We start from the raw sequence: 144,179 nt of genomic DNA, 5'->3' as shown, positions 1-144,179 counted from the left end.
CTTGCTAGGGAGGAAACAGGGGTGGGAGAACATGTTTCCAGCTCAGGAACAGCTGATGTCCATGAGCTTCGTGGAGTATTTTCCCACCATATGAATGCCAGGAATGGAGTTGCAAATCGGGGAAAATGCTCTCTGGGCAGAAGCAGGGTTTCCAACGTTGCACAGCAGCTTACTGCTGGAAGACTTCACTTCAACAGTCCTGTTTTATGGGAAGATTCGTATGAAAGTCCTGTGTTGTATTGAGTACAGGGATTTTATACCCTGTTCGGACTCTTCCCTTCTCGACAGCTCCCTCTCCCCTCCTTGGCAAACTAACCAGCGCCCATCACAAGCTGCTGCATTGGCAGCAGGTGAGTTCAAACAAGTATCTTGTATTTCAAATATATACACATAGCTGTGCATAATTCAGGTAAATCTTACATCATGCCTCAGTACATTCATTTTGCTAAGCTCACTAGATCCAGTATAACTTACGCATTTTTTCCTTTTTTTTGTTTGATCTGGACTTGGGAAAATTAGCACAAAAAAGGTGTATTTCATGCCTTTTAATTAAGCCGGGCAGCTTTGATTGTCAAAAGATACACAAGTATGTTGACTTCTCAAGTGGTCAAGTGTTGGTATATGAATTAGATGGATCTGTGAAAAATCTCTTCTATGAGGCATCTCGAGGAATGAACATTAAGTTTCATTGTACCGCAACTAACTTGTATTATCAAATTTAATGCTCAGAACATCACCTGCAAAAGAAGATTTGGTGGCAGAGATCGGAACCCCTGTTCTGGAAACAAGCCAAAGATTCATATTGAAAAATTGCATATAAAATTTTTCATCTTAAGTGTTGATACAATTTGTTCAGAGAGTATAATAAAACTGTGTAACACTTTCTCTCCAAATAGCTGCTTTTTTAAAACAAACAAACAAACAAACCGAACCAAAATCCTAAGAGTTCTTGCAGTGAATTTGGAAAAAAATATAGGTGTGAATTTATACAGCTGTACATGGTACTAGAGATACTGACCTGTCAAATATAAAGGAGGCTGGAGGTGCATTGATCTTTTATTCTTAAACACTCAAGTTTGCTGCAGGCATGGAATACAGTCATGATCTATTGCTTGTGGTGCTGGATGTATAGATTGATGCCAGCAAGAATACTTACAATAAAGAGAATGCCTTCAGTTTTGAGTACAAGCCTGTTCACCATACCTTGAGGAGTAGTCACTCTCCTAAAAATAATCTGCTGTCAAATACAGGGAAAAAGTGAGAGCTATTAACTCACAGCCTAGTTTACCTAGTGGAAGATATGTGACCTTTATTTTAAAGTAGTATGTTGGGTTTTTTTTTATTGTTGACAGTGGAAAGTGAGTGGGATTTTGTTTGGTGGAGTTTTTTCACACCCTATATGTTGTCTGAAGCTCATCTTGCTGTGGTTGAATGTGGAATTGGGCAATGAGCTGTGTCTGCTGGGAGGAGCTGCAAGTTCACCTTTAATTGCTGTTGCAGCAAGAGAGGACTTTGGTACTGGGGAAAACGGGGCAGGGTTTTGAGAGGGAAGAGCACGTGTGCGGTTGGGAATTTCCCTTATGGTGCCACAGGCAGAAGTTGCTTATTCTGTTTTTGCTATATATAATCACTGGAGATCTTGGTCTTTGTAGTGACTTAGTCAAGATCACGTGCAATCTTCGAGTTTCTCACACAAGCACTAACTGTAGTTTGGAGAAGACCACTATTTTTAAGCAGTTCTGTTGATTATCAGGTACACGCACCCCTGGGTATAACCCTTGATTTGCAATTATAAAGGTGTTTAAAAGATCTTGGTCTGTCAATCTGATAGAAATTTAAAAATTGAGATAATTTTTGAGATAAATTTTGAGAATATAATTGCTATGTAATAATTACTAGTAATCTAGTCATTACTTTGCAGCTGCATCAGTTTGAAGAACACTCGTCTTGAGCTTTTGGTTAATTTGTCTTCTGTGCTGTTAGAAATAAGCACAAAAAACTTGTGATAAGAATCTGACCCTGAACTGTAAGTTTGTTAGATGGAACTAGTGGGGTTGAGTACAGACAGAGCAGTTCCGCTGCATGAACCAACAGTGGTGATGGGATCCAAAATTGGCAATTTTTCAGCACACAGCTTTGTAAGAAATTCCAGAGGAAGAAACTTTTATCAGGTTGCCTCTGGGGTTTTATACATTATTTTTTTAAGACAGAAATATAGTTAAGGGGGCACTGTTACCATGAGAGCTTAGTTTTTTACTGACAGTGTCACATTCATACTAAATCAAGGTCTTTAATCAAAAAGCAATTTAGATGTGAAAATATACCTGTAGCTTGTGTATGTGATGCTATGTAGAGCAGGTATCAGATAATAATGTTAAAGTTTTTCTCTTTCACTAATCTTTTTGATACTTTTTCCCCTGATGCAATAAAGAACATGCTATAAATATTGTACTCTTCTTGTCAATTCCATAGTTTTAAATATTAGTAGCAGTTTTGAGAAAGGTAGTTGCTAGAAGCTTTTATCATGGTCCTCCAAAACCACGCTAGTATCTCACAGGATACTGGGCCTTAAATGCATGGTTCTGATACGTATGACTTTATTTTTTTGAGGCTGTGATGTAGCTTTCTGTTTGTGGGCGTATTTTTTTTTTTTAGTAGCTGGTGTTCTTCTTGTAGATAAATTGTTTTTGTTTTTAAATTCAAAACTTTGCATAATTTCAGTGGATTCTGTGCTTTCAGCAGGCATAAGGCAGTGGATTCTAACTAAAGCACTTGAGCTCTGAAAACATCAGATTATAATGCCTTGTCAGGAGGAAAGCTGATGATGAACTTAATATGAATGTTGAGCTTGTCTTTGTTATGAGTTGCTGAAACAGAAAGCAAAAGTTTAGATGTTATTTTGGAACTGAGATTTGCTACTTTCCTGTTATGCAGTGGTCTTATCTGAGATTGCCTGAAGCCAATTCTGTAATGCAGCAGCTCTTAGGTTTTTCCTTGTGTGGATGCAGCAGGTCTGGAGCTGTTGATCAGTCCATGACAGCATTACATTTTACATTCAGTGAACATCGTGGTAGAACAGGAAGAAGAAACTTAATTTCTGCAGGGGGCAGAAAACCTACAATGGAAACATATTATTTTGTTTCTGTGGATTACATCAGAGGATGTCCAGAAACTGTTAAATGACGGGAGCATAGCTAGAGTTAAAATGAAAGAATAAATAGAATTAAAAACAAGGTTGGAGCTGAAATTAAAGGCAAGGTAAGGAATCTGCTCACAGAATTCTGCATGATCAGATCCCCAAGATTCATCCAATTAGAACCAATTAGACGGTTCAATAATTGTTAGCACAAAGCAAAACAGAAATGCAGAAGTTCCCCCTACTTTGCTTAATGGCTTTTTCCCCTTGCAGATTTAAAGTGCTGACTGAAGTTTGATCTGCTCTGTGTGTGTACATATGTGTGTCTACACATAAGTAAAATTCAGACTGCAAATAATACTTTGTGGTGTCAGAACTGAAGAACTGGAAATCTCCCTTGGTGATGCCTTTTTCCCCACCACCACCTCTTGCTGTGCTCCGTTCCTCTGCTCCCCTGGCTCGGCTGCTCCATTTTCTTATTTCCTCCAGGTGCAGGCAGGTGCTTAAAACAACTTGCTGGCAGCAACCGACGGCTTTTTCCACTTTGTTGGTGGGATTTGGTGAGATCACATGGGCACTTGCTTTGGGAGCTGGGAAATTGCGTTGCAGTCTGTTCCAGGTAGGTTTGTGTGAGTAATTGCAAGCTTCCCATATCAGTATTGTCTTAAGGTTTTCTATTGTTAATTGATTCAGTTGCATGAAGCTGTGACAGCTACGATAAGCCTTACCATTTTTACTTCCAGTTAAATATTTATAAAATGTGAATTTCACTGTACGTGGCTTGAGAGTCAGATGGTGAGTCTCTGAATGTATTTGCTTAACCATCTGTAGCCAAGTACAATTAGCATGTACTGTAAGGGCAGTGCTAATTATCCTGTCTAGTAAGCATGCAGAATTCTTCCTTACTGGAAGATCATTTTAATATTCCCTTAGTGTAGCTTGGGGCAGCAGGGAGGTGGATCCCCATGCTAAAAATAATAAAGATGCGCATTTGTGTGTTGCATCAGCTTTCAGCAAGCTTAAAATAAGGTATTGTGCAAGAACATGTCTCCTTCAGCTGATTCTCTAAAGACTATTGACAAATTTAACTTCTTTGAACACCCCCCCCCCCCATGTAATATACAGAAATAGTTCATATGGAGAAAGCTGTGTTCACCATTCAGGTTATGAGATAACTCATCTGTTTTTATGTATTGTTCTAAACTCGGGAGGATCTGCATCTCAGGTGCAGGTTAAATTGCACTAAGGAAAGGAAAGAATCTGTAAATATTATCAAATGGTGCAAATAAGAGGCAACTTTAAATGTCTCAGGGCAAAACAAGTTTCTCGCTGAATGAAAAGGCTAGTTGTTTCTTTACGTGGAAAAGAAGAGGCAGTGTTAGCTTTAACTAAAAAGTTTTTGGGAATGAGTGTGTGTCGGGAGTTTAGTGGGTTTTTTGTTTGTTTTTTTTTTTTTTACAGGTGAAATCATATATGGGTATTTTGGCAGTGTTGGAGTGCTGGGAAGTCAAGGCTTATTGTATTGCTTGCTTTGGAAATAATGCAGTCTTACTGCCTGTTTACAGGTCAGGAAAAAAAGTTAAGGATGGGGGATCATTGACATTAAAGTACTTCTAACCCTCAGCTTGCTGTTTAGGCTGTTTAGGGAAGAGAGAACTGGTAAAAAAAGGTGTGATTGTCACTTTTCCAGGTTGAACAGATTATTGCACTTCTTGATGTTTGAGTCAATACTGAAATACAGCTTCTAATGTCTCTTTTTATATTGACAGTAGAGCAAAATGAAGCCATTTCATGGGAAGTTTCACTGTGAGCTTTTTTATTTTAACTTGCTTTGACAGGACTGATCTGAAATCATATGTCTCTCTAGTTTTGTGTGCTGTGCTAGAGACAGAATCTCTTGAACGCAGCTCTTGGAGATTCAGCAAAAGATGCATCCTTCCTGAAATACTGATAAAAAATAACTACACTGTTTTCTGTTACTGACTTTTCTGTCACTAACTTTTCTGTTTTGCTTTAGTTTAGAATAATAGTTTTGTTCTCTGCTTTGGTGGGTTTTGTGTTGTGCTTCAGTAGAGTTGATATTTAAAAAAAAGGGCAGAAATGGTTGTTCCAGTAGGCTAAGTAGCTATTGACCTAAATGTTTAAAGCTTAGCTTAGAGATAGGAGATTAAAGTGTAACATCCATAAATGAACTATTGGCTCCAACGTTTGAGACTTTTATTTATTTTCTGCTCTATTTCTCACTGATTTTTTTTTAGTTGTAAAATGAAAATAATGGCATCGTTAAGAAGCAGCAGCAGCAATTAAAATGTAATTAATATCTGTTAAGATAGTCACTTAGACATGCAAATTCACATGGACTGTTTCTAAGCAGGTATTTTCTTTCTGAGGCATCCATCCCCTCAGTCGGACCTTGCTTAGTGTGGTACATCACTGGTCTCATTTCTTCGAAAACAGATGGCAGATGGCTGTAAACCTTATCTGTAAATTCCCCAGGTCCTTTTCTGTACAATGCTGATTGCACTGATCTTCATCTGGAATTTCTTGGGACACAGCAGTGGAAATAACAATGCGTACCAATATCTAAACTTGTCTGACTTAAGTGACTGGTCTGTTGGAAATACATTGCAAATGCATGTTGCAGTATAGGATTAGGTTTAAAAAGCATCAGTGGATAGTAGTGATAGCCTGTACTGTACGTTACTTTGTTGGGGAGGTACTGAACTGTATAATATGTGTGCTTGATAAAGCAGGATTTCCTTTAACTTGGGAGAGAAAAATGAAGAAGCTAAATAACATGTTCTAGAGTATGATTATAATACTACAGAGGAGGCACAGTGCAGAGAATTGTGCTTTTACCCAGGTGGTTTATTCATGGTCTCAGAACCAGGGAATAGGTAGGCATGAAACAGAAGGTCTTTACCCTCTAAAATGTTAAAAAGAAATCTATCCTGAATAAAGTGGGTTTTTTTCTGTTTGTTTGGGTTTTTTGTTTTAAGGAAGATGTGTATGCTTTCAAAACTTGCATGAAGAGCTGACATTCTGTTTGTGCTTTTGTAAAATCTGGTACGTCTAACAAAGTGAAATAAATCGAGGCTATTTTATGATAAATATTTTCTGTACTTGAATCAAAATTTGAACTTGAGCATAGTTCATAGAATAGACTTAAAAGTGCAAAATTGATTTTTTTGTCTCTAAATAATTAAAGGTTTCAAGATACTACCACATATGGGAGTCTGAAGTTACAATTAGTACTCTGTTAAACTGTATTAAAAAAAAAACAAATCCATATAAATCTGTGGAGTAGAAATGATACCATATCTAATTGGCTATTAATATTCTGATGAACTTTATTAGTCTACAGTTAAAATTAAATAAATATAAATCAACATTTGATTTTTTTTTTTTGTGGCTTGAATTTTACATCAAATTATATTCTAGGGGACTTAGTTATAAGCCCATTGCTCTTTACCTCTATTTTTTTATGTAGAGTGCAAGTTCTTTTAAAATAAATATATACCCTCTATCTGCACAATGAATGTTCCCAGCCTTAACTAATTACTGATACAGATAGTATCATAGGTATAATTAGAGTTGTGTACCTTAGGTGTTCGGGGGTTTTTTTTGCTTATGGTAAATGAAACATTTTCGCATACTTCAGTTTGGTTAGCCATAGGATTTTAAAACTCTTGCTTTTGAATGACACTTAATTTTTTGTGTTTTGCTGCTCCCGTGTTTCTTATCACTCTGGGTATGAAGGAGGAGGACTTTTTTGCCAGTATAAGAACTATTTTCTACAATTCTGCGTTAAAAGGTATTTATTTGATTTCAGTAGTACTTACTGATCTGGAAGGATGAGCTAAGCTGTGCAACATACTTTAACAGGTTCCTGCAGTTTTGCATGCCTGCCTTTTTTATGCAGTAAGTACAGAGGCAGCTGATTGGGGTTGGCCAAGTTTTGCTACATCAGTCATAATTATTTAAACTTAGACATGCCAGCTGTGATTTCAAAAAAATAAATCAACTGACATTTTAGAAAGATCTTTGTCTTCTATCTTCCCCCTGTTTACTTATTTAAAGTGGAAACAGATTAGCTCAGAGTCAAAAATGTTTTGAAAATCTTTGTGATAAACAAAGGAAACTAAGACATGATATTTGTCTTTTTTACATACAAGAGGTTTTTCTAGGTGTTTTCCTAAATATAATATGCAAGAGTACTGCTGAAGTGGTAACCCTGAACTGGTAACTAATGTCATGCTTAAACAAGCCTGGTGAATTTGTGGAGGAAGGATTTCATTCCTGCCCTCCTACCGCTTCAGACAGAAGTGTGCCATCAATAATTTGACTTGGGAAGCAAAGCAAGTTGAATAATTAAATTTAGGTCATAAAAGTTTAAGTATCGTCCAGCCTCAGAAAGAATATATATGTCTGGAGGGGAAAAAAAAAAAAGATGTACAAAAAGGAAGCAGGAAGATGGAGTGGTACACCAAGGTTAAGTCAACAGAGGCCCCTCAGAAAAGGAGAATTCAACCCTAGCGAAACCAGTACAGAAAGCCATAAAATACATCAGCCAAATGCATGGGAAGGAAATTGAAAGGGTGATAAGTCTATGAAACAGATGGTCATCTTTGTAATGTGTCACCTTACAAAAATCGGAAGTATAGTTCCTTCTCCAATAGATAAAGGAAAAAAATAGGTGGGACTGTGGTGGTAAGTACTCCAGTTCTGTGGGGGGTTGGTTGGTTTGTTTGTTTGTTTTGTCTTGTTAATAAGAATGAATTACTGTCAGGCTTTAGGGTGTTAAATGAAAAGATGCTCAGGCTGGTGCATTGAAGCATAGCAAACTGTTGTGACCAATTGGATATACCAAAGAATTCTGTTAGAATTTAAGGATGATAGTGTTGCTCTGTTCCAGACATGTTCATTTAATGTCAGTGTGAGCAACATGATGAAATGACAAAAATTGTGTAAGAAAGTGAGTTATTCAATTAAGACTAGGCAGGTTTCTGAGAAAATAGAGTAACCTGATCAGCCAGCATGAGTGAGCAACAAGGAGTCAAGGACAGCATGTTGGACTAAGAGGATTTACAGACGCTTAATTATTGCCTTAATTTGTGAAGGAAGGGGGCGGGACAAACATGAATTTACAGATAAAAGAGGACTTTGATGTGAATTCTAAATCCAGAATCGGGCAACCAAATTTTAAGTTAAGTGGAAGAAAATAGGTTGCTTTAATTTAGTGCTCGTCTCCAAGGGATCAAAAAAAAAAAGGGGGTGGGAGAAGCTTATGAGACAATGGGAAGGTAGAGCATCTCCTGTGAACAATGAACACTCAGTAAAACTAAATCCAAGGAAAAGGAAATACTCCCACCCACTCTTTTTTCCTAATCCTTGTTTTTACAGAATTAGTGTTTACATTGAAAAGCACATCTCCTTTGGAGGCTACTGAAGCTAGAGAACTCTCCCAAGAATTGAGATGATTTAGGCATTCACATGAGTAGCAAGCAGGAGGTGTTACAGTAAATAATCTGTTTTTAGAAAAGTATAGAATTATCATGGTTTTGGGCATAAGCACATTTTGGGGGTGTGTGGGGTTTTTTGGTTGTTTGTTTCGTTGTTTTTTTCCCCCTGCAGAAGAAAGTGTCTCTGAATGTGTTATTAACATAAATGGAGAAGCAAATTATGTCTGTTTTTAGAAACATGATGTAGGTTAGTAGTCTCCCCAGATTGAAATTGTTTTTTCTGAAGTACAGCCCTACCGCATGGGCGGCTCATGACCTCAGTGTGCATCAGGTCCTCCTGAGATGGGAGGAACATTCGTTTACTTCCTTTCTTAAAAAGGCAAAGCAAAACAAAGAACAAAAATCAAATGCTTTGATTTGTATGTTGCTTAACTGTTGAAAACACGTGAGTATCTTCTCTCCCACTTTGAGGAGGTTGGTACAAGGCTGTAGCATCAATGGAGATGTTGTGGGCTCTCAGCTCTGTGAATATAAACAGAATTAAGCAGGAATTGCTCTGGCTGGAAGCTCAACTGCCTTAGCATTCAAGTGCTTGTAAGCGCTGGTGGCTGCTGGCGCCACGTTTCTTTCATCTGCCTAAATTCCGGCTACTTTACAGCCGCTGCTATCATCACGGGGAGGACTTGTGAGAAGTTGAGATCTACCCTGTAGCACATGAATTTCCATCTCAGACATGCAAATAAAAATCTGAAGACCAAGCCAAGGCTGGTGCAGTAGGGTCAGTCTTGAAGTTGTCAAATACAACTCTGAACTTCTTTTTTTCTCTTAGTAAAGAGAAATGTAATTTAGTTCATGTCAGGCTGGGCATGTTGGATCATCTCGTCAGTCCCTGAGATTTCTGAGATCTGTTGTGCAGTTTCAAAATATGATGTAGAAGTTAAGCTGAATTTGTACACCATGGGTATTTTGACAAATCGCGCTGGGGAGCCATCTAACCTAGTGCGGGTGGTGGCTGGTGGTCATGCACAGGGAGCTCCATAGTTTGTGATTATGAAATAACCTTTTCTTTTGATGTCAGGTTAAATCCTAACCAGCTGGCATTAGTAGGCATCAAATGGAATGAAATTTTTTTTTTCAGAGGGACTTTAAACTTTGTAATGCGCTTAAGTATTCTTATTCCCTATGTGTTACAGAGCACATCTGCAAAGCAGTTTATATGCCTACTGCATTTATACTGGATTTGTTACATTTCTTTTACCCAGGTATGTGTAAATCCTTGATGTGTGAATTGCTTGTGCAGATGTGTTTGAATAGAAACCCCATGCTTTAAAGACTGTATGTTATGGATTTAGAGTACTTCCTTGGGCATGAGGAGGCCTCATGTCAAAGTGTTATCTCAATACATGTTTCTGAGGCTTGCGAAAGGAAGGTGCTTAACTTTAACTTTTCTGTTTGGGGAAAAAACCCCACCTTTTATTACTGTTTGCATTGAATTACGGGAGTTAATCATTGCTCGTGTGTGTATGTGCGTTGAGAGAGAATGTTCACTGAAGGCAGTAAAGTTAACAATTCAAGTTGTTTTCTTCAGCTCTGTGTGCTCAGTGAGATGTTCAGGTATGATTTTCCTGTGTTGGGTGCTTTGAAAGCATTTTTAAATCCAGTAACCACTGGTGAACAGTGTCTTACCAAAAATGCTCTTGTAATGTTTGGGTAGTGTTGTATATTCTGAAGCACAGTAAAGCTGAAGTATAGCTGTGCATCCTGAAATATAGTTAAATCTACCAAAGCATTAGACATGGCAACTCATCCTTCTGTCAAAGGCAGAAAAAAATACAGCAATTGCACTATCTTCTTCATCATCACTCAGTATTCGGTTGGCAATATTCAATTTACTGTAACTGGAGGGTGAATACAAGGTGAATTAAAAGAAACTGCTGTTTTTAACAATATTATATGAAAGCCTGTAGTAATAGTTTCCACACACCTGGTGACCTTCAGTATAAGAACATACTGTTGTCTGTCTAGTCTGATGTCTTGTATTTAACTTCAGGCATCGTCAGCCTGAGAGGTGTGAAACCTCCTGGCCAGACGAATGTGGGATGATCTTCTTCCTTATTCTTATTATAAGTTGTTTTTCAGCCTTAAGACGGGTGCTTTGTATCTCTTCTAAAGCACTTCTGTTTAGGGGGTTTTTTTGGTACTCTTGTCTGTTGTGTCTGTTTTTAAAACTGTGTTTTCTTTGTGGTTTTTTGTGCCTGTTTTTGTCAATAGTAATCTGAATTTATTTATTGCCCACCTGGAAAGAATAAGTGTCATTTGTAGGAATGGTTACAACTTTTTACTTTGCATTTGTTAAACGTATTAATATAAATACAACAATACTTGTAAATAGAATGCTCTTCTGTTTTTAAGGAAAACATTGATACAGCTTACATAGCCTAACATTAACAAATATGAAAATGCTGCTTTTCCAAATACACATTTGCATTAGAGCTCCTAATCCAAAGGAGAACAAAGTTCCTATTTAATATTTTTTTCTCGTCTTAAAATTGTTTGGAAGGCACATTTTCTTCTACCAAAATCACTAAAATGAGACATTTAATTTTATTTTACTTTGCCAAAGTAACACAAAAATAATTTTGGTTGTAAAGAATGTTAAAAATAACTTGTAATAGAGAAGAATATGAACCTCTGAAATAATGATTGCTTTTTAAGTGAATCTTCTTGTTCATGTTTATTTGTGGTCAGTTGGAAGGAAGTAAGCACTTTGTATCCTACTAAGCGTGGAAGGCTTTAAATGTAATACGTATTGCTTGGTGTTAACTTTCTTAAAACGTTACTTATGACTGACACATCCTGGTGTAGTTTACTCTTCCTGCTAGTGACCTTGAAAGCACGTCTGTGCAATAACTGCTTATTGCTGGAACAAAAGATAGTTCTGTCTAAGATTTGTTTGAATTCAGGAAGCTGTGTTTGCCAAAGTAAAATCTTGGTGACGCAACTATGTCAGGTTTCAGCAGCCACACCTCTGCTAAGCAGTTTCAAGTTTTCAGGTTTAACCTTTGTTCGTAGCTGTATTCCTTTTCCAGCAAAACATCTGAGGTGGTTTCCTTTCTTCCTTTTGCAATGGAGCTGTACTAGAGGAATGCAGATTTTCAGGAGAAAAAGCAGCAGCAAGTACCATTGAGGTTTACAGTAGTTTTATGTTCAGGTAACCGGATGGCAGAAGGATAAATGGATTCTCTTCCCAATCATTGTGGTAAGGATAACTCAATATTTGTAAGTATTGAATGGTATAGATGGTGTGTGTTTTGTAGAATTTGATTTCATGATGAGCTGTACTTGATATCCGAAAAAGAATGTGAAATGCAGTCACGGGGGGTCTGATTGCCTTCCATTGCGAGGGGATAATGGATCAAATTAAATAGGTACATCTCCACTGCTGTAATACAGTTTTCAGTGTGGCTCCAGGGTATTGCATTAACATTTGTCTTTGGTATTGGTGTTTAATGCAAGAATACCTTTCTAATGAGCCATGGTGTTGAAAGTGCTCCCTCTAGGACTGCGTGAATATAGTTTTCACTGCTTTATGACAAGGATTTACTTTTCTGTAATTATGGATTTGTAAGAGTCCCTTCAAAATTAATAGTTTTTGGATAGCAATTACGGTTCTGAAGCTTATTTTACTATTAATATGCTGAGCTGCTGAGTTGGTCCCTTTGCCTGTCCTGTACCTGCTGCGTGTATTGACCTCTGTTCCCGTGCTGTATGTGCTCTGGTGAGCGCAGGACTGGGTCTCTGATTAGCGTAACTTCTCACCATTATCAAACTGAAAGTGAGCATGTAATTGCAAATTAGCTGTTCTAATTGCTTTGAGGGAAATCCAGAGTTTTGAAATTGAGTCCTGAAGGATCAGCATTTCAAAAGCAGATCCATCCATTTCTGCCTGGAGCCATCCATATTTACGTGCGTGCATACACATGCGGCTTCTAATTATCAAATACTGAAGTTTTGTACTGAGACTTCTGAAGTTTACCCCTCCGATGCAAATGCTAATTTTTATCAAGCCCGCAAGTGCTTTAATTATCCTTTTTTTGCTTGCTTGCTGAATGTGGAGGGCTGAGATCAAGAGCTGTGGTCTTAGAGAGCAGTCACTGCATTGTTAATACTCCTCTCCAGCCAGATGTGATGCCAGGGATTGGACCCTTGTTTACAGCAGAAGTAAATAAAGCAGTCCTTTTATAAATGACTTGTGAAAAAGTGATAGTAGCAGTATGTGGAGCCTCTGTAGTTAGTTTGTCACTGTGTTCAGCTCTGCCTGTTCTTCCTACTACCCTGATTTACTGCCAAATTATGGAAAAGCTGCCAAAGACCCTCACTGAAAGCAGTTTGTAATCTTCTGTGGTGAGTTACCTTTAAATATGGCACCATGTTGAGTGCCACTGTTGATGAGTTAAAATGCGCATGCAAAATTCTTCATTTAGAAAAATAGATTTTTTTTTTTTTTCCTCTAACTTGCCAGGAACGCCATGGTTTTTTCTCTATGTTCCTGCTTTCTGACTTGTCTTCTTCCAGGCCTAATCAACACTACTTGTTTCGTAAGTCACTTGGAGGAGCTGGTGAAGGATATAGGCATAGGTGAGGGACTAAACTGTAGTTTCCACGAGGCATGGACTAGGAACATGAACTTACAAACCCAGGGTTTTTTCATGGGCAGCGCTGTCTAAGTCGATCGTCACCAGATTCAGAAACTCTCTCTTTTTTTTTTTTTTTTTAAAGATTTTAATATGATTACCAAAGTATTTAGTGTGGTTTTCCATTAGAAAGAACAATAAAAAAATCAGTTTCGTCTTTGAATGCATTCCCAGTCATTGATATATGCTGCCTTGCCTGCTGCAATGCAAATAGGAATCTACTGTGCTCACTGTGGTCAAACCTTACATCTGTCTAGGAGACAGTATCTGCAGAGAGAATAGCTTCAACTTTACTTGAGGCAAATCTGTTATGTGATAGGTGCAAGATACCTGGAACAAGATCCAGATGCTCAAGGGTGGTGTTTCCCAAATGGTAGTTGAAAGAAAATTCTGCATACCTCAAGTTTGGGGAATGTACTTCCACGAAGAATCAGGATAATTGCTCAAGTGTTTGACCTTTATTGAAAGTTCCCTTGAAAAAATGGATGTGTGTTGTGTTTTTTTTTTTTTTTTCCCTGCCTGTATAATGGTCAGAAATTGCAGGCCTCAAATGAAAATTCAATGAAAAATGCTTGCTGGAAAAGTTGGTGAGAAAGAGGAGGTATACAACAGCTGTTATAGATAAAAAACCTCTTTCAGCTTCCAGGAGATTGACTATTTCCTTCCCCTTGAGCCGTGAAGTGGTGAACGCTAAGGTGATGTGAAAATGGGATGGTAAAAGACTTGGAAAAAGCATGGAATAATCTAATTGAAGAATGCTTTAATTGAGCATTGGTTTTCAGGCTGTGTTTAGCTGTAACTGATAACTGTTTACCTAGTGTATGACAACCTCTGAGAAGGTCTAGGATATGCTGTGGGTTTTTTTGCTTAGTTAGGAAATATGTAAAATAAAGAGCATTGATAATTGAGTACTTAAATTTATTCTATGTGGAGATGATCCTTTTACTTGAAGACAGATTTACATGATATTCACAGCCCATAAATCATTCTTGCATTGCCTCCCTGCAAGGCTATTGGCAGTCGTGTACGTTCCTCAAAATATGCCTGTTTTCAATTAGCTCAAGGAAAATTCTCTAGTCATGCAAAGAACATCCGTCTCTATTACCTGCACTGAGAATTAAACACCCAGATATGTTTGCATCAAGATTACCAAAGCTTACTCTGCATAAGTAGCGATTAGTGCTGATTTGTAAATAGCAGATGATTGGAAGATTTAACACAACTGCGTTTGAAATGTTGCTAATCCTGAGATTCAGAGTTGTGATAAGTTGTGGAATATGTGGAATTCCTCCTAGGAAATGGGGAACTGCAGAAAAAAACGTTTTTCCTTTGGAAAGCAGGAACGATTTCAGAGAGCCATCTGTGGCAAGTACGATGTGCGCTGGCGCTGGTTGGTCACTGCTGCGGCATGCCAGAATAATGGCAGGCGTAATGGCAAAGGCAAGGTGCCACCTCGCTTGTCCTCACTCACTCTTCTCTTCTGGCCAGAAGAGCAGTGTGGGTATTTGTTGCTTTTCCTCTTCAGCAGCAGTTTTCTGTACATGCTGTATACAACCTTCCCCTTTTTTATCTCTGAGGTGGGGGAATTGAGAGTTTTTTAGTTTAGTCTTGTCTTCTCTGTACAACACTTAGCCACAAATAAAAAGCAGGGGTGTCTTTGCCCTTTTCATTGTGCTTTGGTTAAAAAAGGTTGTTTGGTCCTTACAGTTAGGGGTTACAGCACAGATTGTTCTGTGCTCTCACGATGTTTCTTGTATAGCTAGTTCTACCTCTCCTGCATCGACTTTGTTCTCTTAATTGGAGAAAAGGCAAGGGACATTGCCAGCTTTCAGAAAAAGCTTCTTTTCTTCCAAGGGGAATTGAAATAGTTTTTGTTTGTGACTTTTTCTATTGAAAACCAAGCTTGTGTGAATTGGCATACTTAGAAATGAACCACGTCCCATTAAAGTGGTCAATCCTAAATCCTTTTTGAAGGCAGAATGGGTGATCTTGATTTGTGTGAGATTGCCAAAGTAAATGTCAGTCGAAGTCTTGTGGCCTGCACTTAGCTGGAACGATATACCTGGCCTTTAAATAAAGCTTTTTTTTTTTTTTTTTTTTCACTGCCTGATGCAAGATGAAGAGCTAATTTTATTCTATTTTGCTGTTAGTGAAGAGAGGGCACAGAACTAATAAGCGCAACTGTTTTCTATTTTTCCAGTGAAAGAGGCATTTACTACAGCATATACTTGATGTGTAAAACTTACGACAGATACAACCTTTTTAGGAGCATCCTCTCAGCCTGTTCTAGTCGGGAGCATGGGCCACTTGAGAGCGTGCACACGTGTGTATGTGTGTATAAATTTGAAGGAGTCTTGTTTTGTGAATATATGTCATCTGCTACGAGAAAGTGGAAATTTCCATAAGGTAATACTACTGCATGTGTTTAGATTAAAATAGTAATAGGGAAATGCTAAGTATCTAATAATTTAAATAGTCACCTCTTTATTGTGGTCAAAAGAAGTGGGTCATTTTGCAATGTGCATAAAATGGAGAGAAATATGCTCTGTGGCAGGATACTTTGAGGCTTGTTGCTCATGTGTGCAAAAGACTTAATGCTAAAGACATTCTTAATATACATATATATACACACATACGTTATACTGGGAATTATTGACGTTTTTGTTAATAGCACGTGTCTGCATTTATGAGCTTTTAATAAGAGATCTTCATGCACTTTTTGACTGTTCAAGAAGCTCTGTGTGTAGCTGCGCCAGTAAAAAAAATGAGCTTTTATTGAAGACTTAGTAGACAGTTCTGAAGTGGCTGTAGTTTATCATGGCCTGAAGCGCCCGACAGAAAGATCTGTTGTGGCAGATACCCATTGAGGGACTTTTGTCTGCTAGCATTATGCTTCTCAAGATGCAAAATACTCTTTACTAAACTTAAAAACCTGGCTGTGGGTTGTATGTAATATTTGGAGGAACAGCATCTTTTTATCATATTTTTAGCTGGAAGGTGAGGATGGGAGGAGGAAAGGCCTGACCGTGATAAACTGACTTGTGTAGGTCATGAGTCGAGGGGTAGCAAATGCCAGTTTGTGTCTCTATTTTTTTTTTAATATTTTTTTTTTTTTTGGTATACCTGTGGTCTCATGCTTTTGAAGGCTCAGGGAGACTAATGCCTGGTTCTTATGAACTCATGTACTAGATGAGTAGCTCTCTACAGTAGGGCTTCTGTCCTTTACTTGCACAATAAAAAAAAAAAGTGGAGCCAGAAACAGATTATTATTTATTACTTAGCTATAGGTTCTGTGCTTTAGTCACAATCGTATGCTTCGCTTTTACACTTTTACCCTCTTGACTGTTGCATACCATTTAAATGCTTTCCATTTGAGGAAAATTGTGAACTTCCAAAAAAACCACAAATTTGTGGCAGGAATAGGAAGGGAATATTTTAAGTGAGACTCTGTACTTATTGTTATGTATTTATATAATAGATATGCATACAAATAGGTATATTATATAATTATAGATATATACATATGTATATATTTATATATTATATATTATTTTTATAGAATCATTAGGTTGGAATAGATCTCTAAGATCATTAAGTCCAACCGTTGACCTAATACCACCGTGCTTACTAAACCATGTCCAGAAGCACTACATCAACAACGTTTTTTGAACACCTCCAGGGATGGTGACTCCACCACTTCCCTGGGCAGCCTGACAACCCTTTTGGTAAAGAAATTTTTCCTAATATCCACTTTAAACCTCCCTTGGTGCAACTTGAGGCCATTTCCATTTGCCCTATCACTAGTTACTTGGGAGAAGAGACCGACATCCACCTCACTACAACCTCCTTTTGGGTAGTTGTAGAGAGTGATAAGGTCTCCCCCAAATTTTTTTTGCCAGCTTGCTTCGGTAACAGTAAGATGACTCGTTACTGGAGTTAAACCATTTTGTAGAACTTGAAGAGAAGGAGCATTAGGGTTGCCTCGCTACCTCTGAGGAAGGTAGCGCAGGTGCTCTGGCTGAGCAGTGCACAGGGAAGAGGGAAACACCTTCAAACACACGATGCTATCTGGTGCACCAGGCTGTTGCAGTGTCAGTGGTCAAGTCTACTTCAATTTGCTAGTAACAGTATTAGAGTTGAGGTGGACAGCTGAGAGAGGTCTTGCTCTTTTTGGAGTTAGTGGGAGCTTTGCCCTTGACTTCTGTTGAGGAGAACAGGTGAACTCCCAGAATAAACAGAAATGTGTGTAAAGCTATAATTATGTGTATCTTGGATGTCTTAATGTTTTGTTGCTGTCAAAAGTTACTGAAGAACTTTTCTGAGGAATTACTGGGTCCGCAGCCCTGAATTAAAACTGCTTGGGATGGGTGCTGAACTGAAATGTTACACGGGGCCACAAAAGGTAGGCAAAACTAGCACAACGCTTTGGGTTGCTTTTCTTGAACAGATGATGCTGTTTAAAAAGCTCTTTTTTTTTATGCCTTCCAGAGAGCCATTTTTGAATTTAAACATCCTGTCTTTTCAGGTTGTTTGGACAGAGCTCGCAGGAGTGCAAGGAGGAGAGAATAGATGCTTTATGCGTGAGGAAATGCTCTATTTAGCATAGTTAAAGGCTGGTATGTGCCAAATATATAAAAGCAAGAAAACTGTTCTTTATTCCTGAGGGGTTATGTATTTGAAAAGGGAGAAGAGGAATAAAAGGAAAGCAAAATTATGATGGGTTTCTTCCAGCCCTAACTGACAGAATCTCTGTTGCTTATGTAATTTTTGAAAAGGAAATAGTCCCAATGGTTTTTCATGGATCATTGGTTTATGGGCTTGGCTCTAGAAAACCTTCTTGCAGAGAGTAATTCAGTTAAAACTATGATGCTAATCAGGTGAAACTGAGAGGGTAGATGCTTAGCAAGTTCAGTAACAGGATGTTGGTTCTTTTGTTGATGCTGTCTCCCAAGCCCACTAACTGTGGGCTTCCTGGTGTTACTTGACTTTCCTAGGTGGCATGAGAGCTCCATCTGACTTTTTTTTTTTTTTTTTTTCTGGTATTGTTGCATTTAACAGGAGCCAAGGACCTGCTATACAGCCACCAGGGTCCAGGTTGGAAGGTAGAGGAACCTTCCTCAGTGAGGCTTCTGGATTTGAGGTGGTGCTTTTTGAAACTAATTTTCCTTAACTGTGCCTGAGCCACCTTTGGCTCTAGCAGAGACAATGTTTTTTAGAGGACTGAGTGTGGTGGCACTGGCTCCTCCTGGCTTCCTCAGAGCTAGGATCGGCAGCAGACAGTGCCCAGATTCAGCAGAGGAGTCTTGGGTCTCAATCCCATATGTTAATAGATCTTCCCACCATCCTTGGTGGTCTTCCTCTAGCTTCCTAGCATCTCCCTTTTGCTGCTTGGCAATGAATACAGTTCAGGAGTGGATCAGGTCAAGAAAGCCCTGAATTGTGGAACATCTGAGGTTCCTAGAATAACAACATTCTTGTTGCCTGAAAGATATATATATATTTTTTTTTTTTTTTAATTCGTAAACGGTATCATAGTGTTCCAGATGAGTTCCTTCTTACTGGTAACTCCAGTATGCTTCCATAAGCAGGTTTAATTTCACCAAGTTGGTAGCTTGAGCTAGAAATAGAGATTTTGTTCCTTTTCCCTGATGTCAAGCTCCCTAGTGGGTCTCTAGTGCAGAAGTAGGTGGTACCACTAGCTAGTATGAACTTATGCACAGGAGATGTTTGGGCTAGCAACACAGTGGGGTGGCAGTAGCTCCTGGAGCTAATATTTCTGCTAATCACAACGTTATGTGGAAAAGCTGTTGGTGATAGCTAGGTGTTTCATGTGTGTTTTAAGTGTGCTGTGCATGAGTTCAATGTGAGCAGTTAAATACCAGTCCCAGTTTGAAACCTGCATTGAACTGTGTGTTGGTCAGTGGTATGAAGGTGTAACAGCTGCGGAGCAGTTCTTGTAGGGATGGTGAACACTTGGGGCAGCAGGCTGTTCCTGACACACGGTGCCCATGCTTCTCTTCGCTTCTGCCTGCAACCCATAGCTTGTCCTTCAGCCTTTTTCCAAAAGTCGAACCCAGATCCACATTAACCGTAGCGATGAAATTCAAACCTGCTGGCTCTCTAAACAGTAGTTTCCTGTATTATTGAGAGGCTAAGGATATAAATAGTTTCTTATGCATGAGATATATCTGCCATTCATATGGGTGCCAGATGGGTATCAACTGAAGGATGCTCCATTATGTCGGTGGAAGAAATGGTGGGAATGCTTGCTTAGAGTGAGTTTCAGATGGCACCGATGTTTAACCACTGGTGGTAATAAGCCCCATTTTTAACCCCTTGCATTTAAACAAAACAATTTATATATCAATTTTCTATGAAAATTTTCAGGATATCAAGTGAATTTTCCTTCTTTCTTCCTGCTATGTGAAACCAGTATCTTTGTTCATGAATTTTTTGGCTTTTTGGGGGGGTGCGTGTGTGGTTATCGTGTTTGCTTTTGTCTGCGTATAAACCTCAGACAAAATTAACTTGCTGTAGTATATTTTCAAAATCGATTTATAGCAGACAGAAAGTGTTAATGTGCTGTCAGAAGTAACCCCCTATTCCTATGGAAGACGGAAGGAAAGGAGAGGACAGTTCCTGTAAGAATGTAGTTAGTCCCATTTACAAGGAAGAGAAACCTGGTAAGAGAGGAATATTAAACACTCTGAACAGTTTGAAATAGGTTGTATACTGACTTTATTATGCTTCATGAAACATTTCTAGTGCTTCTACTAAAAGCAAAAGGGAAAGAAAAAGTCATTCTACCGCAGTTGGAAAGTCTTGGCTTTTTTATTTTTTTTTAAGCTGCTTGTCCTACCCAACTGCTTTTCTTGTATCCTCGCTTACTTTATCAGGTTTTGAACAGTAGAAGTGTGACATACAGGTTGATGACCTGCAAATGACAACACTTGAACATAAACTGAAATAAAACAGGATGTTAACTCTAGGACTGTAGTTTCAGGTTCTTACATGCGTGTGCTATCTTTTCTTATGCACTAGTTTTGCCAGGGCTTTTCAGTGAGGTTTGGACCTATCATTTATACATGGAAAAGAATGAGAAAATAAAAAAATGCTGAAGTAGGCTTAATATAACTTTTGCCCTTTATTCTTCCTTTCAGTTTTCTTTTTTTTTTTTTTTTTCTTTTATTGACTGTAAAGTCACCATCGAGCGGGAATAAAATCAGAATCTGTTAGGCAAATTGAATGCACTTTCTTCCTTTCATAGTTCGTTTTACTGCTTTGGACTTGACAGTAGCCTCTTGCTTTGGCACAACTACAGACTGTTTTCCACAGCTTACCATTAAATAATATATTAAAAAACAAAACAAACAAAACATCACTCCTACTCTGGCCGTGCTCGCCCCCCCCCCCCCCCCCCCCCAATAAATTCAAACAAGTAAGGGTGGAGAGCTGAGGTTCACTTTTAAATAGGGTGCAGACATGTTTGCAAGCTGGAGAAGGGAACTTTTTTCAAAGGTAACTACTCCAAAGTAGTGTAGGGTATAGCAAGCTTAACTCATCTTAAAAAAACAAACAAACCCCTCAAAAAAACACCACAAAACAAAAACCTGCACACACAGCCCGCCCCCCCCCCCCAACAAAACAAAGAAACAAAACCAAACCAAAACAAAAAAGCGCAAAACAAAAGTAGCAGAAAGGAGGAGGGGGGAAGATGGCTAATTTGCCAGAAGAATACAGTCATGCTTGCAAGTAGAGGGTAAGACTAGAGGTATAGTACATGCAAAGTAGTACGTTCATTTGCTGAAAACCAATAATTTTTGGGCATGCATATGATTTCAGTTGAAGTATCATACAGGTATCCTTTTTAGGCATTATGCCTGCCTCACGAAGAGTGTGAAAACAAGTAACATGTATGCATGTATGTCTTCGCAATATAATGATTAAAAATTAATTTTAGATGCTACTGTATTTTGTGTATCACACCCAGTGCAGGTAGTCCTGTTTGCTGGATGCCATGCAAACTTGGGAAGAGAACATAAGTTACTGTGAGGCATTTCTAACCAAATGAATCTGAAAGAAGTGTAGGTTTTGTTGGTAGTCCAGGACAGTTAAACAAACCAAAGATGTTGCTAGTAAAATGGGATTCAAATTCACTTGGCAACATCTAGAGTTTGTCTCTGTGCTGCTAGACTCTGTGAGACTGCTTCGAGGTAGGGTAAGTTGGGGGGAATTCCAGTTTAATTTTTGAAAATTTATTTCTGTTTGAAACTAAAACCTAAATGAGTATTTCCTTTAAAGTGCTTAGTGCATACCTTGTAATGGAAATTGTGGGAGAATGTGAATAGAACAGAAATAGACCCAGCGTTTATCTGATAGTTCAACAAAAAGTAAATATTGAGATTTGTTTCTCTTCGTGTAATGAACTATTAAAGTACAGCTGACTTGGAATGGAGGGCTGAAGGGGACAATTTCCCCAGTCAGTCATGTAAAAAAGAAAAGGTTAAATCTATGTGGGCCTGTTGCTACCTCTCCACATGTATTCTAACAAATTTAAAGCCTTACTAAAAAGGCTGAAAGAGTGAATAAACTGTAGTGTGCCCTAGGGAGGCAGCAAAAAAGATCAGAGACATTTTTTCTACATCCCTGCTGTAGTAGGGAATGCACTAATGTAAAAGTCTAGCTGAGTGGGGGCACAGACCGTACCTAAACTACAGAAGTGTGACCCAGGAAAGATTCACTCAGTAGTAAAAATATGAATGAGGTGCCTTGTAGACCCTGCTGAAATTTGTTTTCATATTGAAGTACAGTTTGTCCTTCATCTTTCCAGCTGGAGTACTGCCTCTTGCTTCGAGGCAGTGGGAGCCCTTCCATTCCTGAGCCAGGCAGTGGGCTGTTGGAATTTTTTTTTTTTTTCTATCTGTCAGATAATCAGCAGAAACTATCAGTACAGAATTTAAATTACTATAATATAGTATGTGGTGTATTAATGAACCTTCTTTGAACTGCCTCTTAGGAAATTGGTCAGATTGAATACCTGGAGCCTCAAGCCAGGAATGTTTGGGTTGCCTTTGTTCTCATGTGTTTGAGATTCTGTCTTGAAACAGTTTTCACTCCTTATCTGCCCCATCCAGTTTGACAGGCACTCCCACCCTCTGTGCTAGGAGCAGCCTCTGCTTTCCCCCCCTGAACAAGCCTTCCTTTTCCTGTGAGGTCTACCCTGCTTTACACAAGACATAGCTACAGAGCTGTGTTGCTTTCGGCCTTTAATTGCTAGGCTAGAGCATCCCAAGTGCTTTAGCTTCCCTTATAAAATAGATTTTCTCTATCCCATGTCTTCTGAGTAGTCTTCTCTGCACCTGTTTCAGTATAATTGGTTTTGAGGGAAGGCATGTGGTTTTGCTTTGCTTTGGACTAGGTAGCCACAGCTATATATATAAAATTACAAATAGTGGTTTACCAATACAGTATAGAATTGATTGCTCCAGGTTTTCTACTGAAAATACTTTTTTTTTTTTTTTCTTTGATGTGTGGAACTACTGCAAAGCATCAGTAGCAAACGGCTGTTAAAAGAGCTAATAGAATCCTGTGATCTTTTGATGCTCTGACAGCTCCCTTCTCCCCTTCATCACTTGTTAATGGGTCACAGATCATAGCAGAAGTCATTATTCATAACTGTCTTTCACTTTATACACTTAAATATCATTGCATTTGTGTTGCTCCAGCTAGCCCAAAAGACTGTCTAATTCCTGTGAGACACTTTCAGGAACAGCAAAGTCTCCAAGCTTTGATCTCTCAGAAGTTTTTCATGGATACCCGCTTCTTTGTATGGTCACTACGTAACTTATTTAAGAGTCCTGATCTCACGAAACCTAAGTAACACAGTGCTTTCTCTTTGTCTGGTTGTCTAATCTTTTTATTGTCTGTCTTTAAGCCAATGCTTTGTTCATCTTTAAAATGTTATAAGTCTGTACCTTAAATATTATTCCATGAGGTATCACATCAATTCTTGATTTAACTCTTTTATCCTTTTTGAGGAATAAATTACCCAGGCAAAATCAAATTTGCCTTGTCTTCATTTTTCTGTTCAATTGCATTTCCTTGATTTCTTTTGCTCAGCTCTTGTATTATCAAGGTCATGTTTATGCGCTTATAACTCCAAGATTGCTTTTCCTTCTCTCCCAAACTACTTCCTTTCCCCCTCCCTCTTGTAATGATTTTTGGCATGTCTGTCATTGTTGTGTGTGCCAATTATTTCAGTGTTGTAGGGTGGAGATTATCCAGATCCCCTTATTTCGTTATTGTAAATGGTCTAATTTTGTTTCCACACTGTATGTGGTAATAACCATTATCCTAGCCTCATTTTCAGTGTATCATTTTATTATCTTTATTGAAACGGAAGGCAAAAAATTTGCTTGGTGTTTGTTCCTGCTTATTTTTTCCTAAATGTCCTCTTAAACCTCAGTGTGTAGGTAGCTCCCTTCCTCTCCCTCTCTTGAAGCTGCAGAGCACAGTAACAGTGATGCCTCCAGTATTTCTTTTGCATGGTTCAGCTCCACTAGGCTCCCAGTTAGTTTTACTCCTCTGTTTGTACCGTGTAACCTCTGAAACATGGTTTTCTTTCTTAAGCTTTTTTCCATTTGTGGAAAAAAGATTTCCTGCTTATTTTTAGCATTACAGGTCAGGTTTTTATTCATCCAGGTAGTCTGGAGTCCTCCTCACCAAATTTGTTCTTTAGCTTGGAAAACAAACCCACTGAGTGGAAACAGGTTTCAGTTGGAGTGCAAATACCCTCTGAAATCTGTCCGCCTCATCAGCCCCATTGACAAATTCCAGTCAAATTGAGCTTTGCCCTTCCCAAATTCCAGACTGTTTGATGTGTCTGGGAAGTAATAGGGTTGGCTTGTGATTGTTTGATCTACTGGTCATCTCTCCTGTCCAGCAGCATGAACTTGAGACTGCATCCCTGTTGACGTGTGACTGATGGTGGCTGTTGACCAAAGAAATCCTTCAGCTATCGTGTCCATGCCATTGCTAATGTTCATGGGGTGATTTTTTTAAAAAAATGAAATATGTTGGTTTTCCAGGAGTTCACACTTTTGGACAGCATTTTATGAGGGGTGATCTGTGGACCGTGGTCTGTGTTCAGGTGTAAATCTCCGTAGGATCCCAGGTGCTCTCCTGGTAATTGCCAGTGGTAATTGCCAAAAGTCTGTTATGTTTCAGCTGTCCTTTATTTCTTAACCACTTCATCAGTATACAGTGCTTCCTCATTCCTTCGTTTATTTGTTTTTAGTTCAGCTTGAATATCTTGCAGCCTTCAATGCCTGTGTTGAGGTTGCTGTTGGTTTGTAGAGGATAGATGTTGCCAATGTGCTGCACAGCAGCCGGCTCTGTGTTCTGCAGTCACCTTGATCCTCCTCGGCAGTAAAACTTAGCAAGTTGAACTCTTAAACTCACTGATAAGGTCAATTGCTCTGTCTTTCTACACTAGTTTTGGTTTTGATGGATGGATGAATCGACTGATGAAGATCTGCTAGTACTTATCTTTCTTTGTTTTTTCTCCTCCTTTGTTGACTATCCTAACTGTCAATTTTAGCCTTTGTGTAAGTATTGGCTACTTCTCAAAGGTTGTGTTTCTTTTAATCTACTACTTGTGTTTCATAATGTGAGAATGGGTCGTCTTTTGTAAGACTAAAGCTTTTTCTTTTGGATCCCTTAATTGCCCACTGTGGCAGGACACTCCAGTGCTAGTGTTGTCATCTTAATGTGGAAAACGATTCATCATGCAAGAGAAATGCATGGCTGAATTATTTTTTGTGTGTATTCAAAAACACTTTTCTGCAGGAGACTATTACTTTAGGACCAAAGACTGTGGAAGAGCTGAAATTGCTGGAAATTCATTTGTGGGGGAAATTCTGGCAGATTTTTAATTGCCATACAAGAAACGTGGCTATATTAAAACAAGAAGTTGTACGCTTTTTCCAGACATGATCCCTTTACCTTTAATTGCAATTTTAGGATGTGAGAAGGTTTAGGAATGGAAAGACTCGTATAAAATGTCTAATCACGTCAATAATTGACTTGGTTTTTTTCTAATTCTACGTACTCAGTGATGCATCTGCTTGAGGGTGCATGTACTGTGTATGCAATTGTTAGTGGTTCGTCTCTAGAAGTGGAGTGATAGATGTTAATCGTGCTGTGAAATTGTGTAAGTTTTGAATGGTTAAAATCTACTTGAACGTCTGGATCTGCTATGTATGTTGGTGTACCATTGCTGAGTGGTCCCTTCAATGACTTGCCCAGACCCACTTCTGTGCTTGCTGGGATTTTGTGACTTTGTTTTGTGTGTGTGTTTGTTTTGTTTTTCCCTTTTCTCTCACTTCCCCCTCTCCCCCTTTGTTTTTTTTTTTTTTTTTTTGGTGTTTGGTAGGGTTTTGTTGTTGTTGTTTTGGTTTTATTTAGCTTTACTTTAGCTCCAGAAGGGGAAGACATCATCAGGTCTGTTGGTTGTGGGCCTGTAGGCCTGGGTGTGTAGAGAGTGTGGGATTTTGTTTGTTTGTTTTATTCTTCTGAGTTAAAGGAGACATGGGCAGAGGGAAAGCATTAGCAAGTCGTGATGTCTGGCAGGGTTTGATTCCATTTGAAATAACTACTTGTGATTGATGTTGTTTAGTTTTTGATGAGGAGGAAGAGGAAATGGGACGCATCCTGCCTAACAACTTCTTGTAATGCTCTATGAGTTATCTTTGCAGCATGTGCGATAATACTATTCAGATTATTTTCTATGTGAAAAATGTTTAGTACTGTCAACTGTTGAGACTTCTGCCTAATATTGTCTGTGCTGGTGGACGATACCAAGCTTGATTCTTCTCTGTAGACCTTTGTAGTCAACTGGTCCCGGGCATATTGTTGCTGTTGCTCTTTTAACAGGTGAGAATGTTTTTAATGTTAATGCCATCAGATACAGGTAAGGATGCCAAACGATTCAGAAGAGGCAGGGTGAGACATGGTCTCTTTTGCTCTTTCTGGAGATCTACAGAGATGTTAGTGTTATCTCCCCTTGACCAGTGACATATCAAAAAAAGGATCTTAAAACTTTTGAACCCAGAAATGACTCCTTCATAAATAGCATTTTGCCTTCTCAGCACAGTGCAGCCTTCTTCTCCTTTATGATCAGTGAACAGATGCAGCACCTGTTAAAACTCTGTTGCATTTTACAGTAAGCATTCTCTACCTTGGTGCTAGGTTTGTCCTTTAGGCACCCTCAGTGAGCTGTTCTGAGGGGCCAGATAGGTACCTGGCTTTGTAGGTCACGGGTGCATGCATGCATACATACATATGTATGGAAATTGGACTTGTAAGCTGTTTTAAACTGAATTTGGGATTAAGTTGTTTCAGAGCTGTGGTGGTTTAAGGTGCTACTGAGCTGGCACGGTCGTTGTCCGTGCAGCTGGTTTGCCCTGGTGAGAGCTCTCCTCGTCCGACATAGCACGAGGTTGGTGGTGCAGCTGGATTTTCCAAGGACCATGCACATAACCACCCTGGCAGTGACAAGGGATTCATTCCTCTATAGGCAGCTACTGTGGGTGGGGGTGTCTGTGTCTGTAGCTGCAAAGGGGGAATAAGAAACATTGGGGCGATAACTTCATAAAAAAGTCTGCCAAATCTTGAAGGCCACTTCTTTTTGTGCTTTGTGTAGGTGGGATCTTGTTTGCCCCTATCACTAAGGAACCTGCTTAACCCCATAAGCAGGTTATTATTAAGATGACTTCATGTTGAGATCTAGGGACTGTTATAACCAAGTCTCACTTTGTCAAGAAAGGGATCTTGTAGTCTTTATTTGGGGCAGTGCAAATCTTATTGAGTGTTGAGTTGTATTATTTGCCACTTGACAAAAGAAGGGTTAGTGCCAGGTCTTTGAACTCTTCTTTTGGGCTAGGGAGAAAAACAAGAAATAAGCATTTGAAATAAATCTTGTTAATGTTTGCTAATCCAGGTGCAGGTTTCATTTTTATCAAGGTCCTTTTGGGGAGTGGAATGAAGTGTAGATTTTAAGTCTCTTTTCTCTGTCTGTCCTTTTAATGCTCAGAGGGGGCTGGAATTGTGTATGTTGTGAGAAATCCTGGACTAAGGGTTTATGTTTCTAGGCAGAAATACTAAGAGAAGCTTATTAGATTGAGAAGTAAAAAATGTCCTTTCATAATATATCTAAGCAACTCTTTTAGTATAATAGTAGTCTCAAAACAGTTCCTATCATCAAAAATTCATGCTTTAAATAGACAAGAAAAGCAAAACCAGAATAAAGGGAAGTATTTAAAGGAAGTAAAGTTACTTTGTTGGCCCTCTGTTCTCCCTTCATTGCCAGTGTCCCCTATATATTATTTCCTGCTTGGTGCTTAGTGTTGAACATGCCCATTTTACACCTTCTCTGTTCCCAAAGCTGTGGAGCTACCACTCTTGTGCATGTTGACAAAGAGGAGCAAACAGTTATAGTGTCATTATTTAAAGGCAATCCCTGGAGGAATTTGGAAACAGACCTTTTGTGCGAGTGTTGCTGGGAGTTTGTGTGATCTCCTTCCATGGTGCTCCCAGGAGATGGTCATTGGTTTGGGGAGCCTGTGGGGCTGGTGTGTGTCTGGTCTGTCACAGAGCTGGAAGCAGCTTTTGATTTGCATTCTCTAGAAAAGTTTTGCAGCCAGGGGTTTGCCTTAGGAAGGGCCTTGTTCAATGCAAGGTTTGGGAAACAAAGTACTGGCTGAAGTAGAGAAACCCATCCTGCCACTAGGAGAGTATAGGAGGATTTGTGGGGTGATCCATGTTTGTGTGGCTTGTGTTTTGGTTTTTACTTTCTGTATCTGAAATACTGTTGTGTACCTCTGAATTATTGGGCATGGCTAATAAATTACTACTTTGCTAGATTTTCCAGTGGATTGGAAATTTGACTGTTTCCTTAATATGGAAAAATAATGAGTTTGTTTTCATGATCTACAAAGGAATTATAAAATTGTAATGGGCACAATATTTTGTCACACATCTAGAAGAATGAATAAAAGCAAAAAATAGACGGTCTCATCTGCCTTAAACTGCAACTTTAGGAATTTTACACTGATAATTCAGATGTGTGGATTTGCTGTTAATATGCAGCCCCTCCTTACTGTGCTGGGAATAATCCAGCAATGTCAGCAATTCCTAGAGCAGGGTGTATGTGGTTATTTTTTAGGGACCTTAAATTGTGTTAATCTGTGCAAAGGTTAGAAAGGCAAACTCATAATTGTTCCTTATCAGTTAGATGTTTTGAAATTGCTTTGGAAATGTTCCTGCCCATATGTGAGACTGCAGGTTATTTTTCAGAATGGCATGCAGTTCAGTCCTTTCTGATACAGCCACTTGCAATTCAGATAGATTAAATAGAAAAGAGTTTTAAAGGCTCTTTGCTTAATGCTCCAGTGCAATTAAATCCTGGCTTTGTTTGTAGAAGATACGATCAGCATGCATTGGAACAATTGATATGACCCATAAAAATAAGAGGCTTTGTTCATTCTTGTTGTGAATGTTCAAGTAAGCCAAAGTGAAGCGAGCTTTACCAAGACCTGCATATTCAAGAACTGAACTCCAGCAATCCTCCTGGTAGAGGTGGCCTTGTATAGCTCCTGGTATGGGGTTTTTTTACAACATCATCAGCTCTGTTGCTAATGGGTGTGACTTTGTTGTGAATATTTCAAAAGTTTGGTTTTCTTTAAAGACACTCTTGATGAAGCTGTGAAGTACGAGAAAGAGAATTTCCGTATTTGTTTAATAAAACTGGGAACTTAGCAGCCCTCAAACTTGCAAATGGAAAAGGTATGAAAGTCAGACATCTCGGTAGTGCAGCGTCAAGGAAAAAAAAAATAATCCTGAATAAACAAACAAAAGATGACCAAAACATATTGCCCCCCTCCCAGTAATTCAGCATTCTGAGGTTGGCCTTGTATTTGAAATCTGCTTCATAAATTTAAAAAACTTGGATGTGGCAGATACCTGTTGTATAACATATGGTTTAGAGAAACATACTTAATTTGAACAGGTGCTTTTTATAGCTGTTCTGTTCAAGCTGCTATCTCACTGACCAGATCCTGCTATCTAGTGGCTATGCCCAGAAGACAACCTTGCTCACCTATGGGAGGGCTTCACTCTGCTCCGGCTGCCCCATATATTGAAAGATATTCTCGCAATTGTAGAAGAAACTTTTTTTCCCCCATCAGGAGGCTGATATTCCTCCCCTCCCCATTTTCTGGAAACACTGGATCGTTTCAAAAGAAAATCCAGACTATGATGCATTAGTGTTTTTATGTTAACTGTGCTCAGTTCAGGCGAGCTTGAAACGCTGATTCTCCTGCCCCTCTTTCGTGTTTTGTGAAGCCAGCAGAACACTTTGAGTAAGTTAATGCTTTGTGTAGGATGGTGCACAGTCTTGCTTATGCTGCTTAGGTTAGATCGTAAAGAAACTGAAAGCAATGGAACATTTGGAAAAAGGGAAAGGTAATTTGAAAGATGGAATGCCTTGCTTGGGGAGTTAGTTTATATAATTCCGTAACATGAGGGGTGGTATCTACAACAGTACTAGGGCAGCAACCTATAGGTGGGAAGCATGACTTTCTATTATTAACTGCAAAAATAATTGGTTTTCAGACTTCAATTATACCATCTTACTTTTTCTATTTAAGATAGAGTTAAAACATAAAAGACAAATCATTGACATTTCCTCTCAAAGGAAAATGTCTCTGGTAGTAACTAGTGTTCCAGATTTTAATAATGAATTAACTAACATGGACTGATTTTTCAGGTTTACAGTTTCCTAGCAAACAAAACTGTCCTTAACACTTTATTATATAATATAAAATAATTTTAGTCTGTAGGCCCGCTTACCTAGCATTTTAATACACATTAGTGGAATTCATGTGGTGAAGAAAGTCAGTAAAACATGTGCTTGTCCTACTTCATGGGGTACTGTAAAGCAGCTTTTTCTATGGAATTCTATTAAGTCAGCATATTTTTGTCATCGTTATGAATTTATTAAACATTTTTCTTTTCTAGCAAAACAAATATGAGAAGTCAAAGTACTTGAATAACTTGGAAAAGCAACTTTTAACTGGTGGAGTAACAAGATGAATAGCCATTCTTTTTAACAAAATAGATGAATAGCCGTTCTGTTTAACAAAGTAGCTCTTATACTCAGTTATTGGGAACATGACGCTATAAAAGAAGGAATGACAGTATCATGTAATATTTACTATAGCTTCAGTTGTGCAAATGCTGTTTAGGTACAGTTTTATTAAAATGTTGTTTTTCAAAAGACTTTTGTATCTACAAAAATGCCTTGTTTTAATAACTTGTTGGAGTACCCGTGTTAAATTGTATCAGAGTAAAGGGTATAGTAGTCTTGCCTGAGTCCCAGTTCCCTTTGCAGTCAGCTGGAGTTTCTCACTGAATTTTAGCCTGCCCAGCACCCCACTTAGGAGATGGTCTGTGTTCAGAGCTATGTCCCACTTCTGCTCAGTGCTGCAGCTGCCAGGCGAACTCCTCCCTGCAAAGTTGTGCAGCAGGATCTAAAAATTTCTTGCCAAATCAAATCTTCCAACGGTGAATCTAGTTTAAACTGCTAATTTGCTAATGACCTAAACCAAACTCCTGACTGAAGAGGTTCATGCCAAGTACGGGTTATTTCCACTCTAATCCTTTTACTGAAGAGAGGTACCTTGAAAGTGGTTATCTGCAAGCATTTTTTGGCACGTTTTCAGGGATGGCTGGATTCATTTCCACAGCTGGTGCCTGGCTCCATCCTGTCTAGGAGAGTGGACCAGTGCTGAAAAGCCACCGCGCTCTCCTGACCAGCATCAAGATGCTGCACACCATGTATATGTGTATGTGATACTGACAGCCCAAGGTGTTGCTTTGGATTTGAAAATCAGCAGTATGTTCTTGTAGAGTGGGGAACTTCACTAACTAGCGTTTCAAAATTATTGCCACTGCAGATTCAGGCAGCTTTTATTTTTAAAGAAAATAAACGAAGGGCTATGAAGATGATTAGAGGACTGGAGCATCTCTCTTGGGAGGAAAGGCTGAGAGACCTGGGACTCTTTAGCCTGGAGAAGAGAAGACTGAGAGGGGACCTTATCAACGCTTATAAATATCTAAATGGTGAGTGTCAAGCAGATGGAGCCAGGCTCTTTTCAGTGGTGCCCAGCAACAGGATAAAGGGCAACGGGCACAAACTGGAGTACAGGAAGTTCCGCCTCAACATGAGGAAAAACTTCTTTACATTAAGGGTGACAGAGCACTGGAACAGGCTGCCCAGGGAGGCTGTGGAGTCTCCTTCCCTGGAGATATTCAAAACCCGCTTGGATGCAGTCCTGTGCAACCTGCTGTAGGTGAACCTGCTTTAGCAGGGGGGTTGGACTAGGTGATCTCCAGAGGTCCCTTCCAACCCCTGCCATTCTGTGATATTGTAAACATCCAAGTTTTCTGTAGACCAAATGCTCATCACACGTTGAAGTTGATATGTGATGCCCATGCTTAGTGGTCTCAGATGCAGTCTATCTCCAGACCATTTTGTATGGCTCTTGAGGTGAGCGATTGGGATCAGATTGCACGTTCAGTTTCCTGTTTTGCTAGTTCATTCCTTCCAATGTATATCCTGCCTAAGGATAGCAGTTGATTTTTAAATGGGAAAAGGAAGGAGACAATGCAAATAAGCTGTATTCTCTAATGTCGGTTTTAATGCCACAGACCTGATTTCATCAGTGGAGACAGAAAAGAGCAAGATGCTTCCTCCAAATTGTTGTTTAATTTAATCATCTTCTCTCCACTTCTCCCCACCTCCCTCCAATGCACATATCCTCCATGGGTTTTGAGGATGCTGCAAGAATGAACTGTTTTCCTCTGATTGCAGGTATGCTTTAAAACCTGTAATTTGCCTCAATGGAAGGTAACCTGACCACTTGATAGCAATGAAGCAGATAAAATGGGTTGCCCAATCACCCATCAAGTGAGTTAATCACTAAATCAAATACTCCTCCTTTGGTGAAACAAGATGAATGGTTTGAATTGTAAGAGACTAGCAACGACAAATACTGAGGTATAAATTCTCTGTTAAGAAAATCTTGAAAGGTATGAAGTATAGTCATTTGCAATCCACAACTGCTCTCTCTTGACCTTGTTTTGAAGGGGCTGGGGGTAGGCACCTCCCTGTGAGCCACCTTGCAGTGTGACAGTTTTCAACAACGAGGTATATAGTGACGACGAAAAAAAATGCAAAGCAGTTATTTCAAGGATTAATTCTGAGATAGAAATGTATTTGTGTTAAAATTTAAATGTCCTAGCTGTTCAAATGTAGGAAGGCTACACAAGTGACTTGCAACAATTCATTACTTCCTGATTGCTGTAGGGTACTTTTACGCTTTATTTTCCTGCAAAGTGACAGAATATTGAGCAATTTCACAGAAGAGTGAAAACCTATATTTTTGATTGGATGATGGCTCTAAGGTTGCTTTAAATCTGTTACCTTGCGAACTAATTGCATCCTCAAATGATGCCTAAAGAGAGCCGCTACCTTTAGTGAAAACTTCTGAAAAAGGGACTGGAATTTTCTTTTCCTTGGTATTTTAACCTGTCTTCTGATTGCTACCTAATGCCATTCCTTTAATTTTGGTGTCTTGCAATATAATTTGGTAGTATATGCTCTCCTGTAGAAGGATTTTCATTTATGTTGAAAATCAAAAAGCATTATTCATGCTGTAAATAGCGCCAATAGGTAAATATGATAAGATGTCCAGCATTACAGGTTGGTTACTTTCAAGCAGCTGTTGCTACAGGCTCTGTTATGTTCGTAAGTTTCTAGCACTTGGTTGAAGGAAATAGCTGACTCTTCCTGTTTATAGAGATAGCGGGCAAAACATTTCTACTAAATAAAACTTACACTGAAAAATGTAATTTTGTCAGTTGCTCAGCGTCCTGTTGGCTCCTGTGTTGATTACAAACTTACTGATAAATAAACCACTGTTACAATTTGTCTTCTGAAGTTTTGTTTTGACCAAGACTTTTTAAAAACAATGAAATTCTTTTGGCTTGGGGATAGAAAAAGGAAGAATGTGGGAGTTTTGGGGCTTGTATACTGGACTGAACATTTCGATGGTCAGATGTGACATATGGATACGTGATTTTAAAAAAAAAAAAAAGGTTATTTTTGTTAACTAATTTAGAGCACTTTACTAAGGTTTGGACCTCTTTTGTGTCTCAAGATTGTCTTGAGATCAAGTCTCACTTTAAAAGTTTGGAATACAAAAGAAGAACATAGACTGTAAATATAATGATGCTTCGTTAAGTCCATGATTTAAAAGCTGTGTAGTCATGTGCTGTTACAATTCTGTGATCCTCCATTTGACTTTGGGGAGTGCTTTAAACATTGTACAGGCTAACAGGAGAAAAAGTGTTTATGGTCATTTTGTAGGGAGTACATAATTCAAATCGAAGTTGTATGTCTGTAGGTTAGAACTTTGTATTAAAAAACAAACACACACAAAAAAATCCCTAAAACTTGGATTAAAAAAAAAAAACCTATGTGTAAAGATATTTCTCAGGTTTCTATCTAAAGATCTTGTGATGGATTTGTGCTTGCATCAGTCTTGATTGTGTAGACTTGCATGTAAGCATCTAGTTACGTGAAGCCTACTGACTTAATGGATCGGGGTACTCTCTTGTATTAAGAAAAATACAAATGCTGCCATAGTCTGTATTTCAAAAAAAGGCAGTGGGGGGCGGGGAATAGTTTTTATTCTTTTAGTTTACTTCCTATAGAAATATATGTAGATTATTCCTTATCCTAAGCGCTCTGGACCTTAGAGCAGTCAGTACTGTTGACTTTTCTGCTACTGAACGAGTTGCTTTTCATTGTAGTCCCGTCACCCCTGGTATTTCATTCACTTAGATCATGGATTTTCATCCTTCCTAAAGAACAGATGGGTAAACTCGTCATTTGAGGCTTGATTAAATTACTGTTAATGTTGTGAGTTCAGTATGTTTTGTATTGTCCTCGTTTTCCAGCTCGAATTGCCTGAAGATGACTAGGTAGATCTGGAGTACAGAAGCTTCTTGTGATGAAGTAAGGACATAGTGAGCTTGACTATCCAGTACCGTAACCATCCCCCCATTCTAGGGCTGGTGGTTTTGCAGTGTATGAAAATGCCTCTTACATAATATGAAACTATGAAATTCCAGCCGCTTCTGACCTTTAGTAGGTCTCTGAAGCTTTGATAAGCTGGGTTCTTGGAAAGTACAACTGCATTTCTTAAAGCCACCAGGGACCTTCTCCATTTTTCTTGTGTGGTGTTTTTCTGCCATAGCGTGACGTGTCCTTGCCTACACCACAGCCGCTTAATCCGTCAGTTCAGTTAGGCCTCTACTGCTGCACTCCAAAGTTTCCCCTCTCTCTTCCTCCCTCTCTCTAATTAGCCTTTTTGTTCTTTGCTTTGACCTTTAGCTGTCATAATAGGATTGATGATCCAGAGGAAGAAGTTATTTTTCCTGACCTATAGAATGGTTTTTCTGGCAATATCAATGCACATTTCTGTAATCAAAAGTTGACCTCTGTCTTGACCTGTGAAAGAGCTACCAATTAAAATGATGGGTTGCTTGTTGCCTCTGACTATCCTTTGGTTTTTTTTTTTCTCCAGAGGGGCTGGCAAAGGTGTTGGTAGTGTCAGTTTTTTATAATATTACTATTCCTACAGGGAGAATAAATTGGAAATCACTACCTAATTTGTGTCAATAATGTTATTCAGACTTTTGTGTAAGCGTGTCTTCTAGCCTGGCAGATTTCATTTGTTGACTTAGCTGTAATGTCTGTTTTGACCTTCATGTTTGAACCAAGCTGGTTCCTTCTAATGACAATTTTTTATCAAACAATTCATGGAAATAGTCTGGCTTGTTCTTCCCATTTTATATTCACCAAGTTTTAAAGTGAAGCTGAAATATATTACTGAGAAGAGAAGTAAACAGGAGTTTCCGTATTTGTCTTTTTTTTTAAAAAAAATATACATAATCTTTTATGTTCTTCCAACAGCATAGGTCATAAGCCCTGCCTGAGGTTTTCACAACAGTTCCATCCTCTATTTGTAAACAAACCATGATGTTTATATTATTGCGACCCATTTTACTGAGTACAAAATCTACTGTCAACTAAATTTAAAGGAATGGCATGGATATAAAACTGTCTCTACGGATTCCCTTGAAACCACTTTGTTTAGTAATCTGTACCATGAGAAGGGTAACTAATTCATGGACTGTACAGCTGTTGTATAATGTAACAAAACTGTGTGTCTGTAAATGATCTTTTAATAAGGTCAAACACTGAAGCATTCTAAGAGTTTAAGGTCTGACACCTATGTCACATTTGCACGTACTAGGTAATATTTAAATTGGGGCTACTGTGTTTATGCTGTGTGGTCACAAATGGGGATGATCACCCCACCCCTCAGGTGGAAGATTTGGGTTCTGCTGGCATATGCAGAAGTCTGGAAGCCAAAAGGTGTTCATAGCCATCTAGATTAAGCCAGGCTAGTGTCTGTGGGTTTTGTTCCTCATTTATGTGCCATACCAAGACATGTGGTTGTGTCTGAGCCACCCTCTGGGATGCATTTCCCATCCCTGTCCACTACCCGTAGAGCAGCTTTCTGTGCACAGGGGTTGTGTTGTCTCAGAGCACTGCTGAGCCCGTCACCCGCTGTGTGAGCCCTCGTGCATCCACAAGTCTTGTGCTGGACGTCCTCAATAAGAACATTTTGTGTGAAGGATTGTCCTTTTTGTTGGTGGTGTTTTCATAAAGGCTAGTCTCTGTGATAAATAGATGTTTACAAATTCTGTTGGTTTTTTGCACTTAATATAGTTACTTTTTTACTACTTTTTAAAGTGGGAAAAATAGTCCATATTGCAGCAGTATGTTAGTGGAAACAGCCAATATTTGGAAATGTTTTAATATGCCAGAATGATATACAATCTTTTTTTGAAAGAATACACAGCTTTTAAGCAGTGTAATATTTCTAGAAGTAGATACTTTTTGAAAGTGCTTTGTTAGAAAACACCGTTACAGTTGGTCTCTCCACCCGTTTCCCCGCTTCTGCATGGCAAAAGCAACATTTTTTCTTTCTGTTGGCATGAGCTAAATGATTAGACAGCAGTCACTTAACTGTAGCTAGTTCATAACTATAGCTTTGGTATGACTAAGGCTACCAGTTAGTCGTCTTTATTAAGAATCAAATTTTTGTTGATCGCCTTTGGAAAATGGAAGTGCTTCATATTTAACAACTTTGTATGATTTACCTGTAGCTTTAAAAAATTCATTTATGCAAAACTTCTGTGCTTGCAGCTGCATGGCTTCTTGACCGGAGACGAAACTGTGATTATCTGCACAAAAACACGGACTGCATCTAACAAGGATGCTGCTGTTCAGACTCTTCCTTTTCTCAGGGGCAGGGTTGCACGTTTTCATGGGCCACCATGTAGGATACATGGTTCGGCTGTGGTCTGGAACATATGCCCAAAACAAAATTTGCAGGAGAAACATTTTTGTGTCTGTGTTTCAGATTTAATACACTGTCATCTTGTTTGCTGGCTGTTTCCGTATTGCATTTGATGGGTAGGCAGGAAAGCAGCTGCAAGCAGTCTGCTGTGCAACTGCTCCAAACAGGCAGCGGAAGGCGTGCTACAGCTGTGGTTTGATGTTACGCTCAGTGAAATACCAGCCTGAAATATTGCCCCCCTTCCTACTCTACACATCAGCCTGCTGCCACCTCCATCCTGTTGGTGCAGCTGCCTCTGCAAACTACAGTAACCAGCTAACGCAGCAGAAAACCCACCTGACAAAAACATTCAGGTGGTTATTCTTAAAATATGCATGTACATTTGTAGGGCTTTGTATTGTTTGTGGGTGTTCTTTTTTGAGTTAAGCAATGTGGTTGGGGGGGGGGTGTGGGGGGGGGGGTGTAAATTCTCCATTCAGATCCCTTCCCTGGGATAGTTGACGGCATGGATATGGGTATGGTTTAGTTGTGGAGGACAGCCTCAGGACAGCTTTTAGGATGTGATGTACACCTATTGTTTCTCATGTTTTCTGCACGCTATCTCTGTTTGAAAACAGTGCACTTAGGACGAAGGAGCTCAGTTTAGAGTCTGGGAGGGGTGATAAGGGAGTGGCCTCTGGCTCTTGCCATGTCGTCGTCCTGCCCTGGCACTGCTCATTCGGGGACTTCACTCTCTTCTGTATCAGTTCTTGATTCGCTCAGTATTCTGGCAATGAAATGTGATTTACAAGTGTAGCTGTTTCACAGTCACCTCAAGTCATCCACCAGCAGAGCTGCTGTTGATGAGCATGGTTCCCGCTGCTCTTTCCAGAGGGTGCTGCCTCCTCCTTGCTGCTGCAACACTGTTCACTGTGCCATGTGCCACACAACTGGCCTGCGGAGTTTTCCTGTTTTGGTGTTGATGAGTTGGTTTTCCTGCTGTTCGGTGTCCTGTTGTGCTTCCCTGTGCAGCCCCATGAGTGGCTGTGGCAGGCGCAGGATGAGGGTGGGAAGGATGCAGGAGAAGGGCAGGGAAGCTTATTTTAGCAGTAGAGCTGCCATGTGCCAACTGTAAGTGACCTTAATCATAGCCACAGGTCCTGCCTTCAGTCACTCTTGGGATTAGTGGTTCAGAGAGTGGGACTTTAATAGGTTTTATTATAGTGCCAGCACCTGGAGCGAAGAGGAGGAGCGAGCAGAGGCTGATGAATCCCACAGTTAATGAGAGCACTTGGATGATCCTGTGAGGCTGTCCGTGGCCTTCCATAGCTTACTAACCTCTGTACCCTCACAAGTCTTGCTGGAAACAGGCGTGATGCCATGAGCATCCTTACCCGAAGCGTGTATTTTAAAACTGTGCTTGATTGTTTTTGTCTCATCTGATGAGACTGTTTTGATCTGTTGCTTTAATTAGGTGATTGCAGATAAAATAATGGTTTTAAAAACAGTCTGTTGATTTCAGAAAGTATTTCCCCTCCACAGACCAAAGGAAAAAGCAATAAAAGGCTTCAAGTCTTTAGGAATTGGATAGTTATTAAAGAAATCATTGTTATTCTCTCTGTTCCGTGGGGTAAAGGTAATACTGGAACAGAGATGCATGCAGCTGCTGGAAGGTGATACTGTTTGGCCATGAGGTTAATTGCCAACTGAAACATTGCTGCAGTTTCTTTTCAGAAAGAAGAAAGCACAATAGTTGAAGGGTTGTTTGCCAGTGGAAACGCGATTCATTTTCTACATGTGAAGAAACAAAATTAACTAGTGCTGCCCTCTTGCAGTTCAACAGCAAGACAGTCGTTAAACTAGTCTCAGTACAGCTATCACTTTATATAGTTTAGGTACAGCTATAGCTACAGGTTTACTGAAAGAAAGGGAGGGAGGGAGAGTTTCCAGTAATCTTTCGGAGGCAAGATGACAATGTGATCGCCTCATGCAGCAGCTCTTGGATCCACAGTCTCCAAATTTGATGGAGATATTTCCAAATTTTATGTAACTGCAGGTATTTTCTTTAGTAGCAGGGTCACTTGCCAAGGAAACTCAGTAAACAGTCTTTGGTTTTTAATTAATAAAGGTGTCCTGGGAACAAGGTGTATATTTTGCAGTCTGTGCAGCTAGGGGTGCAGTGGCTTGGGCAGGGGCAGCCCAAGTTTCCTTAGCTGGCTCTGGATCACTGGAAAGCAATGGTTGGGTTATGGGGCAGGGGACCCACTTCTTCCTCCTGTTCCTGTGGAAGTGATGCCTCCAAAGAGTTCATGCCTTCACAGAATCATAGAATTATTCAGGTTGGAAAAGACCTTTGCCTTCCTACAGCTCTGTTCAAAAGCTGGAGGAACTGTTTGCTCCCACCTCTGAAGCAAAGGTAGGTTGCAGTGGGTTTTGGTGCATGAAAACCTGAAGTGTGTCTAAAATGCTTCCTCTTGTAGGTTCATAATCTGACTGATACTACTGTGGTCTTTGAGACATCCGCTGGTCTTACCCAAAGTGTAATGCTCCTAAATATCTCTGTGTTGGGCACAAGCAAACAATGAACAAATCTGTACTTGTGCCATGTGTGGAGCCCTGTTCCTGACCTTTAACTGGCTTTATTATGTTATGTTGAAGAGGGTTGGTTTTTTCATGGTGTGACATTGTACTTTGCACCAGTAGTATTCCGAGAGGTTTTTTTTCTAGGCAAGTTACTTGCCTGCATCGTGTGTGTTTTATTTTGGCCTGTGCCATGTTTTAAGTACTTGTTTCATCATTTGTGCCTACCTAAAATACTTAAGAAGAGTACCTCCTTATCCCCCACCATTCATGTTAAGTAACAGCAGGGAAGAGGAGCCTGAGGTGGTCTTTAAGCCTGAAAATGTTAGAGACAGACAGCTGTTGAAGATAGTGAGATTGCTTAGGACAGGAATGGGCCAGAGCTAGAAAAGTAAAAAATCCTAATGAGGACTTAAGGCGTTCATGGGAGATTTAAAGGTAAATCAAGGAATTTTGATCCAAGTCCTCAGCCGAGGAGGGAACAGGCAATGGGTGCACTGAGACTGCTTCTGCCATTTACTTCAGGGTGAGCCGTATACAGTGAGGCATCTGAAATCTTGTTTCAAACATTGGTGTTCAGAGGATCATTCTGAAGGAGCTTTAACATCGCTTTGCTTCCTTCTGCCTCGCCCTGTATGCTCTTGATTCAGCAGGCATTAAGCTCTTTAAAAAAGCTGCTGTAATGCAACTGTTTTTTCTATGCTGAGGAAATCCATTCTTTTTATAGCTGAAAATTAGAGTCATAGTACCTGGAAATACCAGTATTTCATATCCTTTTAGCACAGAAGGAGATCTAACTTCTTTTATACAAAGTGTTTTGCTTACTCTAAAAATGAGACATTCTAAAAAATTTTATTAGCTTGAACTACATTAGATACTTCTTGCCAGTTGTATGTAATCTATCATTGTTCCGAGCACTAATGGCCACTTAAAATTGCAAATGAAGCCTCTTTCTGCTCTCTGTGCTGGTCTTTACCAGCACATACAATGTCTGTTTGGCCTCGTGGGGGATTTTTGCCTGAAATTTCTTTCAAGGTGTCATAGTTGTACTAGGAAGGATGCTGAGTTTGAAGGGATCGCAAAATGTATGTCTGTGCGTGTTAAATATTCTGTGTGTCCAACTCGCCCAAGACAAGACTCAGAGTTTCATCTTGCAATGAAGATTGTTAATCTAATGATGTGATGCAACATAGTGGTTAGGACAAGTTGCACCTGTGAGTTCTTGATCAATCCCACTGCCACGGCTGCATGTTGAGGCCCACGGCTTCATTAGGGCCCTTTCCTTAATTGTGTGCCCTTTCCTTTTACCCTTTATCATCTTCCTCCATTCAGTTTCTTAGTCCATTCACGGTAGTTGTCTGGCTGGCTTCGTACTGCAGAGCTGTGTTCAGCTGACTGCCTTTCTCTTTTTTTAAATCGCTGCAGAGGTTGATTCTTCCAGTGTGTCAGGAGCTGCTGGAAAAGGAAGACACTGCTGAAATTATGTAGATGGATAATTCTGGGGAAGACTCGCAAAACCCATTGCATGCCGTCTTAACTACATATGTTGTTACAAACCTTTTTATCAGCTGTTTGCGATGGTGGGAAGAAGTGCTGTCCCGCCTTGTTTTTTGAATGGAGACATGGGCTTCCCCTGCATATTTTCTTTTTACTATGCCGCTGTTGTCTGGAAATCAAAACTTTAATCCAGAGTTATTTAATATGCTTGCAAAGCTTGAAAATAATAAACTATTTGAAGTATGATAGAGAGAAGAAGGAAAATATATGCAGTAGATATTCACAAATAGTTTTGTTTTGACATTTATCTTGCTGTAGTCATTCTGCCAATTGGCTTCAGGCACGGCTACCAAAAGAATGAACACATGTTGCATTCATTAGTTCTCATCTGGCTGTGCTTCATCTTGCAAGACAGACAAAATCATGATCACGCTAAATAGATTGTAATGTGTTTGTAATACGGGTTCCCTTCAGCTGAATAGAATACTAGCTTTGCTTTTGCTTTCAAGCCACGATATTTTGCTTCGTTTTACTATAATGGATACGAGTATATTGCCAGTGATGTCATTGCTTTTTCATCTGGAAAGATGTCATACAAAAAATATTCAAATGTAATACTAGAGAAACAACCACCCCCTTCCTCTCCCCCTCCGTGTGAACTTTTCATGTCACATCGTGCTTTGACTGACATTAGATCTGCGGTGTTTCTGACACACAGACAAATATGCTTTGGAACAATAATGGTTTAGCTGAATCGACAGAGTGTAACAGTCCTTTTCATCAGTCATTTGTGGTCGTTCTTTATGCTTAGACTGAGGGCAAAATGATTGCTGTTGGCTTTTTATTGTTAATGTCACAGTTTTATAACGGGCCGTAAGCACCTCGTGGTGCAGCACGGTCGGAAAGGGGGATGGCGGGTTGCCCGCGCGACAGCCCCGTTCCTGTGATTCCCTGTGGGAAGCGTGCGAGACCTTGCCCGTGTGCGAACAGCAGGCAGTTTCCTGCGGGGAGGCAGGTCGGCGAGCTCCGCTTCCCTTCAGCGAAGAAGGCATCTAAGCCGTAACGCCGTGGTGTTGGAGGGATGGCAGCGTTCCTGCGCTGCCTGTGCGAGTGCATGGCTGACGTCGGAGGGTTAGCCACTCCCTGCGGCAGCCGCCGAGTTTTGTCCCTATCCCACCCGCTCCAGCCTCTCACTCTTGCCGGGGCTGCGGGAGAGGCAGCGGGGACCAGACGCCTCCAGCAGTGCTTTGTGGCCCGGGAGGGTCTCCGCAGAGCCCGCAGCATGCCGGCCGGGCCAGGGTGCGGAGGCTCGCTCTGAGCCTCACCGGGAGGGCGGTGGGGGCCGCGGAGGGGCCAGCTTGGCGTCGCTGGCAGCGTTGGAGAGAGGAATGGAAGACAGCTTGCCCTGCCTGGCCGCAGCCTGCGACCCCTCGGCGCTCGTCAACTTCTGCACGGGTAAGGTACCGCCGCCTGCCCCGCGCGGGGAGGGCACGCACCGCACCTCGGAGGGCTCTCTGGAAATGACCTCCAGCTCTTTTCGTTGGTCAGGTCCCTTCCCTGGAAGGGAAAAAAGGGAAATCTGTAAAGTAAATTCCAGGGTAAATACTTACCTGCGTGATTAAGTTAACTCTGTGCTCTCATTAGCTGCCGGCAAGGTGTGCTTACTCAAAGACGGAGGTGGCTCACTGCTGTGTGCAGCATCCTAACCTTCAGAAAATTAAAAAGAATGAAATTACTTTAAGTAGAGTTCTGACGTGTGTGGGTAGCGGAGGAAATGACAGGAAGATAATGCTGAAGTCGATACTTGCTGGACAGAAGTGTCCTGGTGTGGCAGCTCCCGTGGCGTGGGTGCTCGTGCTGCCGCCACCTTGGCCGCGTGGGTCCTGCCGGGCGACCTGGCGGGGCCCTTAAACTGGGAGGGGAAGCGTTTTGTGCCAGAGAGCCTTTGCTGCCCGCGGGAAAGAGCTGCCTCTGCGTGCCCAGTCTTTCCTTTTGACCTCTCAGTGTGACACTTGACAAAGAGGAGAGGAGAGGAGAGGAGCCCCGCCGGGGAGCGTGGGCTCCGTGCGGGCCGCTCAGGCAGGAGGCAGCAAAGGCCCATTCAAAGCAGGTCCTTCTTCATCACCGCGTCCGCGGCGGCTTCAGCGGCGTGCCGTGCCGTACTGTGTGTGTGTGTGTGCAAGGCGTGCATTTGCCTTGCGTTTCGTGTCTTGTCCCCCCTCCCCACTTTAATTTTTTGCCAGTGTCATGGTGAAAACGAAATATTTCAACACATAATTTCCTTTTTCTTTAAACAGCTGCTGTCAAACCAGCCTCTCTTGAGCGTAAATCGGGTAACGGATTGCAGCATTCTGGTTGTATCAAACAAAAGTATGAGTTAAGGCTTGAAAAGACCAACCAAACAAATAACCCCCGCCAACAAACCAGATCAGAGATAAAGTGAATTGCTCTTGTATACAGTGAAGAAGTGTGTTACTGCGAGTGAAACAAACGTCACTGAGCGGCTCCTCTTTGTTTGCTGATTCATGCCGTGCGGTTTCAGTACGAATACAGCCTCTTGCATAGAAAAACTTACAATTCTGGCCTAAAATACAATGGTTAACAGGAAAGTTTGTTTAAAAAAAAAATAAAAAAAATAAGAGCAGGTATTCAACGCCTAGACTTCTCTGTGTATTTAGTGGGAGAAAGGAATGACTTTGCTACAGTGTAGTTTCTTAAAGTGAGCAATGCACCGTGCTTCATCTGCCTCAGAATTCAAAGCATTCAGTTTAGAATTCAAGATGTTGTGACCTTTGGAAAAGAGGGAGGGTGAATTGGAAATTTTAAAATTACAAGTGCTTCATACAATCTTGTGCAGGCTTTCTATGGTAGAAAAGGGTAATGTTTAACTGTTTATCTTCAGAACAAAATTCAAAAGAACAGCAATGTTTATTGCTATAACTTGCAACTTTGTTACTAATGAGTAGAGGTTTATGTTAAGGCATTTCCATTGACTTTAATGTCTTTTAGCAAGCGTTTCTGTGGTCATCTGTAAAAAATATAGCAGCGTCTCAGACTTGAATTTGAGGCATATCTTGAATTTTAGAATTGAGTGTGGCATGATGGACTTACCTTTGAGATTTGTCTAGAAATCCAGCAGAATAAGGTGCAAGAAATACATTATTTTCTCAATGCATGTATTCTACTTTATTTTTTTTTTCTGCATCTTAGAAAATAATTTTGACTAAAATACAAGACTGAGGATTTTGCTAAATAAGAGTTAAACACAGCATTTGTAATTAAAAGAAAATGTGGCTTTGGATACTCTCAGCACTGTTCTGCTGATTTAAAACTTGATTTCTAGTTATCATTAAGCCTAATGTATCTTCCTATAAAGTTTTCTGAGGAATGTGTGTGTGTTGGCTGGCAGGTAAATTTACAGTAGTAAGAAACTGGTATGATGGAGAATCAACAAGTGCTCTGTTCATACGAAATTTCTAACCTCATACTCAAGAGCCCCTTGCCTTAAGGGCTTTTAGCAACTTTGCGGTGGTAACAAGTAGGAGAAAGCCTGAAATTAAGCTGTAGAAAGAAATTAAATATTTTCTTTATTTTGGCCATACATGCTTGTTCTTGCTTTAGTTGAAAGAGATTAAAGCTTTGTACTAACAGTAGAATATTTCAGGTGAGGTTTTGGGATATAACTTTTTTTTTTTTGATGTGTCCTATAGCGATATGCTTTTCTGTAGGAACTTCTTTACTTTACCTTTAATTGTTGATTTGTTTTGTGCACAGGTATCATTGTACATATGGCCAATTGCTCATTTCTTGCCAAAGCACAAAATTAAATTCCTAATTCAGCAGTGAAGAACTAGCACTCCCTTTTAACACGTGGGATATCAGTCCGATAGGCAGCTTAATCAGATTTTTAAAAAAGCTTGTTTGATGTCAGTAGGGAAAACTTTTTTCTACTTGTATTTAATTAGGTTTTTATAACTAAAGCTAAGGCAAGGCCTTATGTCCCTTCAGAAAGATCTTAGTTATCAAATTAGATTTGGGCTAGCATTTAGCTTAGGTGATACAGATCACGATAGACATTTTCAGTTTGACCAAGGAAAAATATTTACTTGCAAACAAAACTTTAGTTTTACATGCTTTTTGATTAAATATTTGCCTCCAATGACACTTGACATTGTAAACAATATTTATAAATGGGGGAAAAAAAATCCTCCGGAGTCCCCAGATATGTACACTTCATTGCTTTCAGACTCTTAAATTGATTTGGGTACATTAATCTTTAATGTTAAGACTAGTAGAGAGTTTGCTTAGGTGTTGTTTCAAAGTGGGGATTTACTAGTTGCTGGAGGCATTGATGGGAGAGGTGGTGGTGTTGAGGTGGCTTTGCAGGGTTTCTGCAGGGGTGAGACTGAGTCCTCCTTGGGCTTGGTGCTGCTCCCCGGGGAGGTGTCACCATGCCTTGGAGGTACCTCAGCCAGCAGAGGCTTTGCCCTCCGTCTCGCTGGCAGGGGGTGAGGGTGGCCAGTGCGTGGTGCTGCTCCTGCTGCCTTGCTTCCCTGCCCAGGCGCTTGTGAAGTGGTACTTACTTTGAATTAGTATCTGATATAAGGGATTTTGCTTTAAGTATTTAGATGTTAGAAAGGTTTTTTTTTTCTTTCTATTCCCTGTTATGTAGGCAAAAATAGACAAATTTGACATAGAAGTCCTACTTTCAGCTTGACGTTTTACCTAAAATGGTTAGGTACTGGATGGGGACCAGTTAGATAAACCAAATATCAGCCTATTTCAGGGGATTACATCTCCCTAGATAGTGTTTTTCTTATAGTCTTGGACTGCCACAAGTATGTTTGTGTTGATGCAGTGAAGCCTTTTAAAATAAGACAGCTTTTGTCATAATTGCATTGAAAACTTTTGAGCTAGCCTTACTCTAGCTGCTGCCAATAATACTGATTATAAATGTAAAACTATGTTTCACATGGTTAATACTTTTTTAAAAATACAATTAAAAAAGGTCTGGAAAAATCCTGTATCCTCTTAGTTGATTCACCTAAAATGTTACAGTAGTCGGTGTTTGATTAAACATTTAACTTGCTGTAGGTTTCAGTGTGTTTGCCATGTGATTTGACTATGTGAGTGTCAGTGCTGTCATAGCTAGTTTTTAAAACTAAATTATTTGTTCTGAGTAATTGTTAGATAATCAATCCACATTATCATTTCCATCTCCCCAAGGTATCAGACTGAGAGCAAGCGCTTGTCCCTTCAGTTGATACGTTTTTACGAAGGAGGGGAGGCTCCCTGCCGGCCTGACTTACAAACCTATGCTAGCTTACCCAGTATGAGAATTCCAACTGGCACAACCGGGGAAGGCTTTTGACGTACGTGAGCGCTGCTGCGGTTCCGAATCCACGTTCAGTGAGCAGCCGTTGGCACTGGGGGTTGAGGGTCAGGCTTGCTGGGTGGCTTAAGACTCATTTAAACATTTTTGCCTTCAGGAAGTTATATTAGTGAGGAGGTTTAGAGAATGAAAAGCTATATCAGACTGGTATTGTCCACAGTCCTGAGCTAGAAATGCATTAATAGTTTCTCTGAACTTGCTTTCCTGTTTTCTAGAAAAAACCTGTTTGATAGTAGCATGCTTAAAGAACCACAGTGAGTTTCCTGGGTGAAGGAGGCAGAGCATTTTATTTTCTAGAAATAATGAAATGAGATCTAACTATTCTACAAGAGCTAGGGCTCCTTCTCCCCAAGGCTACAGTAATCAAATGCTTTAGGCTGTATTTTGGGAAAAGTCTTCGCTTCCTGTTGATCCACTGACAGAAGGGCAAAGTGGTCCCTACCAGGAGGAACAGTAGTCACCAAGAAATGAATGCAAAGGGTTGCATTTTTGTAGACATGGCTGTTCATGCTTGTAATTGAAGGGCTTAAATGCCTGGAAGTGGGGCTTTCGGAATGTAGGGACGGATGGGATGTTACTCTCGTTTTGTATGCCACTTTGCTTGTTATATCGTACTTTATAGAAGGAAATGAGAGCCACCACTCTTTACTGGCATAGTTTTCCACATCAGTTCGACATCTTCAGCTGGGATCCTTGTCTTGTGTCTAGAGGTGAAATCCCGTCTCGTTAGAGTTTGTGAAAATACATTGCTGCCTCTTACGCAGTGAGAAGTCTACTAGAATTTGCAGGATAATGTATAATGGTTCTGCTTCCCTATCAGGTTAGTATAGTTTCAGTTACCACCATCTACTAATTTGGCAGAGTTAAATGAAGCTTTCATTGAGTGGTTGTATTGAGTAACTATAAGCACAGTTGGACTAAGCAGTATTTACTTGCTTTGTGCGTTAGCTGAGCCTATGCTTAATGAAGTGAGCTGTAAGCTAGATGGGCTAACTGTTCCCAGGGTTTATTACATTAAATTTATTGTCAAAGTGCTGTTTCCTCTTCAGATACTATCCCGATTCCAGGTAACTGAGAGAAGGGATGTGCCTGGTCTGACCCAGCCGTGCTCAGCACAGGCTGGTGTGGTGGCATCATGCAGACCTGTGAGGATCCAGCTGTGTTTGACTCTGCACATCGCCGACTGCAGACGTGCTGTAAATGTTTGCATGTACACAGCTAATCAAAAATCTTTCAATGTGTGTCTCAACTGAGAAACAAAAAAAAAGTACAGCTGGTACATACTTTGGTAAATAACCGCGTTATTACACTATAACTAAATATCTACAACATTGCACTGTAGCAGCAGTGCCATGTAGACGTGACATAAAATTACAAATATCATAAAGGTCCATAGGGGTTTTCGTCTCACACTGTTTAGGAGGTTATTACTTACCCTGACTCATTGGAGAAGTCTCATTTCTTTAACTTGATAGTTACCTTCTAAAAATGTGGTTACATTTTTTTGGTAATGGTTCTTCTGCTTTGCCTGCTCAGGTCTCTATTTTGCTTCTAACAGTTCTAGGAACACGTATTAGTCATCAAAAGGGGGTTGAGAAGATAATGATGACTTGTGTAGGTTAACGGTTAGCATGTTTTTAGCAGTTGCAGATAGCAATTGCAAGGTGAAGTAACTGTGAGCCACACTCGAAGTTGCTGAAGTATCAAATTTGGTAAAATATCAGGGGTGCAGTTGGTGCAGCAAACCTGTCATTAAAGGTTGGATAAAAAGGTTCAGACTGCACACGCTTTCTCAGCACTGGGTTTTTGCTCTCAAATTGTGAGTAATGCCCAGATTAAGAAACCTAAGAATGTATCTTTATGAACCCTACATCACAGCCCTGCTTCACACAGATAAGTAAATTAATCAAGAAAGCAGCAGCGCAGCACTGGAAACCTCCCTTTCACAGCATGCAGAACTAAAGTGCTTCTTGAACCTGCTCCTTCTGCAGTGAGCCAGAGCAGCTTCAAGAGCAGAACTTGCAAAGAAACAGAAAAACTGCTGGACATGTAGATCCCACACTGTGAGCAGGGGAGGAGAAGGAATAACCAGACGCGACAGTCGTTGGTCACAGTTGGTTGTGCGATAAGAAGATGCTTTGATGTACCATAAAACCAGACAGAATTTAGGTGCCAAATCTGCCTTTGCTCTTCTCTCCCAGCACCTTTTTTGTTCTTTGTATGCTCTAAAAATGAATTTGGTTTGTTTGCCTGTGATGCTCTTCAGAAGCATTTAAAACCATGAGAATACCCACAGCCAGATTTCTGATACCTATGAAATGCCTCAAAGGGAGCATTCCCTTCCACCTGGAGCTGATTGGGTTGGTCCTTCAGGTTTTTGCGTTCTGCTGCCACTGTTGATTTTACTCATTTGCTTAACGCCTTAAGTGGCACGGTGTCTTGAGTGATAAGGTTTTTTGGGGGTTGGTTTTCTTAGGTGATAAAGGGGCAAAAATCAGAGCTGGAAGTGGCTTTTGATTCCCGAGTGGCTTGTGCTGACCATGCACAATTTCTCTATCAGGATAGCATTACATGGGTGGTGGTAGAGTGGCCTTGGGGCTGTTGGGCAGGGATTTGGCAGGAGCTGGCAGGGGCAAAGCTGTGCTCCTGGCCGTGCTCCCTCCACACCGTTCTCTCTGCGTCCAGGTGGATGCCAGGAGATCTTCCCCAGCTCTGAGGTGTGCAGGCTGCATTTCGCGTAGCGCTTTTGTAGGAGGATTTCTTGCTCTGCAAGTTGCAGGTTGCAAAGGATCGTCACACCCAGGTAGAGTGTGGGCTTGCACATGGGTTGCAGAGGGCTAAGTGAAGGCGGAAACTTAGAGCATGTTGACACAGTAGGTTAGTAAATGTGGATTAGTAGGTTAAACAACCTGGCATTTAGTCTTAAGTAAGAGCGTGTGCTTGAGTCGTCACTCCATGGAAGCTGTGATGCTGTTAACTCCCTCTTGGGCTCACTCCCTGGTAGTTTGTGTGGCTGTACCCCAGGTCGTAGCCCAGAGAACATGCTCATACTAATGAAGGTTTAACTCTTTCCTGCTAACGCTAAAAATAAAATAAAATTTTGAAAGTAAGATTATCGGAAAGTTAGAAGATGCTGCAAGTGTATGAAACAATTTTGTTCTTATTGATGTGGTGGTATGGGGGATCTTTTCATGCATGAAGGGCCCTGTTGTTTTGGCTGGCAGGATTATGTAGAAACAGCATTCTCCTGGGTGGTTCTTTTATACATGTAAGTAGCCGAATTAGTATAGCTAATGCTTAATAAGTGTATATGGAATCAATCACTCTTTAAACCTAAGCATTGAAGGAATGAGCTGGACAATTCTGTGTTTTAAGAGGGTAGCTGCTTTCAGAATAACTATTATTTTTTTGGCTTTAGATTGCTGCCCACACAGAGATCAAACGAACTTATAGAATTCTCAAGGATTTTAAAAAGGGAAGAGAGCTGAATTGCAAACCCTGGAGATCTACAATATACAGCTTTTTCCAGTATATTTTTTCACTTCGTTAGTTTGAAGTGTATTAGTACGAAACTATGAACTTTCTTTCTGTGGGTTGCAGGCAGGCTTTACCTAGCATTTGCAGCAAAACATTACTGCTTTTTTTGAACTTGTGTACTTCAGCATGCAAAGATTCCTCTTTCCAAGGTGGCTTTGATTGATGACAGTTCTTGATTCATTAATGCCTTGATTTTTGAGGAAGAAGGAAGAAAATGGGAAAAAATGCAGCTTATTCCTGGTTTATGCTGTTACTTAGTCCCAACAAGATTTAATTTTTGTTTTCCTGTCAAGTATGTGTGTTACTTGATCATTTTTAACACCAGACACATCCATGATCAGTCCCGTCTCCCTTGCTGTTGTAGAAATTGTTTTCGTTACCTAAAAACAGTTGCTTTCTAGCACATAATGGGAAAAGAAACCTGAAGATTTTTTTCTACTTCAGAGGCTTCATCTAGGGAAAGAATAGATAAGTAGTCTGTTTGTGATACAAAGGGTGATGTACTTAAAAAGCTTAGATAGAAATATGGTCCCATTTGAGTTTACAAAATTTGGCAAACATTCCACATAAGAAATGTATGTTTTCCTACAGGATCCTTTGAGAAGGAAGGAAAAAGGTATTTCTGTGAAAAAGAGCATGTTTTTCCCATACAGGCACATTTGTGATAGCTTCATATGGTATATCAGCAGTGATTGTGACACTTTAATTTTGTGTAAGACTTCTACATAAAATATGTTCAAGGTGAAATTTTAGGAGGACTGAGCCTACCTGTGTTGTCTAACATGTTCAGTTCGGTGATTGATTTTTCTCTGGGAAGTTGTAGCATCACATAGCACTGTTTCTGTGTGTTGGTGTTTGCTTGCAGGTGAATCGATTCTGGAAACTGCTTTGTGGCTTAGCCTAAAAAAAGTTAAGACCTAATTCTTTCCTTTCCAGTGGAGTTTTCCATTTTATGCATGATAGTGCCAGGATTAGCAAGTGAAATGGTCATTTGAAACCAGCTTCATTTTTATGCGTTCATTTCTGTGGAAGCAGCCTAACTAGAGCTTTTTGAAGTATATGTGTAGTCACACATACAGAAGGCTGTCATGCTGTTCAAGAGCTCTTCCTCTTCATGGATTACATTAGTTTAATTTCACAGTTACCTCATTTGTTTGTAGAGCATTTGTGGAAACTTAATGTTGATAGTGTTGCTGCGAAGGAAAACATGGCAGATGGTAGATTTGCAGTCTGAATTGTCTAGAAGAGTATCTTTCTTTGTAAAATACTAAATATTAATATTAAATATTTCTACAGCTGGTAGACGCAGCATGTTGCAGAATGGCAGGATCGATGACTGGGCAGTCGGCCTCCTGTCAGGCTGCAGCAGCCACAGTGGCAGGAAAGGTGTGAGCAACGCTTTCTGCCCACACCTTGTTTATAGGTGTTAACTTCAAAGCTTTGCTGTGGCTGTTTTAATGGATAACATAATATAAAGCAAAAGGAGCTTAACAAAAGAACTAGTCTGTTTTTTAATTGTATTTATGCTCGGTTCCCCTTTTTGAGAGTGGCTGTTGACTTACACACCAGCATTGATATTTCTACTTGCTGTCTGGTCTGAAATGTTTTCTGTGACACACAATGTGCAAATATTCCCTTTATTTCTCAATACTTGCTTCTCTGTAGTAACTGAAATGGAGATTGTGACTTAATATGCAATGAGTAGCTGCAGATACCACCTTACAGGTTGGCTGTGTGGGAGTCATGCAGCTCGTGCTTTATCCCCGAAACTAAGCGGATAGCTTAGTGGCGTCTATACTATGACTGACTGTGCATAGATATTTTAGTTCTTCTCTGTGCAAAAAAAATAATCCCCCAGAACTGCTGTTGATTTGGTCCCACGTGGAGTAAGCATTAGCTGTTGTAGAGGTGTTCCCTTAGTGCCAAAGCTGCAAACAGTTGCAGAAGTTGGGGAGGCGTCTTGGTGGAGGTAAATAAAAATGGGGTTTTGACTGCTGCTGTTGGAACTGTCATGCTGGATCTAGCTTGTGATGAGAGCTATTTAATCTCATACCCCCAAGAAACAATGGACTTCTAAAAATATCAAAAGCAAACCTTATGTCTGTTCTTGCCTACAAGATGCAGGAGAGGTTTAATGACCGCGAGATGGTATCCCCTGCTGCAACAGCGAGTGTAACGTTTTCAACGCAGAGCTGGGGTAAGGGGTGCCTTCTGCAGGAGATGCTGCCCGCTGGGATGGAGTGTGATGGGTGTGCAAGTGCAACTGGTTGCCCTGGCCGTGCTGCAGCAGTGCCTCAGCTGTGGTGGGTGGCCACAGGAGAAAACTTAACACTGGAATTAATACTCCTTCCAGGAGACTTGTCTCTTAATAGAGCTTATTTTTTACAAGGGAGGGAACGTAGTGTTATCCTCAGCTTTTGGACAAGAAAATGCAAAGGAGAATAACTTTTCAAGGTCACTTTAGCTTGTCATAGAGAAAGCTGGTGTTTTACTGAATGGGCTCTGGTATTGAGAGGTAATAAAGCAGTGGCTGCATAGCACTGTGAATAGGGGGAAGGAATTCCTATACCTGCAATACCAGAGAAATAAGATAAGACATTGAGTTGATAAGTCTGTTTCCAAACAGGTTTTACCTTTATCTGGAATCGCTGTGTCCTGTGACTTGGAGAGATAAGAGCCTCAAATACCAGCTGTGTACACCAGCCCTCGTCCCTCTCCCCTGCTCTGGTGCAATTGTGTTTCTGCTGAGCACAAAACCCCATCAGATCCTGCTCTTCTCATCAGAGCTGAAAGGAAAGGCTTCCCCCGCTGGGGTGAGGAGTGTTTTGGGAGAGGGAGCTTCAAGTGCCTAGGGGGATGCCAGCACCACTAAAGGAAATTGCAATGAGTTGGCGGCCTGTGGGGAGCCACCAGCCTCCCTGGGAGGGGGCGCAGGGCTCTGTCCCATGGGGAGAGCATGGCATCCTGCCCTGCTGTCCTGGCACTCAGGAGAGGTTCGCTGTGAATTTGGGGGAGTGCTGATGAGCAGGGGTGTCTGCACTCAAAAGGCTGAATTTTGAGCCTGAAGTGACACTCAAAGGACAGGCTTGGGCAGCTTTCCCCTGAGCATAAAGGAAGATGAAGACAAGTGAGAACAGCATTTACTATGCTCCATATTTAATATCAGTATCAAGAAGTGAATCTCTTTAACGTGGCAACACTTTAATACTGATATTTTTATATGCATGTCCATCATTCCAATAGGAGACTCTTCTCGTTGCATAAACATAATACTAAATTTACAAGGTAACATCCTGTTTCATGTGAAACACAAGCAATTGCTGACAGCTGCACAACCTGTACAACCCAGATTCATAAGTGGACGGTATGGAAAAAAAAGTATTTCTTTGGGAAAGGAAATTAATAAAATAAAAAACTCTTTTCCTGACTTGATGGAGTTTAGCATAGTGGCATTTATGATAGAGTGCCTTAAAATAGCACAGAATGCGATGAAGGAAACTTAGTTTGTACAGTGGTATTTTTGATGTAACAAATTAGATAGTTTTTTATGAGTCCTCAGGGAAGGAAAAAGAGCACCACAATGAAGCAGTCAGTATAACAAATTTCAGAAGTGTTCCAACACTTTCATTTACAGAGATAATGTCTAATTTGATTGCTAGATAACAGAAGCTGGCGATTATTCATTTGTGTTTCAGGATTTGAGATGAGTAAAATTTTGCAAATAAACATTGCATTGTATAAAATAAATTGTATCCATAAAAGAAGAGGGTGTGTCACTTTGCCTGATGTTATCTCACTTAATGATTTCAGTGTTTTTCTGTTTTGCTGCTGAAATGATACCTTAGAATTGATGAGAATATAGCAAGCTTAAAGAGTAGAAACAGCTCTCCTCTGGGGCAAAAATGTACTTGTTAAAAGCACACAAGAAACAAAAGCTCAGGTAAGTTTTTTGCCTGAATAAGCAATAGATATTTAAGATGGTGCAAGGTTTCTGTAAGTTTCAGATTAAAAGTATGTTGATACTACTGAAGTGAAATATTTTGCAGCAGAGGAGGTGCACTGCAGTGATGGGGAATGTTGGACTTTCCCTGAGTTGTAATCAAAAGATTGAATGTCTTGCAAACTCGATTTTATTTGTGTTACTGGAAAAAATATGTTGGAAATCTATTTTGGAAGTACAGCTTGGAAAATTAGAGGTAGCCAGGCTTCAATTCTGAAAAAAAGATACCCTAAATATACACACGCTTCTCTGAGCAGGAATAAGCACCATCACTCTGAGAAGAGCAGTTAAAAAATAACTGTTGGGTACCTGCCTGTGTAAATGAGTTTGCAAAGTACTTCAGGAAAACCAGTGTGTTTCAGATGAACCCTTGTTTCTCTTGGTGAACTCTGTATGACAACTGCTGGACTTCGTGATGTTTTGGATAGTGGCACTTTTGTCCAAGCCTGAATACGGTTATTATTATCGTTCATTGTGTCAAGCAGATCAGTGACAATTAATGCTGCTGTTACGTATTATGGGTGGGAAGTCAAAGACTGAACACAAAAGCCAGCTGAGGTAGTTCTTTAAGCCTATATTTAATCTTCTGGATCATACTGGTATTAAGATGCAGCCTTTAATTACTTGGTCGTGGTACCCCCAAGTCAGTACTCGGGAAAGGTGATTCTGCCTACAAAGCAGTTAGTTGCTCAGTGTTTTGAGTTACCTTAATTTTCTTTACTTGGCTCCCTATGTTATTTTGATATCTTCCTTTTCAAAGAAGTGCATGGGTTTCAACATCGACTTTGCTACAGCACTTTAGTGCCTCAGTAGCCCACAAGTGTTAATTAACCTACACGTGGTGTGGGATGGTGCTTACATTTAGTAGATGAAGAGTGAAGTTAAAAAGAGATTAGGGTCAAAAGCATCTGCTAATTACACAATTTTCGTATTAAGTAATTGCCCAATTTGAAACTTGGAAGACTTGATTGCCGAAGTGCACAGGTAGGAAGCCTGATTGCTGCTGGTGTGAGGTACTTGTGAGAGCTCGGCACTTCCCCACGCGGATGTCCGGTGTTTCAGGTTAGGCAGAACATGCAGATTCTTCCTCTGTGTGGCCTTGGGAGTGTGGGAGGGATGCTTTCCTGCTCTCGTCATCCTGCTGTGGCCACCGTGGAGCCCCAGGCAGTGTCTGACTCTGCCTTCATCCTGCAAAGCTGCAGCCCGTTGAGTTTCTCCATGGGGTAACTGAGGTGCCATCTGCTCATGGTGTGGAGAGAGTGGTGGCAGAGCCCTTGGTGAAGAGGAAGACCTGAGAGATCTGGTCCCTCTTCAGCATGTGAAAAGGTGTTTTCTTGGAAAATTTTAGCTAGGATCAGTTGGGGCATGGGGGGGATATAGGGGAAAGGCCCTCCAGGCACTGAAATTTTTAGCCTACGTGGTTTCATGCTGGGCAAAGTTATTAATTTGTAACTTTTAAATTAGCATTTTATCATGGAAATGTTCTAACACTTCTAGCACAAGATGAAATATTTTCAACAAAGGAATACTAATATATGTGTGCCAAAGTGTTATTTTTAATGCATGTGCAACTTACAGTAGAGCAGTTCATTGCAGCTGTCTTTCTGGTTGCTATGTGAAATTCCAAGCATGTGTTAGAAAAGATGCTCTCTGCCCCTCTCTTTCCCTTAGTGTGACATGAAAATAGGGTGGCATCAGTTATTAAAAAGAGCTTGGGGTGACTCAGATTGCTGCCGAGTGAGTTATAAGGGGGATTGCAAGCATCCATGAATTTGTTAGCCACCATGAATTCTGTCTATGTAGAAGTCGCTCTGTCTGTTTAGCAGAAACACCATTTTGGAAGGTGAGGGCACGTCCTGCTGGTTGAAGGCCAAGTGTTGAAGAGTCCTGAGCTTCAGAACGATATCAGGAGTATCAAGAGCTAAGCAATGCTAGGGGAAGAAAAATACTCAAAAACCACAAGGCTTTTTAAGTACTGGGTGGTGAAAAACCCATGAATGGTCGTACTGTTGAGATGCATCTTAATGGAGGTGGAGCTGATATGAAATATGCAGTTGGGGAAGGAGACATGAGAGAGCCAGCATAATTACCTGCCTCTTCAAGTAATTAGATGGATACCAATGTCAAATATGAGAAGAGTGTTTAAGTGTTGGCTTTATTTTGTTTTCTTGGTCTGCATATCAAAACTAGTATTGGCAAGTGTTAAGTCAGATCTGTTTCTTCTTGAAACTTGTGTGCCAAATAAATAATGGGAACGTAGGCAAGCTGAACTCATGTTGGTCAAATACAGCATGGGTGGAGCTGTGCCCTATGAATCTCATGCTGATATATTTCTAGATTATCTGTATTAAAAATAATGTGAGTGTTTACAGCAGCAGATGCACAGGATTGTTAGAGAAATATTTTTGTCATAACAGCTGTATTTTGTGGTTATTACAAAGTTATTTTTTCAGGATGTTTTTATATAGTCTTCTAATCTTTCTCATACCCTTTCTTTTTCGTGTCAGAAAAAAAAAAAACAACCAAAAAACCCACAAACAAACAAAAACAACCAAAGGATCTGAAAGCCTATGTGCACAAATCTGTTTAGCATATACAACTAGAACTACTAATTATTAGGGATGAAAGAGTAGATCATCTTACTTGTCAGACCAACGCTTTAAAATGAGATTGCCTGAAAACACAGGTGCTGTTCTCTGTAACGTAATGGTGAAGTAGCAGGCTCACAGGCAAGAGCTCGCTTCAAATAAACCATAAAGCAGTTCACAAATAGCAAAGATCAGTAGTGACTACTGCAGTGCTTTAGTGATGTAAATTTATAGTTTATGGCCATGTTTTGTTATTTGGGGTCGGTTTTGTTTTTTAAATTAAATTGAGTTTTGGAATGTATGATTGTCTGTATGTATATGTATAGTTCTATTCCAGATGGGCCAGTTTACATTTATTCAAGTTATGCACAAATTCTTAACAGCATAAATTGTATTCCTTTCAGGGTTTTGACTGAGGTTTTTAGGCACAGTCTAGATTTTCAGACTTGAGTGAGGGTTGAGGTTTTTTTAATTGTTGGTTTGTTGTGGTTTTTTTATAGCCAAGTTCTGTATCCATCAGGTAACATGGTGAAGTGCACTGCTGTATTTTAAAGTGAATAATAAGCAGTCTTTTTATGCAGTTTATGATTAAAAATGTGGATTAGGCATTGGAATGATCACTTCTGATGTTTAAGGTACCATCTACTAAACATTGCGCTCTCATGTTATGGTCTGATTCTGCAGTAAGATCTGTGCAAATAAACTTACTGCTTACTTGTGTTTAAAGTGGCTTGTGAAAGGCTAGTGCAGAGTAATACATCGGTTTTTTATTAACCAGCATGTAGGGGACTAAAATAAGATTGGACTATGAAACATTAAACAACCTAATGAGCTGCACAAGGAAGAGAGTTTGCTCAACATGGTTGTTCTCAGGCAGCATCAACCCTGAGCAATTGAGTGGTGTGTGACAGCGTGCATTCTTCCTGAAAACCTGAAGAAATGGCTGTGGAAGAGAAAAACAGAAGGCTTAGCCAATGTTGAAACTACTAACATGCTGCATATTTGAGAGCCATGACTTGGGGTGTACTGTTTGCAGTCAATGGCTTATCTGCAGCCATCTCAAAGCATCTGCATTATTGTTCTACAGGAAAGTACAGAAGGAGCTTTTACCTTTGTCTCCAATAATTAATGTGAGATCAAGTAGTGTATTGTTTTTAATTCTGAATGGCAAAATTGGGGAACTAGCGAAAGAGAATGAAAAAGCAGAAAAGGAAGTAAAAAATACGTGGAGTAATCCAGAGTGTTAAAGGCCAGAGTCTTGCATTTGCAGGAAAGGACAACTTGGGGACAACTTCCCACTCCACTTCCGTGCCACCAGATCTAGCTTCTAAGGACACATCAGAAGTTAACACAGTATGGTTTGGGGCGGGGGAGAGCCTTTTTTAATCTTCCACATTTGTGTTGTGTGTTTTAGTTCCCGTTCTCATGTTCCCTCCATGAGTCACATCCTTTACAAAACCGAGATAATGTGTGTGTGTGCTGGCATTTGGAAGAGGTGAAGGAGATACTGCGTAGGGTCTAATTCTACTTTTTTTTTTTTTAATATGTAATTATGTATTAGAGATATAGAACAGAATTCCTGATCTTTTATAAGGTGGTATTAAGACAAGTAAGATGCAGAGGATTTTCTTTCACTTAACCTAGTAGGAAAACAAAGTTTGTCAGTTATCTCTCCGGAAATATAATTATTTATTCACTGCTCTTCAGAATAAAAAATACAATTTGTGCAAATACGTACCTTCCTGCACACATGGGCACATCATAGTCCTAGTGAGAAAGGGTTCTTTTGGACCAATTACCTCCTGAAATTATGAGCCAGAGCTTTATACCAGTCCAAGTAATTTCTGTTGCATTTCTGTAATAAAAGACTCGTACCACTCTGGGGAAAACAGAAAACTGTGTGGGTGCCTTGGCAGGCAGGGGTTTAAAAATATCTGTGGTTTGTGTGGCTTTTTTGGATAAAATGTAGGATTTTCCACCCTGTGGTTTAAATTTCCATGTGCTGAAGTTTGTAGAATTTGTTTTTCTGAAATGTTGCTTATGTCTAAAATGAAGCCCTGACTTATGTTCATCGGGGCTGGGAGGAATTGACTCAGAGAAGTGATAATGGACGCTCTGGAACTGTTGAGGGGCCTCCACAATAGATGGTTCTGGAGTAAGATACTTCTTTTTTTAAATGCAGCCAGTTTAAATTTCTCCTAGGCAGTGAGTGGTGAAGGATGATGCTTTTCAAGTGCTGTTATCCTCACATGCCTGGTTGGTGACATGTGAGGAAAGGAGTGATACGTGGGTTGGGAGGTTTGTTAAGTACCATCACTATGTACTGGATACCCCTTTCGAAGTTCCTGGCCAAAGTAAGGGGCAGTTTGAGCTGCTGCTTTGTTCAGTCTGCTGGGAGTGGTTTGATGCTTGTGACTGTGAGGAGTCTCAGGCAGCGTAATGCATCTGTTTAATGCTGTCCATTGGCTGTGAAAAATGAACCCTAATTTTTAGGGTCATCCGTATGTCTTGCAAGTACTGAATACAAACATCCCATATACATCCCTGCTTACCCCAAAAGCAGGGGAATAATTGATATTTTAATGGCTAAAATTAAAAATCAAACTAGTAGTGAACTATGATAAAATAACAAGACATCTTATTTTGAAAGTTATAGTACAGCATGTTTAGACCTAGCATGTTTTTGCTATCATCAGAGCACCAATACTCTTATCTTAAACCACATTTTAAGGTTGAAGTACCTTAGATCCACATCTATGTGGATGTCTCCTCAGTACTACCAGTGAGCACTGAAGATGGTGGGTTTTTTTCGCAATGGCTCTTGTTCCCGGTGTCTCTCCTGAAGGCATAGGTCATGGATAGCTTGGGAAATGTGACCAACACATCAGAAATGGTGCTATTTGGTTATAATAAAAACAACCAGATAACGAAAAAGATCTTTTTACAGGTTTTCATAAATAAGTATACATAAATAAATTACCCTGTTGTTTAGCAGATCAAGAATGGCTCATGGAAGGCCTGGATAGATGTCTGAGCACAAGGAAAGGCCAGATGTTTAGGAGTGGGAGAAGAGGAAGGGAGGAGATGGGCTTCTGCTTCACAAGTGACTGGCTTTGTACTTGCATAAGAGCTCTTTCCCCTCTGAAGGGGGAAGGACATGCCCTTGAAGGAAGCTTTTTGTTTAAGCTTCTTTTGAAGCAGTTTTTTAGATTATAAGAATGTATTTTTAACAGAAGAAGAAATCTGGAAGAGATTTTGAGAACTTCTGTGGGGGGCGGGGGGGGGTGTGTGCATAGTTTTGCATTGTGCAGATTTGTCAAAATGATCTCAAGGATTGCAGTTGTGTTTACTTTCCAGGCATCTTCTTTTAAGCTAATCCCTAGTTGACTTATTTTTCAGACACTGCCAAGAAGGGCATGTTGGAGTTTAGTTGAATATTTGCTGTCATGGGTGAGGTATTTGGGTTGGGAATTGTTCGTTTTAATTCTCTAATAGTTGCCAGGGTAATATATGATTGTCATCACCTGAAACAGATTCTGCTTCTGTACAGTGATAAAGAACAATAAAATGTCTTTCCAGTGTGCTACTGTGTTCTCTGATCAACCAAAATATTCTTGACTTCCTAGTGGTCTTCTTGCTGTGCACCTTGTTTCAGTCTCTGTGCCTCATGTGCCCTCTCTGCAACACAGAGAAGTCACTGGTGGTTTGAAAACCTTTTTTCTCCCATTGTACGTACACAGCTCATTGCTTTGCCTGTTTTTGAATCAGCTAAAATGGTTTAAGCTTCTTGGTTTCCTGCTCGTGCCCCATTTACACAGCTATGACCTCTGAAAAGCTGTTGGGATGAAGTTGAGTTTGAGGATCCTTCTGCCTTTCCATGCTGTATCTAGGGGTTAAGCCTCCATAGCACAGGTCACAGAGGAGAACACCTCTACAGTCTCATTTGATTTGTTGAGTGGTCAAAGCATTGCAGCTCACCCTTATAGGGCAGAAAGGTTTGCTCTCCTGTTTTCCTTTGAAGTTTCTAATTAGTGGCATAACTGTGGCTTTGGGAGCTGCAGGAACCATCTAATGTGTCCCTTTTTTTGAGGTGCTGGAGTTCAGCAGAAGCAGTCTAGTCAATATTAGTAGTTGGTGGGGAAAAAAGATGCCCATGCCAGGCAGAGCACTTGCATCTGTGCTCATCAGAGAGACTAACCAACAGTGGAGCCTTTCCTGCTTTGGTAATTACTATTATTTGGACTTCACACAGGGAGCACAGTAATGATGTTTTGACATAGCTACTTACTCCTTCTACAAATGTTTTGCAGTGATCTGCTCTATATTTATACAGCCTGGGAATTTATCCATAATTTATCCATTGTAAGACCTTTTAATAGCCTTTAATTGAAGGCTATAGAAGAAAAAAAGGAAAAAATAAAGCTTTCCTCTTTTTTTCTTTCTTTTCTTTTCTTTTTTTAAGGAAATGTCGAACTTCTCTCTTTGTTTGGACTGCCACACGTTGTAAGATGAGCTATAAAGGTTATAATATTTTGAAAAGAATTGTTTTCTTCAGTGTTCATTTTGACTGGTCCACTGTATATATTTAACGGCTAATATTGTAAGGATAGCAAAAGTCTGAATTATATGGTGGTACTTTAATTCTATTTACTTCCCTAAAATAAAAGCTTTTCTTCATGAATTAGTGTAAATTTACCTTAGTTCCTTTTTATATGCTGCATAGATACATGTGCTTGTAGGAACTTCTGCTAGCTCCTTAAAACAGATAGGGGTTTATGTTTTGAAAATGGGGATTTTAATAAAAGACTCTTGCACAGTCCTTCCCAGCCTTGGGTAGCTGTCACTGATGTGGATTTATAAAGTACTATTGAGAGACCATTGGATATGCTGGGCTGTAGAGTCCTTAAAATAACTTTTCTTCATCTAGGAGGTACAGTTATGGCTGGTAATACTAAAGACATTTTGCTCAGAATTGTTCTGAGCTGTTGCCTCTGGATCTCAGTCTGATGACATGCCTTATTAATTCCCCTGCAGTTCTTTTTATTTATTAGCCTGAATGGATACAGTATTAATCATGAAGTGATACACTTCTCCTTTTGGTTTGAACCAAGTAGTGACTTAAAATAATATGCAGAACTGTCTTCTTGTAGGAGTTATATCAATGTAATCTTAACTGTTCCTTTCAGCTTAATAACATTTGTGAATACATTTCACTACTAATATTACTTTGTTTTACTAGTTCCTTGTAGGACTTTTGTTAGTGTTGTGAAAGTATTACTGTGATTCTTTATTTTGGTTGGTTCAATTCTTGGTCCTTCAGTAGTGACTATCGTGGTTTAACTGAATGGAAATTGGCATTAAACTCCTTAATCTCTTTTATACTTAATTTGTTGGAGGAGTTTGGCTCGGTGTTTCTTTTGCTTACATTTATTTTAAAAGTGCCCTTATGCAAGCAAGTATTTCAAAGATTAAGGCTCTTTCTAGTGAAAAACAGAATTGTAGGATGGTGGCTTATATTTTTTCCTTGGTATGTCTTTGTAAGATTAGTGAACTGAAGTTTAGATTGTATGTGATTGCAGTAATAATACCAACTTTTTACCCTCATATTTAAATTCACTGGTATATGTATTTCATAGAGACATATATTGCCTCTTTGTATAATACAGGTAAATCTGGTAAAACTGTATTAGAAGTGCCTGCCTGAGTTTTTAGTAAACTTAAATCAGGATGGATAAGGAATTCAGTACCTTGTGATCGAGAAACATATTCTTTTATGTTTTTTTTTTTTTTTTTAGTGGTTGGCCTGTGATTTATTGGAACAGCCAAATACAAAAGTCTATTACGTGTTATTTTGGCTTGGCAGAAATAATGCAAAGAACTGTCAATGGCAAAGAGTATGCAGAAGCTGTAATTTCCTTTTTACCACTGAAGAATAGACTTGGCTGGATTATGCCTTCAATGCTAATCTGTCTCTGTGTGGCCAAACAGATTTTTGGAACCTTTATGTAGTGTATTTATTTTCTGTTCACTTCAGGCCAATTGTTATAATGTCAGATTTTTTTGGCACGTACAGGGTGGTGATGTGAAAAAAGTTAAAGAGAAGGAATTGAAGTTAAGAACTCTGTTCTACACCATTTAAATCAAGATTGCCACTTAATGCAATTAGGTCATGGCTAGCAAACTTCTATGTTCAATTGTGGACTTTTTTTTTAACTTTATAACTTGCTTTAATATTAAGGATCATACTTAAAATTCTCGAACAGTTCTGAAAGAATATATTCCAAAATTTTACCATAGTTTTATATGTTTTTAGTTAATTCAGTTAGCTATTTAAATAAGCTTCATTTCAGTCTTCCTTCTACTGGTAATCATGTTTTTCTTTTTATGCTCTTTTAAAAGATAGCACATTGCTGCTCCTGATTGTAATAGGATCACGGTCCTTAAGCCTTCTGTCTTAGCTAACGATTAGTAACATTTCTGTCTTGAAGCATTCATTTGATATATTTAACATAATATCCATTCCTTATTTGCCCGAACATGGTTTTTTTAAATGTCTTCAGTATTTCAAAATGATGAGGGACACATACTCATGCTGTACGTGCTTCTTTCTGTGGCTTTTAGTTTAGAACAAAACAGTTAAATGTGTCTTTCTACTCTGCTTTCCCACTGTACAGATGACAGCATCTCAGCTGCGAGCACGTCTGATGTCCAGGACCGTCTTTCAGCCCTGGAGCTGAGAGTACAGCAACAAGAAGATGAAATCACTGTGCTAAAAGCAGCGTTGGCTAATGTGCTAAGGCGTCTTGCTATCTCTGAAGACCATGTAGCTTCTGTGAGAAAGTCAGCACCAAGTAAAGGTAAGCTCATATTTGGTAAATTTTTTCTGGAGTCATAGTGGTGTAATTTAGAAAGTTCTCCCTTGATCACTTCTTTTTTCCCTTTTCTGTCTTATTTAGAAAGGCCGGTATATTTTGAGCTGGAGGGGTTAGTTTTTTAAGAGTGGCTTTATACTATATGGCTAATAGATATCTGAAAAATGCTTATTAATTTCACTGTTTGCTAACATTTTAATGTATTTGACACATCTGAAAATTTACCTTACTTCTTGTAAGGTTCTTGTTTTAATTTAAGTGCTGAAATGCTTTACAGCTATGGTCTTTAACCTGCCACTGGGGGCTCTGGGGTTTATGGGCAATTCTGAGTCTCAGCTTTGACTTCACCTAGAAGTTATTCAACTGAAGGGGCATGTTAGAGGCCATGCTTCCCCCTGCTTCTTAAATATAAAAACAAACAAAGAAAAAACAAAACAAAACAATGCGCCCCCCCCCAAAAAAAAAAAAAAAAAAACCAAAAAAAACCCAAACAAACAAACAAACAAAAAAAAACCCGAAAAACCCAAAACACGTTGCCAACAAATAAGGAAGCTTTCTGAATAGAGTTAATTTATATCCTTCTGCAGAGATAACTCACCACCAGTAGGTTTCTTGTCAGAAGTAGCCATGTAGCTGCTCAGCACTATCTCTTTTGGTTAGTGGCTAGTAATTTTACATTGCAACTTTAAAATATATAGGATTGTTTAAAAGTAAAGAAACGAGATGCTGTTTGCATTAATTTTTACATACTCTTTAAATTCTGTGGATATTTCCTTTTCTGTTCTGGAGAACTATTTGAATTGAGTTGTTTGAATTTACTCCAACTTAAAATTGTGTATTCAGAGAGAGCTATGGCTACATATGTTTGTGGTATATATTAGGCCTCCCATTAAATAAAAGGTTAGGTCACATTTCAGATAATTCACAGTTCTAATTCACCATAAGTGCGCGTGTCCCCATCAAACTATGCAGCGCTGAGTTCTCTGGGCTCAATCCCTGTATTTCAGCCTTGAAGTACACCCATTACACCAATGCCAATATCACACTGAACTGACACTTCATAGCCTATGTTTGTTTGTGTGGCTGCATTATACAGGCTGAAAATGCAGAAGCTGAAAATGATGAAAGTTTGAATTATTTTACATGTAGCAGAGAGATCAAATTCCATAATTAAGTGGGTTTTGTGGTCTTTCTGCCAGATGGAAGGAAGTCATGATGCTTAATTGGCTTGGGCTCTGAATCCTGCCGTGCTCTCTTGCTTACTAAATGGTAGACTGTTGTCCTCCCTGCTTATAAATGCAGCTTTTATCTAACGGATATGCATCTCCGGTCTCATAAGGTTGAGACTTCCTTCTCTAACTCTGTGTAAACAGAGCTCTAGCAAGTATTTTGACTAAATCACTCTTTGCTACCTGCTGTCCATTATGACAAAAAGAAAATGTCCAAATGGAAAACTATGGGTAAAACATGTGCAACATAAGAGCTTATTCTTTCCATTTAAATGCAGAGGAGCTGGGATATGCACAAACATGGCTAAAGACCATTGGCTTGGAGAGGTTTAATACCCAACAAACTCTGTGCGCAGGCAGGGCAAACTTGCTGTGTTCTGCAAAATGCCTTGGGGCCATCTCCTTACTAGGACTTTGGGGGTTTGGGGCCATACCAAGTTTTCCAGGTGGGGGGCGGAGGCAGAGGGTGGAGTATCTAAATGTCCTCAGCTTTGTGCTTTTACATTTCTACCAATTAATAACAACAGCATGTAACTGTGAAGAAAGATGGTGGCAGAGGCACAGATGTACACGTATGAGCTAATGCATTGAACTTACATGAGTTATGACTAATTGGCACTATTTAATTTGTGGTGGATGTGTCCCATTATGTTCAGTTACCTAATACCACCAGGCAACACATTAACTTCACTGTTTATCATGAAATCAACTGCATATAGATGGTATAAAGATGTCACAAAAGAAGGTGTTCACATAGTCACTGGAATTTTATACAAGTCTAAAATTAGACTTGAAGAATGAGCTTGAGATTAATATTGACTTAAACTTAAACATAATTTTTTTAATAAATATTTCAAAACAAGTTCATACATAGCTTTTTGCAGTACCTTAGGTTCTACTTTCATTTTCTGTATTTTAAGTTCATTCAATAGATAAAGAACTCTTGAAATGTTTTAACAGAGAAATTTATTATTTTCATGAATGAGTAGGATTGGCAGAAGATCTGAATTGTCATACAAAAATAATACTCAAGGAAGTAATTGTTCATTTTTCTTTGAAGTATTTTATGGGTTCATAACAGGCTCTTACTAGTCAAGTCATGGTTGCTGCAAAGGTAATTGTATTCCTCTCAAACTCTCATTGGTGTTCATGGTCCTGTCAAGAATCTGGATTTCTGCATTACAACAATTGCAGTTTCTTGGTAAATATTATAGGTGGGTTTTCTTTAAACATAATGCTGAGGCTTTGGTTCACAGAAGTTTTTCTCTCTACGGTGGCCCTTAAATACATGCTGACATAAATAATGAGTAAAGAGAATAGATGTGTATATATTTCTGAATATGTTGAGAGAGGTGTGTTTAAGTTGAAGTATGGCAACACAGTGAGATAAATTCTTTCAAAAGAAACTGAACTTACAAGAATCATAGTACAGGAAAAAACAATCTTGAATCTTTCCATTCAATGAAAATGCTTTAACTTGAGTAAGAGACAATATCTAACCCAGTTGGAAGGAGTCTTTCCTACTTGCTGCTGAAATGAGTTTTCTAAAACATGTAGATGTTCTAAAACATTTTTTCTTGTTGTCACCTCAGCAGTGTCTTTGAAGAGAGGTTTTTCATAAGCTAAAATAAGTGTTGTAAACAGACTGTGAATTATGCTGAAAGGGGCATATCCTGATCACTTTTCCACTGATATTTCTCATTGTGAAGTTGAGGGCCCAAGTTAGTGCAGAAAGAGATCTCTTCATCCTTTCTGTTAGTTTGTCTGCATTGCATATCTGGTGAGCTAATTCTGTTCTTATTTTTGTCATCCCTTTATTTTAGATTGACAGACAGATTGAATCAACATAGTTGAAGATAAAATTTTTTGCATTATCCTTGTAGTTTTTGTTGTTCTTTATTCCTACATTTCTGTGGCATGCTTATTTTGAACTTAGTCCAGTCTTCAGTGAAAAAATTTTCATGGACATGGGTAGATTTTTATTTCTAACGTATGGGCTGTCAGTCAGGAGGTTACTATCTATGATTTTGTCTGTCTAGCCTTGTCTCAGAAGCAAGGTGCTCTTCATACAGGGATAGGTGATTTGTGAACTGTAGGAGATAAGTTAAAGGGTGAGATTTTTATTTTTTTTTTAGCCACATTGTAGAATCATAGAACAGTTTCAGTTGGAAGAGACCTTCAGAATCATTGAGTCCAACCTTTGTCCAAGCTCTATCATCACCTCTAAACCATGTCCCTCAGTACAACATCTACCCGTCTCTTAAACACCTCCAGGGATGGTGACTCCACCGCCTCCCTGGGCAGCCTGTTCCAATGCCTGACAACCCTTTTAGTGAAGAAATTCTTCCTAATATCCAGCCTGAACCTCCCCTGGTGCAGCTTAAGGCCATTTCCCCTTGTTCTGTCGCTTGTTACTAGGGAGAACAGACCAACCCTCACCTCGACACAACCTCCTTTCAGGTGGTTGTAGAGAGCGATAAGGTCTCCCCTCAGCCTTCTCTTCTCCAGGCTAAACAGCCCCAGATCCCTCAGCGATTCCTCATACGAGACACACTCCAAACCCTTCACCAGCTTGGCAGCCCACCTCTGCCCTCTGCAGCACCTCAGTGTCCTTCTTGTAGAGAGAGGCCCAAAACTGGACACAGCACTTGAGGTGCGGCCTCACCAAAGCCGAGTACAGGAGAATGATCCCTAGTAAAGCATGAAGTGGAGCTATTGTATGAGGGAAATACCTCTAGTAGGGATTGCAACAGAATTAACACTTGTCTGTTACTGCACAGTGAAAATTGGACTGGGAATGTCTGCATGTGGCTTGTTTTCCTCTTTAGTATTTCTCAATGCAAAGTCATTCTAAATACAGAAAATATTTTCAAAATAAAAAGCTACAATAGTAGTTCTCTATCTCTGCACAGAGATGAGAATAACTACCCGAAGGAGAAATTACCAAATCCAAAGTTAGTGTTGAGGATTAGAAATGTCAAAGGGCTTGATTAGGCAACAGGTCCCCAGCACCTGCAGGGTTTGGGGGGATTGCAGTGTGGGGGTGCATTGCTGGGATTTTTTTTCCTTTCTATCTTTTTTTTTTTTTTCTCTCTTTTCATTCTGTTTTAATAGATGGCTTGGTAAGAAGAATTTCTTTGGTGGGAAGTTCTTTGCTTTTGGCAGCTCTGCGCTCTTGTTGCCACATGTCTCTGCTGTTGATGCATGATTGATGCTGTTAACATTCACAAAAACTTCCAAACAAAGATTACCTGGACACTGAAGAAAAGGAAAGCATAAAGCAGTCTGGTACTTGCAGCTGCCAGCAAGATAGATTGGCTCACAGCTGGTGCCTGGTAAACCTATTAAAATCTTCCAGGGTATCAAAATGTGTGTAACAGGAGAATTCATCCCTCAGGCTCTGGGTGTAGAGACAAGTTTGTGGTGCATACAATGGCACCAGTAAAATATCTCAGACTAATCATATCACTGCGGTATGAGCTCTTGCCTGAAAAAGTGACCATCTACCAGAATGTACATCTGATGTCTGCCCGGAGAGAAACAAAGAGTTCATGTCCTTTTTCTTGTCTCAGAAGTAATGAGGAGGCTTGTCACAGGTTAGACCTTTGGAGGAACATTTCCTATTGCTCGGACAAGAATTGATATCAAATAACTCATATGCAAATTCAACCCACAAAGTGAAATTAAAGCAGTGGATGGCAGTTTGCAGAGAGGGTCTCCCATGACAATGCAGGCTGGCAGACTGATTTACTTAAAGCAGTGATCTTGGGGACCTGCAAAGCCACTATGTACTGGAGATGCAGATTTATTTATTTTTTTAAATGTTTTTTTCCTTTGTGCAGTGTATTTTTATAATAGGAACCCAGAGAGTTTTCCTTCCTTTCCTGCTCCCTTCTCTCGTGTGAAATAGTGAGTCTCTTAAATAGGAAAAAGCCTAACTAGTATCTTGCATTAAATTCCATCAGATGTAATTTTTACCTTATCTCAACAATGGGTTCATTTCAATAACATTAAGTCATTTTGGTTTATATTAACAAAAATTGACTTCAGGTGTTCAACAAGCTTCATTAATGAAAGTGTAAGATAGACTCGCATTTGTGGGTTTAGTCTTAAAACATTTTAATGTGTAGAATTGTTCTAATAATTGGGTACATGTTTGTGTGGTCTAATCAGTAAATGTTAAAGGAACAGAAAATAGAAGTGTAGAGAGGAAAATGCTTTTGGTAGAGGTGGGATATGTAGGCTTTTATCCACGATATTAAAACTACCCTGGCAAGCTTGTACATGTGTCGTTTTACTCATGGGAATAGTCCAATTGAAGTCTGCAGGCTGTATGCTCGCATAACAAGTAACGATACTCTTGAGGTCTTAATGGATTTTCCAGGTATTGGGTTTAGTGCCATCTGTTCTTTCTGCGTTAAATTTTTTTTTTCTGCATTTCTTCCCCATTTTTTCCTATCTTCTCCTCTGTCTGCTTTAATATTTTATTTTTCTTTTGCTATACTTATTATTCTTGGTGTTCTTCATGCCTTTTCCTTTATTCAAAGAATTTGGATCTAGAGGGTGTTAATGAACTAAGGGTCACTAACCAGCTAAACCAAGTTTAAGGAAAGAGAAATTAAGAAGAAAGTTCATTTTTAAATTTTTTTTATTTTTTTAACTTCTGTCACATAATAATCTTGCTCATTGGAGAAGATATTCAAGGCATTGTAGAGGAATGTTTTTCGGTTGTGGTGATCAGTGTCATTATTCTTTTCCCATGTGCTTCTTATAGGTTTGGATATGTTTTGTGCATTTGTGTGCTTTTTTTGTTTGTTTTTTAGAATAGAGTGGACAAATTCACCTGAGCAGTACTCTGCTGTTCTCTGTGATGCTTCTCAAAATAAGAATTGTAATATCAAAAGAGTTAAATGGTGCCACTAACTTTCACATAAAAATTGCTTTTTGTTTATAACACTTGAGTAGCTCTTTCATCACTGTTTTCCAGAGTATATCAAATTGTTTCAGATAATGAAATCATAGAATACCAGGTTGGAAGGGACCTCAAGTATCATCTGGTCCAACCTTTCTTATTGTAGTTAAAATTTGATTTCCTCTGCTTGGATATAGCTCATTTGGCAATTGGGTGAAGAAGCAGATGGTGCCTCGGGGAAATTATAGCAAAATAATAAGATGGTAGGGAGGGAGGAGGAAAGTGGCTGTGTGGTTTGAATAAGCAATTGGCAGTCCCACGCCAAACAAGTCTTCAGCTTCCCTGAGTAGCAGGTTTTCAAAGGCCTGCCCAAAGAGCCAAGCGTCAGAGCAGGGGCATGGCTCCCGTGGACTCCTAGGAGTGTTAACACCTGAAAAACAAGTTTTATGTCTCTAGGAGGATCAGTTAGAGTTAGAAATGTATGTGCTACAGGTTGATTCGCTAGCTATTAGAAATTTTGTAGGAAATCTCTAACTAAAAATTTAATTATTCCTAACATAGTATTTAGTTTATCTACCTATTTAGAGAGATTCATTTGCATCTCAAGATGTTTATGTGTTAGCTGTATGTTCTCAAACTGTTGGATATTAGCATGCTTCTATTCATATAGTTCTTTTCCTTTTAATAGGAAGTGACAAATAATGTATGTTTAATAGCGAGGTGTCAGGTGAGATTTTGTGCAATTTGGCTTCAATTAAAAAAAAAGTATAAAAAGCATCTGATTTTTTTCAACTAGATATAATTATTGTAAGAATAATTATGTTTGTCAAAACTTAATTTTGTCTTAAAATTGGATAATTAAACAAGATGAAGTATAACTTATAGGTAATGAACTGAATTATTTTTTCCTGATTTATATTGGTCATTATTTGAGAACTAATCTCTTGCCCTGGCCTGTAATGTTTGTTCATGTGGTAGAAGAAGAGAACAATTTTTCTGCTTAAGAAGTCTCAATCAGAATTAGACACTTACTATGTAAGTGGAGTAGTTGAATAAACCAAATGCTGAAGAAAATATTTCCCTACCCTTCAGGATACAGTACTTAGTGCTCCCAAGCTATTTCTTTGCCATCATGTTCCATGAGCTGAGGGACTTGTCATCCTTTGAGACTTTGGAAGCAGAGCAGTTAGTTGCTTTGGTACGATTTATTATAACATCTTGAAGTAAGTTTAGGATTTGTCACAATTTCTAGTTTCCTTTTGATGTCTGTCTTTTAGGAAGGAAGTGCAGATAAAATCTTTTGTTCTGCTACACTTAGAACTATTTCAGTCTGGTTTTTCTGCACCTCACCTGTGTGGATTCTTTGGTGACTAATAGTGTGGTGAACACACGCTGTATGCTTCTTTAGTACAAGTACTAAATAGGGGTTCTGTCATTCAAGCAATCTGTTTTATTTGCACAAAAACCCTAGTCATGTAAGATATTTGAAATAAAGAATTTCATGTCAAATTTTGCTGAAAATGAAGTATTCTAAGGTTGTTGAAGAACTTGGATATTGTATGCCTTACTGTTTAAAAAAAAAAAAAAAGGCAATATTGCAATATTAAAAAAAAACCAACAGTATGAGTAAATCCTTTTTTTTTTTTTTTTTGGTAAAACACAATTTGATTTGAATGAAGTGTCCAGAGAAGTTATTTTAATATAGATGCAGCTACTTACTTTAAATTGAAATTACCTAAAGAAGACAAAGAAGGGCTTGGTTTAATTTTGGAAGAAAGACAGTTTACCTGTCAGGACATCAGCAAATACAAAGATATGAAGCTAATTGTTGTTCCAGTTAACACAATTGATAGTATAATAAACCAAATTTTTAACATGAAACAATGTGAATTTTGTGTTTGGGAAAAACAGCTCTAGTACCTTGTATGTGTGTTTGGCAGGAAAAGCTATCGTGTTATCACAGGACACACATTTTCAAAACTTACCACTGTCTCTTACAGCTTGGCTTCAGTTTTTCCCCAGTTAGCTAATCAAGGCTGATAAAGAATTCGAAATAGATTCTTGGTTTATTGTGGTCTGTTTTTTCTAATCCTACTTATCTTTCATTCACACACTTGTATACTTGACAGATGTTAATGAAATGGTGCTTTTGAACTCAACAGATACTATTCTATGAAAATTATCAGAACAGAGATGTATCCATTACCCATAAAAGACATTTTTTGCCACTTTGATCTCTGACAATTTGGCATTAATCCTGGTCACGATACACTGGCTTTCGTTTTATGTTCAGTTTATGTCTGGCTTTTGTTCCAAACTAACAGATAAAGCTGAGTGCTATTCAGTCTGAACAATTTCAGACTGTTTATGCTAGCAGGTGACGTATGACATGATATTGGCAGAGATGTGCAGTCCGAGTGCTGGGAGAACTCAATAGTTTTAGCCTATTGATCCGGAATTTGTGTTCTCCTGGGCTGCTTTGTTATTTCCCAGGTCTCTGAAGCAAAGTTGCTTGACTGCCGTGAAGGACTATCTCTGCAGTAAAGAAGGTTATAGCATTGTTAATATTTGACATCCTTTGACTGTAGAGATGCCGTGGTTAAAAGTCATAAAGAGACTTGTGAGGTTTGGACTGATGGGTTGGTTTCCCTGGGATTCTGACCCGGCTGGGAAGATACCGGTTGTGTGTGTCTGACTTCATGGGCAGCCAGGCTTCACTGCTCCACTGCCTGGGTTGTGCACAGGTCTGAAACTTGTCCTTCCTTCTCACGGCTTAAAATGTAAATGCGTTTCCTTTACATATAATTGCAGGTGATTCCTTGAATTTTTAATTTTTTTTCCCCTTTAAAGATGGGTGTTGTAAAGGTCACTTTTAAATACCTAGTTAAAATGGAATATAGAGAGTGAGTCTGGAAGGGGGCTTGTTTCTTAGGGGTGTTGGGTTTGGGGGTTGAGGGGTTTTTTTGTTTGGCTTTTTCTTTTTTATTGTTTTTATTGGTTTTTACATTTTTATTCCTGTGGCACACTCATCTGTGACTAACCAAGATTTTATTCTGGAGTGTAAGAAAGCCTGACATATTTTTGGCACTTGAAAACAATCTGTCAATGCACTTTGTCCTACGTATTGATGTTTCAATCTGTGTCCAAATGTTTCAGTCACTTTTTCAAGAAATGAGTTATTCAGGAGATCTAGATTATGTGTAATTGTTAATCATTTTACAAAAATTTTTTTTTACTTAGAAAATCTTCATCCCAAACTTATTTTTGCATGCCACATGTTGAAATTAGGAAGCACTCTGCAGATCTACCATCAACATCCACTTTACTGAAAAACAAATAACCCCAAAATTCCCATACGGATCCTTTTTTAAGATTATTATCGTATCCAGCATTGTACTGAGCAGTGCACATTCCTGTCATGAATATACATTGATGTGCATTTTTATTGGTAATCGGTTTTGTCTTTGGGTGTAAGCAGGAACCAACACTTTTCATACCTAGTAGGGGGAATTCTTCTAGATGTCATCAGTGAACAAAATAGCAATGTGCTTCTTGCTTGAGAAAACTGAGCAATTTGTTCCTCATCTTATTAAAAGTTCCTATACTCTGTCTGTAGCACTGTTGTTCTTTACACTTTCCACTGAATGCTTTCCCCGCTGTACTGGGAATTACTCCTGTTGTGTCTCCTGATTCACGTTTCTGGAAAGCTGTGCTAGTGCTGGTTGGAGAAGCATTGATCTATTACAATGAGCAGACAGAGATGTTAAGGTCGTATGAAGTTCAAGAGTGAATCATAGGCCTTGATATTATGCATCTCCACAAAGAAGATGATTTACTTTGTCACTGAAAATAAAAGAAGCTAATTTATAGGCTTCTCATACTGAAAGTGCTTTTTAAGCTCGTGTGCTTTTGTTCTTGCATCTAAGTTACACAGGGGTGTAAAAATCTCTTGAGCTTTAGAGGTTTTGTACAGTATATTAACTTTTAAAGTAAAATCTGTATTTCAAATGTGTATGTTACAAGTAAAATGGCCTCTAAGAAGTACCAGTTGGAAGGAAACATGCTGAGCATATTTATGCAGAAATTAGGAAGAACAATGATCTTTGCAGTGTTTCTGTATTTAAGTGTGTCTTTACTTTCTTCAGATTTCCTGTATTCTCATTTCTGCCTGGGATATTCTGCATGCTCCTTTTGGCTTTCCTGATACGAATTTCAGATGTGGTCACATGCTGCTTGGTGCATGTGAAGCAGTATATTGTTAGCGCAGGTCAGCCCATTTCTGCCTTCATCCAAATAGTTCTGAAATCTAATATTCCCTTGATGGGCATCTCTCATATGTAAAGTGCTTGTTTAAAATAAGAATTAATTTGCCTCTCAGCCTGCATGATAGAGCTGTGATGTGACAAACGGACCTAAAGCTGATATTGTTCAAATGATGCGTCTGTGTGAGTTTGCCCTCAGTGCACAGAGCAGTCGATTCTCTCCAGCTGCTTTTTTACCCCTCACTTTTATCGTCAATGTGTGGCCTCATGCCTTATCTGTCGCACAGTGTTCCAAGCCTGCCATGAATACAGACCTGTTATTTTCCTGTCAATCGCATCCTTCCTACTCGTTGCTGAAGTCAGAGGGACAGGACATCACGACCCCACGAAACGCAGTAACAACTTGCCGTTTGTGAAACAGGGATGTGGCACGAGATGGGGTCAAAAGTGACCGCTGATTTTTGGATACTTAATGTGAGATAAGCCCAGGGTTTTTTTTCAGGGCACGTAATGCTTCAGAGGGGAAAAGCACAAGTTTAGCACTTGGGGGAAGGAGGGGGCAAAACTCTTTTCTGAATAAGACCTTAGAAATAAGGCAGGCATGCAAAAAAGGAGAGAGACACAGTTAGTGGGAAAGGGTGAAATGTCAGGTTTGAGTGAAATGCCTTGTATTTCACTGACAGTCTGTGGCAAAGGCAGGTCTGTGCCAGGCTAGCGTTCAGCTCTTTAAATAGAAGAGCCTTCGATCCCCCCGTCTTCCTTGCAGTCCCCTCCCACATTCACTGCATAGTTTCAAACTTCTGCAATGAGTGAAGTGGGCATCTGACAGACAACAGCCTTCTTCACACATACAGTCTTGATTCATCCCCGGAGGGAGTCTGTAATGTTCTCTGGATGTGGCAGATGTTCTGTGGAGTGAAATACATCAGAAACTTAACCATACCATAGTGCATGTGCTCAAGGTCAATACCTTTTTAAGATGGAAGGAGCAGCTGAAAACAAGCTGAAAAACTTGATTTTTTGAATCCTTAGAATCACAACTCTTAAATAACTCAATAATTCTTTCAGTATAGAGAGGGTTTCTGTCTGCCACTTCTTTGAACTTTAGTTTAAAAAAAAATAAATTGAAAGCAACAAACCTCATGCAGTGCCATCTGTGCTATGATGGTTTTAAACAAGAGTTGAAATAGTCAGATCTGCTGTCCCACAGCTGTTGGAGCTAACCAGCTTCCCAAGGCTAGCTGTAATCTAGCGTTCTCCCTGTGGATCACAACTGGAAAGAGATGTGGCGTGTCACTGAACTAAAGTACTTGCTGGCAGCATGGCAGTAGAGAAGCTGACGCCTATCAGAGCGTATTCTTGCCTGTCTTAGCGTCCCAGGTCTCCCTTCTCCAGATGCCTGGGTTAAGGCTTTCATAAATGTATGTCACTGGATATGGGCTAGGTGGTTGTCCTGAATGCTGGGGCTGCTGCCGTGTGATACCAGGTACACATCTGAGAGCTTTTGGTTTTTCAGATGGATCTTTGGATACAGCTGTAAAACCTTATGTTCTTCAATTATTTTTTTTTCTAGGTCAGCCAAGCGTCAGAGAACATATCTCGATACCCTATATAACTAATGGGAGTACAGGAAGCAGGAAAACAAGCCGCAGTTCCTCTGTTTCTGTTGCCACAAAAGAGACTCTTTCACCTGCTGCAAAAAGGTACCAACTTGTTACTAAAATTGAATATTATTTTAAAACTTTAAAAAAAATTATTTATTTATTAAAAACAAACAGAGCAAGAGTTTGATTTTTGCCTGTGCATGACCCTCTACGCAGCCTCCTGAAGGCACAAATGAACTTTGGAGATGTACCATGTTGTTGGGCTGGTTACAGCAGTGTTCTAAAAAGAATTCATAAATGGAGAGTATTTCTATAGTGTATGGTGTCCAAAATGCATTCTCACTAAGGGACAGAACGGGCAAATGTATTTCTAAGACAAATGGAAATTTTTTCCTTCTGGTATTCATCTGCATCTCTCCCCCACCCCCCCCAAGGAAATTAAAGGACAAAATTGACTCCATTGTCTGGAGTGTCAATAGTAGGCAATAGCAAAATAGCTATGAAACAATAGTGGATTGTGTAAGATAAAAGTTTACATTTTTGCGTAGAAAATCTTAACCTAAAATGTGGCTACTTCATGAAGAATATCTGTATCAGATCTCAAATGTGTAGAAATCACACTGCATGAGTATTCCTAAGTTAAATGAGCTAAGCACCAAACAGCAGCTTTTTTCCCTCCATGTAATAGTTTCAGCTGCATACAGTAAACAGAAGTGTTTGTATAACTACTTTCTCCTGTGGGTCTGTTAGATAGTGATTACATGGCTTCTTCAGTCTGTAGGTTTTGCACTTATTCCTGTTTGTTGGGAAGAATAGGCTGCCAGATACAGCCACAGGACAGAGAACAATATATAACTGTGGTAAAATCTGTGAACAAATTCTTGGCCTCTGTAGAGTACTCTGGTAAACTCCAGTGGCTGGTTTATCTTCTAGTGTGGGTGTAAATACTGTGCTATACAACAAGACAGGGAAACGATATACTTCAGGGAATAAAAATGCTGTATGCAAACATAAACTGTATGAGAACAAAACAGAAAAAGCTTTAGTGCCCATTGCAATTTGGAGAACAAGGGGAATGCCCCGCTCTTCACTCTGCTCCATTGTGTAGCATTGCATATCTTTCTTTTTATTGAATCCTTATGTTTACTTTTCAACAATAAATCAGTGATCACTATGTGTCTCTGTCTGCTAGTGTGACAGGCACTGGGACAAAAGACATTCCTGCGGGAAGGTATTTCTTAGCACTTTCCCATTAATCTTAGCCCTGCGGCTCTTGGCACTTTGATGAGAGCCAGTCCGGTTCCTGTGGTGTTCAGCTTGCATTTGTGCTGAATCACCTTCTTGATTCATTGGCTGCTCAGCACTTGACTACAGAAGAAGAGCAGAATGGAGTGGCCGGCATCCCCTTCATCTGAGTTAAGGCCTTTAAAAGGAGACCTGGATAGGCCAGAAGAGGAAGGCTCAGATATGCAGAGGAGCAGCTCTTGCCAGGCATCCAAATAGCTGTCCAGGGGAGGATTTGGTGTTTCCAATGTGTCTGAAGATATGTTACTCTCTTCTTCAAGGCTTGTTTTAGGAAGGGTTAAGTCCCCTCTTTATTTACCTTTTGAGCAGTTCTTTTCACTCTCCTGTCTTAATACACTCTTCCATTAAATTTGTCTGGTATTTGGAAGAAAATAGACTTGCCCTTTTGTAAAATTACCAGCTCAAAAAAGGTGAAAGAAAATGTCAATCTCAGGCTTGTGGCTGTTTTTTTTTTTTTTAACCACAGCAAAACTGTTCAGTACCAGATAGTTTTCCTAGTAGGAGACATCAGTGAATGTCAATAATAGTCCCATTTCCTTAACGTTAGGGTAAATGAGCCTATTTCTAACATTCTTGTCATGGTTGAAAAAGAGGGAGGCCAAAGGAGAATATCAGCTGGTCATGGGATTCTTCGATGCAACTCGTCCAGGCTTGTCTTCATGCTGGATGTTCAACTGGTGCAGCAGGTGGACATGGTCAGAATTACACTTCAGTTACCAAACAGCCCCCATAAGCTGCCCATTAGCTTTCCACGTTCTAAGTATATGTAGCCGTACATCTAGTCACAAATAACAGGCGGCCTACTTGTGTTAAAACTGGTACTGTTGTTGAAGTTTAGTGTCTGTATTTTGTACAGTTTTCATATTGTACATTTCTGGGGCTCTGGCCTCTGTAGACCTGCCAACTCTGAGAATTTCTTCTGTTTCGTTTCCTGGACTGTTTAATCCTTGTTCTACCAACTTGAACACTGAGATCATGGAGATGATTGATGGCCTAGTAGCTGTACAGCAGTACATCTTGTTTCAGCAAAGGTATGCTAAAATACCAGCTGTTGCTAAAACTAGAGCCCAGGAACGTACCACGAACAACAGGTAGATGATGTTCCATTGACGGAGACGAAGTCATGTACGTGTTGGGAAAACTTCAGCCCTATGGTCTGGAACTGACTTGTGATAGAGGTGTTGAAACACTTTAGAACAAAACCCCATGCTGCATAGCTGGTATTATCACTGGAGTTGGAAACAGGTTTTTCCTTTGTACTGCATATGACTGTCACAAAGACCTGCTTGATCATTTTCCTTAGGACTAAGCATTCTTCTGAAAACAGCTTCTGGTAAGAATAGTCTTCATGTTTCAGAATGACCACGCTCCGCAGTAGCTGCCAATGTGTTGTGGTCCAAAGGATGAAACATTGTGTTAAGTGAAATTAGAGAATCTGCAAAATCAGGATAGATAGTAATAGATCTCAACTACTCACATGTAGACTGAAGAAATGCCTCATTGAATTGGGATTTGGAAAGAATTTTTGGATGCATTAAATGACTGCTTCCCAGAACAACTATTCCTAAGAAACCCACAAGAAAAGGTGCTGTTCTTGATTTGGTTTCTGTTGTTGCATAAGACCTGGTTCAAGAGGTATTAGTGGAAGAGCCGCTCTGTGACAGCAGTCATAATACAATTAAGCTGAAGATTTCAGCAAGAGAGAGCAGACCAAATAAATTCAGCACAAAGATACTAAATACCAAGACTGCCACATACCTACATGATTTGCTTTCACATTAAAATGGCAGTCAAGAATGAAGCACACTTGCAACCTGGTGGTAGATAAAAGCACTTTGTTGGAAGCCAAGGTATACCTTGTGCTGCAACTTGGAGAAACTAGAGTGATCCAGTCACACTCATGGCCCAACAGAGAAGTTAAGGAGTGAACCTAATGGCAAACGTGCGAAACAGATAGTCCACAGCTAACAAGCTTGGTGAAGCCGTTGAAGAGATTCCCACACTGAACTTGTGGTTTCTAGGAGATGGATCAGATGAGCTGAATGAGTTTGGGTAAGAACCCAGAAAATATGAGACAATTTAGTCTTATCAGTTCAGGTAAGTTAGATGGTATGCTGCTGCCAGCAGGTGGTATTCACCTGAGTGTGCTGGAGGAACACAGAGGAAGATTGCAGGATTGCTGGTGTGTCATTGTAAACAGGATATTATAAAAAGTATGGGGAAAGGGACTGCAGTAGTGACCTCGTTCTTGAGTTCTTTTATGCCACCAGCACAGACTGAATGTGGTGCCAGGTGAGCCATTGTTCTGACCAAGTAGGACCATTCTTTGTAGACTTGCAAGCTGGAGTTACTGAAGTCATTATGCTTGTGTATCTTCTCTTCTCCTTCATCTCTTTTACAATTGCTATTAGACTGTGTTTTGAAATCACCAAGTAGAGGGAAAGGAAAAATTGGAAGCATGTCTTCCTGAAAGTTGATTTCTTTAAAAAAAAAAAAAAAAAAGTCTGTCCTAGTAGATGGACTTAGTTGTGAGAAATCTTGTGTTTATGGGAGGTTGAATGCAGAGCTCTAGGAGTGTGCCTGTTGGAGCAGGAATAGAGACTCTTATTTTCTTTAGTAACAAGGCATTCTGAGAATTTATTTCACTCTACTGCATTTCTTGCCGCAGACTGTGAAAAGATTAAGGTTGAGTAGTGTGCTTTTGCATCCAGCAATGCAAGCGAAGTCTTCTGATTAAAAAATAATAATAATTTTCATACTTCTAGTAAATTGAGGACTTCTGGCTATAATTATTAACTGAAACCCCACAGTTCTACAAGCTTTGTTCTCTATGATCGCATATATGTCTTCTAGAAATGTGAAAGCTCTTTCGGTCTTGTTTTCATCTGTTTTTCTGTAAAGAAAATGTAACTTTGGTGGATTATGTTGACATTTTAAACTAGTTAATATGGTTTACAGAAGAAATCCTGAGTGTGCCTTATAAATGTATTTTGGATTTTATATTATTTTTCATGTTTTGACCTGTTCTTCAATGCCTTTTTGGAAACATTTAGAAAAGTTGAATGTATATAAGCATTGAGGGCTTTCTCTCAGTGGTAGATGATATACTTTATTTGAAAGAACGTGAAACAAAAGATAGTCCTATGAATGTTATATTAAAATTGGAGGCCCATATTTATTCATGTATCTTGAATACTATCTTACTGTTTTTAATTTGGGGGGGGGGGGGGGAAGATAAATGGAAACACAAATAATTAAGATTATACAAGCTTTCAGGGGCGGAATTGGTGTGAGGGAATAGAAATCTGGATTCCCCCCTTCAGAAAGATACTATTTCTTTTTTACTTTGCAGGCTACTTTAAACCTAAGAGAAAAATCTGTTTTTCCTTTTTAGCCCGTGTTTGTATCTTGCTTTGTTTGTTCACTGAGAAATTTGTCTTAGAAGGCTTTCTTAAAAAAGGCTACTCTTAAAAAAGTAATAGAATACGTACTGCAGAATACTTTTCTCTTTCAGGTCCTGCTGTTGTTTGTATAATTCAGTATATTGCAAAATGTGCTATTTTATAGAATAGTCTTTTAATGAATCTTTTTTGTATACTTAGTGGACCTTTGGTTAGGTCCTTAATGAATTTAAGGTTGTTAATAATGTGTATTTAAAGCTGTTTCAAATGTTAACCTAATAAATACAGCCCTATGAAAATAAAGATGTATTCTTAGCTGTTGTTTACTGAAGGCATTAAAGAAGTGGCAAGACAGTCTGATGTTAGTCAACTACAGATCAAAACAGCGATGAGTTTTCAGGGATGATTTCCTTTGAACTCTGGTGCAGCCAGGGAGAGCCCAGGGACCAGCAACAGCCTTCCCCTCTTCCGGTGACAGCACAAAGATAAGTGGTACCATGCACGTCCAGAACTACAGAGAGAGAGGTATAGTTCCATGACGGGCTTAAGCTAATCGGAGATAGTGCAAGTCACACTCCTGCCTTTGAATTGCACTGAGCCTCGGCTGGCAGCATGGTAAGGTAGTCAGTGAGCTGAACCAGAGAATGATTTTTTTTTTTTCTGAGGGATGGCGGACTTGTGGTGCGTCAACTTGTGTCAGTTTTGAGTGCTGTAGAAGCACCCACAAATGAAGGAAATAATCAAATCAAAGTTGTACTCATTTTGAAATCAGAATAAACTTCGTGCAATGACACAGTAAAAATATGTAAATAATCTTCTGTGCCTCCATCACCTTTTTATTTTTGGAGCTTGTGAATGAATCTTGTTTTAGCAAAACACTAACTTGAAGAGCGTGAGTGAATAACCAAAGCATTCTTTTGGTGATTATATATCATAAGTTTTTACATTCTTCTCCCATCTTTTCACAGAGGACATTTTCTCCCACCTTTTTAATTTATTTGCTTGTTCTCTTCTTTTTTTTTTTTTTTTTTTTCCCCCCCTATGTTATACTTTATTTTACAGCGGTACAGAAAAAAAGAAGGAAAAACCTCCAGGACAGAAAGAAAAAAAAGAGGAATCTCATTCTAATGATCAAAGTCCACAAATTCAAGCATCACCTTCTCCCCAGCCCTCCTCACAGACTCTCCAAACACACAGGCAAACTCAAGAAAGCAAGAGTTCTCCTCCAGCTAAAAGGTTTTCACAGTACCACAGTACAGAACTAGAAAATGATTGCAATGATACTGAGTTCGTATGAGTCATGTGAAATAGTTCCAGTCTCATGATCAAGTTAATAAATATTTTATATCTTTTGTGCTAGAGAAGATGCATTCAACATGCATTGCAACACAGCAAATACGTAAAAATGCAGTTTTTCTTTGAGTAAATTTTTAAGATTACAAAGGTTTTTTTGTTCTCTGTGATCGAAATCCTAAGATGGTAGATTACCTCTAATCAGTCATTATTCTAAAATATTTAATTATGACTTTGACTTGGTCCTTCTTAAAATACACTTAATAAGTTTTGCCTGGCATAGCTGAATTGCAGAGTGTATTTTGCACATGGCCGTTTACTACGTATGGTAACAGCATTTGTTAAATTCTAGTATCATTGCAACTCTTCCTTTGGGAGTTTTTCTTCTCAAATTATTCTATAAAGTGACTGCAGTTTGGATTTTTTTGTGGCCCTTACCTTTTCAATTCCTGCTAGGTTGCAGGGTGGTTCACTTTTATTCCAATTCTTTACATGAGTGAAGTTCTGGTTCTACACCCAAATCGTAGAACTCCTTGACTTAAGTGAACGTAGAATTCTGTTTAGGATTGCCGCTAAGTTCCCACTCATGGTAGTGAGAATTAGGCACAGAAAAAATGGTACTTTTTTTTTTTTTTTTGAATGGCTTTTTAAAGTCAAGGAAATGAATTTTAAGATTTCGGTGGTTATTTCTGAATTGCAAAACTATGCAGATCACTTGGTGTGATTTCTTTTATTTTTTTCTTTTTCTGGTTCATTGTCACCTGATTGATTTGGAAGGTGTGAAATTTTCTTCTCATGTTTGGCATTTAGGAGATTGAAATTTACAGTGTTTCACAAGATTATGTTGTCTTGCATTGCTCGAATTCACAGCTCTAATAAATATTTAAACTTTCACTTGACTGATGCATGTTATAACACTCCATAAAGGCTCTGTCTTCATGTCTTGCACAAACGCTTAAGTTGTCTGAAGCTGAACTTGCGGCCTGTTGTTCTCCTGCCTGGTATCTCACTGTAAAGGGGTTTGTCTGAAGTCTCGCTTACTAATCTTTGCAGTGTGGGGAAAAAAAATAAATGCCTTTTTTAGTCTCCTAATGGTTTAACTTGATTTGATTAACTTGTTTGTCGCAGGACCTTTCAGCCTCTTGAGGTGCTGTGGAAGGAGCTTGCCATTTCTAAGGTTGCAGTTCAGGACTTAGTCCTGCAAAAAGCATTTCTGACGGGATGAAGTATGATACTGTTAGCAGGACATATGCAGACTCTAAATTAGCTGGTTGAAGAATAATTTGGGCTAGATCACTTTTTGAATATGTTTTTAATTATTAAGATGTATGTGAAATTAATGAACTACTGACTGCAAAACTTGCAGGTTCTCATTAGTGTATATTGGCTACAGTAAGATTACTGAAAAATTGTATCAGAATTCATGGATTTAATCATCTGTAGTATTGGGCCAAACCTAGCTTGCCTTATTCAGGCAAGAAGTTTGCAGACATTTGTTTCAAAAAGATTAAAGCCATTAATGTGGTTCAGAACGTGCTGTCTGCAAAACAGCCATGTGAAACTGTAATCTGATAGAACTGTTCTGCATCAGAAATCATTTTGTTAAAGCTGGTGAACAGTTAATCAGGGGAAAAAAAAATCTACTTTGTTAGCTTAGGTGATTTTTTTTTTTAATAATCTATTCTTTATGGCTAATATACTGTAGCCTCATTTTTTTCCACTTTTGTAATTTGTTAGCAATATAATAATGAAGTATACAGTTATTTTGTTCAAGTCTTTATGTAAGAGCATTTGGAAATAGAAAAGAATGGATAAAAAACATTTGGCAATTGTCTTGCTCAATTGTTTTCATTCATCCAGTTAGAACTTTTTGACTAATCTTTTTTTCCTGTTTCATGCTTCAGCTTGAAGGAAGATCTAGCTCTGCTTTTGTCTCCTGCTGCTTGATCTGTCCATTGCACACCAGTTCCAGTTATTGGTGTCTTATTATCTTGTCATTTTAAAATGTTTTTTTGTTTTTTCTAGCATAAAGAAATCTTTGACTGCTGAAAAACCTCATAGTGCTTGGGAGAGTTCAGATGACAGTCGTTACAAGCTGCTGAGAGTATCATCAACATCTAAATTAATATCAAAAGTGGCAAAGAATGCAGATAAGTATGTATCGGTTTGATACGTAAAAGCGAGTGAACTTTAGACTCAAAATATTATGAAACTGCATCATTTTAGTAAACTTATTTATCTATATGCTAAGACCATTTGCATCTCTTGCATGACTTACCAATGTGGCGCTCCAGGTGCCTCTGGAATCTTAAAATTATTATGGAATGTGAATGCAGGATTTGAATGTAAATATATTTTAACAATGCCTGTTTGGGTTAGTGGAATTATGCACTGTAAGTTAAGATTTGTGGCTTAATGCCACTGTTGTGAAGCTTCCAACCAGTTTTTTCCTAATTAAAACCAATTTGAAAATGGAAGTGTATTTCCTTGAAGTAATTTACTGCATTTGACATAGTGTGTCTGTTTCTAAAGTAGACTGTATCAGTAAGAATATACTTTTATGATTTCAGGTAAGTCTCTCAAATTAACTGTTTAACAGGTTCCTGATTGCAGGTTCTAGATAATAGGCAGGGATCTTCTTTTCAACTTCCCCTTCAGTAAGTGATGTGCTGTAGGTCATCATTCGTCTTGTGCTCTTCTTCACCAGCAGGTTTTCTGTTTGTAGTCTCAAGGGCCTCACCACAAATGAATAGCAGAGAGTAGTTACTTCTATTCCTGTCCCCACAGGGACAAGAGTTTGCTTTTTGCTGTAACTCCACGTTGCTGACCCCTATTGTGACCCACTACTTGTCCTCAGTACTCTTTGCCAATTGGGTTTCCCACTTCGGATTCACACACTTAATTTCTTTTTTTGACTTTGTTGAAATTTTGCTGAATTTGTTGAAATTGTTGTGTTGTCTTCTTCACTGACCCCTCTCCTATTGCCAAGATCCCCATTGCAGCTTCTCCCAGCATGATATCATTGCAGATTTCATACATCTGCTTATTAAGCTTCATTCAAATAGCCATTAACTGGTCCAAAGCAAAACTACCTCAAAACCCCTCCCATTATGACAAATAAAACTCTTCAGACCTTTCAGAGTAATTTCCAGTCTTTTTATGATTGTGTCTGTAGAGTTCTCCTTAGCTTGCCTATAAGACTGCCAAATACATACTTAGAGTCAAGAGCGATACAAGTGCATTCCTTCTTTCCTAGGAATGGGAAGAACAAAAACTTAAATTTGTCTTGGGTGTGGACATCGGCACACTTACTAAAAGCTTTCTGCTTAGCCTGAAGGGTTCTGCAGAGCAGTGAAGTGCTATGTGTGAGGCATTATGGGTTATATATTTTGCAAGCATCTCTTTTCCTTTTATAATTGGTTTTCACTGCTGGAATTTAAAAGCCCTTTGGCAATTTAGATTGTAGCAGGGTACTGCTAGATAATATTTTGGAATGAAATAACCCTCTGTCTTGATTTCTACTTATCAAGTTTCTTTTTTTGTTTTTTGTTGTGCTACTAAAATATCTTTCACAAAGTGGTATATACTTCCAATTTGCTAATAATAGAAAATAAGTTTTACTTTTTATTGACATTTTGTATACTGGTTCGGGCGTGATCAAAATAGAGGTATCTTGTTTCATTTTCCTGTGATTTTGCTTATTTTCTAAAGGACTTTAAATGCTGCCCTTCTACAGTCTCTAATGTAGGAAAAAAATCAGGTAGCTAACAAAAGGGCAGACAAGGAAAGATTAGGATTAATTGTTAGAGAAAGTTGTCAGTAAATAACTTGAAGCTGTTGTATCTTAAAATATTTGGCAAAAAAAACAAAGCTTCAAACACTATCAACTGTAGACCATCATCTAACTGAAGGCTAGGTGTTGTATTGTTTGTGTACCTTGTTCTTATGCTTAGATGTATAATAAAAACACCATTTGCATTCAAGAGCACACATTAATACTCATTTCTTACTGGCATCCTGTGTGCCCAATTTCTAAAAGAATTGGTTGGTATTGTGCAAATGCTTATTGTTACATTGCATTTACTGTTCCCAATTAAGAAACGTTGGCCTAATCTGCCTGAAGTTACCCGAGACTTGTGCAAGGGAATAGAATTCAGCCCCTGATGTGGGCCCCAGGACAGAAATGTTTTACATATGCTTTGCGCTACCAGCCCAGGATATGAACTTTGTTTAGTAAGTTCAGTCTTTAAGCCAGCACTGAGCTGTAAATCAGCCTGATAAAGCCGTAAGAAGTAAGAGGGTTCCCACGGCAGCCCATCATTCAGTGTTTTTCAGGCAAGACTGGGAATCCAGTTTTAATTTTTCATTTGGCAGGGTGGTGAAGGGTGATTCTACCAATAGGCAGAGATGACTTTCCTCATGCATATGCTTGACCCTTTGTCACTGTTACAAAAATTTGACCTCCATCCAGCTAAAAATACTGGATGCCACTCATACCTTCCTGCTGAATTTCAAATGAATTCGAGAGGGTTTTTGTGTAATACGTTCTCCCGTCAAGGACTGTTATTTTGGCAAGAAGTAGCTCTGATGCTAGAAATCAGTATTTCTTCCCTCTTCACAAAAAAGGATTGAGGTTTTTTGTGAGTAGTTCATTCCTGGTTCTGGTGAGGAGAGATTTCTCAGCTCCTTTGGAGATTTTGTGTTGCACATCCAGTAATTCTGCATGGATCTGGTTTAAATGAAACTGCAACTTGCTTACATTTAATCCATGTGCCCAACAGGGTTAATTCCTAGAAAAATTTGTGTTGTTGTGTGCTGACAGCTTATTTTGACAGGTGTTAAATGCTTTGCATGCAGTCCTGAGGGTGTTTGGCAGCTTAAAACATTTGGTTATTACAAGCTTGCTTTCTCAAAATGGAATTTTCCGTGCACAAGGAATATGCCCTCCATAATTTATTTTTAAAAGCTTTTTGTATTTTGTTGTTATCGCAGTAATTCCTAGGAACCCTTGCCATAGAGCCAAAGATTTTAAGTTACTCAAAAGATACAGTGAACTTTCTAAAATAATATATGGGTAAAAGTGCACTACAGTGACCAAGATTAGTTATTTAGCATCCTATATGTAACTGTATACAGTTACACTGTATACAGAATCTGATGAGATTGCCCAATGCAATAATGTGTAAGAACTAGGTGGTATTGGCTTGATAAATATTTCACATATAGTTAACAATATTATTTTGAATTTTTCCCCAGGCACAAAGATGTCATTGTCAGCCAAGGTAAATAAAAACATTTCTTTTTAAATACTGGTTGAGGTTGAAAAGATTTGCTTTTGACTGAGTTGTATGTCCTGTAAATAAATACATTGGCACATATGCTTATGAAACAGGGCTATAGAGCTAAAATAGAGTTAGTAATTACTCCAAGAATTGATCTGGCCAAATATTACTTAAGACCTGTATAAGGATCTTTGACATTACGGAGAAATGCCTCATTAAATTGGATCTTTAGGAAGAACAGAAAGTTTTGGTGGGTAGTGGGAGGATTTGTTTTACTTTTGTGAAACAAAAAAAACCCTTTTTTTTTGATTATTTTTTCTGTGTGTATGTGCATAAATAGAGAGAGGTTATGAAAACAAAAATCTGTAGTTTTGACCTATGTGCCAGTCTTCATCCGAGCAGGTGTGAGCGAGACTTTAGAAATAGTTTTAAGATATTTTATTTCTGTCCCATAACCAGCAAAAATGTCAACTCGTGAAAAAAACAGCCAAGGTAAGAATAAAGCTATACCCTTTGGTTGCTTTCTAATTTAGCGCTCTCACAAATCTTTTATTTGGCTTTTCACCATCAAAGAGCATCAGTGCATGATCTCCTAAAAACTTTGAGCATTTCAATAAGTATTTCAGCTTTCTTATTATGGAAAGGTACATGTATATGTACATTGCAATCTATGTGGGAATTATTTGGGGGTAGTCTAAAATAAATTACTAAAAGCATAATTTCCTCAGAGAGGAATATGTGTTCAAATAAAGTTCTAGAAGTCTTGCATTGTTGCCTAAGATATCAGAATATTAAGAACTGCCAACTAAAAGATTTATCTCAGCTTTCTGTCTTGCCAATATTACAACATATACACGCTGATTAGACAAGAACAGAGACTGAAGGTTTTAATATGGTCTCCTAAAATGAAAAATGAGTCTCTTCTAAAGTCTTTGCACCGATGAATCTTGCATTCTATGGCTACCTGCTGCTGCTGGCTTGTTCAGACAGGAAAAGGAGCCGTCTGAACATGGTGGGATGTGACAACAAAATAAAGCCACTTCTTGTATTGCAAAACTACTCTGCTTTGATGTCCTGCAAACTGTACTGAAGCATGCACTTTCAAAACTAAAGCATGTAACCCAAGTGCATGCTGTACACAATATATATCTATGTACAGAGGTTCTGTCTCATGCTTTTTTGCTGCTAATTAACAAACCTGTAATCTCCAAATTCTGTGCTGTAAGCAAGACTGTAATCTTGTAATGAAAAATTATACACAGTTTTTGATTGTAATCAAAATTATACAAAGTTTGATTACTCTTGGTCTCCTCTGGATTTTCTGTCAAAAAGAAAAAAAACACTCAAATTTTTGGAAGTTAATATATGAATTGTTGTAATGAAAACAACTTGAATCCAGTTGCTTTACCTTTTTCCAATTCATAGAGGAATTACAGATTTTTAAAAACATTCTAAATTGATACTTACCAAAAGCATCCTTCAAAGACTAGAGAGATGAAAGCGGGTGCATAAGCATCAGGAACAAAGAAGAAATGTTTCTTTGTGCCAGGGTGCGTAACACCAGCTGTGGAACAGGACATGTGTGCAGCAATGGTTACTGTAAAAAGAAAACTAATCAGTAGTGTTCAGACCAGCTGCAATTTAGCTTTGCAAGAATTAAATAAAACTGTTAGATTAAAAACACCCTTTCTACCAAACACAGCTTTTCACAAAACCAAGTTGCGTACAGCTAAAATAACTTCAATACTAATTCTTTCCTTACAATGTGCTTCTACTATTCTACGTGTTCTACCAAGAATGGGCCGTCCTTCAGTTCACTCATCCTGATAGCTATAACTTATGTGGCCTTGATGAGTGCCCTGCTATCTGTTGTGTTACTCTGCAGATGATGTGAGCTTTCACTGAATGATGAATGAGTACCTTCCATGTGGGTCATGCCATAGTCTGTTCTGAGCCCAGCTGGAAAAAAAGAGAAATATGATGCAGATGACAGTGGCCCCATGATGGAGGGAAAGTCTTGTCATAGAAAATGCATTTACTAACATTTTAAACATATATAGTGGCAAAACATCATTCCTTTAACATGGATGAAGTTGCAATTAGCAGGATTCAGCATCCAAAGATTTTTTATTTTTTTTAAATGGACCAATGAGTGTATTTTTGGACAGCTTTTAGAGTATATGTGTGTGTGTATGTGTAAGGCTGTGTTAGGTTTTGTGTTGTGTTCACTGCCACAGAAGTAACAACCTGTTAGTTACTGTAGTTGCAGAGAGTCTCCCCATCCTTTCCGCTATAAGCTCAGCAATACTCAGCCAATTCTCTGTAATGCCATGTCCTGTTCCGGGCAGGTGACTTTAGCCTGTTTTGAACTTGCTGGTTGCCACATAAATAAACCAATTTCCAGTTGGTACCTTGACCCAACAGGTCAGAAAGTTGAAGAGTTGCACAGGCAGTTAACATGGTTTCTGGAGGTAAATCCCATGCAGCTGGACAGAGTTGTCTTGGGCAGGTTGGGATGAAGGGTAGCCTTTGCTCATGCTGTTTGTGCAGGACCCTCCTGTTCTGCAACACAAAGGCATGAAAAGTTATAGCTGCTTTAACACTCCTTTGTGGCTTGCCAGCCTCTGTGTCTTGAGGCGAGCAGTCTATAGCATGGTGTTAATTAAGTTACGGCAGCTCCCCTGAGCTGCTCATTTCACTAGGCTGTATGCGAAACTCTGCGTACGCCCCTGGCAGGCACCTTCTGTGCTAATGGTTGTGTCAATGAGCTTCCTAGAAATTGTGTGAACGAGACCCTTAGGAAGACTGCTGGTGTGCAAACTGTCAAGCTTCAAAGCAAATCTATGTAAGAATACTTCAGTATCTTTATACACGCATAAAATAAGTTTGGAAACACAGTGAAATTGGAAATTATCATAACAGACGGTGTTTGCATGGGATAATAGGATGGAAGGTGTCAATTCTCTGCAGCTTTGAACATCCTGGAGTCACTTTTGTTTCCTTTTTTTGATTCAGCTATTAAAGAAACTACTTTGAAATCTGTCACTATAGTACAGTACCACAAAATGTAGAGAAATGGTTTTTTGCAGGTTTAGTTCTTGGAATCTCATTTTTCTAGCAGCAGAAGTTACGCAATATTATATGTGTTGTGACCATCTGTGCGTGTTCATTGTGATTTCTGTTGATAGTACATGTTAGCTATAAAGTGAAAGACTTGAGGAGCAAGTGAGAATCTTGGATGAGCTTCAGTAGTGAAAGGCATTAGCTTCGAAGTCTGAGTTGACTTTGGTATGGAGACCCCCAGAGAGCAGGCTACAGGTATTGCATATGAATGTCAGCAAGACCTGGGCAATTCTCTCCTCCTGCCAGCAGCAGCTGCAGCATGGGGAGCCACAGCCTGCAGCTGCCTTTCGGGCAGTCACTTGACTTTCCTCTGTTTAGCACCATGCTGAGGCCCTAGGTGTTACCAGTGTTCTTCATGTACCTTCTATCTCAGTACCCAGTTTTGTTCCCTCAGTGTCTTTATCTCTCCCAGTTGGGTTGAGTTGCATCTGCTGCACATTAAGGTTGGTCCTGAGCTTTACGTGTCTGGGTATATGCTGAAGCAGAGGTAATACAGACAGGAACACTTTGGTGATGCCGGTCCAATTAGGGAAGTATTATACGCACTTCATACATTTGCTGAAGAGATTTTTGAGTTTAGTTTTTTCAGCTTGTTGTTGAACATGTGTTTGTTTATCCTTGTAAACCAGGACAACCTTTTATCAATAAAATCCAGTACTAAGGAGCTATTAAAATTCTGTGAAAATCCAATAAAGGTATGGGTGAGATGAACAGGTGCTTACTACAGCTCTAGAAGGACACTAGCGAAGGTTATTCTTTTAAATTCTGTACCAGCAGGTGTTTTTAATTGCCTATAAAAGCCATCTTGCATTTTACTTCAGCACAGACATTTTAAAAGTATTAATCATAAAGAGTTCATATTTTTATACCCAGAAGTTAAAGACCTGCCTTATTTTAAGATGAAAGGTAATTTTGTCACTGAGATTCCATGTTTGAGTTTGGTTTTCAGTGATAGCAGCTCCATATATGAATCACTTGTTCACTTATTACACTTAGACATTTTTGGATGGCAATAAAAACCATCTGTGAAGGAATTAATGAAAAACATTCGCTGCATTCCTAAGTTTGTTTCTTTTTAGATTATGCTTTATTAGTTTCCAGTACTTTTTCTTCTGTTAGTTTAACTGTGCTATAGTTCTAGCTTCATAGAACAGGGCAATCGTGAAGCTCACAATGGAAAAATTTACCCTGTTAACACTGTGTTCTGTCCACTGGGAGTGCACAATTCAGTAACTGCCTCGGATCAGACACAGATTTTCTGTCAGATGCTTACTGAAGGTGCTCACATACCTGTGGGCAAATGGAGACCCAGTCTGTCTCATGACGATTGGGCTGAATGCTTTCTTACAGGCGCAGTCAAAAGCCATAGACACTGTCAGAAAAACAAACTGGTACTTGGAGTTTCTATCACTGATTCTTGGTGAAGTCAGGATTTTATTATTTAAGTGGGAAGCATTTAGATACAGTCTTACTAAGCTTGTTTATGCCCAGTACTCCTTTTCGAGTCCATTTTTTTAATAAAATGCTAGTTTCATATGAAACTTGAATTATTTCAATGCAAATGGTAACTGTTGTTAATACCTAGATTCTTAATGTCACCTAGTACATGCAAAAACAGGGATTTAACTATGATTTACTTATCGAGTTATATAAAATTAATAACCAAAGTTATATTAAGAAATCATAAGGCAAAGCTGTAAAATCATTCCAAACCAAGGCAAATCTCTCATCACTAGTGCTTTCTTTCGACTGTGTGGTTTGCATTGCACCAGTGCTCGATAGCGACAGTGCATGTCCGCTTGTCAGGTTCAGCAAGCATTGACACATAGCTCGGGGTGAGAGATGGCAGACCTGCAGCTGCATTTTAATTCCAATGTAACTTAAAATGTAATGGTCTGGGCATGGTGGCTGAATTTGGTTGTATTTGTGTCTGTGCTGTTAGCACTGGTTTAAATTAGAAACAGACTTCTAAGCCTTTGTCCCTCAGGTTAGTGGTCCTACAGAGTTCTTGGACACGGGCCTGAAAGCAGAAAGCTTGTGGGAAAGAAGCTATTTGTAGTATTAAAAAGCACAACTTCACTGGTCAAGCAACTAGAAGGTGAAGACAGATTAATAAATGTACTCTGGATGTGGTAGTTTATTGTATATTATTGGAGTTCTGCTTGGCCAAGCTAGTTGGAGTCTTTTGGGGTTTTTCGTTTGCTTGTAATTCACTTTAAGGGTAAGATTCAGATGCTAAACGCAAATAGAACTGAACTGAGGGTTTTGTTGCATCAGCCCATGTTGTTCTTTCATACTAGATGGGGTGGGACCTATTGAAAAATAGTCACTGATAATTTGCGAGAGTGATTCCTTAAGAGTTAAACATAGAACCATATAGAAAAATAGATTATTTATTCACCATTACCTACTCTGTGTAAGTGTGTGTATATTTTTGCCATCTACTGTGTGCTCATTAGACTTCTCATTATGCATTCATTTCCTAGCTGAAGAGCAGTTAATTACAGCACAGACTTGTGGGTCTACCTCAGGCTCTGTCTAAATAGGAATAGTGTGATATAAAATACATTCTTTTAATATTTTGTTCAGTTTCGTTGAATAAATCAATAATTGAGGATGAGGGCTTCTCGTATTCCTTGACGATTTCATTTTGAAGCATGTATTTTGGAAACCTGGAGGATTTTGAATTTAAGTCGCTGTCTTCAAATTTCTGAGGGATCTAAACAGTAGCTTTCATGTCTCCTGAGTTGCCCTTCTCTGTAGATACTTCTGAGTTAATCTACAAAGACTTCTTTGATCTTTTTTTTTTTCTCCTCCTATCAGTTCCTATTATTTTTATTATTTTCCTCTGAAAACCTTCCCTATTCCCCTAAGAATATGATGCACAGAAAGTAGATAATTGCTCAAGTATCACTGCATGACTCTTTCTGTGCTGACTTCATGGAAGCACTAGTTTCAGCCTTTCAGGGGGGTATGTGTTGCTGTATCTTTGCTGTCTGTTATCACCTGCAGTGTTTTGCACTGGTCTTACCTTCCAGCTTGCTTTCCCTGAATTGATGGGTTCTAAACTTTCTTCCAAGAGTAAATTAATAGGCATTGTTTGAAGTTGAACTAGGCATTGTTTGAAGTTGAATTTTACTGTTACCTTTGTGCTGCCTTTTTTTTTTTTTTTTTTTTTTCTTGTATAAGGTGTGAGTAAAAGCTTATTTATGTTAATGGGAATCTCCTTTTGGTACAATGAGACTTTGCAGGAAATTTTCAGTCACTGTCTACTGTTTGTTTACAATTTTTTATTTGCCCCTAAGTTTTAGTCCCGGGTTCTTGGTGTCGCATGCTTTACCAACAGTTTCTTTGTATGCAAGGGAAGTATGCTGACTTACAGTGACTGTCAATGAAGAAGATGCATTTGTTCCCTTGCAGATCAGGCAGGCTTCTAGGGTTCCCTCAGTAGCAACACCTTGTTTCACCAACATATTCATTCTTCTCTTCCATAGCAGCCTATAAACTTTCAAAGAACACGCATTACATACTCTGGTTGCTAACATCTGCCTCCAGCCTGTTGGGACCTATTTGGCTTAGCATTTACACTAATGAACTTAACACAGGAAAGTAGGAACACTGATGAAATTTCACTGATGACATGGAGCTAAGAGACCAAATGATACAGTGGAAGCTGAGATTTTAATACCTAGATGTTCCTGAGGCCTGGAGTAGTATAAGACAAAATTAACTTATTCAAAGTGAAAGGTCACACATACAGGAGTTGCTAGCAATGTTTTGGCTATAAACAGCTGTCTGCCAGAATTAGAATTAAATGGTGAGGAAAAGGGCTCTAACATGCTAGTTAATCATACAAAGACTGAACCGCTCACTTCTTATGAAAACACAAATGCTATCCTGGAATGTATCAGAAGTAATTCTAACAGAGATACGCACCCTTATGAAAAATGCTAATGCATCAAAACCCTGGTAGGTTCTCCTCTGTAACGCTGCGTGTAGTTGTAACCACCCACAGTCATAAAAGGTAGATCTTGTGGTGGTGTGGAAACAGACTGAATCCTTATCACACAGAGAGTTAAATAGCTGGATGGTTTTCGTATTGCAAAACTAAGTCTGGGAGGAGGAAGGGCATGGTTGCTGTTTTCATGCTTACCTGATGCACTTTCAGACAGCAGATGGGCAGACCTGTGCTGAAGTTAACAGCCACGCTGTCACATGCACCAAAAGTAAACAACCTGGCCATGCTTTGTGGAAATTGAGAGGTTCCCAGCTATTAGGAGAAGGAAATTTTTGGGTGGTATTCCGAAATCAACATAGCGTGTTTGTGTGTATCCAAGTGACAGTCAAGTCTCTGCTGTCCAAAGTGAGTGCTGCAGTACCCAGATCAGAGTAAAAAACCAGAGTGATGCAGGCAGAGAGGGCACTGGGGGGCACGTTGTGCATCCGTCGGGCTGGGCAGTGCTAGGCTCAACTGTGATGTTCCTCCAGCTCATGACGTGGGTTTGCAGAGTCACGTGGCTGATCTGAGCTCAAATCCGCCTTTAGGTGGGCCCTCGCCAAGTCGCTGAGCTCTGTCTTTGTGTCACTCCTCCTGAGTGATGTTTTGTGTCCCTTCAGCTGACGGGGCCTCGGTGTGGTCAGGTCAAGTGTTTCTGCATGTTTGGGGCTGAGTTAATCATTTCGCCAGACCTCTGGGGATCCCACAGAGAGCGGAGACCTGCGTGGAGTTTGTTTGGGTCCAGCACACCCAGAGAGCTCCCATGTGAGGCTAATAAGCCTGAGCCGATCCTGGAAGCAAAAATTGGGAGTGCTAGTCCTGTGTCCCCTGGCACTTGTGCAAAGAGAATGTTGAGGCTCCAGAGGTGAATTATTGCTGAGCCAAGCAGAGTTTGGCAAGGGCTGTGGATTTGTGCTCAAAGCTGCACAAAAGCAGCTGCAGCTGTTCCCAGTGAAGAGCTGGCCCCTGAAGCTAGAGCGCTGCATCCACTTGATGCTGCCTTTTGTAGCAACCCTGGGCCTGAGCTATTCCTTTTTTGTGTGGCATGGATAATCCATGGCACCTGGGTGTGCTATCTACAGAGCTTCAACTGTACTTTTAGGTTGGTTTGATCCGTATTTTAAAGGATTCATAGGATGTCTGCAGTAGCAGATTAATAAATTTAGCAAGTGCCAAGGTCGTTTCAGCTATGCTCTCCTGCCTGTGCCCTCTTCCTTCCCCCCCACCACCCCAATGCTTCTGCAGTGGGTAGTGTGGTCTGAACATCTTTTATATGGGGTAGAGACTTTTTGCTTTCATACTAACTGTTTTCAGGTTGGTAGATAGCAGAATTGTCGACAATTTTTTGTTTTGTGGGGGTTTTCCCCCTCCCATTCTTTAAAACTTCTCATTTTATCTCCCATATATCCCCTTACCTACATATCTGCTATGAGATGACCAAGGCTTTTTTATTCCAAAAGATGAAGTGAGGGAAAAGTCTTGACACACTGCTTTGTGCCAGGCAGTAGTGAGAATCCAGGAAAGAAACAGATATTCTAATGCTCTTGAACATTCTGTTGAGCCAGTGTGCTATGAAAGAGTTAAATCGCTGGTTTTCTTAACTTGCAAGTGCAAGAATTTGGCTTCAGGCAATTAGTAGCTGTTTGGGAATGGTTTTGTTGATATGCTGCCACCCTCTCTAGCATTTCAAAAGATTATTACATTAATATTATATTTGCCCTACAGGTTATTCTGACGAAAGGAAATTTACAGTCTTAGACAAAAATCTTTCAGTGGTTTCTCTTTTTAATCCTTCCTCTTCTGTAGGGAGAGGCTTAATCAAGTTATACCTAGCCTATATCTCTCTAACAAGTGTGTTAAATATGTATCTTCAAAGGTAATCTTGAATAACATGCAGCTAGCTAATAAAACCAAAAAAATGTTCGTTCTTTAATGGGGAAGTTCAGAGAGCTAATTTGTATCTGAATGCCCTGCAGATAATCTTTTCCCTGAGCTCCAGGAGAGCCTCTTATCTTCTGGTGAAAGACCTGACTGAATTCCTCTTGGACTCTTCATCTCTCTCATCTGCAGAGTCCCAACAGGTGCAACTGCCTCCATCCGTGTGAATTTCAGTTGCAGCTTGTCTCCCCTGTTCTAAGCAGCAATGAGACTTTTGATGTTAAATTTGTGGTGTCATTTTGTACTGATCTTGTGGAACCAGAAGTGCCAAGCTCAGTGTTAAATCAAGAATTTGACTTGCACAAACGGATGGTCTTTTCTAAATACCCTCAGGCTACGCTGTGCTTTAATTTGAGTGTGAGTACCAGATTTTAATAGAAAGGTCACTGTTAATACGTTACTCTTGGTTTTGGACAGTGTTATTTTATCTCTGTAAAATACATACTTTAAATAATATATTGGTGGAAAAAATGAGACATGCTACTAGTTTGCAGTGATTATCTAAACATTTGTGTCAAACTAGTGGCAACACCATCTTTAGTTTTTCTCAACAGTGCAATTAAGCAATGCACATTTCGTAAAATAACCATTGTTTCTCATTTAGCTACTGGGAAGGGATTTTCTTTGTTCTTTGATATTTGATCTGATGTGTCAGTGGATGGACTCACAGGGCTCTCATTCAAAGGAGCTGTATTTGTTCTTAGAAGTGGGACAACTGTTTTTCATCTTCTTGATATTTATTCCTTTGATACTGGACTTAAATGGCTCAACTTTCATTGTATTAATATTCTAAATAAGGAAAAACCTTTATGGATGTGTTTGTTTTATATTGCTCCATTATTACAATTTCTGAATTGTTTTTTGAGCCTTTGGGGGTTTGTTGCACTAGCTTTCAGTTGTATTTGATCTATCATTGGAAAATTCCCTTCTTTTAACTCCAGCGCAGAGTAAACCTACTATCAGGGTCAAAAGGGACACAAAATTAAAGTAAAATGAATTCTTCGTCTCAGAAGGTTGACTTGAGCACACTAAAAGTGGAAAAGGAGTCACGCTAATCACATCTTTTAAATCTAGACACTTGGTAAATTTGATGAACTGTGATCGGTTTCATCAAACAATTAAAAATTGTTAAAACTGTTAAACATCAAGAAATCGAACTACAGTGTGTTAAGAGGAAAAACAAAAGGTTTTGACAAATTAAGCCATATGCGTTGTGAAATCTACAAAGGGAGTATTGTGCATGTAGTAGATGATATTCTTCAGCAAAGCTTTTGACGCTTTTTCCTGAAGTATTCTTGCGTCTTAGCTTGGCCGTTACGGTTTGGATAAGTGGGCAGCTAGGTGGGTAAAAGAGCCAGTTGGGTGGTTGGCCTCAGAGGGTCGTGGTTAATGGGTCATAGTCTACCTGGTGTCCAATAGGTAACAAGTGGAATCTGCAGAGGTCTGTCCTGTTTAACATCTTTAGCAATGACCTGGAGCAGGTAACACAGTACACTCTCAAGTTTGCAGGTGACACGAGACCAGGGAGCTCGGGTGATATATGCCGGAGGGTAGAGCTGCCAACCAGGGGTGCCTGGGCAGGCTGAAGGGATTGGCCTGCAGGAATTTCACAAAATTAAGCAAGGACAAATGCCAAGTCCTGCACCTGGAGGGGCAAGGGGGAAAGAAGAGCCCCTGTCAGGGATACAGGCTGAGGACAAGAGGGGCTGTAGGGAGCAGCTCTGCAGGAAAGACCCTGGGTGTGCTGGCAGACAGCCAGGTGCCAAGAGAGGTTGTGCTATCTCCATCCTTGGAGGTTTTCAAGACTGCACTAGGTTGGACATAAAGACTTCCTGAGGTCCTCTTCAACCTGAAATATCTCATCCTGTGATTCTGTGACTACTTAATTATTCAATTTCAAAGTTCAATTTGAATTTGAAATTTGCCTTTTTAATTTAATTTGCATGTCTAAAATGTTACACGCTCAGTCTGTTCTGTCACAAATTCGAATAATGCTTACTGCGTGCGTGCACGCACCCGTGTGTGTTTTAGGCCTTTACCAAGGTCAATTTTCAAAAATAATTGTCATATCACGAGTGTTATTTACATCTCTGTGCTCATTACTGGTTTCTCTTATGCTTATTTCCTGTGAAAACTTGCTAAATGATTAATATGCTTTTTTGCTTCAACAGAGGGAGAATATATCAAGATGTTCATGCGAGGTCGACCAATCACAATGTTCATTCCTTCTGACGTAGAAAACTATGATGATATTAGGACAGAGCTGCCTCCTGAAAAGTTAAAACTGGAGTGGGTGTATCCTTGATATCAGTAACTATTTGCTGTTCCCTTTGTGTCTTGTCTTGCTTTTTTTTTTCCTTTTAGTATCTGGTCTTGTGTCTTCTCTGTTCAAATACAAAAATAACTTAAAAGTGGGGGGAAAAAGTTCAATTTAATATAACAATTGAAATGGTTTGTAGCTACTGTATAGTACGATTTTAAGCTGCAAAATATGTAGGCACAGAAAAGCCGTACTTTCTTTGTTTTGCGGTTGAAACTAATTGCAATTTATTTTCAGTGTGAAAGAAAGTGTCTTTGGAGAGTCACAGTTTCAAAAATGACCCTCTCTGCCCTTCACTGTATTAATGTAGGCTTTGAGTTCAGGAACATTGTTAGTTTTCAACCTCTGTTCATTTTTAGGAGGTTTTAGAGCTATGGAAGTTCTTGAATTTCTCATTGTTCTTACCTACAGAGCGAGGATCGCAGAAGCAGCCATCCTTTGCACTGCTTCTGTGTTTCAGATCCAAAGTGAAGGGGTTACTTTCTTGGAGACTCACGTGCATTAAACGCACTAAATAAATTCATCATTTGAAGAATGGAGTTGGTGTGTGGCTGACAAAATTCTTCAGGCTTCGTAGATCAGACGTTAAATTCATCTTCTTGATATTTCTTCATATTAATGAGACGTGCTTTTGCATGTGGCTGGGTCTTCCTGTCACCCCCGATCTCTGCAGATTCTTCCAGTAAACTGTGATTGTATAAGTAAGTTTCTTAGTACTTCAGTAAAATAACATGTCTAGGAAGTACATGAGTTGGTGTAATAATCTCAAGTTTGATCCTTCTGATGTTGCTGAAAGGAGGAAGATTTTTAGGAATGTTGATGGTACACTGTCATATGCCAGGATATGTAGACAGAGGCTGCCCATACCTCTCTCAGCGTATCTGTTAGTGACTAAGACATACCTATATTTTAAGCCACACCTTGTTACTCAGTTTAGGAAAGAAGATTTCTCTATTATTTTTCCTGCCTTTATTAACTAATGGATCTTTGAAAGAGATAATGTTGGTTAAGAAGAGCATCTGTGGATCTCGTGTCCTCTGAACTTTTCAGTGAGGCTGTGGAAGCATAGACCATAAAGGAGGAAAGTTTTGGATTAAAAGTCTGACTGGAAGCAAAATGGAGCTCTTATTCATGCTTTGCAGAACTGTGGTGCCCAGCGTTCCTACTGTCAGAGCTCTTGGGTGTTGATGCTGGCACTCATATGACTATGGAGTGAATTGGATCAGTCACTGATCTGGCTGAAATGTAATCTTTTTTGTGGAGTTAACATTCAGCAGGATCAACTCAATTTGATTTACCCCACAAACGTGCAAGGGCTAGAGCTGGCCTACTGGAGGAAGATCACATCTACTTTTTCAGCAGCCCTGAGCAGTTTGGACTGATGAAAACTGATCATGGAATCACACGCTTAGTTAAGTAGGTGCAAATCCCAGTGTGGACACACTTATTTAATGTCCAAGGACCTTAAGCTCAGGGTAAATCAGTTTCCTGCTGAGGGCTAATTAAAGTGAAATAAATCTAGTCTAAACAGACTGTCCATATGCTTTTGGAATCTGTTTAAGGAAATGTCATCCTAAATCAACCAGTGCATTTATGAGTGTAGGGTATCTTTTGGATATGATGGTGAAGAAAACAGTGAGGAAAAGGCAATAAAATTATGAGGACTTAATATTGGTCTCTATGAAGTTGCAAAAAATTGCTCCTCAGTTTTGAACACAGGAGGATACAGCAGCGGAAGATCTTGTACTTCATGTGCAGGTTTAACAACAGGAAGAATTCTGCAAGCCAGCCATAACTTCCAAATACAATGGCAAGCTGAAGGCTGTACACCTTATTAAAAAGGCTTGGGGACAGTGTTTCACAGAATATTTTAGTAACGTCAGTGTTTTGCAACTGAAATGTCAATTGAGTGTTGAATTGTTCTATCTGTAAACTTGGTTTGGACACCTTTAGTTCTCCTGCCTTCTGGATGATTGTTTATAATTGGGTTTTCCTTCAGTATTACAGTTTTGTTAGTTGGTTGGTTTGGGAGAGGGGGCGTCCTTTTTAGATTAATCGTGTCCTGCAGGTAAGTATAATATAATATATAGCCAGTACTGTAGATTCAACAGGACTCACTTAGCTTTTGTCTGCCCTGCAGATTACTGTCAATTGAAGAAATACCTCAGCTGCTTGGCAAGATAAAGTAGCTCATGGGGAAGTCTGAGCTCTTGACTGTGTCTGGTTCCTGAGTGATTTAATTTAAATTTAATAATTTAGTTTGGGTGTCCCTGCTTTGTAGTGCAATCTTTCCTACTGCACTTCAGAACTGGTTAAAGCACATCTAATATTCCTAGTAATAGAAAAATGGGCTTACTTAGCAGCTACAGAGGTCACAGTCAGTGCTGCTGTTGACAGACAGTGACTTTATATAGACTTTCTCCCAATGTATATTAGCTCAATTTCTGCAAGGTATTTCTGACTCTATTTGATAAGATTATTTTTAGCACTGGTGCTCTTCTTTCTAAGAATAATTGAAGCCAGCGGTAAATATACTATTGAATTCTGGTGTACAGTGGATCACTTTTCATTCATGAGGGTCATGACTATTCTTAGCCAATTAAAACCAAAAAAACCTCCTAAAAACTAAAATCTGTTAAGCATGCATATCAAATGTTGTGACAAAACAGTCCTTGTAATTGGCGAGAAGTCCTCACAATATGAAGACATCTGTCTCTGAATTTCCCTGGTTGAAACATCAGTCTCACTGAAAGATTACCATTGAAATTTAGTGGAAATTAAGCATCAAAGTTGTGTCACCCCTCTTTCTGTAGAGACAGTCAATTATTGTATTAACGTATCTGATGCTTTGCTCTGAGCGTGTGGAGAAGGAAAGAACTGCTATGGAGCATCAACCCCTCTCGTTTTTTCTCGAGATGGTCTGGGATGGAGAATGAAGAAAGCAAAAAAATTTCTCCACAAAACAGGTTGTTACTTTACACACTCCTGAAAAGCATGCTTCTAGAAAATGCAGCCGCTCTTTGGTACTTTATTAGTAGGAGGGGTAAAGGAATGGACTTGAGAAAACATAGCCATCTTTTGCAGCCTTATGAATGCCAGAGTTCAGTGGTGGGTGCCAAAATATTTAGCCTTAGCTTTGCATGGTAGACTTCTGCTGTGGAAAGGCGTGTTTGTGTAAATCATTAATACTTTCTTAGGATGCATGTTCAAAGATGTCAGTCTTACTAAATCCTTATCAATACACTCCCTGTTGTATGCAGCAGATTAACAAGATCTGTCTTTCTCCTCTGAGAAGGTGTTTAGAATAGCATTCTTCATGCTTCAGGATAGAAAAAATATTTTCATTGGTTTGTAGCCCATCGTTTTTGAAAGTTCAGTGGTCTGGTTGTTTTGGTTTGGTTTGGTTTTTGTTTTTAGAAAAGGCCATTCTGGAGCTTCTTTTTGTTCCATCTGTTTAAAAGAAGAAGAGAGAGGAAAATTTAGTGGGAAAGTAAATAGCGATGGAAGAGAAACAGAGGCATTTTTTTTTTTTCTGCCCTCAGCATTGTGTTGTATCAGCGTTTCTCTCAATATCATTTGCTAAGCAAGCCAGCAAGTAATCTCTGCTTCAGAGGAGCCACTCTGCTCTCCTAATAAACAGAAGACAGCAAGGTACAAATCTGTTTTGTTTTCCATACTCTTAGAAGATTTAATTGACAACTGAATGCAGTGTACCTCTTTGAACCATTGTTTAGTTACAGCATGTGTTTAATTTTGCAAGTATTCCTGTGGTATAGCAGTCCTGTGGTTTGTTGGGACTGCAAAAGGGAAAAGTTAGTGTGGTGGAGGATTTTTTGGGGTGGGGACTGGCATTGAAAGGGGTGTGGTGGGATTTTTGGTAGAAAGGTAGCCCTTTTCCAAGAAGAATAGAGGCCAGGGTGTCAGCTTAGGAGATGTCAGTTTAGATACTCCCAAACTTGGACTACTGCACCTGCTTTCATTCCAGCCAGCTTTCTCCATGTGGGTCATAAAATCTTAGAATCATAAAATCATTAGGTTGGAACAGACATCTAAGATCATCAAGTCCAGCCACTGACTTAATACCACCGTGCCCACTTAACCATGTCTACATGCTACATCAACACATTTTTTTTAAACACCTCCAGGGATGGTGACTCCAGCACTTCCTTGGGCAGCCTGTTCCAGTGTTTGACTAAAGAAATTTTTCCTAATGTCCAATCTAAACTTCCCCTCTTGCAACTTGAGGCCATTTCTTGTCCTATCACTAGTTACTTGGGAGAAGTAACCTCCTTTCAGGTAGTTGTAGGGAGCGATAAGGTCTCCCCTCAGCCTCCTCTTCTGGGTCTTTGACTTCCTTTTATTTACCTGATTACCAGGATCGAAGGCTGGAATCCTTTAGCTCAAGTTGCTTAATGTATTTCACATATTTTCCTTGCTGTTGCAGGTGCATTAGTTGGCACTGGAGAGCTCTCTGAAGTGCAGGACATAACAGGAAAGTTATATTTTTCAGGCTACAGCGCTATTGTTAAAGTCTGAGTTATGATGTTAATTGTATCTAGTGACCCTGGGAACTGAAATACAGGCACACAGCCACATTAATAGTCTAAATTAAGAAAATTGCACCTGTTTCAAAGAAATAATGAGTTGTTATAATGTTTGATCAGTGCTAACCAAGGCTGGTTCGCAGTGTGTAAAACTTCTGAACGTCATTTGGAGTCATGCAGGTTTCCTATGAAAATCATCCCTTTTAAATATTTTGGGTAGATTTGGGTAGAATATTTTTCACTGTCAGTTCCTTTTGAGTTTTGTTTGTTTTAAAAATACTCTAAAACAGTCTAAAGAAATATTTCCTGAACTTGGCACTGCATTGCAGAAGCTGGCCTTTTTCTGAGGGGCATTAAGAGTTTTCACACACTTGTATTAAAAGGCCAAATGAAAGGAATACTCTGGTGCCCAGAGTGCAGACGCACACCTCGGTTGCTGTAAAAAATGTAAAATCAAAACAGTGAGTCCTGCTGTTAGCTAATGAAAGTTCACATGGAGGGTTTTATAAAATGACAACGTTGTATTTGTTTTACTTCAGTAGGTCTTACATATTTTATTTTTAACATCAATGAGCATCACTTTTTAAGGGATTTGGTTTCCTGAAGCCCAGTTGTATGGGGTTTGTTTTTCTAAACTGTGTTACTGAAATTGTGCTGTGGTTCCAGAGGAAAAACATAAAGGGCATTTGCTGACATGAGAGCTCCCCCAGGAATCCTTTAAGGAGGTAAAAAAAAAAGTTGCCTTTTTTTTTTTTTTTCTGATATACCAGTGATTATGAAAACCTTGACTTTAAAAAAAATATATGTATAGATATGGGTATCGTGGAAGAGACTGTCGAGCCAATGTTTACCTCCTTCCTACTGGAGAAATTGTATATTTCATAGCTTCAGTGGTGGTACTATTTAACTATGAGGAGAGAACACAGCGACACTATTTGGGTCATACAGACTGCGTTAAATGGTTAGTATATGACATTTGCATGTAAGTATGTGTGTAATAATGCAGAAATGTGTTTTTTTATTCTCTCCTACTGTATATATGAACTCATTAATGTCATCACAATTATAGTTATTTTCTGTTTCATCAGTCCCAGTAGACTTCACTGTAGTAAGCACTGCACAAATGAATGGTGCTAGAGCGGTCCATGCTAGCTTAGGATTTCTGTCTTAAGTGTAAAACAATGGGATACGTAGTAAGAGTGTCAGATTAGAGAAAGGATCTTTGTGTAAATTATTCTAAATAGATATCCTAGAAATTAAAAATTGTTATCAGCCTAATTCTAAATCAGTGATTTACATGCAGTATGGCAAAGGTGTAGTCTTTAAGGAGAATTAGAAAACCAAATGGAAAACTGAGCAATAATTTCCTCATTTTTTAATAGATGCCCCTGCAAGTATTAAGGCTGTCTGGAAAATCAGAAAGGTGTTTAGAAAACAGAGAAGCAGGGAAGTTGAAACCAGCGTCATTGTGGCTGCAAAGGTGGTTGCTGACTTTATGATATTAGTCTGAAGAGTAGAGCACATAATGTAATGGTGAGCATAAGCTCCCTACTGAACTGAATGGAGAAGAGTTGCCGTCTAAACCTCTTTTCTGCTGGCTGTGCTTTGATAACTGTAATTGCTTCCTGTGGGAGGAATGCTGTCAGTCTTGTGTTTTTCACTTTCATTCAAAAAAACTAGACTGAACGCAAATGTGTTTGGTGTCCATCGTTCTGATCTCTTCAGGCTCCCCCCTCTACCCCTTTCCTGTTTCAGTGGGTTTTTTCACCTTTGTAATTTTACAGAGAAAGCAAACAAGAAGATCAGTCAAAAAATCACTGGGACTTACAGGATGTGTATTCTGAAATCCGTTTTTTCACATCAACTCCAAAGCAAAATGTGAGAAGCAAAAGCAGATTTGTACTTAACGCTACTAGTGCACCATACCGGAGAACTTCATTAGTACAATTACATCAGTAACTCATTTCAGGTGGCAGCGATCCCTGACTCCTGGGTGCACGTGCCCTCAGCCACTTTTCAGCTGTTTTTTGCCCAGACTCATGCTATCTGTGGGTTTAGGCATAAAATATGCTGTAGTGTTTATAAATATGGTGCATAACTATGTGTAGGAAGTTTATCATGAGACAATGTACATTTTGTTACAGTGGACTCCTGATGCAGTGGAAACCTTAGATTTCAGAACACCTCATGTGGAGGTGGCTCTTCTGGCACTGCTGGTTGTACGCCAGCAGCCATGGCAAAAGCCTGACCAACCCATCAGTACAGTGTGTAATGAAATAGTCTGATGAAAAACATTCAAGCTGTCTCATTAAAAGTGGGATTTAGGATCATAAGTGTCTTCATGGGCTTCTGTTGAGAAAGAAAAAAATTTTTACAAAAACCTCTCAGTTTTGAAGACCTATGACAGCAAAAGCAAGTCATATTTCTGTCTGTCTTAGTCTTGCAGTTCATCCAGACAAAATTAGAATTGCAACAGGACAGTTAGCTGGAGTGGATAAAGATGGAAGGGTAAGTAATAGAGCTGTTGAGCAGTAGCATCTTGTTTTGAAAATCAGGAAAAAGTGGTTTTTGTTTTTTGTTTTTTAATCTCATGATGACTTTCTGTTTGCAGTTTATTTTATGCACTGCATTTACTGCAATATTTTGCTCTTTCTAAGGTAACAGCCTATATCTCTAGCAAAAGGCAGTACAACTAAGCACTCAGCCATACATCAAAAAGAGCAGGAGCTCATAAAGTCCTTTATCTGTGTCATAGGAAACTCAATTTTAATTCTGCAAGCAAATGTGAAGCTTGCAATTGATTTATAAGGCCACATCGTTTCTATCACATTTCTTTCAATAAGTCTTCTCCCAGAGAAGAAAAAGCCCCCAGTTCTGTGGGTCAGTGTACTCTTAAGGCTTCATGGAAGAGGAAACCAACTTTGAGAATTCATGGAAGGTGTGTCAAGCTTTCCTACAAACTTGCTGATTTGAGAGCATGTGTGTTTAAATGCTCTTGTCCTTGGCTCTTGGCAAACTGTCAGAATTTGAATAATTGGATTATCTTCATGAAGTTATAGTCAGAGGAAAAAAAAGGCGGGGGGACGCAAAAAGATGACAGATACTATGAGGTGTAGAAACATGTTAAATACAACCCTTATTCAGATGTTTAACTTAATTTCTTAGATTTTGTAAGAAATTGATGTGGAGTTTTTTGTATAATTATTAAGATTTCCACTGAACATTTGTTGACTCTACTGTTAGGGCTGGTTGGTTTGGTTTTCCATCAGTGGGATGATTTTTTGTTAATTTTTATGGTGAATGCTGTCCTTAAGCCAACTTAATTCCCACTTTCTTTGTGATTGTTTCACATTTATGAATCTAAGCTGTTTTGGGTTAGTACTTGTATGAAATAAAACCACGCACATTTCCATTGAGTGGTTGGTGATGGTTAGGGGACTTGGTGCACCAGGGTTTATTCTTTTAATTTTAATTTTGTTTTCCTACTTTCTATATAGAAAAACAAGGTTTGATCATTATTTTCAGTTGTTGCATAATGTTGCTAGGTCTGGGGTCTGAAATGCAAGATGATTCTTCTGTTATTTGTTTAAGGACTTAATTTGGGCAAAGATTTATTTTCACAACTACCAAATGCCACCATACTTAATTCCTGCCTCGACAGCACGGCTGCCATATTTGTAGCCCAGACACAGGGAGCAAAATTGTCTTGTCTCTTACCTTTGAGCTTCAAGATACTATCCAGCAGCATCGTTAGCACAGGTCATCCTGCATTTCGGTCTGCAGTTTGTAATTCAGGTAGCATCTGCTTAACATAACTTGACACCTGCATGTGATACTTCCACTGTTGATGACCCTGTTTGTCCCGTTGCTTTTTCACGCAGCCTCTGCAGCCCCATGTTAGAGTATGGGACTCGGTGAGCTTGGTGACGCTGCAGGTTATTGGCCTCGGGACTTTTGAGCGTGGAGTGGGGTGTTTGGATTTTTCAAAAGCGGTAAGATGGGTGTGTTTACTTGCTGTGTTAAATAATTTATCAATCCTCCAGAGGTTTCCTTCCCATTTACATAGATTTTTTTTTTGTATGTAGTTGTCTAGCTGTTCTGTTTTGGTATTAAAAGTGTGTCAGTAAAGTTTATGTATACTTTATAAAACCAGCTGACAGCGAGCTAGCTCAAAAAACAGGAAATAGCACCTGTAAAACTGTGGTAACAAACTAGCACAGTGAATAAATAGCAGGCAAGAAAAATCTTCACTAGAAATTGAAGTCCGTGATGGGTTTGGTGATTTGGTTTTGTTTGTGAGGGGCTTGGTTTTTTGTTTGGATGTTAAAAACAAGCTTGTTAGTGAGGTCAGACAAATTTTAGTGAGTTTTGATAGAAAGGGTAACTATTCTGCTTGCACAGCTGGAGTAGGTTTTTATCCACCAACAGGAAGTTAAAAAAAAAAAAAAAAAACACATTAACGTGTGTGGGTTTTTTCTCAAGGAGTGATTTCTTCAATTTGTGCCTTTACTTTTACATAGAAAAAAAAGAAATAGAAAGCTTGTTACTGAGCCCACAGAATTTATCAGAAAAATCAGTAGCAAATGGAGATGTGATACTTGGCATTGATTGGCAATGAGTGTATTATTTCGTAAAATGTGTGCTAATTTTAATCTTGAAGCTGTCTTTATATTTTTGCCAAAGCACTGAGACATACCAGACCTCCTGAAAACCCAGGCTGTGATTTGTGCATCCAAGCATGAACTGATATGTGTTAAAAAATAAAAAATGCAGAAAAAAGGATGTCTACTGTATTTTGCTAATAGAGGAAGAGATTCACAGGGCAGCTGAGGTGGGAAGGGATGTCTGGAGATCGCCTCATCCACCATCCTGCTCACAGCAGGCTCAGCCAGCAGCAATCCTGCTGGGTTCTGGTTGTCTCCAAGAATGGAGACTCAACAGTGTTGCTGCACGACCTGTTGAGAAGAAATGCTTACACACTCTTGCTGCAGTTTCACTTGACATCAGAGTGTTGCTACATTAGTTATATCTAGGTTTTCTCTTTCAGTATACAAGTAATTTATTCATTTGTTTACTTATTAGAAGCATAAATAAAATAGATTGGTGTGAAAGGAGTAGTCACTCTAACAAACCAATAAAACTTTTGAACTCAGATACTTTTTTTTTTTTTCAAGGTGAATAAATACATGTTGCATCATTTTAAAAACAAAACAAACAAAAAAACAGTAAGGAATTTTTGAGGACTAGATTTTAGGTTTTATTAGTTCTGTTTTGTAGCTGAAACTGATTTTGATACCTTGTTACAGTCTCACAGGATTCCTCACTAGACTGAAACAGTGAATGTGCAGTATCTAGAGCTGTGTTTTTACTGCATAATTTCATTAACCCACGCAAGAGCTGTGTATATCACCAATAGTGTCTTCAGGGTTTCTTTCCACTTAATAATTGATGTGTATATTTGCATATTACTGCTCATAATACTATTTGGGAATAAAAATTTCAGCCACCTCTATTTTCGTAATTTGTTAGAGAATGGGGTTGAACTGCAAGAATCAAGTTGAAAATAAATCAGGCCTCCTCCAAATCTTTTTACACGTGTCCTTGAAACAACTGGTTTGTGCAAGTATGTGTTGCTGTGAATAAGTATGTTTTTGTTCTAAGATTTTCTGTCTGCTCTTTCAATTTTGTATAGCCATGTTTACTATTTTGTTGTGAAATTGTTTCAAAATAAGCAGTTTCAGTTATTTAATACCATAGATTTCAGTCTTTCTGCTATGTAAACATCATTTTATTTAGAAAGTGTTACCCACGCTGAAGTTTTACCGTAGTTTTACCAACTACCTGATGAAACTGCTGATGCTTAATGCTCCATGAGGAAAATACGAGTTGCGCTTACAAAATTTGATAGTGTAAAGTTGTGTGTGTGTGATGGTGACATTTAAGAAAAAAACAAGTGGAGCTGTGTGTCTGTCCTCCGAGACCTGAGATAAAACAAAATATTTGCAGAATAGAAAAAGGGAGAAACCTCTTTGCTACTAGCATGATACTGCAAACAAGAAAGCAAATAAAAGACAACAACAAAGACGACAGACTAAAAGGGAAAGACTTGGTAAGATACTTTTAAAGCTTTCCTAGAATATTATTTGAAGCTTGGTCATTTTTTATGAGATTATGCAAAAATCTATGTCGATCTTTGAGAAAAGGAAAATACCGGCTATATTGAGGTTATAATTATTTTAAAAGGACTTGCTTTATTTAAATTTGTACCTTTGTGGTTTATTAAAATACTACTGCCCTGCCTTGTTACTAAATAGGGTATGGTAGTACTTTGTCAGCACTTCTTTTTTTTCTTTTTCCTTTAGGATTCTGGTACTCATTTGTGTGTAATTGATGACTCTAATGAGCATATGCTCACTGTGTGGGATTGGCAGAGGAAATCAAAAATAGCAGAAATAAAGGTAATTATTGCACAAATTAATATTATGAAATACAAGTGGTTTTGTTCCCATAAATACAACAGCTTGAGACACACATTTGATCTTACTTGGAAACTGGAAGTGTCTAGTACTGCTGGCTTGTGTAAGGGCACGAAAGAAATGTATTCTCTACTTGTATGTTGAAAGGTTTGAATATTGGAGTGCTTATAATTACATTTTACTCATCCCCAAAAGCCAATCCAAATAAAGCAATTCTCTAATATATTCCTAATTTTTTCAAAAATCAAAATCCTGGGAACTTTAAGAAACTGAAGTGATGATTCAGTCTGTAGTTGCTTATTTAAAAAACAAACAAACAAACAACAAAAAAAAAAAACCCACAAACCAAACAACAAACTATTAGACATTCCTTATTTTCATTTTTGTCTCAATCGGATTCCAGGCGTTGTTTCTCAGTACATGTGTCTCTTCTCATTTGAAGTCCATTAGTACTTTTGTAGACTCCAATCTCGTCTACTTTTCTGTTTCTTTCATAACCTTCTAAATTTCTGATCTGTGAGAAGCATTCAGAGGTGTTGAGCTCAATGTTTGTGTCAAGTTGATTCCACTGGAAACACCCAATCCGACAATAACTTGCTATTGAGCTCCATATTTTGAAGCATCTTGCTTTGCATTATACAGTATCAAGCAAGGAGATATTACCTGGATGTGGAACTGAGTATTTTTAATTTTTTTTTTTAATCATGAGTCAGGAAGTGGAATACTCTACAAGCCTATATGTCTATATGATTACAAACTTGCAATTCAGATGACAAAATCGGGTTGATTTGACCCTTTTTCTTTAAATTATGTTGACCGATACTAAATATATTCTGTAAGTTTCAACATAATTGTATGTCAGTATTTTCATTTCCTTGCTGATACTTAATGTGAAGCTATTTGGCATATGCCTTGTATTTCCCATTTTGTTGACATTAAGTTTTGGCTATTTTCACTCTCCAGGGAGTTTCTTGGTGTTTCAGAGTTCGCTAAAAGCAATTTGGCAGGGACAGCTTGCCCTTCAGTTCTTGTTCACATTTAGGACTTGATCTTGCAGTATCTTAAGCACTTTCATCCCTTGATCTAGGCTGCTAAACAGAAGCCTTTTCTCAGCTGAACTCCATTAAATTTTTCAGTCCTTAGTTTCCATATGATTTGTGGATCTAGGAGATCCGCTCATGTGGAGGAAACTGTGCATGAGAAGCATAATTCAATGAATATGGCAATCAACAAAACATGAAACAAGAAGGTAGTTTGCCTAAAGCAAGCCAAAACTGGTGAAGTGGGAAAAGGTACTCCCACAGGTGCTGATTAAGCAGCACTTTTATGTGTACTCCTCTAAAGTATGGGCTTAAATCCCTTAGAAGTAAATGCATTGATGCATTTACTTAAGTGTTTTGTAGAGTCATTGCCTCCAGGAGATTGTCTTCAAAGACAGTTTGGTTGAATGTACATTATAAGTCAGATAAATGTCCAGTCAGATTGTTATGTTTATAAAAATCTATTGGTAAAGGATGAAATACTCACTGAGGCGTTGGTAATTCAGTAACAGTATATGCATCCAGTAAAAATACGAAGGTGGGACCCTATGTTTCAGAGTTTTGAGTTCTGCAGGCTTCTCTTTTTCTTCTTCACGAGGACAAAAGGAGAGGAAGAAAGAACTCAAAGGAATTTTTATAGAATTTCAGAGAGAACAATAGGTATAACCCTGCTATGTTACCATTGCCTCACCTGCCTCTATCATAGCCTTGTTATCCAGAATAGCAAACTAGTCTGTGTAAAAACTAAGCAGGGTTTTCAACCCCAAAAAAGGGTCTTTTATACATCATTCACTTTCCATAGCAGTATTCCTGAGGGCAGAAGCTTTTGTGATTTAAAAAGTGAATGTAAAACCCTGACTTTTCTTCTGAAGTTTTACAAAGATCTCTTTTCAATGTAAAAAATCAATATGTATAAAATGATCTGTGAGGTCATTGATTTAGCACGGAACACTTACAGATTCTTTCTAGCATACAATGAGCTGTCTAGTTCCTCATATCTCTGTTGTAAAACTTGGAATTTTACATGTGTTTCTAGTAGTTAATGTCCCATCTGAATAAATATTATTTCTGTTATTATTTCAGACTACAAATGAAGTTGTTCTTGCTGTAGAATTCCATCCAACTGATGCGAACACCATAATAACATGTGGAAAATCTCATATATTTTTCTGGACCTGGAGTGGCAATTCATTATCAAGGAAGCAAGGGATATTTGGGGTAAGAATGTCTTGATACCAGGTCAGTTTTAAAGCAATGGAATGATCTGCTTATGTTTTCTGTAAATTTGCCTCGTTGTTACCATGTACTGTTTGAGCAGAGAGGTAAAAAACCCAAAAAAGGTTAAATTCTGCTTACTTGTATGCAGGGTGTATGGGTGTGGATACATTACACTAATTATGTAAAAAGTACAAGCAATTATCCCTTTCTGTTGCTTGTTTTGTTTCAGAAATATGAAAAACCCAAATTTGTCCAGTGTTTGGCTTTTTTGGGAAACGGTGATGTGCTCACTGGAGACTCAGGTGGGATAATACTTATATGGGGCAAAACTACTGTAGAATCTACTCCAGGAAAAGGGTCTAAAGGTAGGATACCTTCACAGTTAATCACAAATTTTTAGATAGTCTGTAGAAGGATTGCATTAGAAAAGGAATAGGGAAGCAGGCCTGACTAAGCATGCTTCCTATTGTTAACAGGTGGTACTAAACTCCTTCATGTGTCATGAATTTGCTGACTTAAGTGCAGTCTAGAGTTTCTCAATAATTGAGTCTGTGCCTGAAATGAATGAAAACTACTTTATCTCAATGTTTTACGTGTAAAAAAAAAAAAAAAAATAAAATGTGCAGTTCATCAGCTTTCCTTTCATCCTGAGATTTGAAAAAGGCTGTAGGATCAGATTGAGGATTCTGCAGGGTACCTTTGCCTCTTAAGGCTTATGTTGTACCATGCTTGTCTCAGAGGAATACCAGTAAGCGTTGAAGCTGATGTTAACAGGACTTGTATATGAAGGAAAACCGTAATGCGTAGTTGTACCAGTTACAGAAATAATGGTATCTGGTTTAGGAGATACTCAAGTCTTGGCTGAACCATATGTGTTAAAACCCATCTTATTTGAAATTTGGGTTAAACTTACTCTTTAAGGCAAAGCTTTTGTGAAAAAGAAAGGAAAATGATTTGTTACCCAACATATGCAGACCTGGCACAGTTGAGCCCTAAGGTAACTTATAATTCAAGGACAATTTATTTTACTTGGCAACTATTTCAAACACTCTGGTTTAAATTGGTATGCCAGGAAAACATTCATGTAAAAAGTAAATTTTTAACGGTAGGTCAGTTTTTGTGGGTAAACTTTTTTCTTTTCTTTCAAGCTAACTGCAAAGGGAAAGTAATTTAACAAATTATCTGATGTTTAATTTTGAAGCTTTTGTGCAAAAATAGTCTTTTCCCAGATACTGAATAGAACATTTATTTACATTAAATATCAGATCTTATAGTTGGTTTATCACATTAGATTGCTCACAGGACTTGATCTCAAACTCTTTTTCACGGTGTGAGGGCATGCTGACTTGAACTCACATAAGCCATAGGCAGTCAGCTAAGTTAAGCTGCCATTTATTTGAGTGGTCTTTTAGGCTTTTTCTGTGATTACTGTTTGAAAATATGCAAGTCTCAAAGCAACAGAATCTTGCTTTTTTAAAAGATATACTTTCCTACAGCAGTTCTTTTGGCATGAAGACCCAATTGGGATGCAAAAGACTTCCTTTGCTGCTTTTGCTGTTTAAATTTCTCATCTCTCTCTCATTCTTCCTAGTGTTTTCCTTTAGCTAGACTGCTATATTGATAGATGGCAAATGCTGGTTACACTATTTTTAAGAGAGGCAACATCCAGCATTAGATATTAGCTTCATGCATCCTGGAAACTTTGCTATAAATAATTTGCTTTTTATTCCCATAAGACTATAGACAACAAGTCTGTGAGTTTCTTATAATAAAATAACTTTACCTTTTTTCTAATAATGACTTACTAAATATTTATTGACTCTAAAGGACAGTTTCCCTTGCATCTGGAAAAACTGTTCGTTTGGAAAGCAGAGAAATGAAAGCATTTTGCAAATAGTTGTTGTTCATGCCTTCACAAGTTGTAGGACAATCAATCTCCCTAAAGTTTCTGTTCAGAAAGGCAGGCCCTTTGTTTTATCTTTTTATCCTGTAAGAAAACACTACCACCTTGTGTTTGCAGTACTAATGCATTACTAATAGCCTGGCAATCCAAATGTAATTGTTTATTATACGCTGTTACTTTCTTTTTCTGCCAAAAGGCACAGCTTCTTGTAAACCGCAGGTGAAAAAAAAATGAGTAGTGTTGTTATTTTCTTTTTTTTTTGCATGTAGGAGTATATCAGATAAGCAGACAAATCAAAGCTCATGATGGCAGCGTGTTCACACTCTGTCAGATGAGGAATGGGATGCTGCTAACTGGAGGTGGGAAAGACCGAAAGATCATCCTGTGGGATCATGATTTGAATCCTGAAAGGGAAATTGAGGTAAGAAAGCAAAGAGTGACAAGGAAGTTCACTTATGCAAGGTGTTGACTAGCAAGACAGAGCCCTCCCCACCCTTTGGAGATAGGTAGGTAGGATGATAGCGTATCTTCTCGTCACTGTCTTTTTTAGGGGGATGACAATGTTTTATAATAAAAGTGTTTAATTTTGCAGCTTATAAATGAGCCGATATAAGGCTTCAGTTGTCTGTTTTGGTTGAACAGAAATTTTAAGGTTTTTCTTTCCTCCAAGCCTTTCCTTAGTTTCTTTTATTTGTCCCTTTTTTGAGGATACTCTTTTGTATCACCTGTGTTTTTGTTAAGTTTACCTGTCTGGAGACAGGATCTGAGGATTTTAATAGAATTTTTGCCATCAAGCAAACAATTGATAGGATACATATTAACTTTATCCTAAAATAGGTATTTAGTAAATATGTATGTATTTGTGATTTGGCTGTGTGGCAATGGTAGATAAATGGGGCTGAATTGGAAAAAAAATTCTATGTTACGGATTTTAATTGTTTTTTTCCTGACAAGATGACCTCTTGGAATAATGTATTCTTCTTAAAAAGCTGTTCTGATAATGATTTACTCCACTTACCTAGTGTCCATTTATAGCAGCATTTTTTCCTTGACACATATGTTTAGTTCCATCTAGACTTTGTTATTACCTTGAATCTCATACTGACCTTTAGAAAACATGGCTGAGAGTAAATAAGCATCAACATCATATAAAACTCTTAGGCTTAATACACACTATTCAGATCAGTGTCTCTGTTTTCCTTTTATTAATAATGTTATGTTAAAGCTAATTTTTTATGTTGAGAAATATTACCAGAACCCTGACAGACAACTTTTTTAATGTTTGCATTGATTTTCTGTCTTGGGTGGCTAATATTTTTGTAAAGATAAGTCATTTGATAAAAATCAAACAAATGCACACTGAAGAATAAAGCAGTGTATTAGAATTCAAGTATACAGTAAACAAATTCAGTAAAATTTTGAGTCATTGCTGACATAAGGCATGTGAACATTTACTTTAGGCTAATCAGGAAGCATTAAGAAAATCAGGAGGCATTTACTGTGTGCTACAGGATTTTTCTTATTGTTCACAATGTGTTTTGAAAAGTAAACAGGGACTGTGTGTTATTCCTATCCTTGTAAGACGAGCTGTAAGGTTGTGGAGTGCATTTGTTGAGTGCATTTAACACTTAAAAATCCATGTAATTTAATCATTATTTTTTTCTGCTGAGACTCATTAAAATGGCATAATTGTGATTGTTTTGGAGTGTATGCTTGTACTGAACGAATAAATGAGGTAGGTTTCAGGTGAAGTTCTGATCTAGTGTATCCATGATTAGATTGTTCCTTTTGACTGGAGAACTGCGGTTCTGGTACTGTCATTGTGCACTGTTTGTGGCCTTCAGAAACATGCGCCTGTCAAGATGCATGATGTGGTTTTACAGATGTTGCTTTTTCTAGGTTCCTGACCAGTATGGAACAATCCGAGCGGTAGCGGAAGGAAAAGCAGATCAATTTCTAGTGGGTACTTCACGAAACTTTGTTTTGCGGGCAACATTTAACGATGGTTTCCTAGTCGAGGTACAGGTGAGCACAACGTTTTTTAAAACTATAAATCAGAAACGTAAAGGCTTTCCCTGCTGGTGTGTATTTAAAGAGAGCCTTTATTTTATTCAGTGTTAAATCATATGTGTTTTCTTTCCAGGGACATACAGATGAACTCTGGGGACTGGCATCCCATCCTTTCAAAGACTTATTTTTAACATGTGCCCAAGATAGGCAAGTTTGTATGTGGAACTCTGTGGACCACACACTGGAATGGACCAGGCTGCTAGATGTACGTCAACCCTTTAAAGTTAAATGTAAACCTTGAAAACAGGAAAAAGCATTAGTTTTCTGCAACACCCTTGTCCCATCTGATTGCAAGAGAAACAAAAATCCTGTAATTATTGTTTTAAAAACAGCTGTCGAGAAGCTCTGATAAACTTAACCAGGCTCATCAGACCTTGTACAGACTGTAATCTGGTTACCATTGTCTGAGGCCATGCTGACAATCCAAGTTGAATAAAACATAGTCCTTTGTTCTTGTTACAGTTTAACTTTTTTCCCAGTTATTCAAACATCTGAAGAGGATATCATGCAGTTGTGCAAGGTTTGGCTGTAGATGTCCTTCCTTACTGTCATTGTTCACTTCGTGTTTTGGCTAGTTCTGTCCTAATACCCAAGCAAAAGTATCTTTTTACATGGACATTTAGGCATTTTACTTTGAAGAAGATCGTGTAGTGCATGTCACTGATAGGTTAAATGAAAATCTGTCTGAGGATTATAAGCATGCTGCTAACTGATTGGTTTTTCCTATGTTACTTCACCTGAGACTTTTAAGGTAGCTTTGGTATAAGGAGAGGCGTTTGGCCGTAGGGAAGCAGGAGGGTGAATGATGTGTCTGTGCCTCTCTGTTCAGGAACCAGGGCACTGTGCTGACTTCCATCCCAGTGGAGCAGTGGTCGCGATAGGAACACACTCGGGCAGGTAAACGCCTTTCGACTGAGATGTAATGATTGAAAGTTTAAAGGAGACTATTTGATGCTATGCATCTTATATATTGGCATTCATTTGCTTATGACTCTTTTTCCTTGAGGTTATGTAGCCTAAAAAGCTCAGGGGAAGGGAGTAAATCTTTCTTACACACGTTAGATGAAGACAGAAGGATTATTTAACTATTGTTAGGCTGTTTTGATTTTCTAACTACTCTTTCGTGAAAGCCCAGATCTTGATTTTTTTTTTTAAACTATTTTTTTTGCAGGGGTTTCCATGGGCACTCCTTATTTGCTTTACCAATTTTCATATATTTCAATATTGTGTATGTATGTTACATTAGTTTACAAGAGATGTACAGTACAGATTTTTCTCTTTCCCAAATCAAACACACTTGCAACCTTTTAAATTGATGTGGAGAGGCAAGTGAACAGGCTAGTGTTTTGATTTTTGTGTATGACAGAGTTCAACACGGCACACTACTGCAATAAAGTGCTATTGCGCTGTTTGTATTCTTCCTGAAATCATTGTGTATTTAAAAGATGTCAAAGCACAAGCTGAATCTTTTAATTCAGACTGCTTTCAGTGGTGGAAACATTTTGTTTTAATTCATAGTCAAATTCTGGCTTGGTATCATCTCTCAAGAAAAGTGTCTCAGACAATGGATTTTTAGTGTGTACCAATTAAAAGAAAAACCAGGATATTCATAGCATTAGAAAGGTGAGAGGAGCAGTTATTAAATCTAGTAGCATTTTTAATTCTGTTTTTCAGTTATACCTCATGGCTGACAACTTGAGGATAAAATAATGCATAATGCATGTAAGAAAATTGAGGGGAGTGTTTGTATTTAATTCACCCCCTAGACATTTTTTTTTATGCCTAACCTCATGCCTAAAAACCATTTAAAGTTTTTTTTTTAGAAACTGCTGAGCATGTGCAACACCCTTAAACTTTCCTGAAAAAAAAAGAAAAAAAACCCACAAAATTTTAAATACTTCTTCGGGAGTCTCCTTCTCCACGATGAAGATGCAGTCTGCACTAAATTCATTAAGTATAACAACAGGTTAGAAGACCTAGTTTACCTTCCTAAGAAGAATCGTGCTGAGCTCTTGTAGGTTTGATTTCCACATTGTACTTTTCCATTTTTTCATCTCTTTCTAATTATAGCATTAAATTGAACAAGTGTTTCTAGCCTCATGAAACAGAGCAGAAGATACTGGCCTAATAGTACTTGAAACAGGGAAAATGGAAAAGAAGGTCAGGGAACATTTCTTTAGAGTTATTAGACATCTTTGAAATTACATCAAAGCACATTCGAGGCATGTTGAGTGGCTGAGGCATTAGTCTGTTGTTTGCTTTTGATTGCCTTTTTTTTTTTTTCCTTCCCAGAGCATTTAACATCACTTTTTCAGTTCAGCACTTTTCAGTTTAAATTCTTATTTCTGAATTACTTGAGGCAAACAGTTTATACTGTGTGGATAAGTTTATGATGATGGCCTTGGGTTTTTTTTAATTTTTTTTTTTTACCCTGTTCTTCTTGGAACCAAACAGTTTCACCATTATATTTTATTGTGTTCTGAAACTGCATGATTCAGTGATAGGTTTGAGATACACAAATGAAACTGAATTGAAATGAGGCCTGCTAAGTGTACAAGTGGATGAGAAATAAATGGAGTTGTGAATCAAGATAAACAGACCAGTTTTAAATTTACTGCCTAACCAGCAGCATCACGCGGTGTGTTCTGTGCCAGATAATCCGGTCCAAGGAGTTATTTCCCAAGGGCTGCATGATATATCTTGATTAATGTAGGAGAAAATAATCTCAGACCCATAAGAAGTCATTTAATTACTTGATTCATAGCCCAAAATGCTTAAAGCAAATATAAAATGAATCTAATCTATTTGGGGCTCAGTAAATCCAGACCTTGGATGTGTCTATCTGTTGCTGTTCTAGTGCTGCTCTGCTTCCAGTACGGAGGTCAGTAAGACAGGGGTAGGGAATGGAGCATTAGGAAGTTGGGTTTGGTGGTTAAAATTGTGACATCTGAAGAAAACTGAATTTTCTACCTCTCTTCCCATTTTTGGTGGTATATTTTTATCACGCCAACACATTATGTTTTAGATCTGTTTTTCATGTACCACTTCCCATGAGTATTTCAGTATCATTTCCCTTTTTGGGCTGTCTGCAATGGCCTGCTGCAGGTTTTGTTACTGCTTCTTTAAATACCTGCTGTGTGCCTGATCATCAGTTGTCTGGGATTAAGCCTGGTTTGAAAGGGACTAATACTTTTTGTGGATCCTCCTGTTTGCTGGAAATGCACAGCTGGAAAAATAAAAAGGGCTGGCAATCAGAAATCCTACCAGAAGAGTGGTTTTTTTCAAGGCATTGTACAGATCCTTTTGCTATGCTGCCAGTGGTATTATTTGCAGGGAAGTAGACCTTTCTGTGACTAATCATGTAAATACCTTGAGTGCTGTGCATATGAGTACTCAAAAGCACTGCAGGAAAAAAACCCCAAACTAATAAGGTTCTTACAAAAACACTAACATTATTAAGAAAACCAAAGGCTGAAGGCCAGAGCCACAATGAGGTAAATCAGTCAATAGAGCTTTATAGAGATTTATACTAGTTCAGCATCTGTTGTGGTATTAAGATGAAGAAGCCTAAATATCCCAGGGAACCGATCTTGTAAGGTGGGTTGGGTTGCTCATTCTGGTTTGCTCCTTCTGATTAATGCAACGTTCAGTATGAACTAAACATGGGAATTGCAGATGTGAGTGCAAAAATACATAACCACTTTGGAATACTGTTTCCCTGGTGATTTAATCAGAAAAATTATACGTTCACAGATGTGAATTATCAGTAATATATGTCTGTCATCGGACAGAATTTGTTTTCCAAAAGAGTGATTTAAGGGGTTTTGTTTCTAAAACCATACATTTTTAGGTAGGTATTAATATTTCTTAAAGCAAAGGAATGGGGAGACGAGAAACAGATGAAAATGACAAAAGTTCTGTCCTGTTTATGTGAACTCACAAACAAGTTAAGCATGTTATCTTCAGTAACAATCAGGAGAAAAATCAATAAAAATCAGAAAAAGCGAAAGAGCCACTATCTTACAGCTGGGATACCATTCATCCATTTATTTCATCCAGTCTACAGATCACAAGTTCACTCGGCAGCCAGGCTTTGCATTTCACAGCCCTTAGGACTTTTTCAGGGTCAGCTGCTGTTTGCATGGTGCATACTTTCGTGTTGGAAGGAAGATTCTGTCCTGAAACACAGTCTCAAGGTGGACCCCAGCTGTTTGTGAGAAGGGCCTGTGTGGGGCATGCCGATGAACTGCTGTAGCTGCTAGACTGGAGACACGTTTCATGGAGACAGGCTTTCTTGCTGGCAGTTGCAGTATTTGCCATGGCGTTGGGAGAGCTTGGAAGACTGAAGAGAGCGTGTCTGATTACAGCTTGTGGAAGCACCAAGAAACAGCTGAACTAGATGTGACCAGTGCTTCCTTTCCTAAATTATTATCAAAATTGTCACGGTGCACTGACTCTTTCCATGGTCAGCTAAGATTGCTGCTAGTATCTCCTGTTCAGAAGAATTGTTGGAGGAGGACTAGTGTCACTAAATGCTGTCTCCTGATGCCAAGTGAAGTTGTGTGCACTCTAAAAAGCAGCAGCAGCGGTTTTGCATTGTGTTTGATACCACACAATACCACCTCTGTGCTTTCAGAGGAAGTTTGCATGTTTTTTCTGGTTGTATTTTAGGCATTGAGTGTTTTTCATTTTACATAATACTAACTGGAGGATTACCTGATTCAGGTAACAGCTACAAAGGACCAGCCTAAAGAGCTGGTCTCAGGGCCGGCATTGAGAGGCATGTCTCTGCCACAGCAGCCTCCCTGCCCTGCCCTGGTGGTGTATTTTGGGACGCAGAGGGCTCAGCCCTCCCCTTGGCTGTTGGGCAGAAGCAGTGTGCAGCACAGTCACCTGTGGGAGGGGCAGGGAAGGGAGTGCCCATCCACTTTATGGAAGAAGGTTGCTTTTGGCTGTTACTGTGCTGCTCATCAGATTTTATATCCAGGCAATGTAATTATGCTGCTGAGGATAAACTAACAGGCATCATGCTGTGTAGTCTTGCTAAATAAATAGATTTTACTGTGTAGTGCCTAAGTTTTCTAGTAAAGCAAAAGGTCTTCCAATCTCCTGTTTTGCTGTCTGTGCACAAGAGGTGTGTTGCCCACCTGGGCTGAAGCAGTGAGGAACCTCCACCCCGGGCTGGATTCGGGAAAACACAAAATAGGAATGAGACAGCATTGACTTTCAGACCAGCTTCTCATGTTGGTTGGAAACCAGATGACTTCAACTCAGTGATGGCTTCATGTGTGTTCTTCACACTTCTGTTGTTCTCCCATCAGGATGTGCTTACAGAGCAGTTTTGCTGTCATGATGGAGTGATTACTTTTCTTTCTATGGTGACAAAATGGCACAGGTACCCCCTCACTTTCCCCCTGCCAAACTCTTTTGTGGTTTTAGTTTTTTGCTTTTGGGGTTTTTTTTAAATTTATTTTGGTTTGTCCTTTAATATCCACACCTCTATCACGGTTATCAGCCAGGTAACATTTCAGCAAAGCATTTGGCAGGGCCAAGGGGCGTCATAGTTTTGACCAAATAGCAGAATAGCAACTTGTGACTCCTAATGTGTTCAGAGAACCTGCAAAGCTTCAGTGTGTAGATTGGAAATCAGAAGTCCCCTTTCAGCAGAGGATTACAGCAGAGAAACTCTGAGCATGGTTTCTGCTGCTGTCCAGTGCAAACATAAAAGCTGTTTTCCACTGGTTCCGTCTGTCTTGCACACAGATTATTCAGCAGTCCGTGGTATGTGGGGCGGGGGTTTTTATGCGTATGTCATTTAATTTCTTTCATGCAGTTCTCTAGCCACAAGCTGGTTTTAAGCTGGTTTTAAGCTGTTGGGACCAGGCCACTTTGCAGATACCTAGTTGCTGGACACTGGATCAGCATGAGCTGACGTCCCATCTCCATCCATAGAAAGCAGCGATGTGCGCTGTTGTTCCCGGAGTTTATTTTAGGTTATTATATTAGGTTTGTTATGGAATAAGTGGTCCCAGCTTTAGCAGTGTGTAAGGGTCGGAGCGTGACAGAGTGTTCCGCTGAGTTCATGCTGAGGCAGTGGCTAGAACTGCCTTACTTATTTCCACAGTGTGTGAACTTGCCATTTGCCGCTAGGGCTGGAAACCTGCCTGTGGCGTATGCACGCGTGTGTGAGATGAGAAGTCTGGTGCAAAGAAATTAAATACAGCTTTAATGTATTTAGCCATGTTGACATCTTACATTTTCATGATACACATGTATGTATATATATTTTTATTAAATTTTCATTGTCTTTGTTTTGCTAACGTTTGCTGTATTTGGGAGCAAGATGGGCATCAGAACCATTGCAAAATGCTCAGGTTCCGCTGATCTTGCCCATCTTGCTGTCAGTGGCCATTTCAGCGTACAGGCCACTGAGTTTTTGTAAGCTTCTCTGAGCTTTTTACATGTGCCTCATAATTAATACTGCAGGTTAAAAGTTATTGTTAAATAATAAAAAATGCATTAATTACCGTAGTTATAAATCATCCAAGCAGGAACTAGAAAAAAAATAAATGCAAGGTGGTGAACCATCAGATTTCAGTAAATGGTTATTTCTTCTTACTTTGACAAAATTATTCATAGAAACAGAAAGGACTGAGGGGAAAATATCAAATTAGAATATACTTTGTGTTTAAAATGAGTATGGAAATATTTTCCACTCTCTCCCACTACTACTATTTTTTTTTTAACTTTGCTTCATATAAATTGAAAGATCAGTTTTTATAGCAAAGCTGTTCTTCAAAACAGATTAAAATTCAGCTGTAGCCTTAAGGCTTCAGGATGATAAGGTGCAGTCATATTAGCTGTCTGGTGGCGTGTTTATCATCCAGTAGACATTTTGGTGATTACTACAGTGTTCAAGAGAGGGTAGGAAAATTTAGGCTGTATTTAGAATCTGTGTTTTTCACTGAAGCTTGTATCACTTTGTGAACCAGAAAAGCGTTTCATTGAAAACAGATGTTCACTGTGCTGCCCTTGAGGGGCTAGCAGGAGAAGATGAAGGCAGACAGTGATTATTGCTCTTTTGCTTGCTTTTTTTGTTCAGTGGAAGTGATACTCATTGGAATTCTCCTCTCTCTAGGTGGTTTGTTTTGGATGCAGAAACGAGGGATCTGGTTTCAATACACACTGATGGCAACGAACAGCTCTCAGTGATGCGCTACTCAGTAGGTAGGCAGGCTTGTACCTTCAGAATAATTGTTGATGAATAAGTTGTCTGTTCTGTTAAACAGTGTTAAACTACTCCCCAGTCACTAGAAAAGGCACGTTTAAGATGCTTAATATATAACTGAATGCTTGCTCACAGATTTGTTTGTGTATGCTGAATCTTGTCAGGTTGCTAAATCACATTTCCCAGCCTTTCATTCATATTGAACTGTGCTGTTATAATAAATATTAGCTTTGTTCTCAGAAAAATTAGAAGTTCTCAACTAAATAGTTGATAGGTTAACAGAAAAGTCTGTAAAAAGATTAGTATTTCAGTGGTATTTTAATATTCTTCGTAGTTGCTTTTCAAGTTTATTAATACAAAACCATAAAACTAAGCTCAGCTCTGTCTGAAACTCGGAGCTGTTTGTTAAGTATTTGCTGTGGGATTACACGGAGTCCAAGCCAGTAGTATTGTGTCTCCTCTTCAGACGTGACATGACAGATCATCAGAGGCTGACTCCTCTCTGTTAAAACTGGATGGAAGAACACTCTCGTAAATCTGTTTCTTGTTTGCTTTTGGATAACATGCCATGTCAGTGGGCAAAATGTACCTCTGCTGCTGCCACATCTGCCAAGCGCAGCATTTTATTTTAAACCACTGATGTTCACTGGCACTAGAGGTGTTTGATCGTGATTCGAGGCAACTGGACTTTTTTTTTTAAATGGAGACAACACGGGTTAGAAAGCTGCTTTGAATGCTCCACTTCTTCCTTCGACATTATTTAGTGCTGATTTATATGCAATCCCCACCTCCAAAGGTAACTCTAGAGTAAATACTGTTCTGCATTTTTTGTGATGCAGAAAACTCAAGCCTGCCTGCTGTTGACAATTTCCAGAAACCCTGTGCAACCTGAGGATTTATACCCTGTCCATTGGACACTTACTTTAAAAAAGCAGAAGTGAAAGGACTTGCCCAAAAAAACATACCCACAAAGTAAATAGATACTGACTGAAAAACAACGTAAAGTAAACATGTATCCTTAAATACAGTTCCTAAGCTGTAGTTTATTTGAGACTATTGTCTTGGTGATAAATCTGAAATCATTAAAATTTGGAAAGCAAACATTCTGTTATGTTAATTTATAACAAATATTTTGTGTTCTAGATGGCACCTTACTTGCAGTTGGATCCCATGACAACTTTATTTACCTCTATGTAGTAACAGAAAATGGAAGAAAGTATAGCAGACATGGAAAATGCAGTGTAAGTTTTGGAGCGAATATAATCAGCACCTCTTGCATTTTGATGTTGCACATACCCTAAGTTGTTAAGCGGTGGAACTCTCTCTGGGTTGATGCTTTTACATTTTAGTTTTGGTTATATGTTTTAATTGGGAAGGGGGTGTTAGCATTTGATTGATTTTAAACTGCAGTCTGATGGGTACTGCAACCATTAGTGTTAGGTGAACACTTTTGCATCATATATGACTAATTTCTCAGAGTATTGATGACTTCTTTGAAATGGGAAATTAGTGATGATATGGAGAAATGCTTGTACCTATGTGCTGAAACTCTTCCAGGGAAAATGTTATACTTGTTTGAGGGTATTATCCCCCTATTGGTAAAGGACTCCTTAGACCAAAACAACATTAGATGGTGGAATTTCATTAGAATATGTGATTTTGGAGGTTGCAAATATGCACGATTGTCAACTGTAATTGCTACTACAAAATTTGGAATTGGAGGATAAGTTGACAGTAAATTTTTGGCCTAGGGTAAATAAATCTAAGTTTAGCACAAGTAGTGGAGTTTGTATTAGTCTTTACACTTACCTGAGGTTGTCCCAGTACTAAAAAGGCATAATTTTTTTCCCTAAGTGTTTACTTATCTAATATGCTGGCATTAAGTTCAGCTATCTCTTTAGGTTAGTGGGAATATTTACATAAAGAATATCTGAACCTTAATGGGATTTGCAAATGATATCATAAGAATAGGTTCACATTTGAAATGTAAAAAAATTTTTTTAAGGAATGCATCTTCTGCTCAAAACACTGTGTGTTTGTCACGAATTGCATTTTTTCAGTTTTAAAAATAAGATAACTTCTCAAGCTGCTTTGTTAATTTGAAAATGGGAGGTAAGGGGACCATAAGGCAAAATTGGGGGGGTGGGGGGGGTGTGTTTATTTCTAAGACTTTTTAAATTATTTTTTTTTTCATACAGCCTTTGGTGCAAGACTTGCAGTGGAAACTGTTAGTTAGGGGGAAATGAACAGGCATTAGGCAGTCCTTTAGTGCCGTACATGATGTCTTTGGGAGATTTCTACCCATTATTTGGCTGAGGATGCCCCGTGCTGCTTAGAGCATGGGTGTCCAGAGCAGCCTGGGTCCAGCTCTGCCAGGGACACGGGGCAGCCACGGCGGTCAGCAGCAGTGGGTTTGCCTTGTCCCTGCGGTGTGCAGGCTGGCAGGGAGGGAGGGCTCCACGCTGGCATGGGATGCGGCGGGGAGGGAAGCCTGTGCTGGGTACTCCTCAATGGTGGGGTCGTGGTGCGGGGTGAGCCAGGGCGTCCCGCAGCCCCTGAGCAGAGTGGTGATGGGGTTAGCTGACAGCGCGACGGTCGCGAGATGAGAAATCAGATCTGCAGCCTTCCCGGGGAGCTTAGGCAGTGGGGAAAGGGCTGAGCCTACGAGGAGGTCAGACCGGCGTCCCAGTGGGGCTGGTGGAGGCGGCAGCGGGTGGCAGCACCTCAGTACAGCGTTTCACCCCATCACTTGTTTTTTTATCAGTAAAAGATAAAATCACTCAAAGATGGCTAATCTTAACACATAATATTTAGCTTGCTATGTACTTCAAGGTCTCTGTGAGCCCTTTGAAGATGAGTTTATTTCTGTATATCGTATGTATTGGGTATCAGGAGAGAGCATATTGTAATTTAAACCAGCATCTGTATGTCTGTCTGTCCCTCTGCCTTGGCAGGAAAAGGCTTTGTAAAAACTGGGATGGGGGAAAGGAGCATTGTTATACTTGGGCAGAAGCATTAAGGCTTCAAAGCAGATTTCTGTTAACCATTTTTTTCAGTCTGAGTGACTGCGTGTAGAAGCCAAAATTAGCAACCTGGTTTCTGTCGGGGCTGCGCTCCCCTGACCCTCCCAGCTTGTGCAGAAGGCAGCGGCGTGCTAGCTGACTGGAGCGCGCCGCGAGGCTGCCGATCCGGTTTCATGCACCCTGAGCCTCCCCTCTGCTGCCTGCCAGCACGCTGGCGGGTCGATACCAGCGTGATGCTAAGCAGGGAGACACCCAGGCATGCTTGGGACCCAGAGCGCTCTCCTGGCCGGTGCTTGGGCGCTGGCACCGCGTCCTTCTGGCGTTCTTCTGTCATTCAGTAGCCTCGCGGGTGACCTCCAAGTAGTATGACTCAGTCCTCCTGGTAGTCAACGTCTGGTTGTTTCTTCCAACTTGAATACGTTAGTTGAATACTTTCAGAAGGATTTTATCTACTGAACCAGCATCGGCTTGTGCATAAGGGCTGTATGCCCACTGTTATATTTAAATCCCCTTTCAGTCACGACCAGGCTTTCTGCTGCAGCTGGAGAGGCGAGTCTGTGACCTGTGAGCATGTTTCCACAGTGAGGGATGATGTCGGTTGATCAGAAAGAATTTCAGATGAGCCGAAACAACCGTTTTGACTAGTGCAGCTGTTTTTGAGGGCTCCAGCTATGCAGACAGCAATGTGGAGGTATGGGCTGGGGTATGAACTTCCAGCGTGTCAGCAGCTCCAGGGTAGCTGGCACTGTCTCTGCCTTGCAGTCAGAGATATCTGTTAGCAAAGGAGAAGCAAGTGCCGTGCATTTACCAAGAGAGCTGTGGGGTGAAAGCCATACAGACAGTCATGCTGAAGTATTTGATTCATGGGACGTAACATGAAATAATTAAGAGTGCTTGTCCTATAGGCTGTGGGCATTTCAACCCTTGCACCACGAAGTCTGAAACTGGTAAACATTGCCAATAAAGGAGAGGGTTTCCATTTAGTCAGATAGTTTTATTAGCCAGTGATAATATGAGTAATTTTGTTGATTGTATATAAAGGTACAGAAAAGAAAGAGTAAAATGTCGCCTTATCAGTGGGCAGTGACCAAAGAAAGATTTTAATAGAAAATGGGATTGTCCTATTGAAAATATTATGACAATGTTATGTTCCAGTTCATCGTTCAGTGATCCCTTGCCTGAAGGGATTTTGCAGCATGGAGCCCCCTGGCCAATTGCTTTGTTCCCTCCCCCACCGCCCCCAGGAATTTTAACAGCTGCCAAATGTCTGGCAGGATTTAGTAAACGACTGACCAATTCTTTTCCATGTTGGAGTTCGACTGCAAATTTGAAGACTTGGAAAATAAGGGGGGGTGGGGGGGAGAAAAAGTCCTAGCCAATTGTGCATTTATATTTTTTCAAAATACCAAGTTTGCATGTCGATACCATATATCCCACCCGTGACTGCAAAGCAGTTATGTCAATACACAGTTCCTCTGCTTGAGGCAGAGACTAGTTCATAAGTAAATAAATCTTAAAGGCTAGCTTTTCTCCTAAATGTTTTTGCAGTTTCTTACAGAGGACCTGGGGACGGGGAGGCAGACATGGGTGTATTTCTACATGTAATTCTGGAAGCAATCAGCATCTCTTAAGAGTTTTCTACAGAGGAAGTTGGCGTGGTGGGTGGCGCCGCAGCCGGTGCAGTGCTCCAGCATGGCCCTGGCACCATGGGTGCGGGCTGGGCCAAGAGACCTTTCAGGGAGCCGAGGGACATCATCTTCATAATGCCCACTGACAGAGAGAGATGAATTGGCCTCTGTCAGTCCAGGAACTGGCGTTCTGTTGACTGGCAGAATGAGTAGGAGGGGGAGAAAACAGATGGTCTCACAAGGCGAAGAGGAGCAGTAAGAAGAAATGGAAGGGTGGAGGAAGGAAAGAATGACCCGGATGTCACTTTTATTAATTTCCTACCCTTTCCCCTACAGAGAAAGAATTTATTCCTACCTTATACAAATTTGCAGCTTCTCTGGAGCCTCTCATAGCTTTATTATTACTGCCAACAAAAAGTTCATGTATAGGAAAAATATTCTGATCAGCTGCATTTAGCTTCTCCCTCAAAAACAAAGATGGGTGTTTAGCGCTTAGCGTGCTCTTGGTGGTGATAACTAAGCAATTAGGCCAAAGTGTTTTGACCCGGTTGCCTATAGGGAAGACTTCTTTTGAAGCTGGCACTGACATGCATGCAGTGTAAGAAGCACAGCAGAAACTTTGAAAAAGCTTACAAGGGTATTCTGGTAACACCAGTCCTTGATCCTTGTAGTATTACATGGTGGTTGTTAACCAAGGTATCCTAAGATTTTAGGATGAGCGAAGGTTATTTGAATGTGCATGCATTTAATGGAAATTATATTGGATGGATAAAGAAATAAGAGAGTCCTATCTGTCACTTTTCTGTTGGGATCTAAAAATGATCCTGTGCGAGTTACTTGCCTTTCTCAATTAGTAGCCATGTATTCTTTCTTAATTCAAGTAGAAATGTGAGTTCATCCGTGTTTTAGCAACATATCTGCTAGGAGTAAATCATTCTGGGGGCTGAAAGGGACACAGTTCACACATGACGAATCCACCGTGCAGTGGGAGAGGCGTGACCTGCGTTTGTTTAGCTGTTAGCGAGTGTGGCACTGTGGAGTAAGGAACCTTCAGTTAGCGAGTGTGGCAGACCTGGGGCGGGTGGGGAGGTGCTTCTTTGCTGTTAGCTGTCCTATCTGTGAGTGCAACTTCTGCTTCTGTTTGAATGAAAATGAGTGTTTCACCTTGGTGTTATTGCATGCTTCTCCAGGGACATTCCAGCTATATTACACACCTTGACTGGTCCCCAGACAACAACTATATAATGTCAAACTCAGGAGACTATGAAATACTATACTGTAAGTATGAAATAAATACACTGGAAACAGAAGTATGTATTAGCTGCCAGAATATTTAGAAGAGCATGTTTGATCAGGACTGTACAAAATGCTTACTGACAAAGGAACCAGTTTGAACTTGTGTAACCTGATATCCCAGTGTTATTCAGGGCTGTGTATTACCTAATGGCAATGCCAAATATAGCTCGCTTCTTTACAAGGTCATAAATCAGTTTAACAGCGTAGAATTTACAGAACGAATGGCACTGCATTTTGATGTTGGCCCAAAGTTCCGTAGATTGAAAATAATATATACAGTTGTCTAATTAGTGTCAACAATACCGGTTATTTTGAGGGAATAAAATCGGTGCGGCTGTGCCACTGTTGTGTTCTGGAGTTTCTTTTAAACTTTATCTAAGCTGGTGGTGTTGAAAACTAAGCAAAGCAATAATAGTACTTTAATGAGTTAGTGGTAATAATGTTTTTGTCTTTGTCTTTTTTAATATGTGAAAATGTGAATTTAATATATAGCGGTTATGTCAAAAGTTCAACTTGCATAGTGCCTATCAGTCTGTTTTTAAATTGGTTTTTGTTTTCTTGTCTTCCTGTGGCTTTAACTAGATCCAAGAGGATCGTAGTTCTGTTCCTGTACATGCAAGAAGAGCCAGCAGTTTAAATATCTGTCACCTTAACATGTTCTTTCTGCCTGTCACAGCTTAGGTTTCAAATCAGGATAGTGCAATATCTCAGTCTACCAAAAGGAAGTGTTGGTGCTTATAAAGAGCAGTAACCCATTAGTATTGGGCTGGTGTATTGAAAGATGGACAATCTTTCCTTTCATTGTTAGAAGCTGAAAAGCAGTCTAAGGCTCCTCTGGCAGTAGTTGCTCACTGTTGTAAAAGCAGAGCTTCCTGAATGATTGACTGGATTTTAGTACATCAGTGGAGCTTGTAGGAAGGAAAAATTATTCTATTACAGACTCATTAAAGCATTTTGTAGAGTAGGTAGCAGGGGACTCAAGCTACAGGAAGTGTTTTTGAGATATGTGGCTCTGAAGAGGGAAATGAGAAGTAAATGTGATTCTTAAATACTAAGAGAAGCTTCAGGTATCTGGAAAATGATAAAAAGGTACTTGTCTGTCTTTGCCTCTACAATGTGATTCTAGATTGGTTTTAAGATGCATTTATTTACTGTCTTAGCAGCTTCAGAGAGCACATATGTAAATATAACTTTATATGGCATAACTCATCATTCACTTTTTTTACAGGGGACATTCCAAGTGGCTGTAAGCTAATCAGGAATCGTTCTGACTGTAAGGATATGGATTGGACGACATACACTTGCGTGCTAGGCTTCCAGGTGTTTGGTAAGCACCATTTAACTTGCTTTTGAGCTATTCACGCTGTGCTTTTGTGTTTTCTTTTGCTTCAATTTGTCATTAGAAATACACTGTTAATGATTATTGAGGATTGTGCTGAGATGACATGTCAAAGAGACAGACAACAATACTTGTCCGTGATACAGAGCACTGGATGCTCTACAGACAATGTACAATTGATTTCTATTTAGTCTTCAAGTCTGGGATTTGATTTTTCTGCCGTCATTTTAGGCTACCAGATTTGGAGGCACTGAAGCAAAAAGCTGCTATTTTAAAGTGCTCGTATGGCACATACGCATTCTCCTTTGCTTACCTTGTTTGGGGTTAGGAACGAGACTATGTGAGTGTAGGTTATAGTTCCTGACTTGAAATCATGACAGCACTTTGATACCTGTAGTCAAAGGTGAGTAATATGTGCTGCTTCTAAAGAGTAAAAAAGCTTTAAAGATTAAACGGATTCTTAATCTAATGGTTTGTGGGGTTTTTTTGTACACTTTAAAAATAAAGCTGACAGATACAGTTTTATTAGTGCAGTTTGAGACTGTGGCCTAACAGTTCAAACTGCTTTTGCTGAAGGCAGCTCTGTTGACTGTAAATGAGGAGCCCCCCTGTGAGGAGCTGAAAAGTATGGTTCAGCCTGTCGGTGTTGTAAAACCAGGTTGTGTGAGCAGGACGCTGACTGTCTCGTTTCTGCTGCTGAGATCACGTACCTGCCTCTGTTCCTCACGTTGTTGGAAACGTCAAAAGCAAGTAAATCCGCAAATTCTTTAGAGGTGAGGGTTAAGTCTACAAGTGTTTTCTTCACAACTACTAGGAGCTGAACTTTGAGTATCAGTTTATATTCAGGGTAGAAGAAAATCAGTTAAGTCTGAGTGCTTTTTATAGCTTCTGACACCTATTGTACCTGTTTTAGGATTGTCGTGTGCTTAATGAGCAAGTAGCCTTAAAGGGTTGCAGTTGATGTGTGGGCTAACACTGACACTCCTGTGTGCCATATTGGTTGGGTGGAGGGCATTTGGTGCTTTATAACCAGGCTTGATTTCCTTTCCGAGTACCAAATATGTGAGGCAGAGCAGGGAAAACAAAGGGGTCAGAGAAGTAAGCTGAATTCGTTGATGAACTGCATAAGTATTTTTGAGTTGTTTGGAGGTTGAGGTAGGTAGTGGAAATAAACAGGAGCATGCCGTGTCTGGAGCTGAACACTGTTGCTTGTTGCTAATTGCTAGTTTGATGAAAATATTGGCTCCCATTAGCCTGAGAACTGTAAACCATGTTGTGTATAAGTTTGTGTTTATTCAGTCTGTCTCGGTGCAGTAGAGAGTGAATGGCTGTTTCCTCTTGCTGCTCTGTACATGCAAGCCTAGGCTGACAAGGACTTGGTTCATGGCAGTTGTTTCCTCACTGTCTCTGCTACTGTGGCTGAAATAATAGCGCAACACAAATGCCTTTTTTAAAATGGAGTGTCAGAAGATTCAGGAAGCTAGAGAAAGTAAAAAGCAAAACTCTGTTTGATGCTAACATGACGTCTTTCTCCAGCAGCAATGAAAACACTTGGTAAGGACTGAATATTTCTTCTGGAATAACCTTAGAAGTGAAGCCATTTCACATTTAATGCAGAGTACTTAAATCTACCAGAAACGTGGAGGTAGCAGACAGTGGCTCAGTTGCTACTGAACTTTTACCACTACATTTGGTGATAGAGCAGACAGAATAAGGGGAGAAGTTCTCGCAATCCCAACGCTTTCCCAGAAGTGTCCTTTACTCCTGAGCTAAGGAGATGAGGTGTGGGAGTGCACAAAGAGTTTGGTTTCACATCTAGACCGTTGGCTTTGTCTCTTTAACAGCTGTTGGATAGAAGCTACGGGTGACTGGGGCCAGGCTGGAGATGAGCAGCTCCCATAACCACCGATTTGAGAAGCCCTTTTACTTTTTGTTTTCAAAAAGTGGTTAAGTCTGCTGATCCTGTCTGCATTCCCTTTTGGATTATACAAACTTTAACCTCTCTTGGTTAAGTTTAATTAGTCTCAACTGCTCTCAAAATCTTCGGTGTGCCAGAGGACCTGGGAGTGAAGTAGGTAAAGCAGATAATGTGATGTTGTTCTGGCGCAGAACAGAATATGTTTAAACTTCTTAGCCAAGGTTCATCATGCCTTAATTTTATATTGTCTGGTAGTCTGACACCCTTTGCAGAACTGAAAAGTATGGCTCTGTCTCAGACAAAGGCAAGTATTTTCCCATTAAATCAGACAGTGCAGCTAAGCCAACCTAGCAGATATTTGCTGCCCAAAGGAGAAGTCTGGCTTTGACCTGAGGATCAGCTGGCCCAGGGATCCAAACAAGCTGGGGGCTGCTCACTTTGATGTTCAGGAGAGAGGGTTAAGTTTATGGGATTTGGGATTTTGGGGTATGTGTTTTACTAATTTAGCTCTGTGGATAGTTTGTCCATAGGCTCAGGGATTGCACTGTTGTCAGCAGAAGAAAGAGGGTGGAAATGCATGGTTTGGATGAGAATAGCATTGCTCCTTTTTGGCAGTTGATATTACTGTATTGGCTCGGCAGTATCACCAGTCTGCACCCCGAGCACTTGAAGTCACTCTCTTGTTTACTGCACATTTCCCACACTTTGGTCTGAGCAGATTCTTTTGTGAGGCTTGCTGCTGGCTAGCAGAGTTTATTAATATTGAAGTGCTGCTGTCGTACCTAATAACAAAATCCTATTATTTTGTGGGTTTTGATATTTTTGCAGTTATTAAGAACTAAGAAATTGGTCATATTAATGTTGGGGTTTTTCCATGTTTGCCTGATGCATTGAAAGCAAATCCTGCTGTCTTATGACAAAGGGTTTTCTTACCTTTGGAGCTGCTAAAGGAATTTGTGAACACAAAAGATGTTTATTAAGAGATGCAATCTTGAATATTAGCCTTTTTAATCTTGAATTAAAAAGAAGAGGAAAAAGCATAGCTGTTTGGCACAGGCTGCCTAAGGTGGTAGTTGAAACTTCAGGAAACTGATTTGAAGTTCATTTATTACTCCCACCTCATGACGGTATTTTATATATAGAATGCAGAGGAAAGTTAAAATAATTTCATTTGAAAATTCTTAAATAATGTATGTTTTTCAGATTGATTAGGTTTAGATTTAGAGCACTAAGATGTTTCTGAATACTTTCCTTAGCATTTCATGCCTTTATTTAGTAAATTACCTACAATGTAGCTCGTTGGCATTGTAACAAGCTTAACAAGCTGCCTTTGTTATTCTTCAGAGAAAATAAAGTTCTTACTCCACCCACTGAAGAATGGAAAAACCCAACTTTAAAGTTGAATGCTATTTGCCATTTTGCTTAAAAACAAGAAGAGATAGTGTGGGAGTTTGAAACAGATAAGGCCGTTCTAAGTCAGTGTTTTGTGCTGTATAAAGTAGTAGACAGCATATGTTTTTTATTTTAACGAAGTCAGTGATTGTAAGGGAGGAAGAAGGTATTTTCATATCTAATAATGAAAAACCCTCTCAGTCAATCTAACACACAGTTTTTTGGGCTTGAGGGTGAAATTTGTGGGGTGAAAAATTCCTCCTAACTCCTAAACTGATCAGAAACACAAGTTTGAGCTGTAGAAACGTGGTAGCTTTGGCATAAATTAGTATCTTATAACCCTTTGCTTACCTTTTGTTCGGCTTTTCTTGCAGATGTGAATCGTCAGTTCTAGGGTCTTTATTTCTTGTTAAAACTAGAGCCTCCCCCCCTTCCCAATTTTTTCAGTGCTTTTCATCCAGGCAATGTTGTTATTCTTTTGTCTAGACGTATCTGTGTCATTCTTTTCACTTAAAAGCATATTGAATTGTACTTAAGCACTTGACAGCACTTACATCTATGAAACTCATACGGGCTGGGTTTCTGTGGAAAGTATCATCAATCAGTTGTCTCCTTTGAATCATGCAAATACTGAGATTTAAAATAAAACCATAAGAAATCTCTGCATAATGTATGGTACCTGGGCTTGTTCCATGCTTCAGCATCAGTCTTGCTTTTAAAACATTCGTGCATGAACAAAAGTGTTAAAGTAAGAGTTACCAGTTTTAGCAGCAAACTTAATCCTAAAATAAGTTTTAAACAAGACTGAGGTTTTGAACAGGAAATGTATATTAAGCCCAAGAGGTTATCCTGGCTGAGGCTGAGTGTTTGGGGGAACAGGGGGTGGGGGAGCAGCGTTAGACTAGCAAAATACTAATGACATTTAACGCAATGCGTATTCCATTTTCCAGTTGAATGTCTTATTTACCTTTTGTTAAGCTTGCCTTTTCTCACAGCTTTATAGATTTTGGTTTTGTTTATGGATTGTCTTTTAATTTGTTTCTAAAACTATCATCGCTAAATATCTGCTCTACTCTGTTCTAGGAGTTTGGCCCGAAGGATCAGATGGGACAGACATAAATGCCCTTGTCAGATCCCATAACCGAAAAGTGATAGCGGTTGCTGATGATTTTTGTAAGGTCCATCTCTTTCAGTATCCCTGTTCCAAGCCAAAGGTAAGTCTAGACTGGTCTAGTCTGTCTGCTTGTTTGCGTTGCATGAAGCTTTCCTTGCCTGCTTCCAGCTTGGTTGTTTTGGAACCTGGCAGCCAAGTAGCTCATTTATATCTGAGATCAGTGCTAGAGACAAAAGCATGGTTTTCCCCATGGAGTTTATATATAAAATAGAAAATATAATATAGCATAAAATAAAAAATAATATACCTGAAAAGTGAAGTGGCAATAGTTATCCTTAAGTTCTGGAGCAGAGGCTTGATGCTTTCTGTTCACTAGCCTTGGTGTTAAGTCCATTACTTTCTGCCTAAAGATCTAAATCTGTCCCAAGATCCAGGCCTTAAGAAGTGAGGGTGTATTATGGGGGGAAATGTAATATAAATATAATTCTTTACTCTCCTGTGGATAAAGAGCTCTCTTGAAGGGCTAAGCAAAACCACTAGTGGTTTTAGATCACCTGCTTTCCTAGTCAAGCATGTGATTTATCTTTTGCTTGTTTTCAATAGGCTCCAAGTCATAAATACAGCGCTCACAGTAGTCATGTGACAAATGTCAGCTTCACCCATAGCGATGGTCACTTGATTTCAACTGGAGGGAAAGACATGAGTATTATTCAGTGGAAACTGGTGGAGAAGGTAACTCTACCACAGAATGACATTGTCGTTGACATCGGTGCAACCAAAGTGCCCATCCCTGCCAGTGAAAATGCTGTACAGTCTCCTGCGCCTCTCTCACAGCCTTTTAATGAAACGAACCAAAACGAAAGCGTAACTGGCAGCTCTCCGGCTTCTTTGGAGAGCAACTTGGAGCAGTCTGCGGAGGCCAGCGAAGAACAAAGCGAGGAGCAAAGCGAGGGGAGCAGCCTGGATCCCACCGAGCCAGCCTACGAGGAGCCCTCCAACGAGATGAGCGAGGAGCACAGCGAATCCACGGCCACCGAAGAGCAGCAAGATCACTCACCGATGTCTTAATGCTCCCAGCTCAGGCGGTTGTTATTTTCCCTTGGTGTGCGTGCTTTCATTACAGGGTGAGGGTTCAAATAGGGAAAAGTAGCTGAGATTCATGACCACTCCAGCCTTTGAGTTTCAGTGAGGTTTTTAGTCTGAGCTTCAGTTCAATGTGCGGAACCATCCCAAGGGCCTGGCTTGATGGTCTGTGTCAAGATCTGGTCACAGTTAGTAGTGGACATTACCGTAGATCCATTTCAGTTCTGAAATTGCTGTCAGGAAGTGGCATGAAATATATACTGGAAAAAAGGTTAGCTCTGAGAATTAGCTGAAGTAGACCACCTTAACTCTGTGAAAGTGCTTTCTGAAAGAACTAAGCTGATGGGAAGCACTGAGCTGTTCCAGCTGGGGAGTACTGTGCTGCTTTTTCCAGGTGCAAAGACAAACAAAAGAAAAAACCAACCAAAAAGCAATTTGTAGGGCTGTTTTCCTTTGTTTTTTTTTTAATAAGAGAAATAGAGGAAAAACAATGTAATGATGCCATGTGTATGGCGATGCCTTCTTGATCTAACACATATGCAATTTTCTAACACTACTAAATCGTAGTGGCGTCTGGATGTGTTCACAGTTGGTCTGCCCTGGGTGCTGCTAGTTCTAAGGCAAATCCTGTTGAGGAACAGTGTCAGCTGTTCCGTTTTCACAGACTATTTAATAGCAGACTAACCAAATACTGGCGTGTTTCACTTTTCATGACCTGAAAGTTGATTTAAACTGTAGAACATAATTGTCTCTTCAAAGAATTGCTTGCCTAGAAAGTTTGAAACTTTGACAGTTTACAGTGGGTTTGATGTGAACAGCAGAGGAAGCGTGGCAAGAATGCAGAAGTCAGATGGCTCCAGAGTTAAACTTCAAGCCTTCAAGCAGAACTTGCTCCATCCCTAGCAGGAGAAATATAAATACAGTTAACTTAAATTATTAAATTGGTGCTTAGGATTAGTATATTAAGTTGATAATTTTTTCTTCTGAATTTTTAGAGGTAACTCTAAGAATCATTAAACTGCAATCTCTGCTTTCCCCCTCCCCCCTCGCTCCTTTAGCAGTTGTGATATAAGCATACAGTAATTTAGATGATGATGTGATTTTTTTTTTTTTTTTTTTTTTTTTTTCCCTAGACTTGCTGATCTATTGTTTTTGTGATTTTTGTTTCTACCCCACCCCTCCCTGGGTTGCTCTAAGCCATGCAGCTCTCATGTGGCTATACCTGGCCAGTTACGGGATATCTTGGCATTTGTTATGCATTTGGAAAGTACTTTTTTTATGAAGTTTGTCAGATAGCTACATTTTTTTCTTAAGTGCATACGTTTCCTACTTTAAAAAGAGATAGATTTACTGACAGATACCATTTCCTATGTACTTGTTTATATTTTGATTACATAGAATTTTTTTTTTTTTAACTTGCTGCATTGAGCTGGTATTTTAGTTCTTAGTTAGGATATCATGTTTAGAAACTTTGGATGAGTTCATAAGTCTTAATTGTGCAAGCGTTTACGTGATTGTGCCATTCCAAAGTGCATCAAAACTGTCATTCCCTTACTAGTATCTTCTCAGGAGAAATGCTACAGATCAGGTATTTAGTCATCATTTGGAAGGATAAAAAACAAATGGACTCCCAAAGGACATTTAGAACATTTATATATAAAATATATAAAAATATATATATACACACATATATATATGAAAAAATATCCTCTTGTTTACAACAGTTCCAGAAAACCTCAAAGTAACTCCCTTCAGATGGAGGGAGAAATGGATTCCAAGCAACCCATCTGTTTAAACTGTGCTCTGTAACATAGAGTTTTACTGGAGAGCTCTAGTATGCCTGATTTGCAAATTTGCCAGATAGCAACAATGGAAGATAAAGGTCAACTCATCAAAGTTCTTGGTTCCAAATGAGGAATATGCTGTAGGTTTAGAAAATAATCTTAGTAAAGGAGAAAGGATTTTAGAGCTAACGAGGCACGGAGCTCTCTGTCATTTTTATAAACTCCACATAAGCAACACATTTCTTCTTGGAACATCTGTCGCCTGGGGTTGCCATGTAAAGTGAGAGTTATAGTTGTGATACTCTTTTGTTTGTAGTTCAGAAGACTCTACTAATATGCAAAAAGCCTTACAGCTTTCAATCGCTGGCAACTACTGTTTAACAAATAATTAAATCTGTGATAATGGATGGAAATGGGTGGGATTATGTAACTGTAGATGTTTTAGAAAACTAATTGTGAATGAATTATGATTAAGAGTGTTTCATGTGAAGATGTTTGAGCCATTTCTATCTATCATGCATTCCTGTCTCAAGGCAGAAAATTTTGAAGATTAAAAAAAAATAAATAATCAAAATAATATATTGCAGTGTCTTTCTCCATATCTGTTCTGGTTCCTTTTGTATGTAACATGAGTGCTGTGATCACAGTTGCAATGTTTGGGTCTGTGGTTTTGGAAGAACCTTTTTAACTTGTGCTTTTTTGATACCTCCCAGACTGCCTAAAAATAAGTTAATTCAGCATTATGTATAATGCTGGCACTCCTAAATATTGATCTTGTTTATTTTTCAAAAGTTTTGGGACATTTCCCTTTTCCATTTTTGATTAATAGCCTACTAGAATTATCCTGCTCTAGCTAACTGATGGGTAGCAGGGGATTACAAATGAATATTTGTCCTGATGCGAAGTGCAGTCTACCTTCCAGGGTTCTGCCAGAAGCTTTCTTCTGGAAGCCATGCAAAAATGTACAGGCTCACTTTGGATATAACATGGTAAATACCATGATGCTTCCACATTCCCTATAGTCTCTGTCCAGTTGCAGATGCAGAAGGTCGCAATATGCTTAATATATTCCTTGTGAAAGATTCTCGGTATTTAAAAGGCTTTGAATCATCTCCATTTCTTGCAGCTGGTTTCTGTCCTTCACAAAAGGGGAGGGTGGGGTGGAAAAGAAGGAAACCTGCAAGATCAACAAATACCCAATGTTTATCCTGACTTAAAGAAAAAAACCAAAAACAAACAAAAAAAATCATTGCCACCCCCTGAGTTTAACTGGAAACCTCAACAACTCTTCTCTTCCACCAGATTGTCAGGAGAATGCTGCTGTTCTAGCTTGAGCAACAAGCAGATGTCCTAAGGTCATCCTGTCCTGTTTCCAGCAACATCATGTACCACGTTGCCCTGGGGGCAGCTGTGCAGTGCTGTGCTTTTCTGGGCTCTGCTCCTGTTCTCACCAAATTCAGCTCAAAGCTTTTGCTACCTTTTCCCCTGGGGATGCTCGGTGAGGCAGGGGTCTTCCTGAAGAGTAGCTTAGCTGGTCTTCTATGAGCCTCCCTCATGGTGGAGGCGGGATAGGACTCCAAGTGCCCACTCTTTTTATCTTCTGTCAGTTTTGGTACTGCAGCGATGGTATTTGTCATATGGAGCTGCAGTTCAGGACGGAAGCTCCACTGAAGGCATAAAACTCTTAAGCGCATCCCATTTTACACGATTGAAAACTGAAGTTCAAAATCTGCATTGGATGTTTGTTTAGGTTGCGTAGTACAATACTTGAATGTTACGAAATTGAATTTTGATTGTTACATTGATGACACTGAGCAATATGTTGTATTTTCTACTTGGCGCTTCACCCATAAGATGTGTTACGCCCCCTTGTATATCCTCCAGTTCAGTGCAGTGGTTCAACTGAATCACGGTAAATGTAAGTAGAATGTCCTTGTGAAATTTAAGCTTGGCCGAGCCAAACAAACAACAAATTCTCCTTTCCACTCCCTCATGCCAATAAAATGTTGGTTCCTGGCAATGAAAGGATTAATATTACATGAGGTGGATTTTACTTGTGCGATGTTCGTGCTGCTTGTTTGCTTTCCTCCTGAACAAGTCCAAGCCCGTTGCTTAATCTTTATTTCTGACAGATGTTTTGTGTACTAATACTTTAATCAACTGAGAATGAAAAACTGCTTACAGTAGGATTATACAATTTAGAAGACTGGGCACTGTACGCATTTTAATGTATTTAATGTGCATGGTGTGTCTGTGTGTGCATAAGCACATATGCAAGCATCGAACAGATATGGCTGCTCAAGGCCCTTTATTTTTGTTTGTTTGAAAGAGAAACGTGGATGACGTCATGCCACAGTAAATGAAGAACTTTTAGGATCATAGGGAAAAAAGCGTTCCCACCAGGACGGCAAGGTGAGAGGACTGAGAGAGGAAGCGCAGTGGTGGGATGGTGGTTGTACCAGAAATGTGTTTCCTAGGTTGGGTTCCTGGCACCCTCCTGCGCCGGTCTGGCTGTCCCCCTCCATCCAGGTGGACTAAGCTGAAGCTCCTGACACATCCCCTAAGGGCTGAAGTCCCCTAAGCAGTATTTCGCAAACGCAAGCCACTTTCAGACAAATGAAAAGCCCCTTCAGAAGTGTGCTAACCTCGTTACCTTAAACTTGCTTAGTTACCTTAAAGTGAGCACAGACCTCGGATTCCTCTTTCTAAAGAGAGAAGAACTTGAAATGGGAAAGCTCGTCTGCCTCCTGGCGTAACTGAGTGTGTTACAGGAGTGCTGGGGGGAGGAGGGATGAAATGCCACATGGAGGAGAGACTCCAGTGGATGGACTCCGGCTGCCACTGAAAAAGGAAGGAAAAATTAACACCGAAAACTTTCTGATACTGTACTTAAGGCACAGTGTCAAAATGACTAAATGAATTTTAAGGGAAGAAGGGGACATTATCAATAGATAATTCAAAAATGGAATAAGAAATTTACTCTTTTTCCCTGCCCCACACTCAAGATTGCCCTCTGTTAGGTTTTGTCTGTATGCTAAAACCTAGAAAAGTTTTCACTGCTTCTGTTAGATGTCCTGGGTGGTTACAAGGTCGTTTTGAGAAAGAGCAAGTTTATGGAGTTTTTGGCTGGGTTTCATTTTTAAGAAACAGTTCTAGAAAACTCATTTTCTTCCAAAAAAATTCTATTGACAAACCAAAATCTGATCTCCGGCAGAGTCAGCAAGGTCCGTACCTTGTTAACAGCCTCTGCTGCATACCTCTGTATATGTCATGTTCTTTTGTTCTTAGATAGTCACCACACTTTGCTGGTTCTTTGGGACAGCTGTAAAAAGCCACTTGCTGTAAATTCTTAAAGACTGTCTGAATTATAGTCCGTTACATTGTCCCAGCTTTATTTTTTGATAAAGTGCTATTAAGTTACTATTTCTAGAACACGCTTTTAGATGGTGAGCCAAATTAATGCTCCAGATAGCTCTTGAGATACTCTATTCCCTGTTGCAGGATGTTTTAGCAGTTCAGTGTTTCTGTTATGCATCGCTTGTTTTGCCAGTTGACCTTGCTCTGAATCCTTCCTTGTCGCACAGCACGCTCTTCATCCTGTGTACATCGCTGCCCTCCCAGGCTAAAAGCAAGAGGTGACATTTGCTTTTAATGCTGCTTCAAAATTTATTTAAGCTTCCTTTAAATACTCCGTCTTGTCGTTCCGGTTACTGTCCATGTGTCCTCCCACAGCTCTATCAAAGAGAGCAGTCTTTGCTCTGGCCATAATTTTTCCTTTTAGTCTCTCAAGTCTATTCACACTTTCCTATGCATCTATAACTGCATACAGGAAAATCATAGGGAAGAAGGGAAGTCATAAGCTGTCTGCATCAGACAAGGGATGCAGCTTCAAATGCTACCTAGTACATGTGCACAAAAATCCCTAATATTTTGTGTTCTATAAATGAGTGTCTCTGGTGTTGTGTGGACACTGACAGTAGAATTGCGAACTTAAAAAACTACTTATGTCCTAGCTAAAAGGAACTTGGAACAAACTTGGTGTTTTTCCTACATCAGAGAGGCCTGGAGGCTCGCCCTTTGCTCAGGAAAACAAACAAACAACCAAAAAGCAAAACAAAACAAAACAAAGAACCAGCTAAAGCATTTGGCTTTAGCAAGGCAGACAAAAAAAAGTTTTTCAATTTGGCAGCAAAAGAAGAGGGAGCAGGCAGAGCTATGTAGTGTTGTGTGTATGGAGGAGGTAATTGTATGCCAGACTTGCTCTTACTATGTTTCTTCTGGTCTAAAGGTGGATATAAGCTGCACCCCTGCTGTGAGTGGACACTCTCTAGTGATGCTCAGATTCTACCGTAAGCAGAATTTCTGTGGAAAACCTTGTGTTCAGCATTGCGTTGACTGGAATTTTTCCTTGAAGAACTGGACAAGGCAGAATTAAGAATGGAGAGAGCACTCAACATCTTGTTCACACACACGTATCCTACATTGCTAATGCTAAACAGAGATTTATCATGAATGTTTAATGTGAAATGGCTGCGGTGTAGGCTCTTTAAAGGATCCTGTTTGCCCCATGTTTAGCAAATGGAAAATTAAATGTCAATTGAACGTGTGAAGCTGGGTTTCTTATGTCAAAAGTGGCAATGCATTTTTTAGAGTGATTCACAAATCAGGAGGATCTGCAGTTCTGTGGATTTTCTGTCAGCTGGGAGGGAAACAGATGTGAAGCATTTTAAACTTTCAAACAAGCATACCTAGGAGGGATTTTTCAGGACAGATGTCCATTCCACCCTTTGCCAGGACCATGTGGATCTACTTACATTATATTTTACATCTCTGTGTATGTGTGTGCATAAGTTCTGTTTATATTGGAGTATTTTGAATTAGACTCAATAATTATTTAGAAAAAAATGCAAAACTCCACAAATAATTATCTTCCAAATTACTCTATCAGAGGCCTTCTCAGAGTTGCGCCTCTGAAACATCTTTCCGTGTGTAGGCCTCTTGCTCTGATAGATTTTTATTTAATTATGCATAATATTTCAAAACGTTTTTTTCTCTCTGAAGAATACGATGACCTTTCAGGTTATTTCCAGCAATTAAATCGGAGCCTCTCTCCCTAACCACCAAAGAGGGGAACGGCTGCAACTCGCGTAGGCCTCCCGTCTTCTGAATATTTTGGCTAAGGCTTCAGCTGTCAAGGAGAAGTTCTCCTGTGATGATGTTGCAGTTAGAGATTAAATGGGGCTGGCTGCGTACGAACGTAAGTGCGTACCCGTGAGGGATGGGTGGGAGGCGGCTGTGCAGGGCTCTCCAGCCTGCGGCGGCTTAGAGCACCATCAAGGTCACCTTGTTTTGGCGAGCACTGTGCTATGGCACGTCACAGTGACCAACCGGTGTGACATTCCTGGACCAGTTTCACCTCCTCAGGTTGCTTTGTCCGGGAATGTTTCCAGTTTAGCAGCAGCATGCAGGTTATCACATTCCATTAATATCTCAGAGAGGAGACGAAGATGTTTTTGTTTGCAGCATTCTCATAATCTAAACTCTGCAGCAAAGAGCAGAAAGGGTATTTGTGCATAGGGTGGAGGGCTGCAGATGGACAGAGCTGCCATAAATGGCTTACTTGACAGTCCAGCTTTTTGCTGAATTGAAAATGTTTCTAGAGACTTGTCTTGCTGAAAATCATGAGAATCAGCCCATGAGTTTCAGGCTAGATACATCTGCATGGAGTTTTATGCACAGACAGCTTGGCCTGGAGGTACTGTGCTCTGTGCTCGTGTTCTTGCTGCACATCTGTCGTGCTGTGTCTCTGCAAAATATGTATTTAATGAAATGTACACGAAACAGAGGGAATTAATATCATGTGGCAAAGGAAGAGGCAAGTTTTTGATCAGCCCAATATGTAATTCTTTTGTAATCCTTAACCTGATTTGTTTGTTTTCCCTTGTTCCTTCGAATTTTCAAAGGCCCTTCATGAGGTTTATTCATGGTAGTTCTCAAGGAGTTCCAGTTCAGAGTCATTTTCAGGGCAGAGCTGCATTTAAACAGCAATAAAATGCACTATTGTTTTCTCCTGCAGTTCAAAAATGAACAAGCTACCTCTGATGGTTTGATGAAGTACTACAGTAGTGAGGCTGCATAGTTACTGAATGTAGTAGTGAGAAAAAGCCAATTCTACAAAGTAATAATGAATAAAAGCCAAGTGCAGTAGAGGCATACTGCTTTAGTGCAGATATATAGATACGATAATCAGTTGTTTACCTTTAGTAGTTGCTTTGGCTGAGTAACAGTGATACTTGTTTTTTCTTGACTCTCAACCACTGACCGTATTTGAATATAATGACAATTCTTGCCTCCTGACCCGTAGTGCTGCATAGGAACTTGTGGGTTTTTGTTGACATTTATTTGGAAAAAAAATCCTCCCTTTCTTATCATGATCATGGAAATTTCACACTAGGCAAATTTCAAGCTAGCATTAGCAAATATTCATGTAAGAAATTTCATGGGTAAAAATTGAAGCTTTGAAGTGGAAAGGTGACTCTCAGGGTTGATTATGGGAGGGAAAGACATGGTCTCGTATGACTGACACAACAAAGAGGGGGATTGCACCACTAAATTTTCTTAATCATAACAAGACAAGTGGTCTCCAAACATTGGTATAGGCAGCTGAGTTAGTTCAGCAGTGAACGTATTCTAGGAAACAAAAATATGCTCCTTGAGTATTTTGAAAACTGAAAGGAGGGAGAAAGCTGTAAAAGGGGATTTTGCACAGTTGGGTCATCCTACTTTTCTTAGCAAAGGAGTGTGCTCACCACTACAGCGCATTGTAGGCTAGACAGTGGTTTTGTGATTCTCAGTCTCTGAACTACAAGAATTTGACCTTTTAAAAGGATCTTTCATATTCTAGTAGAGAAAAGGCAATAGGAAGTATCTTGAGCAATGCTTTGTCAAAACTTGTTACAAAGCAGACTCTCCTAAAGGACTTTCCTCACTGATTATTTTTAACTTTTTTTTTCAGAGCTCTTTTTTTTTTTCCAGGGGCACTAGAATTACACATTCTCTTGATAGTCCTCCTAGCATTTGTTTATAATTCTTGTTTTCCAGTACTTGTCTTTACCCAGGGGTGTTATTCCACTAAAAAGGAGCTTGTGGAGTCAGTGTGTGGATA

General features: G+C 39.3%; 1 protein-coding gene across 1 annotated transcript; it reads left to right on the top strand.

Annotated features, from left to right (window-relative positions):
• Positions 1 to 42,291: 42,291 nt before the first annotated feature.
• On the top strand, positions 42,292 to 135,478 carry EML4 (EMAP like 4). The gene is made up of 24 exons (XM_009949025.2): positions 42,292 to 42,358; positions 63,095 to 63,277; positions 75,269 to 75,398; positions 81,068 to 81,241; positions 83,324 to 83,452; positions 86,555 to 86,580; positions 87,040 to 87,072; positions 97,810 to 97,933; positions 103,314 to 103,463; positions 104,941 to 105,010; positions 106,384 to 106,494; positions 108,865 to 108,960; positions 111,102 to 111,236; positions 111,466 to 111,601; positions 113,409 to 113,560; positions 115,039 to 115,164; positions 115,283 to 115,414; positions 116,039 to 116,106; positions 122,348 to 122,436; positions 123,581 to 123,678; positions 128,279 to 128,366; positions 129,613 to 129,711; positions 134,117 to 134,247; positions 134,751 to 135,478. Exons 1-24 carry the CDS (start codon positions 42,292 to 42,294, stop codon positions 135,213 to 135,215), a joined length of 3,012 nt encoding a protein of 1,003 aa, XP_009947327.2. The 3' UTR covers positions 135,216 to 135,478.
• Positions 135,479 to 144,179: the final 8,701 nt, after the last annotated feature.

The sequence above is a fragment of the Leptosomus discolor genome, chromosome 2 (genome assembly GCF_034619465.1).
Source record: "Leptosomus discolor isolate bLepDis1 chromosome 2, bLepDis1.hap2, whole genome shotgun sequence".
Classification (NCBI taxonomy): Eukaryota; Metazoa; Chordata; class Aves; order Leptosomiformes; family Leptosomidae; genus Leptosomus; species Leptosomus discolor.
The sequence above is the reverse complement of the archived record's forward strand: the minus strand, read 5'-3'. Positions and strand labels throughout refer to the sequence as shown.

Excerpts from the sequence above, each read along its gene's own strand:
- EML4 (XM_009949025.2), top strand. The coding sequence starts at position 42,292 with ATGGAAGACAGCTTGCCCTGCCTGGCCGCAGCCTGCGACCCCTCGGCG. Across the intron at positions 63,278-75,268 it reads AAAGTCAGCACCAAGTAAAG|GTCAGCCAAGCGTCAGAGAA; the intron begins GTAAGCTCATAT and ends TTTTTTTTCTAG. Across the intron at positions 129,712-134,116 it reads GCTAGGCTTCCAGGTGTTTG|GAGTTTGGCCCGAAGGATCA; the intron begins GTAAGCACCATT and ends ACTCTGTTCTAG.